Consider the following 136,089-nt stretch of genomic DNA (forward strand, 5'->3'; position numbering starts at 1 on the left):
TGGCTAGGATTCGGCGCTCTCACCGCCGCGGCCCGGGTTCGATTCCCGGTCAGGGAAGTTTTACCTTTAATCCTCCCGGGTTGCTAAGCGACTCCGACGCTCGACTGCTCCTCGCCGCTACGCATAACCTTTGCTCCTTTTCTTAGCTGCCACAGCTTGTTGAGCTCTCTCGGACTCTTGTCCTACACATTGACGCCTCCCTTGCCGGTAATTTTTAGAAAAGCCGCCATCCTTTTTTACTAGTGTACCGCCTTTCGACTTGGCTTTTCCACACCATTCTCAGTCAGTCCACCCATGGAGTGGGGAGAAATGAGCACAACTTCTCCCTGGTGGTCTAGTGGCTAGGATTCGGCGCTCTCACCGCCGCGGCCCGGGTTCGATTCCCGGTCAGGGAAGCTTCGCGTTTGCTCTTTTTTTTCAATCCCCCGAGATTGTGAAGCCACTCGGATGCTCGACTGTTCCTCGCCATTACGCTGTGCGTTCCAAAAAACCTTCCTGTGTTTCTTTGCCACCAGTTTTTTGAGCTTTTTAAGACTTTTTCTTGGATGATAAAGTGCTTATCCAGGCTTGGAAAAGCGTGGCTTCTTTCTTCAAAAAACAGCACCTCTCTTGCCCTCGGTTTGGGTGTGGTTTTGCAGCTGAGTTCCATTGAAGTGAATGGAGCTGAATTCTAATACCACACCCCACCTGGGGACGGGTGTGGTACTGTTTGTGCAAGAAAGTAGTTATCTTTTTTCTAATCCTGGATAACCCCTTTAGAGGGCTTATCCAGGCTCAGAAAACATGGCCGCTTTCTTCCAGAAACTGCACCACTCTTCTTGTCCTCAGTTTGTTTGTGGTTTTGCATCCCACTTCCATTGGAGTGAAGGGAGCCGAATTGCCATTCCACACCCCACCTGGGAACAGGTGTGACGCTGTTTTTGCAAGAAAGTAGCTGCGCGTTTTCTTCTCCTGGATAACCCCTTTAACGCCTCTCTTGCTGTATTTTTTGTGAAATCTCTCAATTTTTATTTTCGAATATACCACCTTTCGACTTGACTTTTCAAGGGCATTCTCAGACAAGCTGCTGACGCTAGCCGCCAGCCCCCACGTCTTCTCCCTGGTGGTCTAGTGGCTAGGATTCGGCGCTCTCACCGCCGCGGCCCGGGTTCGATTCCCGGTCAGGGAAGTTTTACCTTTAATCCTCCCGGGTTGCTAAGCGACTCCGACGCTCGACTGCTCCTCGCCGCTACGCATAACCTTTGCTCCTTTTCTTAGCTGCCACAGCTTGTTGAGCTCTCTCGGACTCTTGTCCTACACATTGACGCCTCCCTTGCCGTAATTTTTAGAAAAGCCGCCATCCTTTTTTACTAGTGTACCGCCTTTCGACTTGGCTTTTCCACACCATTCTCAGTCAGTCCACCCATGGAGTGGGGAGAATGAGCACAACTTCTCCCTGGTGGTCTAGTGGCTAGGATTCGGCGCTCTCACCGCCGCGGCCCGGGTTCGATTCCCGGTCAGGGAAGCTTCGAGTTTGCTCTTTTTTTCAATCCCCTGAGATTGTGAAGCCACTCGGATGCTCGACTGTTCCTCGCCATTACGCTGTGCGTTCCAAAAAACCTTCCTGTGTTTCTTTGCCACCAGTTTTTTGAGCTTTTTAAGACTTTTTCTTGGATGATAAAGTGCTTATCCAGGCTTGGAAAAGCGTGGCTTCTTTCTTCAAAAAACATGCACCTCTCTTGCCCTCGGTTTGGGTGTGGTTTTGCAGCTGAGTTCCATTGAAGTGAATGGAGCTGAATTCTAATACCACACCCCACCTGGGGACGGGTGTGGTACTGTTTGTGCAAGAAAGTAGTTATCTTTTTTCTAATCCTGGATAACCCCTTTAGAGGGCTTATCCAGGCTCAGAAAAACATGGCCGCTTTCTTCCAGAAACTGCACCACTCTTCTTGTCCTCAGTTTGTTTGTGGTTTTGCATCCCACTTCCATTGGAGTGAAGGGAGCCGAATTGCCATTCCACACCCCACCTGGGAACAGGTGTGACGCTGTTTTTGCAAGAAAGTAGCTGCGCGTTTTCTTCTCCTGGATAACCCCTTTAACGCCTCTCTTGCTGTATTTTTTGTGAAATCTCTCAATTTTTATTTTCGAATATACCACCTTTCGACTTGACTTTTCAAGGGCATTCTCAGACAAGCTGCTGACGCTAGCCGCCAGCCCCCACGTCTTCTCCCTGGTGGTCAAGTGGCTAGGATTCGGCGCTCTCACCGCCGCGGCCCGGGTTCGATTCCCGGTCAGGGAAGTTTTACCTTTAATCCTCCCGGGTTGCTAAGCGACTCCGACGCTCGACTGCTCCTCGCCGCTACGCATAACCTTTGCTCCTTTTCTTAGCTGCCACAGCTTGTTGAGCTCTCTCGGACTCTTGTCCTACACATTGACGCCTCCCTTGCCGTTATTTTTAGAAAAGCCGCCATCCTTTTTTACTAGTGTACCGCCTTTCGACTTGGCTTTTTTCACACCATTCTCAGTCAGTCCACCCATGGAGTGGGGAGAATGAGCACAACTTCTCCCTGGTGGTCTAGTGGCTAGGATTCGGCGCTCTCACCGCCGCGGCCCGGGTTCGATTCCCGGTCAGGGAAGCTTCGCGTTTGCTCTTTTTTTCAATCCCCGGAGATTGTGAAGCCACTCGGATGCTCGACTGTTCCTCGCCATTACGCTGTGCGTTCCAAAAAACCTTCCTGTGTTTCTTTGCCACCAGTTTTTTTGAGCTTTTTAAGACTTTTTCTTGGATGATAAAGTGCTTATCCAGGCTTGGAAAAGCAGTGGCTTCTTTCTTCAAAAAAACAGCACCTCTCTTGCCCTCGGTTTGGGTGTGGTTTTGCAGCTGAGTTCCATTGAAGTGAATGGAGCTGAATTCTAATACCACACCCCACCTGGGGACGGGTGTGGTACTGTTTGTGCAAGCAAGTAGTTATCTTTTTTCTAATCCTGGATAACCCCTTTAGAGGGCTTATCCAGGCTCAGAAAAACATGGCCGCTTTCTTCCAGAAACTGCACCACTCTTCTTGTCCTCAGTTTGTTTGTGGTTTTGCATCCCACTTCCATTGGAGTGAAGGGAGCCGAATTGCCATTCCACACCCCACCTGGGAACAGGTGTGACGCTGTTTTTGCAAGAAAGTAGCTGCGCGTTTTCTTCTCCTGGATAACCCCTTTAACGCCTCTCTTGCTGTATTTTTTGTGAAATCTCTCAATTTTTATTTTCGAATATACCACCTTTCGACTTGACTTTTCAAGGGCATTCTCAGACAAGCTGCTGACGCTAGCCGCCAGCCCCCACGTCTTCTCCCTGGTGGTCTAGTGGCTAGGATTCGGCGCTCTCACCGCCGCGGCCCGGGTTCGATTCCCGGTCAGGGAAGTTTTACCTTTAATCCTCCCGGGTTGCTAAGCGACTCCGACGCTCGACTGCTCCTCGCCGCTACGCATAACCTTTGCTCCTTTTCTTAGCTGCCACAGCTTGTTGAGCTCTCTCGGACTCTTGTCCTACACATTGACGCCTCCCTTGCCGTAATTTTTAGAAAAGCCGCCATCCTTTTTACTAGTGTACCCGCCTTTCGACTTGGCTTTTCCACACCATTCTCAGTCAGTCCACCCATGGAGTGGGGAGAATGAGCACAACTTCTCCCTGGTGGTCTAGTGGCTAGGATTCGGCGCTCTCACCGCCGCGGCCCGGGTTCGATTCCCGGTCAGGGAAGCTTCGAGTTTGCTCTTTTTTTCAATCCCCTGAGATTGTGAAGCCACTCGGATGCTCGACTGTTCCTCGCCATTACGCTGTGCGTTCCAAAAAAACCTTCCTGTGTTTCTTTGCCACCAGTTTTTTGAGCTTTTTAAGACTTTTTCTTGGATGATAAAGTGCTTATCCAGGCTTGGAAAAGCGTGGCTTCTTTCTTCAAAAAACTGCACCTCTTTGCCCTCGGTTTGGGTGTGGTTTTGCAGCTGAGTTCCATTGAAGTGAATGGAGCTGAATTCTAATACCACACCCCACCTGGGGACGGGTGTGGTACTGTTTGTGCAAGAAAGTAGTTATCTTTTTTCTAATCCTGGATAACCCCTTTAGAGGGCTTATCCAGGCTCAGAAAAACATGGCCGCTTTCTTCCAGAAACTGCACCACTCTTCTTGTCCTCAGTTTGTTTGTGGTTTTGCCATCCCACTTCCATTGGAGTGAAGGGAGCCGAATTGCCATTCCACACCCACCTGGGAACAGGTGTGACGCTGTTTTTGCAAGAAAGTAGCTGCGCGTTTTCTTCTCCTGGATAACCCCTTTAACGCCTCTCTTGCTGTATTTTTTGTGAAATCTCTCAATTTTTATTTTCGAATATACCACCTTTCGACTTGACTTTTCAAGGGCATTCTCAGACAAGCTGCTGACGCTAGCCGCCAGCCCCCACGTCTTCTCCCTGGTGGTCTAGTGGCTAGGATTCAGCGCTCTCACCGCCGCGGCCCGGGTTCGATTCCCGGTCAGGGAAGTTTACCTTTAATCCTCCCGGGTTGCTAAGCGACTCCGACGCTCGACTGCTCCTCGCCGCTACGCATAACCTTTGCTCCTTTTCTTAGCTGCCACAGCTTGTTGAGCTCTCTCGGACTCTTGTCCTACACATTGACGCCTCCCTTGCCGTAATTTTTAGAAAAGCCGCCATCCTTTTTTACTAGTGTACCGCCTTTCGACTTGGCTTTTCCACACCATTCTCAGTCAGTCCACCCATGGAGTGGGGAGAATGAGCACAACTTCTCCCTGGTGGTCTAGTGGCTAGGATTCGGCGCTCTCACCGCCGCGGCCCGGGTTCGATTCCCGGTCAGGGAAGCTTCGCGTTTGCTCTTTTTTTCAATCCCCTGAGATTGTGAAGCCACTCGGATGCTCGACTGTTCCTCGCCATTACGCTGTGCGTTCCAAAAAACCTTCCTGTGTTTCTTTGCCACCAGTTTTTGAGCTTTTTAAGACTTTTTCTTAGATGATAAAGTGCTTATCCAGGCTTGGAAAAGCGTGGCTTCTTTCTTCAAAAAACAGCACCTCTCTTGCCCTCGGTTTGGGTGTGGTTTTGCAGCTGAGTTCCATTGAAGTGAATGGAGCTGAATTCTAATACCACACCCCACCTGGGGACGGGTGTAGTACTGTTTGTGCAAGAAAGTAGTTATCTTTTTTCTAATCCTGGATAACCCCTTTAGAGGGCTTATCCAGGCTCAGAAAAACATGGCCGCTTTCTTCCAGAAACTGCACCACTCTTCTTGTCCTCAGTTTGTTTGTGGTTTTGCATCCCACTTCCATTGGAGTGGAGGGAGCCGAATTGCCATTCCACACCCCACCTGGGAACAGGTGTGACGCTGTTTTTGCAAGAAAGTAGCTGCGCGTTTTCTTCTCCTGGATAACCCCTTTAACGCCTCTCTTGCTGTATTTTTTGTGAAATCTCTCAATTTTTATTTTCGAATATACCACCTTTCGACTTGACTTTTCAAGGGCATTCTCAGACAAGCTGCTGACGCTAGCCGCCAGCCCCTACGTCTTCTCCCTGGTGGTCTAGTGGCTAGGATTCGGCGCTCTCACCGCCGCGGCCCGGGTTCGATTCCCGGTCAGGGAAGTTTTACCTTTAATCCTCCCGGGTTGCTAAGCGACTCCGACGCTCGACTGCTCCTCGCCGCTACGCATAAAATTTGCTCCTTTTCTTAGCTGCCACAGCTTGTTGAGCTCTCTCGGACTCTTGTCCTACACATTGACGCCTCCCTTGCCGTTATTTTTAGAAAAGCCGCCATCCTTTTTTACTAGTGTACCGCCTTTCGACTTGGCTTTTCCACACCATTCTCAGTCAGTCCACCCATGGAGTGGGGAGAATGAGCACAACTTCTCCCTGGTGGTCTAGTGGCTAGGATTCGGCGCTCTCACCGCCGCGGCCCGGGTTCGATTCCCGGTCAGGGAAGCTTCGCGTTTGCTCTTTTTTTCAATCCCCTGAGATTGTGAAGCCACTCGGATGCTCGACTGTTCCTCGCCATTACGCTGTGCGTTCCAAAAAAACCTTCCTGTGTTTCTTTGCCACCAGTTTTTTGAGCTTTTAAGACTTTTTCTTGGATGATAAAGTGCTTATCCAGGCTTGGAAAAGCGTGGCTTCTTTCTTCAAAAAACAGCACCTCTCTTGCCCTCGGTTTGGGTGTGGTTTTGCAGCTGAGTTCCATTGAAGTGAATGGAGCTGAATTCTAATACCACACCCCACCTGGGGACGGGTGTGGTACTGTTTGTGCAAGAAAGTAGTTATCTTTTTTCTAATCCTGGATAACCCCTTTAGAGGGCTTATCCAGGCTCAGAAAAACATGGCCGCTTTCTTCCAGAAACTGCACCACTCTTCTTGTCCTCAGTTTGTTTGTGGTTTTGCATCCCACTTCCATTGGAGTGAAGGGAGCCGAATTGCCATTCCACACCCCACCTGGGAACAGGTGTGACGCTGTTTTTGCAAGAAAGTAGCTGCGCGTTTTCTTCTCCTGGATAACCCCTTTAACGCCTCTCTTGCTGTATTTTTTGTGAAATCTCTCAATTTTTATTTTCGAATATACCACCTTTCGACTTGACTTTTCAAGGGCATTCTCAGACAAGCTGCTGACGCTAGCCGCCAGCCCCCACGTCTTCTCCCTGGTGGTCTAGTGGCTAGGATTCGGCGCTCTCACCGCCGCGGCCCGGGTTCGATTCCCGGTCAGGGAAGTTTTACCTTTAATCCTCCCGGGTTGCTAAGCGACTCCGACGCTCGACTGCTCCTCGCCGCTACGCATAAAATTTGCTCCTTTTCTTAGCTGCCACAGCTTGTTGAGCTCTCTCGGACTCTTGTCCTACACATTGACGCCTCCCTTGCCGTAATTTTTAGAAAAGCCGCCATCCTTTTTTACTAGTGTACCGCCTTTCGACTTGGCTTTTTCCACACCATTTCAGTCAGTCCACCCATGGAGTGGGGAGAATGAGCACAACTTCTCCCTGGTGGTCTAGTGGCTAGGATTCGGCGCTCTCACCGCCGCGGCCCGGGTTCGATTCCCGGTCAGGGAAGCTTCGGGTTTGCTCTTTTTTTCAATCCCCGGAGATTGAGAAGCCACTCGGATGCTCGACTGTTCCTCGCCATTACGCTGTGCGTTCCAAAAAACCTTCCTGTGTTTCATTGCCACCAGTTTTTTGAGCTTTTTAAGACTTTTCTTGGATGATAAAGTGCTTATCCAGGCTTGGAAAAGCGTGGCTTCTTTCTTCAAAAAACAGCACCTCTCTTGCCCTCGGTTTGGGTGTGGTTTTGCAGCTGAGTTCCATTGAAGTGAATGGAGCTGAATTCTAATACCACACCCCACCTGGGGACGGGTGTGGTACTGTTTGTGCAAGAAAGTAGATTATCTTTTTTCTAATCCTGGATAACCCCTTTAGAGGGCTTATCCAGGCTCAGAAAAACATGGCCGCTTTCTTCCAGAAACTGCACCACTCTTCTTGTCCTCAGTTTGTTTGTGGTTTTGCATCCCACTTCCATTGGAGTGAAGGGAGCCGAATTGCCATTCCACACCCCACCTGGGAACAGGTGTGACGCTGTTTTTGCAAGAAAGTAGCTGCGCGTTTTCTTCTCCTGGATAACCCCTTTAACGCCTCTCTTGCTGTATTTTTTGTGAAATCTCTCAATTTTTATTTTCGAATATACCACCTTTCGACTTGACTTTTCAAGGGCATTCTCAGACAAGCTGCTGACGCTAGCCGCCAGCCCCCACGTCTTCTCCCTGGTGGTCTAGTGGCTAGGATTCGGCGCTCTCACCGCCGCGGCCCGGGTTCGATTCCCGGTCAGGGAAGTTTTACCTTTAATCCTCCCGGGTTGCTAAGCGACTCCGACGCTCGACTGCTCCTCGCCGCTACGCATAAAATTTGCTCCTTTTCTTAGCTGCCACAGCTTGTTGAGCTCTCTCGGACTCTTGTCCTACACATTGACGCCTCCCTTGCCGTAATTTTTAGAAAAGCCGCCATCCTTTTTACTAGTGTACCGCCTTTCGACTTGGCTTTTCCACACCATTCTCAGTCAGTCCACCCATGGAGTGGGGAGAATGAGCACAACTTCTCCCTGGTGGTCTAGTGGCTAGGATTCGGCGCTCTCACCGCCGCGGCCCGGGTTCGATTCCCGGTCAGGGAAGCTTCGCGTTTGCTCTTTTTTTCAATCCCCTGAGATTGTGAAGCCACTCGGATGCTCGACTGTTCCTCGCCATTACGCTGTGCGTTCCAAAAAACCTTCCTGTGTTTCTTTGCCACCAGTTTTTTGAGCTTTTTAAGACTTTTTCTTGGATGATAAAGTGCTTATCCAGGCTTGGAAAAGCATGGCTTCTTTCTTCAAAAAACAGCACCTCTCTTGCCCTCGTTTGGGTGTGGTTTTGCAGCTGAGTTCCATTGAAGTGAATGGAGCTGAATTCTAATACCACACCCCACCTGGGGACGGGTGTGGTACTGTTTGTGCAAGCAAGTAGTTATCTTTTTTCTAATCCTGGATAACCCCTTTAGAGGGCTTATCCAGGCTCAGAAAAACATGGCCGCTTTCTTCCAGAAACTGCACCACTCTTCTTGTCCTCAGTTTGTTTGTGGTTTTGCATCCCACTTCCATTGGAGTGAAAGGAGCCGAATTGCCATTCCACACCCCACCTGGGAACAGGTGTGACGCTGTTTTTGCAAGAAAGTAGCTGCGCGTTTTCTTCTCCTGGATAACCCCTTTAACGCCTCTCTTGCTGTATTTTTTGTGAAATCTCTCAATTTTTATTTTCGAATATACCACCTTTCGACTTGACTTTTCAAGGGCATTCTCAGACAAGCTGCTGACGCTAGCCGCCAGCCCCCACGTCTTCTCCCTGGTGGTCTAGTGGCTAGGATTCGGCGCTCTCACCGCCGCGGCCCGGGTTCGATTCCCGGTCAGGGAAGTTTTACCTTTAATCCTCCCGGGTTGCTAAGCGACTCCGACGCTCGACTGCTCCTCGCCGCTACGCATAACCTTTGCTCCTTTTCTTAGCTGCCACAGCTTGTTGAGCTCTCTCGGACTCTTGTCCTACACATTGACGCCTCCCTTGCCGTAATTTTTAGAAAAGCCGCCATCCTTTTTTACTAGTGTACCGCCTTTCGACTTGGCTTTTCCACACCATTCTCAGTCAGTCCACCCATGGAGTGGGGAGAATGAGCACAACTTCTCCCTGGTGGTCTAGTGGCTAGGATTCGGCGCTCTCACCGCCGCGGCCCGGGTTCGATTCCCGGTCAGGGAAGCTTCGAGTTTGCTCTTTTTTTTCAATCCCCTGAGATTGTGAAGCCACTCGGATGCTCGACTGTTCCTCGCCATTACGCTGTGCGTTCCAAAAAACCTTCCTGTGTTTCTTTGCCACCAGTTTTTTGAGCTTTTTAAGACTTTTTCTTGGATGATAAAGTGCTTATCCAGGCTTGGAAAAGCGTGGCTTCTTTCTTCAAAAAACTGCACCTCTTTTGCCCTCGGTTTGGGTGTGGTTTTGCAGCTGAGTTCCATTGAAGTGAATGGAGCTGAATTCTAATACCACACCCCACCTGGGGACGGGTGTGGTACTGTTTGTGCAAGAAAGTAGTTATCTTTTTTCTAATCCTGGATAACCCCTTTAGAGGGCTTATCCAGGCTCAGAAAAACATGGCCGCTTTCTTCCAGAAACTGCACCACTCTTCTTGTCCTCAGTTTGTTTGTGGTTTTGCATCCCACTTCCATTGGAGTGAAGGGAGCCGAATTGCCATTCCACACCCCACCTGGGAACAGGTGTGACGCTGTTTTTGCAAGAAAGTAGCTGCGCGTTTTCTTCTCCTGGATAACCCCTTTAACGCCTCTCTTGCTGTATTTTTTGTGAAATCTCTCAATTTTATTTTCGAATATACCACCTTTCGACTTGACTTTTCAAGGGCATTCTCAGACAAGCTGCTGACGCTAGCCGCCAGCCCCCACGTCTTCTCCCTGGTGGTCTAGTGGCTAGGATTCGGCGCTCTCACCGCCGCGGCCCGGGTTCGATTCCCGGTCAGGGAAGTTTTACCTTTAATCCTCCCGGGTTGCTAAGCGACTCCGACGCTCGACTGCTCCTCGCCGCTACGCATAAAATTTGCTCCTTTTCTTAGCTGCCACAGCTTGTTGAGCTCTCTCGGACTCTTGTCCTACACATTGACGCCTCCCTTGCCGTAATTTTTAGAAAAGCCGCCATCCTTTTTTACTAGTGTACCGCCTTTCGACTTGGTTTTTCCACACCATTCTCAGTCAGTCCACCCATGGAGTGGAGAGAATGAGCACAACTTCTCCCTGGTGGTCTAGTGGCTAGGATTCGGCGCTCTCACCGCCACGGCCCGGGTTCGATTCCCGGTCAGGGAAGCTTCGCGTTTGCTCTTTTTTTCAATCCCCGGAGATTGTGAAGCCACTCGGATGCTCGACTGTTCCTCGCCATTACGCTGTGCGTTCCAAAAAACCTTCCTGTGTTTCATTGCCACCAGTTTTTTGAGCTTTTTAAGACTTTTTCTTGGATGATAAAGTGCTTATCCAGGCTTGGAAAAGCGTGGCTTCTTTCTTCAAAAAACAGCACCTCTCTTGCCCTCGGTTTGGGTGTGGTTTTGCAGCTGAGTTCCATTGAAGTGAATGGAGCTGAATTCTAATACCACACCCCACCTGGGGACGGGTGTGGTACTGTTTGTGCAAGAAAGTAGATATCTTTTTTCTAATCCTGGATAACCCCTTTAGAGGGCTTATCCAGGCTCAGAAAAACATGGCCGCTTTCTTCCAGAAACTGCACCACTCTTCTTGTCCTCAGTTTGTTTGTGGTTTTGCATCCCACTTCCATTGGAGTGGAGGGAGCCGAATTGCCATTCCACACCCCACCTGGGAACAGGTGTGACGCTGTTTTTGCAAGAAAGTAGCTGCGCGTTTTCTTCTCCTGGATAACCCCTTTAACGCCTCTCTTGCTGTATTTTTTGTGAAATCTCTCAATTTTTATTTTCGAATATACCACCTTTCGACTTGACTTTTCAAGGGCATTCTCAGACAAGCTGCTGACGCTAGCCGCCAGCCCCCACGTCTTCTCCCTGGTGGTCTAGTGGCTAGGATTCGGCGCTCTCACCGCCGCGGCCCGGGTTCGATTCCCGGTCAGGGAAGTTTTACCTTTAATCCTCCCGGGTTGCTAAGCGACTCCGACGCTCGACTGCTCCTCGCCGCTACGCATAAAATTTGCTCCTTTTCTTAGCTGCCACAGCTTGTTGAGCTCTCTCGGACTCTTGTCCTACACATTGACGCCTCCCTTGCCGTTATTTTTAGAAAAGCCGCCATCCTTTTTTACTAGTGTACCGCCTTTCGACTTGGCTTTTCCACACCATTCTCAGTCAGTCCACCCATGGAGTGGGGAGAATGAGCACAACTTCTCCCTGGTGGTCTAGTGGCTAGGATTCGGCGCTCTCACCGCCGCGGCCCGGGTTCGATTCCCGGTCAGGGAAGCTTCGCGTTTGCTCTTTTTTTCAATCCCCTGAGATTGTGAAGCCACTCGGATGCTCGACTGTTCCTCGCCATTACGCTGTGCGTTCCAAAAAACCTTCCTGTGTTTCTTTGCCACCAGTTTTTTGAGCTTTTTAAGACTTTTTCTTGGATGATAAAGTGCTTATCCAGGCTTGGAAAAGCGTGGCTTCTTTCTTCAAAAAACAGCACCTCTCTTGCCCTCGGTTTGGGTGTGGTTTTGCAGCTGAGTTCCATTGAAGTGAATGGAGCTGAATTCTAATACCACACCCCACCTGGGGACGGGTGTGGTACTGTTTGTGCAAGAAAGTAGTTATCTTTTTTCTAATCCTGGATAACCCCTTTAGAGGGCTTATCCAGGCTCAGAAAAACATGGCCGCTTTCTTCCAGAAACTGCACCACTCTTCTTGTCCTCAGTTTGTTTGTGGTTTTGCATCCCACTTCCATTGGAGTGAAGGGAGCCGAATTGCCATTCCACACCCCACCTGGGAACAGGTGTGACGCTGTTTTTGCAAGAAAGTAGCTGCGCGTTTTCTTCTCCTGGATAACCCCTTTAACGCCTCTCTTGCTGTATTTTTTGTGAAATCTCTCAATTTTTATTTTCGAATATACCACCTTTCGACTTGACTTTTCAAGGGCATTCTCAGACAAGCTGCTGACGCTAGCCGCCAGCCCCCACGTCTTCTCCCTGGTGGTCTAGTGGCTAGGATTCGGCGCTCTCACCGCCGCGGCCCGGGTTCGATTCCCGGTCAGGGAAGTTTTACCTTTAATCCTCCCGGGTTGCTAAGCGACTCCGACGCTCGACTGCTCCTCGCCGCTACGCATAAAATTTGCTCCTTTTCTTAGCTGCCACAGCTTGTTGAGCTCTCTCGGACTCTTGTCCTACACATTGACGCCTCCCTTGCCGTTATTTTTAGAAAAGCCGCCATCCTTTTTTACTAGTGTACCGCCTTTCGACTTGGTTTTTCCACACCATTTTCAGTCAGTCCACCCATGGAGTGGGGAGAATGAGCACAACTTCTCCCTGGTGGTCTAGTGGCTAGGATTCGGCGCTCTCACCGCCGCGGCCCGGGTTCGATTCCCGGTCAGGGAAGCTTCGCGTTTGCTCTTTTTTTCAATCCCCGGAGATTGAGAAGCCACTCGGATGCTCGACTGTTCCTCGCCATTACGCTGTGCGTTCCAAAAAACCTTCCTGTGTTTCATTGCCACCAGTTTTTTGAGCTTTTTAAGACTTTTTCTTGGATGATAAAGTGCTTATCCAGGCTTGGAAAAGCGTGGCTTCTTTCTTCAAAAAACAGCACCTCTCTTGCCCTCGGTTTGGGTGTGGTTTTGCAGCTGAGTTCCATTGAAGTGAATGGAGCTGAATTCTAATACCACACCCCACCTGGGGACGGGTGTGGTACTGTTTGTGCAAGAAAGTAGATATCTTTTTTCTAATCCTGGATAACCCCTTTAGAGGGCTTATCCAGGCTCAGAAAAACATGGCCGCTTTCTTCCAGAAACTGCACCACTCTTCTTGTCCTCAGTTTGTTTGTGGTTTTGCATCCCACTTCCATTGGAGTGAAGGGAGCCGAATTGCCATTCCACACCCCACCTGGGAACAGGTGTGACGCTGTTTTTGCAAGAAAGTAGCTGCGCGTTTTCTTCTCCTGGATAACCCCTTTAACGCCTCTCTTGCTGTATTTTTTGTGAAATCTCTCAATTTTTATTTTCGAATATACCACCTTTCGACTTGACTTTTCAAGGGCATTCTCAGACAACCTGCTGACGCTAGCCGCCAGCCCCCACGTCTTCTCCCTGGTGGTCTAGTGGCTAGGATTCGGCGCTCTCACCGCCGCGGCCCGGGTTCGATTCCCGGTCAGGGAAGTTTTACCTTTAATCCTCCCGGGTTGCTAAGCGACTCCGACGCTCGACTGCTCCTCGCCGCTACGCATAAAATTTGCTCCTTTTCTTAGCTGCCACAGCTTGTTGAGCTCTCTCGGACTCTTGTCCTACACATTGACGCCTCCCTTGCCGTTATTTTTAGAAAAGCCGCCATCCTTTTTTACTAGTGTACCGCCTTTCGACTTGGCTTTTCCACACCATTCTCAGTCAGTCCACCCATGGAGTGGGGAGAATGAGCACAACTTCTCCCTGGTGGTCTAGTGGCTAGGATTCGGCGCTCTCACCGCCGCGGCCCGGGTTCGATTCCCGGTCAGGGAAGCTTCGCGTTTGCTCTTTTTTTCAATCCCCTGAGATTGTGAAGCCACTCGGATGCTCGACTGTTCCTCGCCATTACGCTGTGCGTTCCAAAAAACCTTCCTGTGTTTCTTTGCCACCAGTTTTTTGAGCTTTTTAAGACTTTTTCTTGGATGATAAAGTGCTTATCCAGGCTTGGAAAAGCATGGCTTCTTTCTTCAAAAAACAGCACCTCTCTTGCCCTCGGTTTGGGTGTGGTTTTGCAGCTGAGTTCCATTGAAGTGAATGGAGCTGAATTCTAATACCACACCCCACCTGGGGACGGGTGTGGTACTGTTTGTGCAAGCAAGTAGTTATCTTTTTTCTAATCCTGGATAACCCCTTTAGAGGGCTTATCCAGGCTCAGAAAAACATGGCCGCTTTCTTCCAGAAACTGCACCACTCTTCTTGTCCTCAGTTTGTTTGTGGTTTTGCATCCCACTTCCATTGGAGTGAAAGGAGCCGAATTGCCATTCCACACCCCACCTGGGAACAGGTGTGACGCTGTTTTTGCAAGAAAGTAGCTGCGCGTTTTCTTCTCCTGGATAACCCCTTTAACGCCTCTCTTGCTGTATTTTTTGTGAAATCTCTCAATTTTTATTTTCGAATATACCACCTTTCGACTTGACTTTTCAAGGGCATTCTCAGACAAGCTGCTGATGCTAGCCGCCAGCCCCCACGTCTTCTCCCTGGTGGTCTAGTGGCTAGGATTCGGCGCTCTCACCGCCGCGGCCCGGGTTCGATTCCCGGTCAGGGAAGTTTTACCTTTAATCCTCCCGGGTTGCTAAGCGACTCCGACGCTCGACTGCTCCTCGCCGCTACGCATAAAATTTGCTCCTTTTCTTAGCTGCCACAGCTTGTTGAGCTCTCTCGGACTCTTGTCCTACACATTGACGCCTCCCTTGCCGTAATTTTTAGAAAAGCCGCCATCCTTTTTTACTAGTGTACCGCCTTTCGACTTGGTTTTTCCACACCATTCTCAGTCAGTCCACCCATGGAGTGGGGAGAATGAGCACAACTTCTCCCTGGTGGTCTAGTGGCTAGGATTCGGCGCTCTCACCGCCGCGGCCCGGGTTCGATTCCCGGTCAGGGAAGCTTCGCGTTTGCTCTTTTTTCAAATCCCCGGAGATTGTGAAGCCACTCGGATGCTCGACTGTTCCTCGCCATTACGCTGTGCGTTCCAAAAAACCTTCCTGTGTTTCATTGCCACCAGTTTTTTGAGCTTTTTAAGACTTTTTCTTGGATGATAAAGTGCTTATCCAGGCTTGGAAAAGCGTGGCTTCTTTCTTCAAAAAACAGCACCTCTCTTGCCCTCGGTTTGGGTGTGGTTTTGCAGCTGAGTTCCATTGAAGTGAATGGAGCTGAATTCTAATACCACACCCCACCTGGGGACGGGTGTGGTACTGTTTGTGCAAGAAAGTAGATATCTTTTTTCTAATCCTGGATAACCCCTTTAGAGGGCTTATCCAGGCTCAGAAAAACATGGCCGCTTTCTTCCAGAAACTGCACCACTCTTCTTGTCCTCAGTTTGTTTGTGGTTTTGCATCCCACTTCCATTGGAGTGGAGGGAGCCGAATTGCCATTCCACACCCCACCTGGGAACAGGTGTGACGCTGTTTTTGCAAGAAAGTAGCTGCGCGTTTTCTTCTCCTGGATAACCCCTTTAACGCCTCTCTTGCTGTATTTTTTGTGAAATCTCTCAATTTTTATTTTCGAATATACCACCTTTCGACTTGACTTTTCAAGGGCATTCTCAGACAACCTGCTGACGCTAGCCGCCAGCCCCCACGTCTTCTCCCTGGTGGTCTAGTGGCTAGGATTCGGCGCTCTCACCGCCGCGGCCCGGGTTCGATTCCCGGTCAGGGAAGTTTTACCTTTAATCCTCCCGGGTTGCTAAGCGACTCCGACGCTCGACTGCTCCTCGCCGCTACGCATAAAATTTGCTCCTTTTCTTAGCTGCCACAGCTTGTTGAGCTCTCTCGGACTCTTGTCCTACACATTGACGCCTCCCTTGCCGTTATTTTTAGAAAAGCCGCCATCCTTTTTTACTAGTGTACCGCCTTTCGACTTGGCTTTTCCACACCATTCTCAGTCAGTCCACCCATGGAGTGGGGAGAATGAGCACAACTTCTCCCTGGTGGTCTAGTGGCTAGGATTCGGCGCTCTCACCGCCGCGGCCCGGGTTCGATTCCCGGTGAGGGAAGCTTCGCGTTTGCTCTTTTTTTCAATCCCCTGAGATTGTGAAGCCACTCGGATGCTCGACTGTTCCTCGCCATTACGCTGTGCGTTCCAAAAAACCTTCCTGTGTTTCTTTGCCACCAGTTTTTTGAGCTTTTTAAGACTTTTTCTTGGATGATAAAGTGCTTATCCAGGCTTGGAAAAGCGTGGCTTCTTTCTTCAAAAAACAGCACCTCTCTTGCCCTCGGTTTGGGTGTGGTTTTGCAGCTGAGTTCCATTGAAGTGAATGGAGCTGAATTCTAATACCACACCCCACCTGGGGACGGGTGTGGTACTGTTTGTGCAAGAAAGTAGATATCTTTTTTCTAATCCTGGATAACCCCTTTAGAGGGCTTATCCAGGCTCAGAAAAACATGGCCGCTTTCTTCCAGAAACTGCACCACTCTTCTTGTCCTCAGTTTGTTTGTGGTTTTGCATCCCACTTCCATTGGAGTGGAGGGAGCCGAATTGCCATTCCACACCCCACCTGGGAACAGGTGTGACGCTGTTTTTGCAAGAAAGTAGCTGCGCGTTTTCTTCTCCTGGATAACCCCTTTAACGCCTCTCTTGCTGTATTTTTTGTGAAATCTCTCAATTTTTATTTTCGAATATACCACCTTTCGACTTGACTTTTCAAGGGCATTCTCCGACAAGCTGCTGACGCTAGCCGCCAGCCCCCACGTCTTCTCCCTGGTGGTCTAGTGGCTAGGATTCGGCGCTCTCACCGCCGCGGCCCGGGTTCGATTCCCGGTCAGGGAAGTTTTACCTTTAATCCTCCCGGGTTGCTAAGCGACTCCGACGCTTGACTGCTCCTCGCCGCTACGCATAACCTTTGCTCCTTTTCTTAGCTGCCACAGCTTGTTGAGCTCTCTCGGACTCTTGTCCTACACATTGACGCCTCCCTTGCCGTAATTTTTAGAAAAGCCGCCATCCTTTTTTACTAGTGTACCGCCTTTCGACTTGGCTTTTCCACACCATTCTCAGTCAGTCCACCCATGGAGTGGGGAGAATGAGCACAACTTCTCCCTGGTGGTCTAGTGGCTAGGATTCGGCGCTCTCACCGCCGCGGCCCGGGTTCGATTCCCGGTCAGGGAAGCTTCGAGTTTGCTCTTTTTTTCAATCCCCTGAGATTGTGAAGCCACTCGGATGCTCGACTGTTCCTCGCCATTACGCTGTGCGTTCCAAAAAACCTTCCTGTGTTTCTTTGCCACCAGTTTTTTGAGCTTTTTAAGACTTTTTCTTGGATGATAAAGTGCTTATCCAGGCTTGGAAAAGCGTGGCTTCTTTCTTCAAAAAACTGCACCTCTTTTGCCCTCGGTTTGGGTGTGGTTTTGCAGCTGAGTTCCATTGAAGTGAATGGAGCTGAATTCTAATACCACACCCCACCTGGGGACGGGTGTGGTACTGTTTGTGCAAGAAAGTAGTTATCTTTTTTCTAATCCTGGATAACCCCTTTAGAGGGCTTATCCAGGCTCAGAAAAACATGGCCGCTTTCTTCCAGAAACTGCACCACTCTTCTTGTCCTCAGTTTGTTTGTGGTTTTGCATCCCACTTCCATTGGAGTGAAGGGAGCCGAATTGCCATTCCACACCCCACCTGGGAACAGGTGTGACGCTGTTTTTGCAAGAAAGTAGCTGCGCGTTTTCTTCTCCTGGATAACCCCTTTAACGCCTCTCTTGCTGTATTTTTTGTGAAATCTCTCAATTTTTATTTTCGAATATACCACCTTTCGACTTGACTTTTCAAGGGCATTCTCAGACAAGCTGCTGACGCTAGCCGCCAGCCCCCATGTCTTCTCCCTGGTGGTCTAGTGGCTAGGATTCGGCGCTCTCACTGCCGCGGCCCGGGTTCGATTCCCGGTCAGGGAAGTTTTACCTTTAATCCTCCCGGGTTGCTAAGCGACTCCGACGCTCGACTGCTCCTCGCCGCTACGCATAACCTTTGCTCCTTTTCTTAGCTGCCACAGCTTGTTGAGCTCTCTCGGACTCTTGTCCTACACATTGACGCCTCCCTTGCCGTAATTTTTAGAAAAGCCGCCATCCTTTTTTACTAGTGTACCGCCTTTCGACTTGGCTTTTCCACACCATTCTCAGTCAGTCCACCCATGGAGTGGGGAGAATGAGCACAACTTCTCCCTGGTGGTCTAGTGGCTAGGATTCGGCGCTCTCACCGCCGCGGCCCGGGTTCGATTCCCGGTCAGGGAAGCTTCGAGTTTGCTCTTTTTTTCAATCCCCTGAGATTGTGAAGCCACTCGGATGCTCGACTGTTCCTCGCCATTACGCTGTGCGTTCCAAAAAACCTTCCTGTGTTTCTTTGCCACCAGTTTTTTGAGCTTTTTAAGACTTTTTCTTGGATGATAAAGTGCTTATCCAGGCTTGGAAAAGCGTGGCTTCTTTCTTCAAAAAACAGCACCTCTCTTGCCCTCGGTTTGGGTGTGGTTTTGCAGCTGTATTCCATTGAAGTGAATGGAGCTGAATTCTAATACCACACCCCACCTGGGGACGGGTGTGGTACTGTTTGTGCAAGAAAGTAGTTATCTTTTTTCTAATCCTGGATAACCCCTTTAGAGGGCTTATCCAGGCTCAGAAAAACATGGCCGCTTTCTTCCAGAAACTGCACCACTCTTCTTGTCCTCAGTTTGTTTGTGGTTTTGCATCCCACTTCCATTGGAGTGAAGGGAGCCGAATTGCCATTCCACACCCCACCTGGGAACAGGTGTGACGCTGTTTTTGCAAGAAAGTAGCTGCGCGTTTTCTTCTCCTGGATAACCCCTTTAACGCCTCTCTTGCTGTATTTTTTGTGAAATCTCTCAATTTTTATTTTCGAATATACCACCTTTCGACTTGACTTTTCAAGGGCATTCTCAGACAAGCTGCTGACGCTAGCCGCCAGCCCCCATGTCTTCTCCCTGGTGGTCTAGTGGCTAGGATTCGGCGCTCTCACCGCCGTGGCCTGGGTTCGATTCCCGGTCAGGGAAGTTTTACCTTTAATCCTCCCGGGTTGCTAAGCGACTCCGACTCTCGACTGCTCCTCGCCGCTACGCATAACCTTTGCTCCTTTTCTTAGCTGCCACAGCTTGTTGAGCTCTCTCGGACTCTTGTCCTACACATTGACGCCTCCCTTGCCGTAATTTTTAGAAAAGCCGCCATCCTTTTTTACTAGTGTACCGCCTTTCGACTTGGCTTTTCCACACCATTCTCAGTCAGTCCACCCATAGAGTGTGGAGAATGAGCACAACTTCTCCCTGGTGGTCTAGTGGCTAGGATTCAGCGCTCTCACCGCTGCGGCCCGGGTTCGATTCCCGGTCAGGGAAGCTGGGATCAGGTGTGATGCAAGAAAGTTGCTGCGCGTTTTCTTCTCCTAGATAACCCCTTTAACGCCTCTCTTGCTGTATTTTTTGTGAAATCTCTCAATCTTTATTTTCGAATATACCACCTTTTGACTTGACTTTTCAAGGGCATTCTCAGACAAGCGGCTGACGCTAGCCGCCATCCCCCACGTCTTCTCCCTGGTGGTCTAGTGGCTAGGATTCGGAGCTCTCACTGCCGTGGCCCGTGTTCGATTCCCAGTCAGGGAAGTTTTGTGAGGGTAGTTCTATGTTTTTATACTTTTATATTGAGAAATTATATTTCCCTTTGAACGGACGAGCAATGCTTATGCAATTTAAGATGGTGCCTGTATCCTGCCAAGTATTCCTGAGAGCTGATACAATAGTAACAAGATGTGAGACATAACAAAGGAGCTGCTGTGATCACGAAGAGAACATTTCACAATACAGCGAGGGACAACACAGTTGGATACAAGATAGATATGCTTACTATCTGCTTTAAACACGCCCTTTCCTTTGTACTGTGTGTAAACTATTACTTTCTCAATAAACCTCAGTGCCGTGTGATGATTCCGAGGGCAAACACTGCAGGGACTGAGATTGAAGCTGAATTTTGCGTCAAAGTCTTTCTTAGTGTGCGCGCACCTGCCTGAATGATTTGGAGCAAGTGACTGACCACTATTAAAGTGACCCCTGTCATTGGCGGGAGTCACGACCCCGTCAATTGGCGCCCAAGCGTGGGGCCACGGCCAGAGGACCATTGAGGATCATCGACCCGTGCCAGACCCTTGGTGTTGGACCGCGATTCACTGACCCGAGGCTTGATCACCCTCATCAGAGTCACGGTGAGTGTATGCATATTTATATGTGTCATTTGCCAGTGATCGTCAGTGAGTTGGGGGTCCATCTGGATCGGTGTTCCACGTTGAGGTGATACAACGGTATTGGTCTGTGTGCCGTGGTCTGAACTTTAACTGTTCACCGGCTTATCACCAGTTGCTCAGTCACTTGTGGTTCACTTAACCAGAAGATTTCTTTGCAGATTCAAGGGAAACAGAAAGTGAAACTTGCAGTCATATGTTTTGCTAGAAACTGACTCGAATTAACTCTTTATAGAAAGTAAACAATCGCAGCATCTAGCCTAGGCACAAGGCTGCTAGTCCGAGAAAGGAAACAGAGCAGGTGCTGTCTGAGGTAGACGTGTATGTATATGAAGATATTACCCAGTGACAACAATCTGTGGTTGGGGACCTAACACTCGGAGCCTGTAACCTGGCATTGGTGGTTCCAAGTGGTGATTGTGGAGTCACATATCCGGTGAGTAGCTACACGGATAAGTAATATCACCAGGCTGTTAACATGCTGAGATTGTTTAAAAGGAAGCACACACTGCCAGACGGTGCACAGACGGCAGTGGATTTAGTTCGGGTCAGGGAAGGCAAGAAATATGTGAAGGATGCCCAAAACTCGCTGAATTGCCGACCACTGGGAGGCTTCAGCCGAGTATATGGAGAAAGATGACCTATAATGGTGCTGGTTCTGGTCACTGAGGGTGGACCTGTTTTAAGTGTGGCATGCAGAATCTTGATTGGCGAGACATATGTTATAATTGTGGTGCCCACAAGCCACACCTTGGCGAGGGCGTATCCAAAGTCCCGCCCCATGAGGTCACACCTCATATCTCGCCTGTTGCCCCTCTATATCCGGTACTCACCCCTTCCGGTTCCTATTTCCAAGGCCCTGTTTCCTCCCAAGCCCAAGGTGGAACGCATGGTGACACGCAAGGCCCTAAGCCTGCCGCCATTTTCCCTAAGTTGAGTGATTTTCTCAACACTCCGGAAGCTCAAGCCATGCTTCGTAATCGGAGACAGGCAATAGAACCGGATACTAGATCCACTGGAAGTGATTCCGGATGGAGAGAATTTGACCTGGTCCAACCACGGACGCGGCAGAGTGAAGATTGGCCACCGCCCCCGGAGCCTGAGCCTGCCCCCATAGTGATCCAGGCCACCCCAGTCAAACCCGAAGTAGTGTCCCCCACAGGACCGCTCCCTTCTACCCTCCCTCGACCAGTCGAACAATGGAGTGGTAGAGCGCTTAAAAGTAATGCAGGAAAAAGAGGGCAACAGATATCTCTCTGATGTTATTGTAAACTTTGCTAATGAACATCTAAAGCATCAAGGAGGACTGGCCCGGTCTGTAGCATTAGCAGCAGGTCTCTCTCTACAAAGGGATAGTGACCAGCTGGTTAGTGAACAAGGCCCTGTGGCTACAGGAGGTATTGCAGTTACTGGCCCAGGTTTTGATTATACATGCAGTGGGCCCCAGATATGGCTCAAGTCAGGCTGATGACTGTAAGCGCCAGTTGCAAAGTGCAGTCTGGAACACTTTAGTATACCTGTCTACCCCAACCGCAGTGGAAAGAGGTATCAAGTCGGTCATATTTCCCCTCATTTCTGTAGGACTATTTGGGTTCCCTGTAAGAGAGGGAGTACAGACTCGGATGCAGACCATAAAATCATTCATTGCCACTCAAACCACACAGTTAATTGACATTAGGGTAATCACTGATGATCCGGACAAACTCCCTCTATTAACCTCTTAAGGACATAGGACGTACCGGTACGTCCTATGTCCTCACTTGCACTTCAAAGCCGCTTTGAAGTGCCGCGATCCCGGGTGCCGCGTGTAGCCCGGGACCGCTGCTATTAGCGGGCACGGTCTGATCGCCGTGCCCGCTAATTAGCTAATCGGAGGCAGCTGTCAAAGTTGACAGCTGCCTCCGATTACCGGAGGCAACGTTTCCCTGGTGTCTAGTGGGGGAGATCGCTCCTCCGGGACCTTGTCCCGGAGGAGCGATCTCCGTTACTGATGCCGGCCGGGGACGCGTCCAAGATGGCGCCGTCCTCGGCTCGGCACTCGTTCGTTTTCGGCTGCAGCAGCCGAAAGCAAACGAGTGCCGATCTCATGGATCTCTGCAGCATATCTATGCTGCAGAGATCTCAATGAGAGATCCAAGTGTATATACTAGAAGTCCCCCAGGGGGGCTTCTAGTATATGTGTAAAAAAAAAAAAAAAAGTGTTGTTAATAGTAAAAAGCCCCCTCCCCTAATAAAAGTCTGAATCACCCCCCTTTTCCCAGGTTTTAAATAAAAGTAAACAAATAAATAAATAAATAAACATGTTTGCTATCGCCGCGTGCGTAATCGCCCGAACTATTAATTAATCACATTCCTGATCTCGTACGGTAAACGGCGTCAGCGCAAAAAAAATCCCAAAGTGCAAAATTGCGCATTTTTGGTCGCATCAAATCCAGAAAAAATTTAATAAAAAGCGATCAAAAAGACGTATATGGGCAATCAAGGTACCGATAGAAAGATCACATCATGGCGCAAAAAATGACACCTCGCACAGCCCCATAGACCAAAGGATAAAAGCGCTATAAGCCTGGGAATGGAGCGATTTTAAGGAACGTATATTGGTTAACAACGGTTTGAATTTTTTACAGGCCATCAGATACAATATAAGTTATACATGTTATATATCGTTTTAATCGTAACGACTTGAGGAACATGCATAACAAGTCAGTTTTACCCCAGGGTGAATGGCGTAAAAACACATTTCCCCCAAATAAAAGAAATGCGTTTTTTTTTTTCAATTTCACCACACTTGTACGTGTACTTTATGCAAAAATTCAGCCTGTAATTGCAAAGAACAATTAGTGACGCAAAAAAAAAGGGGTCATGTGGGTTTCTAGGTGGAAAAATGCAAGTGCTATGACCTTTTAAACACAAGGAGGAAAAACCGAAAACGTAAAAACGAAAATGGGCCATGTCCTTAAAGGGTTAAAAGAATACCTACAGGAAAATTCAGTTGTTAAACCAGAAAAACCCGATATGCCCCCTGTGATGATGAATACCATTCCTGAGGAGGAAGAAGGAGGAGAAGAGACTGTTTTTTAATGGGTGCAGTCCTCAGCTCGGCAGCCTACCCAAGGGGAGAGTCCCCTGAAATATGTCAAGTTCACCCCCACACAAGTCTCCACCCTAGTGACCACCATACCTGACCCTGAGAAACAGCCTATGCCATTCTATAGGAGGATGTGTCAGATTCAGAAGACATATGCTGCTACTTGGCAGGATCTCCATTCCCTTACTGAAATAAAAACTTCTGACAGCTTTTTAGTCAGTCAGTCCCCACCGACAGATAGCTATTCCTCAGGTCTTACATATTGTCAACAACTCAAGCAATGGGCACAGGAGGCCCTGACAGACCTACAAGGCTCACTCCAAGATGTAACACAGGGGCCAGAGGAAACGGTGGAACAATACGCGTCTAGATTACAATTGATGTTTGACGACCTTGGATTTACGCCTCAGGCGAAGGCCCACCGGATGCTGCTTACCAAAGCCTTCATAGAAGGACTGAACGAGCCATTGAAAGATAAAATTCTGTCTATCCGCCCAGACTGTGTTGGAAGTACGTTACAAGATGTCGTCACGGTGGCAAAGGGTTTTGCACGGTCCCTGGCCAAGGAGATAAAGGATAAGTCTAAGAAGAAAGCTGTAGCCTTAATGATGCAAGATGAAGGGTGTGAAGAAGCTGTCTTATGCCTGGTGGTGCCCTCTGTGGCAACAACTTCAGTTCAACCTACTTGTCCTCCACCTCAACAGCCACCTTATCCTATGGGACCACAAGCTGTTCCCTACCAGACTTGGATGCAGTATCCTCAGCAATATTCTGGCCCACCCCAATCATACTCCCAACTCAGCCTATACCACCCGCCAAGAGGAGGGCCAAATCAGGATGGAAGGCAAAGGCCTACCTGTTGGAATTGTGGAAAACCAGGACACGTGAGAAGAGAGTGCAGAAGCCAACCCAAGAATGATAAACAGCGCCCTAACATGCAAGAGAACCCTGGGAACCCCTGGTCTAGGCAATGACGGGGAGGACAACCCGAGTCCACCATGCCAGTTGTTGGGTCATCCCCTACTTGTGGGAAAGTCACTTTGAATGTGGCTGAGGTGCCTATTGATTTCCTGGTGGATTCGGGGGCGTCCACGTCTGTTATCTCAAAGGTTAAGCTCCCCCATTCCATTGAACTTTCAGAAGATTGGATTTCCTGCATCGCACTTGAAGGAAAACGCCAACAAAGTCGACTCACTGTACCGGTCCCTCTTGGACCCTTTCCGGATGTGACTGCCAGATTTCTTGTCTCAGACACCTGCCCACTTAACCTCTTGGGGTCTGACATTCTTAAAAGACTGAGAGCGCAGATCTCCTATGATACTGATGGGATGCAACTGAGACTACACCGTCCAGATGGTGAAGACACAGCCACCGACATCTGTGTCCTCAGAGCCTTGCCCCTGATGATTCTCCAAGAAAAATCCAATCCAGACACAGGGATACCATCCCATGTTGAAAAACAGGTACCACTCAGCTTGTGGTCTACTGGACCTGATGATGTTGGACTGCTCCCAGTCCCACCTGTCGTGGTACACCTGAAACCTGGAGTTCCTCACCCCAGAGTCCCACAATATCCCTTGAAAGCGGCCCAAGAAGTTAGTCTAAAAGAACAGATCCAGGCCTATTTAAAAGCAGGAGTACTGAAATATTGTACCTTACCCTGCAACACTCCATTATTTCCAGTCAAGAAGAAGAGTGTGAAGGGCCAGCCTGACCGGTATCGACTCGTGCAGGACCTGAGAGCAGTCAATGCTGCTAAAATCTTGGAAACACCAGTAGTGCCGAATCCAAACACACTCCTTAGTGGGGTACCTCAAGACTCACCCCTCTTCACAGTTATCGACCTTGCCAACGCTTTCTTCAGTGTGCCTCTCCATGAGGATTCACAATTTCTGTTCTCTTTCACGTTCCAGGGGGCACAGTTTACATGGACAAGGACCCCCCAGGGAGCCCAGAATAGTCCCAACCAGTTCTCACAGGCCTTGAAGCTTTCCCTCTCACCATGGATCGCTGCCCATCCTGAAGCCACCTTACTTCAATATGTGGATGACCTCCTCCTCTGTGGGCCTAACAACATGCAGGCGTGGAAGACCTCTCCATTTCCCTTCTCCAACATCTGGCAACAATCAACTGCAAGGTTTCTAAAGCAAAGGTCCAATGGAGTCATTTTCCTTGGTCATTGTATATCTCAAGGGGTGAGACACCTGACTGAAGAAAGAAAACGAGCCATCTTGGCTGTCCCCTATCCAACTACTGTTAATCAATTGCAGTCCTTTCCAGGGTTAATCACCTACTGCAGACAGTGGATCCCAGATGCTTCCAGGCTCATGCAGCCCCTCTACGATGCTTTGAAGACTGGCCCTAATGAAGAAGGTGTGCCAAACCCCTTCATATATGAACAGTATCAACAGTGTTTCCACCTCCTGAAAAACGCCATTGCCAGTGCCCCTGCCTTGGGTCTCCCAGACTATGTCAAACCGTTTCATCTATATGTTTCTGAGAAAGATGGCCATGCGTCTGGTGTCCTTGCTCAGGACCATGGTGGTAAACAACGTCCCCTTGGATATTACTCTTGCAGACTGGATCCAGTCGCCAGAACATCACCTACCTGCCTGCGAGCGGCCCATGCAGCCCAGAAGCTCTTAGACAAAGTTGCAGACATCACATTGGGACATGACGTGATCATACAGGCCCCTCATGACCTTGCTGCAGTTCTCTCTCTCACCTTGCCTCGTCATCTTTCTCACCAGAGACACCTCAGACTTCAATGTTCGCTGTTACTCCCCTCCTATGTCTCTTTCAAAAAGTGTACCACCATCAACCCTGCCACTCTCCTGCCACAGGTCCCAAGGGGGGAAGGAGAACCTGACCCTGATGAATGGGATGAACCACCCCATGACTGCTTGCACATGTTGCAACAAGACACATCAGAACCTCAAAACATGTCTATCACAGAGATTCCAGACGCAGATCTGGAGTTGTGGACGGATGGATCAAGGTATGCTGATGATGGAGGCAAGTTTCACACGGGGTTTGCAATTACAACCGAAACCCAAGTATTACACGCTGAGGCCTTGCCACCTGGCAGGTCGACCCAAGAAGCAGAACTAATTGCCCTTCAAACTGCCTTGCAAATGGTTGAAGGAAGGAGAGTGAATATCAGAACAGACTCTCGTTATGCCCACGGTATTGCCCATGACTTTGGCACTATATGGAAAAATCGAGGATTTATAACATCTTCAGGAACGCCCGTCAAGCACGCTGAGCTTATACAAGGACTTATGCAGGCCATGGAACTACCCACTCAAGTGGCTGTCATCAAAGTGAAAACACATGGGAGGATCAAGAGCAAAGAAGCTAGAGGAAATCAGCTAGCAGACCAGGCGGCAAAACAAGCTGTTATGGGACCTGTGTCAGAAATATGGCAGTATATGGACTATCAGTGGGATCCTGTAGATACAGAAGTCGTCATGGTGAGTACAAGCGCACAGAGGAAGAAATTTCTAGAAAATGAGGATTTGAAAATACCAGTGGAGAATCCAACAGACTTGGTGGTGGTAAGGCCACCCTTTCTAAAACTGCAGCAGGAACAGTTCAGTGCACCTACAGAGGAAAGAAGACAATGGAAAAAAGAAGGTGCAGTATTGGAGAAACAGACAGGCCTATGGAAGAAGGAAAATGTGTATTGCCTCCCACGAAGGCCATCGCAGCATGGGCACATGGAGCTACACACAGAGGAAAGAACCAAGCTCTGGCTTACATCAGGAAGTTTTACCATGCTCCAGGAATCAGCACCACCCTGACGGCATACAATCAAGCTTGTCAAATTTGTCAGATCTGCAATCCCAGCAGTACCCAGACTGTTCCTGCCCAACACTTGGCCAAACCAGACTACCCATGGCAGAGGATACAAGTGGACCACATACATATGTCCCCGGCTGGAGGGTATGAGTATGTGCTCGTGGTGGTGGACATGTTCTCAGGATGGCCAGAAGCCTACCCAGTCAAGAATATGACAGCAAAGACCACGGCTAAGAAGATGCTCATTGAAATTGCCTGCAGATTTGGCATTCCAGAAGTTATTGAAAGTGATCAAGGCCCAGCCTTCACGGCCTCAGTGTTCTCAGAGTTGTGGTTCATGCTTGGTGCACACCAAGGCCTACACACCCCTTACCACCCCCAGAGTTCAGGGAAAGTTGAGAGGATGAATGGCACCCTCAAAACTAAATTACTTAAAATGAGTAAGGAACATCCTCTCCCATGGCCAGACCTGCTGCCTATTGCTCTGTGTAACGCCTGGACTAGTGGATCCACTGGACCGTCACCAGCGATGGCACTAACCTCACCAGGGAGAGGAGTCTAAGGGGCCGCTGGTTTTCACCAGAGCCCGCCGCAAGGCGGGATGGACTTGCTGCGGCAGGCGACCCCCAGGTCGCTACCCCTGGCTTGGTTGCTGGTGACGGCAGGCGAGGCGTGGCAGGAGCAGTAGGCAGGAGATGGTACTGGCAATGGTCTGTAGGTGAGACCGCACGTGACAGGCTGAACACAGGAACTCAAGTGTAACGGGGAAGCAGGAACCAGGAACAAGGAGTGGGGACCAGGTAGCGGACAGGAATCAGGAACAAGGACTAGGGACCAGGTAGCGGACAGGGATCAGGAACAACAGGGAGCTGGGCCAAACGCTATGGGAAGCATGTAGAGGCTCCAACACCTGCAGTGGGGCAGGGCTGGAATTTAAAGGGAGTGATTGTGCCCATGACCAATTAGGAGCGCACTGCCCCTTTAAATCTGAGACAGCCGGCGCGCGCACCCTAGGAGGCGGGGACGCGCGCGCCGGCCAGCACAGCGACGGACAGGAGCGTGGAGAGGTGAGGCGCCCCCCGGGGCTGAAGTAACAGCAGCGCCGGGTCCCTGCCTATGGACACCGGCTGCTGCATGGGGAAGAGAGGAGTCGCGGCGGCGGCCCGGAGCACGGGACACCGCCGCGGCCGTGACAGTACCCCCCCCCTTTGGCCTCCCCCTCTTTCTGGCCTGTAGGAACCTCTTGATGAGATCTTGGTCCAGGATGTTAGCCTCGGGTTCCCAGGACCTCTCCTCAGGACCAAATCCTTTCCAGTCCACCAGGAAGAACCGTCTCCCTCTGACAGTTTTCATGGCCAGAATGTCTTTGACAATGTAGACGTCGTCAGAGACGGCTTGTGGAGCAGAGAGCGAAGCCTTATCGGAGAACCGGTTGAGGACTACTGGCTTTAAGAGGGAGACATGGAAGGCGTTCGGAATCCGCATCGTAGGAGGTAGGCGGAGTTTGTAGGTGACAGGGTTGAGGCGTTTTAGCACCGAGAAAGGACCGATGAATCGAGGACCCAACTTGTAGCTGGGAATCTTGAGTCGGACATATTTGGCCGAGAGCCAGACTTTGTCCCCAGGGAGAAAATTCATGGCGGGTCTTCTTCTCTTATCCGCCTGGTCCTTCATGCGGTCAGATGCTTTGAGCAGAGATTGTCGAGTCTGTTCCCAGATTGACTGCAGGTCAGATAACAACTCCTCTACGGCTGGGACTTCAGAGGATGGAGAGAGAGGCAGAGGAGGGCGAGGATGATGTCCATAGACCACATAGAAGGGTGACTTGCCTGTGAAGCTCAAGTCCAGATGATTGTAGGAGAACTCCGCCCATGGAAGCAGACTGGACCAGTTGTCCTGGCAAGCGGAGACGAAATGTCGAAGATAACTGCCAAGGACCTGATTGACCCTCTCCACTTGCCCATTAGTCTGGGGATGATAGGCCGAAGAGAAGTCCAGCTTCACTTGGAGTTGAGAGCAGAGAGCACGCCAGAATCTGGAGACAAATTGTGAGCCTCTGTCAGACACTATATGAAGAGGAAGACCATGGAGGCGGAAGATATGCTGAAAGAACAGCTGGGCCAGGCGAGGAGCTGATGGTAATCCAGGAAGAGCCACGAAGTGGGACATCTTGGACAAGCGGTCAGTTACAACCCAAATGACCGTGTCACCCGCAGATGGAGGTAAGTCTGTGACAAAGTCCATGCCTATATGGCACCAGGGGCGGTCTGGGACTGGCAAGGGCTGAAGTAGGCCGGCAGGTTTTTGATGGGAGGACTTGTTTCTGGCACAGATGGTACAAGACGCCACAAAGTCCTTGACATCTTGGAGTAGGCTAGGCCACCAGTAGTGGCGGGAGATCAGTTGCCCGGTCTTTAGAGCTCCCGGATGCCCGGCCACCATAGAGGAATGACCCCATTTCAAGATGCGTTTACGGAGTGCGGGGCGCACATAAGTCTTACCGGGAGGCAATCTCTGCAGAGTAGAAGTAGCAACAGGTACTAGGCGATCGGGAGGAATTATGTGACAAGGAGGTTCCTCTTGCCCCATGACATCGGATTCTCGGGATAACGCATCGGCCTTTATATTCTTCTCGGCTGGACGGAAATGAATGGTGAAGTTGAACCGAGAGAAGAAGAGGGACCACCTGGCCTGCCGGGGATTGAGGCGTTGAGCCGATTGGAGGTAGAGGAGGTTCTTTTGGTCCGTGTAGATGTTAACGGAATGTCTAGCCCCCTCTAGGAGATGACGCCACTCCTCCAGTGCCAACTTGATAGCCAGGAGTTCACGATCTCCAATAGTATAGTTCCTCTCGGCCGGGGAAAAAGTTTTAGAAAAGAACCCGCAGGTTCTGATCTTGCCTGATGTGTCCCTTTGCGAGAGGACGGCTCCTGCGCCCACAGAAGAAGCATCAACTTCAAGAGAAAACGGCTTGGAGATATCCGGGCGAACTAGAGCAGGAGCGGAGGCAAAGGCAGACTTTAGGCTATTGAAGGCTTGTTCGGCCTCTGGAGGCCAGCGTTTGGGATCCGCCCTCTTCTTTGTGAGAGCCACTATGGGTGCTACCAGGGTAGAGAAGTGAGGGATGAATTGCCGGTAGTAGTTGGCAAATCCAAGGAATCGTTGGATAGCTCTAAGTCCCTCAGGGCGAGGCCATTGGAGAACAGCTGAGAGCTTGGCAGGATCCATCTGTAGGCCCTGGTCGGAGACAATGTACCCAAGAAACGGCAGGCTGCGTTGATGGAAAACGCACTTCTCCAGCTTGGCATATAAACGGTTGGCCCGTAATCTTTGTAAAACCTGCCGTACATGGGACACGTGGGTCTGCTGGTCGTGGGAGAAGACCAGGATGTCGTCAAGATAGACAATGACGCAGACATAGAGGAGGTCGCGGAATATATCATTCACGAATTCCTGGAAGACCGCTGGGGCGTTGCATAGGCCGAATGGCATGACCAGATATTCGTAGTGCCCATCCCTGGTGTTGAAAGCGGTCTTCCATTCGTCTCCTTCACGAATTCGGATCAGGTTATACGCTCCCCTCAGATCCAGCTTAGAGAAGATCCTAGCTCCACGGAGACGGTCGAATAGTTCGGGGATTAGCGGAAGAGGATAGCGGTTCTTGACAGTCACCTTATTTAAGCCCCGGTAGTCTATGCATGGGCGGAGGGAACCGTCCTTCTTCTGCACAAAGAAAAATCCAGCGCCAGCAGGAGACGTGGATTTACGAATGAAGCCCTTCTGTAAGTTCTCCCGGATGTAGGAGGACATGGCTTCCGTCTCGAGCACCGAGAGAGGGTATACTCGACCACGTGGAGGAGAAGTTCCTGGATGAAGGTCTATAGGGCAATCATAGGGCCGATGAGGTGGTAGAGAGTCTGCCTCCTTGGCCGAAAAAACATCAACGAAGTCATGGTATTCCTGCGGTAGTCCCGATAGAGGCTTGGCGTTAGCAGGTGACCTCGTAGAGCACTTGGGTTGAGGAGGTCTCAGACACCTATTTGGACAGTCCTGGCCCCAGCTGAGAACCTCCCCAGTTCTCCAGTCCAGCTTAGGGGTATGTAGTTGCAGCCAAGGGAGACCCAACAGGATGTTGGAAGAGGAATGGCGCAAAACGTAGAAGGAGATCCTCTCCTGATGTAAGGCGCCCACCTGGAGGACTAGGGGTTCCGTCTGGCAGTGCACAGCTTCGGAAAGAATCTCGCCCGTGACCGAAGAGATAGACCGGGGTTGGGTTAGCTGTATCACGGGTAGCCGCCATCTTTGGACCAACGAAGCAGAAATGAAACTGCCAGCAGCGCCAGAGTCGATAAGGGCGGTAGTCTGGAGAACTTGCCCTGTGGGTGTCTGGATGGAGACTGGCATAGTCAACCTTGGAGAGGTGGCATTCACACCTAGGGAGGCCTCTCCCACCGGACCTAGGTGCGAGCGTTTCCCGGATGCTGAGGACGTTGGGGACATCTCTGCCGGTAGTGATCAGCGCCACCGCAATAGAGACAGAGATTCAGCTCCATTCGACGGGCTCTCTCATCAGTCGTCAGGCGAGCTCGTTCCACCTGCATGGGGACTTCTGGAGACGACTGGGGCATAGGAGCAACGGGACTCTGGAACACCGGTGCCAGCCGAGGATGGCGACGGGACAGGCTCAGTCGTCGTTCCTGCCGGACCTCGGCCTCTCTCTCGGAAAATCGGTTGTCGCCTCTGGTAGCCAGTAGGATAAGATCGGTCAGAGATGTAGGGAGGTCGCGGGCGGAGAGAACGTCTTTCACTCGACTGGATAGGCCCTTCTTGAAGGTGGCTAATAGGGCGGCCTCGTTCCAGTCCAATTCAGCTGCCAGGGTGCGGAACTGGATGGCATAGTCACCAACAGAGGAGCTCCCTTGAGAGAGGTTGAGAAGAGCAGTCTCAGCTGAAGTAGCACGGTCAGGTTCCTCAAAGACGGAGCGAAACTCGGCCAGGAAGGCCCGGAGATTGGCAGCAACAGGATCATCACGGTCCCACAGTGGCGTGGCCCAGGCCAGAGCTCTACCCTCCAATAGGCTGATGATGAAAGCCACTTTAGAGAGCTCGGTGGGAAACTGACTACTTAAAAGTTCAATATGCATTGTGCATTGAGTCAGGAATCCCCTGCACAACTTGGGATCGCCTCCATATTTACTCGGGAGGGCCAATCGAAGTCTCGAGGTGGCTGCAGGTGGTGGTGGGCGCTGGGCTGTAGTATGCTGCTGTAGAGCGGCAGTCAATTGCTGGATTTGCTGCGACTGTTGCTGGATCTGTTGAGCCTGTTGAGCGACCACTCTGGCGACGTCACGGAGATCAGGCACCTCGCCGGGATCCATGGTTGGAGCCTACTGTAACGCCTGGACTAGTGGATCCACTGGACCGTCACCAGCGATGGCACTAACCTCACCAGGGAGCGGAGTCTAAGGGGCCGCTGGTTTTCACCAGAGCCCGCCGCAAGGCGGGATGGACTTGCTGCGGCAGGCGACCCCCAGGTCGCTACCCCTGGCTTGGTTGCTGGTGACGGCAGGCGAGGCGTGGCAGGAGCAGTAGGCAGGAGATGGTACTGGCAATGGTCTGTAGGTGAGACCGCACGTGACAGGCTGAACACAGGAACTCAAGTGTAACGGGGAAGCAGGAACCAGGAACAAGGAGTGGGGACCAGGTAGCGGACAGGAATCAGGAACAAGGACTAGGGACCAGGTAGCGGACAGGGATCAGGAACAACAGGGAGCTGGGCCAAACGCTATGGGAAGCATGTAGAGGCTCCAACACCTGCAGTGGGGCAGGGCTGGAATTTATAGGGAGTGATTGTGCGCATGACAAATTAGGAGCGCACTGCCCCTTTAAATCTGAGACAGCCGGAGCGCGCGCGCCATAGGAGGCGGGGACGCGCGCGCCGGCCGGCACAGCGACGGACAGGAGCGTGGAGAGGTGAGGCGCCCCCCGGGGCCGAAGTAACAGCAGCGCCGGGTCCCTGCCTATGGACACCGGCTGCTGCATGGGGAAGAGAGGAGTCGCGGCGGCGGCCCGGAGAACGGGACGCCGCCGCGGCCGTGACACTCTGTACCATGTCAGACACACACCACAGGCTAGACATGGACTTACTCCCTATGAGATCTTATTTGGGTCCCCTCCTAAGATAGCTGAGATAGACACTCAGGAATTGCAGAAAGGTCAGGATAAACTTGTACAATTTGTAATTTCTCTTGCTCAAGAACTGTCTAACTCTCGTACTGCAGTGTCTGCTTCTCTTCCAGAATCCACAGGAGACACAGTCCATCCGTTCAAACCGGGAGACAGTGTGTACCTGAAGAGACATATCAGGAGAGATTGCCTGGAACCTAGATTCGAGGGTCCCTACAGAGTCCTGCTGATTACACCCACTGCTGTGAAACTCGAAGGGAAAGACCCTTGGATCCACGTCTCCCACTGTAAGAAGTCCCCGATCGAGGCATGATGGCGCATATCCTTTTCATTATTAATTGCAGTCTAGCTGCTGCAATTCACGACTGGTACAATCTTTTGGGTAAACACCTCTGTCCCTATAGTTACGTTCCAATTCGACTATTGTGATGTAGTGAGACACACTCACGTATGTAAAGAAAATTTATGGATTGAGTGAGTTAGGTATACAGTGAGAACGGCCAACATATCTGTAGGTTGTATAGCATGTGCAGCGGCAAATATACACCTGACTACAATACCCCTAGATCTCCCTGAAATAAATCACACAGAATGCCTCCTCAACTTATTAAAGGGTGAAAATGATACTAAATGTCCAGAACTCCGTCCCCTATTGACCCCCAAACCGAAGGGGAGACCCCCAGGAGAAGTCTATGTCCATGATGGTAACTACACTTGCTTTACAGCCAATGAAACTACTGGTACTCGAATGGGTATTTTTGGCCCCGTTTTCTGCAAGTATAACTCCTCTATTGGTTCCTCAATGTTACACAATCTGACCCATGCTGTATTTGATGTATTCTGGTTATGTGGGGATGGGAGAAACAAGTTGCCTAGCCTATGGAAGGGTCAGTGTACCCTAGTGAAAGTTATTATGCCCTTCCGAGTACTCCCATGGGATCCGGAAGCCCCAGATGCAGAATCCCAACCCAGTAGCCATCATAGGCAAAAGAGATCTGCCCTATTGCGAGACTTTCAGCAGGACCCCCAGGTGTATATAGATGCTATTGGAGTGACAAGGGGGGTCCCAGATGAGTTTAAGGCCCAAGAGCAGATTTCTGCTGGTTTCCAGTCCATCATTCCCCAGGTACAGATCAACAAAAATGTGGATTGGATCAATTACATGTATTATAATGAGCAGAGGTTTGTCAACTACAGTAGAGATGCTTTCCAAGGTATAGTTGAAGAATTAGGCCCCAATACTAGGATGACTCTGCAAAATAGGTTCATCATAGACATGTGGACAGCTGAGAATTTAGGGATAGATAAGGGAAGGGTAGACTCTCATGGTGGTTAAGGTCCCAGTGGAAGGAGGAGGTGTTTGTTAGGAAAACAAACTCCAGTAGCTGGGTGAAGTATCCCCATCCCCTAACCCCCATCATGAGATAGCTACAAAGGTTCAAGACTATCAGTATTAGGGAAAAGAAAAATATAATTTAGGGGGGATTGTGAGGGTAGTTCTATGTTTTTATACTTTTATATTGAGAAATTATATTTTCCTTTGAACGGACGAGCAATGCTTATGCAATTTAAGATGGTGCCTGTATCCTGCCAAGTATGCCTGAGAGCTGATACAATAGTAACAAGATGTGAGACATAACAAAGGAGCTGCTGTGATCACGAAGAGAACATTTCACAATACAGCGAGGGACAACACAGTTGGATACAAGATAGATATGCTTACTATCTGCTTTAAACACGCCCTTTCCTTTGTACTGTGTGTAAACTATTACTTTCTCAATAAACCTCAGTGCCGTGTGATGATCCCAAGGGCAAACACTGCAGGGACTGAGATTGAAGCTGAATTTTGCGTCAGAGTCTTTCTTAGTGTGCGCGCACCTGCCTGAATGATTTGGAGCAAGTGACTGACCACTATTAAAGTGACCCCTGTCATTGGCGGGAGTCACGACCCCGTCAGTTTAACCTTTAATCCTCCCGGGTTGCTAAGCGACTCCGACGCTCGACTGCTCCGCGCCGTTACGCATAACCTTTGCTCCTTTTCTTAGCTGCCACAGCTTGTTGAGCTCTCTCGGACTCTTGTCCTACACATTGACGCCTCCCTTGCCGTAATTTTTAGAAAAGCCGCCATCCTTTTTTACTAGTGTACCGCTTTTCGACTTGGCTTTTCCACACCATTCTCAGTCAGTCCACCCATGGAGTGGGGAGAATGAGCACAACTTCTCCCTGGTGGTCTAGTGGCTAGGATTTGGCACTCTCACCACCGTGGCCCGGTTTTGATTCCCGGTGAGGGAAGCTTCGCGTTTGCTCTTTTTTTCAATCCCCTGAGATTGTGAAGCCACTTGGATGTTCTACTGTTCCTCGCCATTACGCTGTGCATTCCAAAAAAGTTTCCTGTGTTTCTTTGCCACCAGTTTTTGAGCTTTTTAAGACTTTTTCTTGGATGATAAAGTGCTTATCCAGGCTTGGAAAAGCGTGGCTTCTTTCTTCAAAAAACAGCACCTCTCTTGCCCTCGGTTTGGGTGTGGTTTTGCAGCTGAGTTCCATTGAAGTGAATGGAGCTGAATTCTAATACCACACCCCACCTGGGGACGGGTGTGGTACTGTTTGTGCAAGAAAGTAGTTATCTTTTTTCTAATCCTGGATAACCCCTTAAGAGGGCTTATTCAGGCTCAGAAAAACATGGCCGCTTTCTTCCAGAAACTGCACCACTCTTCTTGTCCTCAGTTTGTTTGTGGTTTTGCATCCCACTTCCATTGGAGTGAAGGGAGCCGAATTGCCATTCCACACCCCACCTGGGAACAGGTGTGACGCTGTTTTTGCAAGAAAGTAGCTGCGCGTTTTCTTCTCCTGGATAACCAATTTAACGCCTCTCTTGCTGTATTTTTTGTGAAATCTCTCAATCTTTATTTTCGAATATACCACCTTTCGACTTGACTTTTCAAGGGAATTCTCAGACAAGCTGCTGACGCTAGCCGCCAGCCCCTGCGTCTTCTCCCTGGTGGTCTAGTGGCTAGGTTTCGGCGCTCTCACCGCCGCGGCTCGGGTTCGATTCCCGGTCAGGGAAGTTTTACCTTTAATCCTCCCGGGTTGCTAAGCGACTCCGACGCTCGACTGCTCCTTGCCGTTACGCATAACCTTTGCTCCTTTTCTTAGCTGCCACAGCTTGTTGAGCTCTCTCGGACTTTTGTCCTACACATTGACGCCTCTGACGCCTCCCTTGCCGTAATTTTTAGAAAAGCCGCCATCCATTTTTACTAGTGTACCGCCTTTCGACTTGGCTTTTCCACACCATTCTCAGTCAGTCCACCCATGGAGTGGGGAGAATGAGCACAACTTCTCCATGGTGGTCTAGTAGCTAGGATTCGGCGCTCTCACCACCGCGGCCCGGGTTCCATTCCCGGTGAGGGAAGCTTTGCGTTTGCTCTTTTTTTCAATCCCCTGAGATTGTGAAGCCACTCGGATGCTCGACTGTTCCTTGCCATTACGCTGTGCATTCCAAAAAACCTTCCTGTGTTTCTTTGCCACCAGTTTTTTGAGCTTTTTAAGACTTTTTCTTGGATGATAAAGTGCTTATCCAGGCTTGGAAAAGCGTGGCTTCTTTCTTCAAAAAACAGCACCTCTCTTGCCCTCGGTTTGGGTGTGGTTTTGCAGCTAAGTTCCATTGAAGTGAATGGAGCTGACTTCTAATACCACACCCCACCTGGGGACGGGTGTGGTACTGTTTGTGCAAGAAAGTAGTTATCTTTTTTCTAATCCTGGATAACCCCTTTAGAGGGCTTATCCAGGCTCAGAAAAACATGGCCGCTTTCTTCCAGAAACTGCACCACTCTTCTTGTCCTCAGTTTGTTTGTGGTTTTGCATCCCACTTCCATTGGAGTGAAGGGAGCCGAATTGCCATTCCACACCCCACCTGGGAACAGGTGTGACGCTTTTTTTGCAAGAAAGCAGCTGCGCGTTTTCTTCTCCTGGATAACCCCTTTAACGCCTCTCTTGCTGTATTTTTTGTGAAATCTCTCAATTTTTATTTTCGAATATACCACCTTTCGACTTGACTTTTCAAGGGAATTCTCAGACAAGCTGCTGACGCTAGCCGCCAGCCCGCGCGTCTTCTCCCTGGTGGTCTAGTGGCTAGGATTCGGCGCTCTCACTGCCGTGGCCCGGGTTCGATTCCCGGTCAGGGAAGTTTTACCATTAATCCTCCCGGGTTGCTAAGCGACTCCGACGCTCGACTGCTCCTCGCCGTTACGCATAACCTTTGCTCCTTTTCTTAGCTGCCACAGCTTGTTGAGCTCTCTCGGACTCTTGTCCTACACATTGACGCCTCCCTTGCCGTAATTTTTAGAAAAGCCGCCATCCATTTTTACTAGTGTACCGCCTTTCGACTTGGCTTTTCCACACCATTCTCAGTCAGTCCACCCATGGAGTGGGGAGAATGAGCACAACTTCTCCATGGTGGTCTAGTGGCTAGGATTCGGCGCTCTCACCGCCGCGGCCCGGGTTCGATTCCCGGTGAGGGAAGCTTCGCGTTTGCTCTTTTTTTCAATCCCCTGAGATTGTGAAGCCACTTGGGTGCTCGACTGTTCCTCGCCATTACGCTGTGCATTCCAAAAAATCTTCCTGTGTTTCTTTGCCACACGTTTTTTGAGCTTTTTAAGACTTTTTCTTGGATGATAAAGTGCTTATCCAGGCTTGGAAAAGCGTGGCTTCTTTCTTCAAAAAACAGCACCTCTCTTGCCCTCGGTTTGGGTGTGGTTTTGCAGCTGAGTTCCATTGAAGTGAATGGAGCTGAATTCTAATACCACACCCCACCTGGGGACGGGTGTGGTACTGTTTGTGCAAGAAAGTAGTTATCTTTTTCTAATCCTGGATAACCCCTTTAGAGGGCTTATCCAGGCTCAGAAAAACATGGCCGCTTTCTTCCAGAAACTGCAACTGGGGGGAAGTACTTACTATGTGGGCATTATTGTGGTACTTAACAACTGTATGGGGCACTATTGAGGGGGGTGACTACTATATGGGGTATTATTGAGGGGGCTAACTACTATATGGGGCACTATTGAGGGGGCTGACTACTGTATGAGACATTAATATGGGATTACCTTCTGTTTGGGGGAAATAATGGAGTAACTACTATGTGGGGGCAATTACTTTATGTGGCAATATTAGAGGGGACTATTAAGGGAGCTAATACTGCATGGACTATGGAAGGGAACATTTAAACCATTTTGGACACTATGGATGAAGAGCTTGTATGTGAGCTACTAAGTGGGTAGGAAGTGAAGCACCTAAGGTGAACTATAGATGTGAGATGGGGGGCATGTTCCTTTGACAGCCTAGGGCCCATGGTACAGTTAGTGACGTCAACATCAATGTCATGTATACCACCCATGACGCTGGAAGGTTTCTGCCATAGAGAAGCCAGCATACTAAGCTGCAACCCAGTAATTACCACAGGACACCAGTATGTGCACCGTGGGGGACATGCCAGTGCACGCCTCTCTGACAGTGTCAAGAACTCAGCAAAATTATGATGGTTGGTTTGCGACTTTATCCATTTTTTTTAATTTTGGCCTACTGTCTGTCTGAGTCTGTTAAAGGAGAAGTCCGGCGAAAATTATTTTTTTATATGTTATTACTTATGGAAAGTTATACAATTTTCTAATGTACATTAATTATGGGAAATGCTCATATACTGCTATTTCCCTTAATTTAGTGTATCAGGAAGTGTTAGAATTATCTCTGAAGCAGTGACGTCACGACCAACGGTGTAATTCCTATGGAGTGTCCAGCAGGGGGCGCTCTATATATAGAAGTCAATGAGTACCATTGACTTCTATATATAGTGCGCCCCTGCTGGACACTCCATAGGAATTACAGTGTATGTAATGTAATGTAATGCACTGTACTGTTGTGACTTTATGAATACATTTATGGAATACTTTGGGGAGCAAGTGTCCTTGCTCCCCAAAGTATCCCATAAATGTATTCAATGAATACATTTGCAGGGCACCGAGCAGGGAGGGAGAGAGGTGCCATCTACCTCCCCCCTCCTTGCTCGGTGCTGGGAACATATGCAAAGTACTACTCCCCCATTATCTGCAGATAATGGGGGAGTAGTACCTGTGCTATCCCTATCACCGCCCGCGCCGCCGCTCCCACAGGGGCTGCTATTCATTGCCCGGCTGATTCCCCGCCGCCCGCGCCGCTCCTAACTACCCGCCCGCTCGCTCGCCCGCCCCGTTCCTGGCCGCCGCTCTCTGCTCATGCTGGGCGCGTCAGCCCGCCCCCACCCCGGCCGGGGACACCAGGAAGCGCCGTGCTCCCGGCCGGGGTGGGGGCGGGCTGACGCGGCCGGCATGAGCAGAGAGCGGGGAATCAGCGCGGGCGGCGGGGAATCAGCGGCGCGATCGTAAGTTTGATGCCGGGAGGAGGAGGAGGAGGGGGAGCGGCGGGGGGCATGAATAGCAGCCCCTGTGTGAGCGGCGGCGGCGCGGGCGGTGATAGGGATAGCAAAAGGTACTACTCCCCCATTATCTGCAGATAATGGGGGAGTAGTGCTTTGTATATGTTCCCAGCACCGAGCAAGGAGGGGGGAGGTAGATGGCACCTCTCTCCCTCCCTGCTCGGTGCCCTGCAAATGTATTCATTGAATACATATATGGGATACTTTGGGGAGCAAGGACACTTGCTCCCCAAAGTATTCCATAAATGTATTCATAAAGTCACAACAGTACAGTGCATTACATTACATTACATACACTGTAATTCCTATGGAGTGTCCAGCAGGGGCGCACTAGATATAGAAGTCAATGGTACTCATTGACTTCTATATATAGAGCGCCCCCTGCTGGACACTCCATAGGAATTACACCGTTGGTCGTGACGTCACTGCTTCAGAGATAATTCTAACACTTCCTGATACACTAAATTAAGGGAAATAGCAGTATATGAGCATTTCCCATAATTAATGTACATTAGAAAATTGTATAACTTTCCATAAGTAATAACATATAAAAAAATAATTTTAGCCGGACTTCTCCTTTAAGCTTTAATGGATTCTGGTATTTTCATTTGCATGATGTAATATTACGTCTTCTCCAGTAGATGTCACTATTTGACAAGTTACATTATTTGACACCAGCAGTTCATGTCTATCAGTGTTGGTGTCTACAGTATCTGTGTTCTGGAGGTGTCTTAGATTTGTTTTTCCTTTTTTTTTTAATTTCTTTTCTTTCTTCACCAAATGAACCTTTGGTGCCTTTGTGTATCTATAAGGCCTGGGCTACTCTGGGGCTTATGGTAACACTACACCTATGACAGCTGCATTCCATAATATTGCATACAAACTCTGAAATCTGAATTGCTTATCACAGCACTCATTTTTCTGACCAATGGGGGGTATCTAAGGTGTGCACGAGTTGGGACCACATTAAGGGTACGTGCACACTACGGAATCCGCACGGATAAATTCCAGTGGTTTCTGTCACTCGACCCCCTCCCATACTTCCCCGCCCCTGCGCTCCCACTTGAAGTCCCATCGGTCCGATAGGCTCCATTCTAAGCTTAGGCAGATTCCACCATCATGTCATGTCAATTCTTTGGGCAGACGGGAACTGCTCTGGAACTGTTGGAAGGAGAAGCCTGGCCAAAATGAAAAATCACCCTCAGGCAGGGGGGACATAATAAACAAGCTGAACTTACCCAACCATGTCACAACCCAGCTGATGCATTGCCCGCTCAACCAGTCAGTGACTGTTGTGGGACCGTGCCGCAGTCACTGATTGGCTAAGCGGGCAAGCCATCAGCCAAGTCAGGGACTTTCCTCTGGGTTGTGACTACCCCAGAACCTGGCAGAAACTGAGTTCTAGTGGCAGTAAGTGAGCCTGTAAAGCACTGCTCCAAGGGCATGGGGACAAGTAAATAGAGCTTCTTTATTGTATTTCTACCTGCTCTTACCTATACACATTTTTTCATTTTGGCTGGAGTTTCCTTTTAAATATTTGTGCTACTGTTCTGACACAGCATGGTCCGGTCTGAAAAATACTGAGCTTGCACGGACAGTATTTTGTGGACGTGTGAATGTCCCCTCAGGGCTTATTCCCACATTTTGTGAAACATGGACGGAGAAGCTCTATGGTGGAACATTTCCCTCGAACGGCTGTGTCATTACAATGCTGTGACTATTCAAACACTTTTTCCGCTCCCAGCATGATATTGATACATCAGATTCCACTACAGGGCTTTATGCGGAACGTGGGAATATGGGTTCTATTCCACGGGCCGAGCAGGGCCCGATCAACGATGTAAACAAGCGGCGATCTGCTAGATCGCCGCTCGTTTACTGGGCCTATTCCACGGCCCGATGATCGTTGAGCGAGGGCTGCAAGGACATCGTTACCGATGTCCTTGCAGCCCTTGCAGCATCATACATTACCTGTCCAGGCTTCTTCTCTGCGCTGTCTTCATCCCCGGGTCCCGTGCGCTCTATCTTCAGAATGGCCGGTCTGAAGATAGAGCGCACGGGACCCGGGGATGAAGACAGCGCGGAGAAGAAGCCTGGACAGGTAATGTATGCTGCTGCTGCTGCTTGTCAAATCGTCGGTCGCCCACCGCGCACCGCTATTCAACCGTAGCGATGCGCGGTGGGGGAACAATGATTTTAGGTCTGGCCCTAAATGAACGATCATCGGCTGATGGTTCTCTCTATTTCACCGAACGATAATCGGCCCTAAGACCTTAATCCGGCTCTGGGCAGACTGCAGCAATTTCAGCCCATATAGATGCACGACAACAACCAGGTCCTTAAAGGACTTTAGGAACCAGACCAGATCCTCCACGATGCCAGCGCAGGTATAAATGATAAAGGGGGTAGTCAGTGGTAAGCTCAGCAGTAATAGCTACCAATAATTATGACTCCAAGCCGGAATACTAGTGACAAAAAATTTTAAGTTTGGCTGGGAGTCATAATTATTGGTAGCTATTACTGCTGAGCTTACCACTGACTACCCCCTTTATCATTTATACCTGCGCTGGCATCGTGGAGGATCTGGTCTGGTTCCTAAAGTCCTTTAAGGACCTGGTTGTTGTCGTGCATTTATTTCATACGTTGTGTGGAGGATCCTGGGCTGAGCTGCAGGATTGGAGCTATGTGTGATATAGTGTTGTGCCTATAATCTTTGCACAACACAAAAAGGTGAGCACATTGAGAGATATTGTGTGCACAATTTTTCATTCCCTTACTACGATATTGCACTAGGAGGCGCCCTTCCCCTCTTCTCTCTTAGCCTATATAGATGGCAGGGGATGCTTGCATATCTCCATATTGTCCATTCTCAAAAGTTGATATTTAAAGGGGTACTCCAGCAAAAAAAAAGTGTTCTTTCAAATCAACTGGTTTCAAAAAGTTATACAGATTTGGAATTTACTTCTACTTAAAAATCTTAAATCTTCCAGGACTTATCAGCTGCAGTATGTCCTGTAGGAAGTGGTGTTTTCTTTTAAGTCTGATGCAGTGCTCTCTGCTGCCAAATTTATCCAAGACAGGAACTGTTCAGAGCAGGAAAGGCTTCCTGTAACGGACAGAGGTGGCAGCAGAGAGCACTGTGTCAGACAGAGATAAATTTTCTGCCTACATGGCACGTCAGTAGAAGCTTTGAAGAAGAGCATGGCGGCAGTAGTGGTGGCAGAGCAGGACGAGTAATTATACACACTTGTTCTGTGAAGGGAAATGTGAAGGAACCTTATAAAGTATCATAGGCAGGATGGCCGTCCTTGTGCCAGGAAGGAATCTCTGTTAGATCTGTAGATCTGTAGATTTTTTTACACTTTTAGAACAGGCATTCATATGGTTATGTATCTACAGCTTCAGGATCTGCCTTCTGTAGCAATTTTGTATATATTTCATATTCTCATTTTCTATTTGGAAACATCGCCTAACGTCTCCTATATATAAAGTCCATATGGCTGTAGCAGGATGTAAAATGACAGAAGTAAAGATCCTTCCCATCTGTGTAACATCATGTACTGTAGGAGGGTATCAATCGGAAGTCCTTGTTTTGTCAATCACCTTATAGCCAACATATGTAACGACTGATGTTCACCACTAGATGTCACACTCATTCTATTTGCTTTGCACTTACTAATTACCTGGAAGCTGTGATAACACCCCACAGAGGCAGATACTGTAACACTTTATTCTGGAATAGGCTGTGATACCCAATGTGAAGAAATACCATATAAATGTCATTCCACATCTGTAAAGTGTTTACTTACATAGACAAGAGGTCACCAATGACTGGGGGAAAAGGTTTAAAAACATAATAAAAAATTAAAAAAAACATGTCTAATTAGAAATAATAAAGAATAATCAGATTTTAAGAAGGATAGATAGATAGATAGATAGATAGATAGATAGATAGGAGATAGATAGATAGATAGATAGATAGATAGATAGATAGATAGATAGAAGATAGATAGATAGATAGATAGATAGATAGATAGGAGATAGATAGATAGATAGATAGATAGATAGATGAACAGATACATAATAACTGGTATAGATAGATAGATAGATAGATAGATAGATAGATAGATAGATAGATAGATAGGAGATAGATAGATAGATAGATAGATAGATAGGAGATAGATAGATAGATAGATAGATAGATAGATAGATAGATAGGAGATAGATAGAAGATAGATAGATAGATAGATAGATAGATAGATAGATAGATAGGAGATAGATAGATAGATAGATAGATATATAGGAGATAGATAGATAGAAGATAGATAGATAGATAGATAGATAGATAGGAGATAGACAGATGATAGATAGATAGGAGATAGATAGATAGATAGATAGATAGATAGGAGATAGATAGATAGATAGATAGATAGATAGGAGATAGATAGATAGATAGATAGATAAGATAGATAGATAGATAGATAGGAGATAGATAGATAGATAGATAGATAGATAGATAGATAGATAGATAGATATAGATAGATTTATTGTAAATGAGCATTTGAATGTGATGGAAGAGAAAGTGGGAATTGGAGAGCCAGGGAGGAGGTGTGACTGAGAGAAGGAGGTAGAGAATGAACTTGGGAGGGAGGGAGAAGCGAAGCAGGAAAGACAGGGAGTCCAAGGTATAGGAGAGAACCGTGAGCAGGGAGGGAGAAGAGTGCCAGGAGAAGAGAGTGCTGAAGATGTGCCAGCCTAGGTAGTGTACCCCACTGGCATCAGCACAGACAGGGGTACAGAACAAAGCCTGCACACAGCCACTGCCCATCCAGAGGAGCAGCCTGACAGCCAGAGAGGAAGGAACACAGCAAAGAGCTGACAGAGACTTTGTGACAGGCAAGACGAGTGCCAAGAGGAGGAAGGAGCCTGGACAGATCGCTATACTATCTCCAGATGAAGATCCATTGATGTTCTCTTACAAGTCAAGTGCCACACACCCACACAATGAGAATCCATGGCGGAGATGAGAAGCTAGTTCTGCCGACATTGACCTCTGGTGGCTTTAGGAGTAGTGTGTGCCTGTGAGGAGCCCTGGAGCAGGCCCAGCCCCTCACCTGCCCTCTCCTCACCTCACCTGGAGCTGCAACTTCCTCACCTGCACTCGCCTAGTCTGTAAGTGCTCCATCTCTGCTCAGCATCCTCACAGGCGACCCCTGCCACCACTTCACTATTTCAAGGAATTCTCCTCAAGTCCCCCTGGCTGGCAGATCGGGGAAGTGGTCCCTCCTGGTAGCTTAGTCCTCTCCACCAGCCATGGCGTTTACCTTTGCAGCGTTCTGTTACATGCTGACTCTGGTCCTCTGTGCTTCTCTCATCTTCTTCATCATCTGGCACGTGAGTTTACCCCCCTCCAAGGGTCTTACTGTGGGGGGTCACCTGGGGGGGCATGAGTTCAGGGTCAGGGTCACCCAATAATAGTGGTGGAGGGATATGCAATGTTATTAGCAACAGTGGAGAAGAATAGGAGAAAGTACTGTGACTGTAGAAGGAGCAATGCAGGCCTATGGTAGTGCATTACACCTATAGTGTAGGAATCTAGGATGGACTGGATCAGGATCAGTAAAAAGCAGCATGATTCCTGTGTACGGATCCAGTTCTTTGTTTGCAGCTCTGTATATGATGTGTGCAGGTCTCAGGTGTACAGCTCCACAGTTCACTGCCCAAGTCTCAGCTGTTCCTCTGCTCCATCAAGTCCTTTACACTATGTGTCACTTCTTTTCAGTCCTTCCCATTGACTGACATTGTGGGAGAGGTTTTTTTTTGCTTCAGGACCCTGTCTAACTATTACAGATGGTAGAATCGATTGGCCGGGTTCAGGATGAGAGCCATTCACGTTTTTTGCAGAATCAATAGAAATTTTTCTGTATTCTATTTAATAGGTAGAAGCCAGATGTAAGTGAGCCGGTTGGTGTCTAGATAACTTTATCTGAGTGTGAACAGATGTAAATGTGGAGTCTATTATTACAGGAACATGGACACCTACAGTAGAGAGCATGACACTACATGGTAACATGTTATTACATATGGATATACAGTATTTGTACAGAACTCATATATAGTTACATAGTTCATGTAAGAGCAGAATTGGAACCTTACTGTGTTCATCCAGAAGAAGGCAAAGGAAGCTTGTAAGAAAAAAAAAAATCCTTCCATATATGGCAATAAGAATAAATCCCCATAGAACTAGTAATGGAACCGGAACAATGTAGGGACATGGGCCGTGATAAAATGAATATATATATATATATATATATATATATATATATAATTTTTTTTTTTTTGGGGAAATAGACTACTATTATTTATTGGTCGTTGAGTTTATATTGTGTGATAAAAAATTTTATTGCATGCATTATATATTGTTCTCTGGCTTCTGTATATCAGCTGTGGCTCATATTAGGCAAATCCTTACAATTGTGTGTGGGAACAATGTATTCCATTGACTACCAAGCTAAATCTGTATGGGTGTAGAGATTAGGATACGTGCAGGGTCCCTTTTGTAGAGCCGATCCCATTGTTTTACTGTATCGCCTGATGCACGAATTGAGCCGAACTTGCGATTTGCAGTACATCTCCTTGTGCATGTCTGCGGGGACGGTTGTACCTGTATGTGCAATATAGGTATTAATGTACATATACATATCGTGTCACAATATGGGTATAATTGTGTGTGCCACATTTTCTAAGCCCCCACCCTCCCCCATGTGTTCATCCTTTATGTTTCTGCTTCTCTCTGTTGCTGTGGAGACTGATCTGGTATCCATGGAAACTGCATATGTTTATAAAGTGGTACCCAGAGAAGTAAGCGTGCCTTATGTACAGTACAGATCCAGTGCCTCAGCCCCGTCCATTGTGCCCTATATGTCTCCCATAGCCGTCCCTCTTAGTGTCTCCTGTCATCTGTGACTTCCTTCAGGTTTCCTTTCTCCTCCATGCTTTTCCCTTCTTCTCCACCTCCCGCTCTAACCTGTTCATTTTCTGTGCAGATTTTCCGCATTTGATTGAAACAGAAGGGGCTGATTCCGTCCCCCGTCCATATGTCTCCCATAGCCGTCCCCCTTAGTGTTGTCTGTCTCCTGTCATCTGTGACTTCCCTCAGGTTTCCTTATCCTCCATGCTTTTCCCTTCTTCTCCACCTCCTGCTCTAAAATGTGCAGAATTTATCCATTTGAGCGAAAATCCATCTTTATTTCATACATTATTATTTATATTATATTTATTATTTTTATAGTGTTATGAGTGCTGTCATTACAATATATATTCTTTGTACTTTTATCTGATATATTTTTTGCAAAAAAAAAAGTTTCCATTCCAGATGAGTTACTCATGTGACATCAGCATAACTATAATAACCAAAGTCCTTTGCTCCGCATGTGGCCAGACCCAACAATATCAATATCCACATATAGAAGGAGATCACTGTGTATCCAGAATGAATAGCTGCTGTTTCATTTCAATTTGAGAAAAGCAGTACTGTGAGTGGTCCATTTATTCTCTATCAGGTCACTGAAGATTGCTTAGAAATAGTCACCGGACCCTTGGCGAATGAATGGAGCACTGACTACCATTTATTCCAATGGCAATTTTCTCTTCACTAGGGGGACCCCCACTGGTCAGCGTATTACTCCCCATCTTATAAATAGGGCACAACAAATTGAGATAAAAATACCCCTTTAAGGCTGGAAACACACACAGCGGCTTTTTGGGAAACTGACACTGCAGTTTTGGTTGTTTTTTTTTTTTTTTTGCCAAGGGTCTAGAGATGTTCATTGTGTCTATGTCCATGAGGCTTGCTGTAAAGCATGTCACTAAATGCTGTTAAAACAGTGTAAGCAAAATGGCTACTCCCATAATAATGAAATACAAATTAAAGGAAATAATAGAAACTCAATAAAATAAAAAAAGAAGAATTTGGTGGTAATCTATAAAAAAAAAAATCTAGGTGATACATTCCTTTTAATTAGGGATGGTCCGAACCTGCCGAGGTTCGGGTTCGTACGAACCTGAACTCTTGGCAATGATTACTGCTGTCTTCCACCTCCCGGGATACAGCCATAGCCATAGGCTGTATCCCAGTTTTCCAGGCGGTCCTCTGGCTGTATCCACCCGCTTCACGGAGGTGGAAGACAGCGGGAATCATTGCCAAGAGTTCAGGTTCGTATGAACCCGAACCTCGGCAGGTTCGGACCATCCCTACTTTTAATATTACAGACCAAGAGTGTTCAGTGAGCACTGAGAAATCTCTTCCTGCCTTTGGGCTTCTCCGCATAGGGTAAAACAATCACTCTAACTGTATGTATGCTGCATACAGGTCTGTCATATAGGAAACCACCTGATGTTTGAGTGTTTAGAGCAGGGATGGGGAACCTTTGACCCTTCAGCTGTTGCAAAACTACAATTCCCATCATGCCTGGACAGCCAAAAACTGTCCGGGCATAATAGGAATTGTAGTTTTGCAACAGCTGGAGAGCCAAAGGTTCCCATCCTTGGTTTAGAGTATTGCTCATGCATGCATGGGTTTTTGCAGTATGTAATTTTATCGTGCAACTAATCCATTAGATCCATCTATCATCCATAGACTTCATTGATTGCATAAAAAATGATACAAAAAAAGGATCTTCTTAAACAAAAATTACACCCATTTTTTATCCTATAGAATTAAATAAGATCTGTTCATGGATTTATCATTATTTGAAGTTTTAATTGGAAAAAAAAAAAATGCACCGCAAAAAATAAAAGGATGCGCATAGCCTAAGACTGTGACTAATATACTGATGTGATGGTCTTTCCATCCAATTTCCAGTCATTGCTGCTATAAGTAACACACAGTAGGTGTCTAAAGAAAAACTTCCTTTCTTCTTTAGGTGGAAAGCATTGCTTGCATCTAAATAAAGGGAGACCGAAGCAATTTCCTGTGTAAATTGCTTGAAATGACAGTTTTGGTAATACGGTGCCTGGAAACCGCAGTTATTCGAGTCAGTGCTGAGAGTTCATGAAGAGAAATCTATAAAATCTTCTTGTTGAGCTCAGATGATTTCAGCTCTTGTATCTTATATGCAAAGCAATGTTAACTTAAAGGGGGTTTTCCGATTTATATCCACTTGTCTACAGGTCGGCACATGACATGACAACTATGACACGTCTTATGTTGGGCACTTTCACACTACACAATGTCATATGTATTGTGGACAGTCTGAGTTTTTCACTGTGGATTTTATTTTCAGCCATAATTTCATTGCATTTAACGCATGTAATTTTCATTGCAGCTTTTAGGGGAAAAGTAGGAGGTCGGGGGGGGGGGGGGTCCAACCTCTGTTCCCCCCGCCGATCTCCATATTGTGCCCCACCGGCTCTGTTATGAATAGAGCTGTGGGTTCGGCACGCGACACACGGCTCTATTCATCCGTATGGAGCGACAAAAAGAGCCGAGTACTCAGCTCTTTCCGTCGGCTCCATAGGAATGAATAGAGCTGCAAATCACGTGAAGTACGACGGAAGAGCGCTGTACTCGGCTCTTTCCGTCAGCTCCATAGGAATTAATAGAGCTACAGGTCACGTGAAGTACCTCGGAAGAGCGCTGTACTCGTCTCTTTTCGTCGGCTCCATAGGAATGAATAGAGCCGCGGGTCACGTGAAGTACGCCGGAAGAGCGCTGTACTCGGTTATTTCTGTTGGCTCCATAGGAATAAATAGAGCTGCGGGTCACGTGCCGGACCCACGGCTCTATTCATTACAGAGCTGTCGGGGCCTGATACGGAGATTGCCCAGGGGGTCTGACCTTTGTACCCCCCTGGGCGATCTCTGTATCAGGTCCTGACGGCTGTGGATAGGGAAAAAGTTAATTTTTCCTTGATAACCTCTTTAAGCTAGCACTTTTGTAAGTCACATGTCAATGGGGCCATTATAGGTTTTATAGATGTTATACAAATAAATACAAATGTTATCATATAAAGATAACCAGAAGCGGATTATAATAGGTCCGTTTCGGGCGGCAGCCCGGGGCCCTGAGCTCCTGGGGGGCCCATGGCCACCCAAAAAGACTTAAAGGGGTTATCCAGCGCTACAAAAACATGGCCACTTTCCCCCTACTGTTGTCTCCAGTTTGGGTGGGGTTTTGAAACTCAGTTCCATTGAAGTAAATGGAGCTTAATTGCAAACCGCACCTGAACTGGAGACGACAGTAGGGGGAAAAGTGGCCATGTTTTTGTAGCACTGGATAACCCCTTTAAACTTTTAGTGGTGTATTGTCTCCTGGCAACAGTTCTGCCATGATTTTCAAAAAATAACTGTTTTTTTACCGCAATTTTGCACAAATCAGGGCATTATAACATTATCTATCCTGTATTATAAGCACCACACTAGTGCGGCCATATTTACAGTGGGGTTGGGGGACCCAGGCTTGGTGAACAGCCCGGGGCCTATGGTAAAGTTAATCTGTCCCTGCAGATAACAACTAGTTCTTTATATAATACAAATTATATCATGTATATATACTCACAGCTCTCTAGTTCTCTTTTGATACAAATATTCAGGGGCGGTCTTGGCATTTCTGGGGCCCCAAGCGAAGTTATGTCTGCCCTCCCCCCTCGACATGCGCTCCACAACAATAGACCGCTGTGTGCTGCCCCCAGTAGTATATACCCCTTGTGCGCTACCGCCAGTAGTATATACCCCTTGTGTGCTGCCCCCAATAGTATATACCCCTTGTGTCCTTGTTTAGTATATAGACCCCTGTGTGTTCCCCCAGTTATATATAGCCCCCTATGTGCTCCCCCAGAAGTATATAGACCTCCTGTGTGCTGCCCTAGTTGTATATAGACCCCCTGTGTGCTGCCCCCAGTCGTATATACCCACGGTGTGCTGCCCCCAGTTGTATATACCCCCTGTGTGCTCCCCCACTAGTATATAGCCCCCCTGTGTGCTCCCTCAGTGGTGTTTAGCCCCTCTGTGTGCTCTCCCACTTGTATATAGACCTCCTGTGTGCTCCCCCACTTGGATAAAGACCCCTGTTTGCTCCTCCAGTAGTATATAAACCCCCTGTGTGGTTCCCCCAGTAGTATATAGACACCCTGTGGGCCCCGCCAGTATTATATAGACTCCTGTGTGCTCTCCCAGTAGTATATAGACTCCTGTGTGCTCCTCCAGCAGTATATAGACCCCTTGTGTGCTGCCCCCAGTAGTATACAGACCCCTGTGTGCTCCCACAGTTATATATAGACCCCCTGTGTGCTGCCCCCAGCAGTATATAGACCCCCTGTGTGCTGCCCCCAGCAGTATATAGACCCCCTGTGTGCCTCACCAGTAGTATATAGACCCCCTGTATATTCCCCCAGCTGTATATAGACCCCCTGTGTGCCCCACCAGTAGTATATAGACCCCTGTTTGCTCCCCCAGTAGTATATAGACCCCCTGTGTGCTCCCCCCAGTAGTATATAGCCCCCCTGTGTGGTCCCCCACTTGAATATAGACCTCCTGTGTGCTCCCCCAGTTGTATATAGACCCCATTCTGCTGCCCCAAGTAGTATATAGACCCCCTGTGTGCTGCCCCCAGTTATATATAACCCCCCTGTGTGCTCCCCCTGTTATATAGCCCCCCTGTGTGCTCCCCCATTTATATAGACCCCCCTGTGTCCTCCGCCCATTTATATATTCCCCCGCTATGCTCTCCCCCAGTTAAACAGACCCCTGTGTTCTCCCCCATCCATATAGTATATAGCACAATAAAACAAACACTTATACTCACCTGGGTCCGGGTGTCTCCTCTTCTCTTCACTCTTGTGGCCGCAGGAAGGGTTTTCCCTGCGATCACAAGAGGCTGCACTCCCCTTGTTCTGGCGCTGATGTTCCAGTGATGTCACTGGAGCGCCGGCACCACAAGGACAAAGTGGCCACTTGTGACCGCAGGGAAAACACTTTCTGTGGCCACAAGAGTGACTGACAGGAAGGGAGCCAATGGCTCCCACCCTGTAAGTGCTGCTGCTGCATGTAACTGTGAGCAATCATTACGAGTGCTCATAGTTACAGTCCAGATCGCAGCAGTGAGCGGGGCAGCAGCCCTGTCCAGCGGTCTTGAGCACAAGAGCAGGACGTGGGGGCCCCCCTGGATCGCTTGGGGTCCTTGGTGCCAAAGACCGCTACTGCAAATATTTTCACTTACATATAACCTATAGTATTATACAAGATACAAATGTTACTGTAACTCTTCTGTATCATAAGGTGTCCATGTATGCCTGATGTGCAGGGGACAGCTGACAGCCACAGTCAGAGACTAGCATCCAAGTCAGCTTGAATTCTGGTCATTCAACTACCTAGATGCCGCTGTCAATGGTGACTGTGGCATCTAGATGGACAAAGCTATACAACTGGTGATTTCTTGGGGTTTGATGTTGTTGTGCTTAATGGTTGTCATGATAGGTTGTGCTGAATGGTTGTCATGGCCTCTGGGGGTCTTCAGAAGGCCCCCATGGCTGCCATTATTCTACTGCTATTACAACCTGCCATAGGCAGGATGTAATAAGAGAAAAGTAAATGATAAAACACCAGGGATTGTAGTGTACTGTAAAGGTGATAAAGCAATCGCTTAATAATGTGCCCTATAGGAACTAAAAAAGTTATGCATAATATGAAAAGTGTTTAATAATAATAATAAAAAAAAAAAACTACCTCAAAAATTATCCCAATTGAAAATTAGAGCTTAAAGGGGTACTCCGGGTGGGAAAGCTTTTTTCACTATGGCCGGGGAGCGGGTGGATGACAGCTGAGCAGGCTTAAAACGTCACATCTCAAGCCGCGTCATAGACCAGGAAGTGACTGGGGACGGTAGCATCACAATGTAGGACCCATCTCAAGAAGTAAGTGGACGTCATTGCTTTCATCCACCCCCTCCACCAGCCATAGTGAAAAAAAAACTCCCAGAGTTCCCCTTTAATGCACAATGCACCATAGTTAAAAACATATATATGCACAAATACTTACTGCTTCACCTGTATAACCAGCACCATGTTGCACCAATAAATGCTGCTCCAGCTGTATAACCCAACACACTGCACCAATGCATACTGCTCCACCTGGATAACCTAATACTACGCTGCACAATTAAATACCACTCCACCTATATAACCCAACATCATGCTGCACTTATACATACTGCTCCACCTGTAAACCAGCACTACAGTGCAGCACTCCTGTCTCCATAACAGACCCCTCTACCCATTTGGCAGTTTTTTTACACACACAGAGACAGGCAGACACACAAACACACACACACACACGCAGGAGCACTGGCCCCTTCTTCACCTCCTCTTCTATCTATAGCAGCTACTCTCTCTTTTACTTGCCTTAAGATGCGCTGGACTAAGGGCCCTTTTTCATAGGACGATTATCGTTCCCATAATCGTTAACGATAAACGATCCAAACTGCCGCTATTGCGAAAGACCTGAAATCCTTCACCCATTTACATGGAACGATAATCATTACTTATGAAAGTTCTTGCGGTCGTCTTGTCGTCTATTGCGTTCGTCACTACTGCGAACGACCGAACGACACCTTATTTAATGCGAACTATTTGCGAACGAGCAACGATAAAAATAGGTCCAGGTCTTGTTAAACGATTAACGATTTCTCGTTCGGTCGTTAATCATTAACTACTATTCGATTATCGTTTAGATTCGAACGATTTAACGATAATCTGAACGATAATCGTGAAGTGGAATAGGGCCCTAAATCTTGTTAAGATCATCTCAGGCAAGATGTCTGCCCCCATAAGGATTAACTAAAAATGAAATTTAAAAAAAATGTATTCAGGAAGAGTAGAACCGATTCAAAAAACAAAGAAAACATTTTGGTATTTGGCTATAATCAGTAAAAAAAAAAAAAAAAAGATGGTTTACTGGCTAGCATTGTATGTTCTCCCTGATTAATATCAGTGTAGCTTACGAGCCCTAATGGATATACTATATATATATATATATATATATATATATATATATATATATATATTTATATATATAGTGTGTGTGTGTGTGTGTGTGTGTGTGCCATATATAACTATACCCATATAACCACAGCTTTTAATTTCTATATGTGATGTGAACATTATCATATACATAAAATCATAGCGTTTTCATTCCATATACTGTATACTATAAACATGACTACATGAATATAACCAGACCTTTATATGACAATCCTGTAATAATCTACCATATACACGTAAGCTTTAGACGATATGGAATAAATCAGCCGTGCTTCCTGTGATTTCCATTCTGAACCCAAGCATGAAGTCACACTAGAAATATAGATTTAAGCCTGTTTTATTGAAAGTCCGGGAATTCAGTTGCCATGGAGATGTGCGCACTGATTGGCCGAACAGCTCAGCTCTCAGCAAACAACTTCATTCTCCATCATTCTGATTGGCTGACAGCGTATCAGGTGACTTCTGACTACTTTATAGAGGTTAAAAAACAATGGATTAATCAGCGTGCAAATTAAATGACTAAGGGCCCTATAAGTAAGAGGGTCGGGGGTATCTGATGGTGGCATGTCTACTGGTGACAAGACCTTGACAAGCCCTTTCTAAGACTCTTTAAGGATAAGGTGTAAAGATGGTAGCATTTAAAATGTTATTGCTTAAAAAAATTTTTTTTAAATAAAACAATTCACAAGATGTAAAAGTAAAATAAAAGACCATTTTCCATAAACAACATAAGTTCAGAGATGCCACCTTAAGGGGGCAGTAGTGAGTCATGTTTCCTCCCCATCCTGAATACTTTAGGTGACATTGACCTTAAGGTCAATCAGTATCAAAGAAGGTTTGTATCAGATGCAAGCCGATTGACCTTTAAGGAATTAAGGAGAGATCTATTGGTAGTGATGTTCACAACTTGGCCAAAACTATGCGGACATCTGTATGAGATTGTGGGATTTCTCATTCAAAAAGAATGGGGGCCAAAAGACCTTTTACATGGGATGATAATCGGTTTAAAAGTCACGGCAATCAGCAGAGGAGTGGGAAAACATCCGATCCTTGGCTGATCGCAAATCACTGATAGCAAACGGAAACTGACAGCACAGATATGCATATATCTGTGCTGTCAGTTTCCAGATCACACAAGCAGTACATACATACCTTCTGCACTGCCGTGTGATCTGGCATTCCGCTGTCCGGCTCTCCAATCCAGCTCAGGCCAGAATGATTGACAGCTGGAGGCGGGATGTTGGATTAAACAGCAGCACCGAAGTTATGTATGCACTGCTTGTTTGATCTGGAAACTAAGAGAAGGGATATCTACATAGATATATACATATCTGTACTGTCAGTTATCATGGCCACACAAATGATACAAAAATCGTTTGTGCGGCCCCGTCGCTTGAATAGTTGTGCCGTGTATAGGCACTGCAACTGAACGCCGATTTAGCCTATGAGCAGGTATTTGCAGCCACCCACGGCTGAGAAGGCCCTAATGTAAAGGGACACAAAGTGCAGGCCCCTGTAGACTTAGGTATCTTTTCACGCCTGGAGGTGAAGGTCCGGGAGTTGTAATGCTAATCTTACCTTGGCCGTAGCTATAATTAGTAAAACCAAACTGTATAAGGAGTAAAAAAATGATTTCTTTGTACTTTTGTTGGTGAACAGCATGGGGCCAATACCAAATTGAGAGGAAGGGGTAAACACACAGCTCTCATCTCCTCTGCTCCTGTCAGTGCAGCCTCTTGTTTTATGACTTTACTTCTCTGACCTCTAACCTATGACACCTCTGCTCCCATCAGTGCTTCTGCACAGACCTCTATGTACTGCTGAACACTGAAGCTGAAATTTTCAGTAGAGATGTATAGGCCCGGTCACAGCTGCACCCCCTGTGACCTCTATAGCTGATGTGAACCCTAAAATACTGACATATACTTCAGGAGATTTCTTCCTGATTTACTTTGATGACTATTTTGATAACTGTGTATGATGACAGTCTCAGATTTATTAATAAGGAAGCTAAGAAATACACTTATAGTCAACAGCCCCTTCTTTGTTGCAGACATAAAGCGAATGTACCATCAGGTACATCGCTTTGTTTTTTTTCCATGAATGGATTGGCGTTGGTCTATTCCTGATCGCGGGGGGGAGATCCATTCTTCTGCCCGTGCCAGGCCTCAGCGTTACAATGACGCTGATCCCGGCTCGGCAATAGATTGCTGTGGCCTGCAGCAGGCCATAGCAATCTATGACCGATCTGATCGATCTTTGTTGTGTATATACACAGCATTGATCTCTATGAGAGATCAGTGCTGTTTATATACAAGTCCCCCAGGGGGGCTTCTAGTTAAAGTAAAAATAAAAGTAAAAATGTTTTTTTTATTAATAAAAAATCCCCTCCCCTATTAAAAGTCCAAATCCCCCCCCTTTTCCCATTTTATAAATATAAATAAATAAACAAATAAATAAACATATTTAGTATATTTAGTATCGCCGCACGCGTAATTGCCCGAAATATTAATTAATCACATTCCTGATCTTGCACGGTAAACGGCGTCAGCGCCCAAAAATTCTGAAGTGCAAAATTGCGCATTTTTGGTCGCATCAAATCCAGAAAAAATGTAATAAAAAGTGATCGAAAAGTCGCATATGCGCAATCAAGGTACCGATAGAAAGTACATGTCATGGCGCAAAAAATTACACCTCACACAGCCCCATAGACCAAAGGATAAAAGCGCTATAAGCCTGGGAATAGAGCGATTTTAAGGAACATATATCTGTTAACAATGGTTTGAATTTTTTAGAAGCCATCAGATAATATAAAAGTTATACATGTTACATATCGTTGTAATTGTAACAACTTGAGGAACATTCATAACAAGTCAGTTTTACCATAGAGCGAACGGCCTAAATGCAAAACTCCCTGAAATCAAAATAAATTCCTTTTTTTTTCAATTTGACAGCGCAAATTTTTTTCCAGTTTCGCAGCATATGTTATGGAAAAATAATGCCTGTCATTGCAAAGTACAATTGGTTTCGCAAAAAAATAAGGGCTCATTTGGGTCTCTAGGTGAAAAAATGCAAGCGCTATGGCCTTTTAAACATAGTGGAAAAACGAAAAATTGGCTTTGACCTTAAGGGGTTAATATCGCCCCGTGTAATAGGGGCTTAAGATATATAATTGAAACACATGATCTGTGTAAAACACACACAGCTGTGTAAAAACACCACAAAAAAGAAAATGGAATGGAATGGATTTTGGTATGGAAATTCCAAAAGAAATGTGCACAAACTCATAAAATAAAATAAAAAAAAATACAAAAAAAAATGTGTGTGAACGAGGCCTTACAGTTACATGTCCAGCCATAGCACAGGTGTAAACAGGGATGGGGAACCTTTGGGCCTCTAGCTGTTGCAAAACTACAATTCCCAATTGTAGTTTTGCAACAGCTGGAGGGCCAAAGGTTTCCCCATCCCTGGTATAAGCGATCAACATCTTTTAAAAGTGTTGCCCCCTTTGTGGTATTGCAACTGGACTCCATTTACTTTTTTGGAACTGAGCTGCTATACGGCACATAAACAAGGGCAGTGATCTGGAAGAAAGCAACTATGTTTTTCTAATTCTGGATCACCCCTTTAAATCCAGGACTTGCATTTGTCAGGAGCTAAAATACAGCCGAAATCACTGCTTCCCTCCTTCAGCTCAGTTCTCCCTTTTGTGCTTTGCCCGTTGGCTGTCGTGTAACCTGACAACTAGAGAACTGTCAGCTGTCAGTCATGTTTCCTAGCAGGGCTCCTTTTTAATACAGACATAAATTATAATGGAGGGAGTACATAAAATCATCGTAGTAATATGGACCCGTGAGGGCCTGGGTGACTACATTAAGGACCAGTGTATGTGGTGTTGGCTTGTGGCCAGTTTTAGATGACTGCTTATTAGGATCATGCTGGAACATGCGGACCCTGTTTTAGGTAACTGAACCCAGATAGCTATAGAGATTTAGGGGTAGATTAATCAAGCATGGGCAACTGAGACTGGCTCAGTTGCCCCTAGCAACCAATCAGATTCTACCTTTCTGTCACGGCCGCGGCGGCGTCCCATGCTCCGGGCCGCCGCCGCGACCTCCCCCCATCTCATGCAGCTGCCGGGGTCCCGGTGCGGGGACCCGGCGCTGCTACACGTTCGGCCCCGGGGGGCGCCTCACCTCTCCACGCTCCTGTCTCTCGCTGTGCCGGCCGGCGCGCGCGTCCCCGCCTCCTAGGGCGCGCGCGCGCCGGCTGTCTCAGATTTAAAGGGGCAGTGCGCTCCTAATTGGTAGTTGCACCAATCACTCCCCTATAAATCCCAGCATGCCCTGTCCCCTGTGTTGGAGCCTCTACATGCTTCCCATAGCGTTTGGCCCAGCTCCCTGTTGTTCCTGTGTCCTGTCCGTTACCTGGTCCCTAGTCCCTGTTCCTGAGTCCTGTCCGTTACCTGGTCCCAAGTCCCTGTTCCTGGTTCCTGTTCCCCTGTCACTCCACCTGTTCCTGTGTCCTGCCAGTCACGTGCTCTCTCATCTGCAGACTATTGCCTGTACCATCTCCTGCCACGCCTCGCCTGCCGACACCAGCAACCAAGCCAGGGGTAGCGACCTGGGGGTCGCCTGCCGCAGCAAGTCCATCCCGCCTTGCGGCGGGCTCTGGTGCAAACCAGCGGCCCCTTAGACTCCGCTCCCTGGTGAGGTTTGTGCCATCGCTGGTGCCGGTCCAGTGGATCCACTACTCCGGGCGTTACAGTAGGCTCCAACCATGGATCCCGGCGAGGTGCCTGATATCCGCGAGGTAGCCCGAGTGGTCGCCCTACAAGCTCAACAGATTCAGCAACAGTCACAGCTGATTCAACAACTGACTGCAGCCGTTCAGCAGTCATCACCTCCAGCAGCCTCTTCAAAACTACGACTGGCTCTCCCAAGTAAATATGGAGGTGACCCCAAGTTGTGCAGAGGGTTCCTGACCCAATGCACTATGTACATCGAACTTTTAAGCAGTCAGTTTGCCACCGAGCGCTCTAAAGTGGCTTTCATTATCAGCCTATTGGAGGGAAGAGCTCTGGCCTGGGCCACGCCACTATGGGACCGTAATGATCCGGTTGCTGCCAATTTTCGAATCTTCCTGGACGAGTTCCGCTCTGTCTTTGAGGAACCTGCCCGTGCATCTTCGGCTGAGACTGCTCTCCTCAATTTATCCCAAGGGACTTCCTCCGTTGGTGACTACGCCATCCAGTTCCGCACCCTGGCTGCGGAACTAGACTGGAATGAGGCCGCGCTGATTGCCACCTTTAAAAAGGGCCTGTCCAGCCAAGTGAAGGATGTGCTCGCTGCCCGGGATCTGCCTACCTCCTTGAACGATCTTATTCTACTGGCTACCAGAGTCTACACCAGGTTTTCCGAGAGTGAGGAGGAGGTCCGGCAAGGACGGCGTCTGAGTCTGCCCCGTCGCCATCCTCGGCTGGCACCGGTGTTCCAGAATCCTGTTGCTCCTATGTCCCAGTCGCTTCCAGAGGTTCCTATGCAGGTGGAACGTGTTCGCCTGACGACTGATGAGAGGAACCGTCGACTGGACCAGAATCTCTGCCTCTATTGCGGTGGCGCGGATCACTATCGGCAGAGATGTCCCCAACGCCCTCAGCGTCCGGGAAACGCCCGCACCTAGGTCCGGTGGGAGAGGCCTCCCTAGGTGTGAATGCCACCTCTCCAAGGTTGACTATGCCCGTCTCCATCCAGACACCCTCTGGGCAAGTTTTCCAGACTACTGCCCTCATCGACTCTGGCTCTGCTGGCAGTTTCATCTCTGCTTCGTTGGTCCAAAGATGGCGGCTACCCGTGATCCAGCTAGCCCAACCCCGGTCTATCTCTTCGGTTACGGGGGAGGTTCTTACCGAAGCGGTGTACAGCCAGACGGCACCCCTAGTCCTCCAGGTGGGAGCCTTACATCAGGAGAAGATCTCCTTCTATGTCTTGCGCCATTCCTCTTCCAATCTCCTGCTGGGGCTTCCTTGGCTGCAAATCCATACCCCTAAGCTGGACTGGAGAACTGGGGAGGTTCTCAGCTGGGGTCAGGACTGTCATAACCGGTGTCTGAGATCTCCTCAACCCAAGTGCTCTACAAGGTCACCTGCTTGTGTCAAGCCTCTATCCGGGCTACCGGAGGACTACCAAGACTTTGTCGATGTTTTCTCGGCCAAGGAGGCGGACTCACTACCACCTCATCGGGCCTATGATTGCCCTATAGACCTCCTTCCTGGGGCTTCTCCTCCACGTGGTCGAGTATACCCTCTCTCTGTGCCCGAGACTGAGGCCATGTCCTCCTACATCCAGGAGAACTTACAAAAGGGCTTCATCCGCAAATCCACGTCTCCAGCTGGCGCCGGATTTTTCTTTGTTCAGAAGAAGGACGGTTCCCTCCGCCCATGCATAGACTATCGGGGTTTAAATAAGGTGACCGTTAAAAACCGCTATCCTCTTCCGCTTATTCCGGAACTATTCGACCGTCTTCGTGGAGCAAAGATCTTCTCCAAGCTGGATCTCAGGGGAGCGTATAACTTGGTCCGAATTCGTAAGGGAGACGAATGGAAGACCGCTTTCAACACCAGGGATGGGCACTACGAATATCTGGTCATGCCATTCGGCCTATGCAATGCCCCAGCGGTCTTCCAGGAATTCGTGAACGATATCTTCCGAGACCTCCTCTATGTCTGCGTCATTGTTTATTTGGACGACATTTTGGTCTTCTCCCCGGACCAGCAGACTCATGTGGCACAAGTGCGTCAGGTTCTACGAAGACTACGGGCCAATCATCTATACGCCAAGCTTGAGAAGTGTGTTTTCCATCAGCGCAGTCTTCCATTTCTTGGCTATATCGTCTCCGATCAGGGCCTACAAATGGATCCAGCCAAGCTCGCAGCTGTCCTTCAATGGCCACGCCCGGTGGGACTTAGAGCTATCCAACGTTTCCTGGGCTTCGCCAACTATTACCGGCAATTCATCCCTCACTTCTCTACCCTGGTCGCACCCATTGTGGCTCTCACTAAAAAGAAGGCGGACCCCAGACGTTGGCCTCCAGAGGCCGAACAAGCCTTCAATAGCCTCAAGTCTGCCTTTGCCTCCGCTCCTGCCCTAGTCCGCCCGGATGTCTCCAGGCCGTTTTCTCTCGAGGTCGATGCTTCTTCTGTGGGCGCAGGAGCCGTTCTCTCGCAAAGGGACACATCAGGCAAGACCAGAACCTGTGGGTTCTTCTCTAAGACTTTCTCCCCTGCCGAGAGGAACTATACCATTGGGGACCGTGAACTCCTGGCCATTAAGTTGGCACTGGAGGAGTGGCGTCATCTATTAGAGGGGGCTAAACACCCGGTTAACATCTACACGGACCACAAGAACCTCCTCTACCTCCAATCGGCTCAACGCCTCAATCCCAGGCAGGCTCGGTGGTCCCTCTTCTTCTCTCGGTTCAACTATACCATCCACTTCCGTCCAGCCGAGAAGAATCTAAAGGCCGATGCATTATCCCGAGCATCCGATGTCATGGGGCAAGAGGAATCTCCTCGTCACATAATACCTCCCGACCGCCTAGTACCAGTTGCCACTTCCGCTCTGCAGAGTCTGCCTCCCGGGAAGACTTATGTGCGCCCCGCACTCCGTAAACGCATCTTGAAGTGGGGGCATTCCTCTTTGGTAGCCGGGCATCCAGGAGCCCAAAAGACCGGGCAATTGATCTCCCGTCACTACTGGTGGCCCAATCTACTCCAGGATGTCAAGGATTTTGTGGCTTCCTGTGCAGTCTGTGCCAGGAATAAGTCTCCCCGTCTAAGACCTGCCGGCCTACTATTGCCCTTGCCAGTCCCGGATCATCCCTGGCACCACATTGGGATGGATTTCATCACTGACCTACCTCCATCTGCGGGCAATACAGTTATTTGGGTGGTGACGGACCGCTTTTCTAAAATGGCTCACTTCGTGGCCCTTCCCGGTCTGCCCTCTGCTCCTCGTCTGGCTCAGTTGTTCTTCCGACACATCTTTCGCCTGCATGGACTTCCTCTTCACATTGTGTCCGACCGAGGCTCTCAATTTGTCTCTAAATTTTGGCGTGCCCTATGCTCGCAACTCCAAGTGAAGCTGGACTTCTCATCGGCCTATCATCCTCAAACCAACGGGCAAGTGGAGAGAGTCAATCAGATTCTGGGCAACTACCTACGCCATTTTGTTTCAAGCCGCCAAGACAACTGGTCCGATCTACTCCCATGGGCAGAATTCTCTTATAACCACTTGGACTCGACTTCCACAGGCAAGTCCCCTTTCTATGTGGTCTACGGGCATCATCCTCGTCCTCCTCTGCCTCTCTCTCCATCCTCTGAAGTCCCAGCCGTGGAGGAGTTGTTATCTGACCTGCAATCGATCTGGGAACAAACTCGACAGTCCTTACTCAAAGCCTCTGAACGCATGAAGGACCAGGCTGATAAGAAGAGGAGACCTGCCACGAATTTTCTCCCAGGTGACAAAGTCTGGCTCTCGGCCAAATATGTCAGACTCAAGATCCCCAGCTACAAGTTGGGCCCTCGATTCCTCGGTCCTTTCTCGGTGCTAAGACGCATCAACCCTGTCACCTACAAACTCCGCCTACCCCCCACTATGCGGATTCCGAACTCCTTCCATGTTTCCCTCTTAAAACCAGTGGTCCTGAACCGGTTCTCCGATAGATCTTCGTTCTCAGCTCCTCAAGCCGTCTCTGACGACGTCTACACTGTTAAGGACATTCTGGCCATGAAGACTGTCAGAGGGAGAAGGTTCTTCCTGGTGGACTGGAAAGGATTTGGTCCTGAGGAGAGGTCCTGGGAACCCGAGGCTAACATCCTGGACCAAGATCTCATCAAAGGGTTCCTGCAGGTTAGAAAGAGGGGGAGGCCAAAGGGGGGGGGTACTGTCACGGCCGCGGCGGCGTCCCATGCTCCGGGCCGCCGCCGCGACCTCCCCCCATCTCATGCAGCTGCCGGGGTCCCGGTGCGGGGACCCGGCGCTGCTACACGTTCGGCCCCGGGGGGCGCCTCACCTCTCCACGCTCCTGTCTCTCGCTGTGCCGGCCGGCGCGCGCGTCCCCGCCTCCTAGGGCGCGCGCGCGCCGGCTGTCTCAGATTTAAAGGGGCAGTGCGCTCCTAATTGGTAGTTGCACCAATCACTCCCCTATAAATCCCAGCATGCCCTGTCCCCTGTGTTGGAGCCTCTACATGCTTCCCATAGCGTTTGGCCCAGCTCCCTGTTGTTCCTGTGTCCTGTCCGTTACCTGGTCCCTAGTCCCTGTTCCTGAGTCCTGTCCGTTACCTGGTCCCAAGTCCCTGTTCCTGGTTCCTGTTCCCCTGTCACTCCACCTGTTCCTGTGTCCTGCCAGTCACGTGCTCTCTCATCTGCAGACTATTGCCTGTACCATCTCCTGCCACGCCTCGCCTGCCGACACCAGCAACCAAGCCAGGGGTAGCGACCTGGGGGTCGCCTGCCGCAGCAAGTCCATCCCGCCTTGCGGCGGGCTCTGGTGCAAACCAGCGGCCCCTTAGACTCCGCTCCCTGGTGAGGTTTGTGCCATCGCTGGTGCCGGTCCAGTGGATCCACTACTCCGGGCGTTACACTTTCATTCCTCACAGACTCTTTGGAAAATCAAAGGTGAAATCTGATTGGTTGCTAGGTTCGATAAATCTCCCGCATGGTGTAAAGTGAAACTGGCTCAGTTGCCCCTAGCAACCAATCAGTCTGTGAGGAATGAAAGGTGGAATCTGATTGGTTGCTAGGGGCAACTGAGCCAGTTTCACTTTACACCATGTTTGATAAATCTCCCCCTTAACTTATGTCTGGTAAAGCCATATAGTTTCTGGGTTTTGTAGCCTAAAAGAGTACTTATTACGAATAAAATCTCTCCCGAATGGAGTGCAGACACATTTTTTCAGTCTCCAAAGCAATAACATTTGTGATAGTTGGCCAGTCCTATCAAAATTGGCAGGTTGACCTGACCTTTCTCTAGGGCTTATAAAAGTTTTAAAGGGGTTATCCAGTCTCAATCTTTTTCTTTCAGATCAACTGGTGTCAGAAAGTTTTATAGATTTGTAAATTAACTTTCATTTAAAAACCTCCAGTGTTCTCATACTTATCCGCTGCTGTATGTCCTGCAGGAAGTGGTGTATTCTTTCCAGTCTGACATGGTGCTCTCTGCTGACATCTCTGTCCGAGACAGGAACTATGCAGAGCAGTAGCAAATTCCCATAGAAAACCTTTCCTGTTCTGGACAGTTCCTGTCTCGGACAGAGGTGGAAGCAGAGAGCACTGTGTCAGACTGGAAAGACTACATCTCTTCTTGCAGGACATACAGCAGCTGTTAAGTACTGGAAGAAACTAGAGATTTTTAAATATAAGTAAATTACAAATCTATATAACTTTCTGAAACCAGTTGATTTGAAAGAGAAAGATTTTTGTTGGATAACCCCTTTAAAGTGTCACTGTCATTATAACTTTCAAAATCTAAATCAAAAGTAGATGTGATATAAAGCAAGTTTGCAATTTACATTCATAATTTTTTTGCTGTTGTTATCATGGGAAACACAGCACTTCCTGTTTTCTGATTGTTGTTTTCTCAAAAAACAGTCAGAAAACAGGAAGTGCTGTGTATCCTAGGCCATCTAAGCGCTCACAGAAAGAAAGCTCTTTTGTGACTGATGGACACATTGAGCCGTGACTCTGTACTGGCCGGAATTCCTATGTTTAGTGGGGGGTTTTTAACCAGCACAAGCCTAAAAATCTGCCTTCAGGAGACTGGACCTGGATTTCTGGTAAGTACAGCTTTGTTTTACAGCATGATATCAACAACAAAAATAATGAATGTATATAGAAAACTTGCTTATAGAAAACTTGCAGTGTTACTTTAAGATCACACTGACAGTAAATATAGAAACATGTCAAGAGGAATGGTAATAGCAGGTTTTTATACGATTCTGAACTTCAGATCATGCTCCAAGCTCAAGTGTCAAAGAGGCATTGTAAAGCAATAGCATGCATGCCTCCTCCCTCGCTCATGCTCCTCTGCGTTGACTTAGTGACTTGCAAGGCTTAGAGTCCTATTAGACAAAGCGTTTTTTTAACGATAAACAATCTCAAACAAAATGGTTTATCGTTAACCTAAAATAGTTCACCATGTTGAACAGAACAATAGTCAGTAATTCCGATCTTTTACTGTATCAGATCAAAGCAAATGAAGGAATGAGGTGGGATTACACTGAACGATTAGTGAACGAATGTGGAATTACAGCAAACGATTAGTGAACGATTAACGATGATTTTGGTGTCCAACACCAAACGATGAACAATTTTTCATTGGTGGTTTTATCGTTGGATTTACACAAAACGATTATCAAACGATAAAACGATATTGTTTAAATTCAAACGATATAACGAAAATTCGCATCATAATCGTCCCGTGTAAGAGGGACCTTACGGCCCTATTACATGGAACAATTATCGCCCGATAATCGTCCCGTGTAATAGAAGGCAACGTTCAGCTGACATGAACGATGTCGGCTAATCGTTGCTGTTGTTTGTCTTTCAACATGTTGAAAGACAAACGACTGTGATAGCAGCGATTTTTTATAGCAGCGATTTTTCCTCAAAATAAGCTGTGAAACTGGGAAAAAAATTATTTGGCCAGTGAAATTGGAGGGGGGGGGGCTATTTTCCATGAGTTTTACCATGTGGTAATGTATATAACTCAAGTTAGTACGATAACAAAAATACCCAATTTGTATTACTTTTATTTTGTTACTACTTAATTAAAATTAAAATAAAAAAGTAAGGATAGATAGATAGATAGATAGATAGAAATTTATTTTATGGGGCTCATTTTTTGTCACATGATTTGTACTTTTTATCGGTACCACACTTGCATACATATGACTTTTGATCACTTTTTTATACATTTTTTTTGAAAATAATGGCTGTTTTTTGATAATGATGTCCGTAAATAATGTTCATGAACATTATTGATGTCCGTCATTGTTAAATAACGGACCTTATTTTGTGGAAAAAAAGATGTGTGAAAATAACCATAATCAGCAATTGTGACCTTTGGCAGGGTTTTGCACTTACGCCGTTTACCATGCAAGATCAGGAGTGTGATATATTGATTGCTGATTGGGATCAATGCAGTACACATGTACTGCATTGATCCATTATTCTGCACTCGATTGCTATGGGCTACTGGACCACCACTGAAGGTTATTTAGACCATTTAAAGAGAACCAATCACTTAAAAAATCAATATAGTGCTAAGTAGAGATGAGCGAACTGGGTTCGGGTTCGAGTCGATCCGAACCCGAAGGATCGGCATTTGATTAGCTGGGGCTGCTGAAGTTGGATAAAGCTCTAAGGTTGTCTGGAAAACATGGATACAGCCAATGACTATATCCATGGTTTTCACATAGCCTTAGGGCTTTATCCAACTTCAGCAGCCACCGCTAATCAAATGCCGAAAGTTCTGGTTCGGATCGACTCGAGCATGCTCCGGGTTCGCTCATCTCTAGTGCTAAGTAAATGTGCCGGTACGTCACCAAGCACACTTCCTAAACATATACCTATGGCCTGTGCCCCTGGCCAGTATGATCAGAGATCAGAAAACATCCTGTGCTATATGTAAATGGGGGCCAACTAGTTATCTAATGCCAGAAAGTGCCAGAGATTTGTAATTTACTTCTTTTAAAAAATCCAGTGCTTATCAGCTGCTGTATGTACTGCAGGAAGTGGTGTATTCTTTCCAGTCTGACACAGTGCTCTCTGCTGCCACCCCTGTCGATGTCAGGAACTGTCCAGAGAAGTAGCAAATCCCCATAAAAAAAACTTTCCTGCTCTCCAGACATACAGCAGCTGATAAGTCCCAGAAGAATTGAGATTTTTTAATAGAAGTAAAATATAAATATTTGGCACTTTTTGGCACCAGTTAATTTGAAATATTTTTGTTTTTGTTTTTTTTGCTGAACTACCCCTTTAAGACCTTATTCATATACTATGACTTTCTTGTATTTATTTATTTATTTTTTAACGAAACTTGAATTGGAGCCAAAAAAGAGGATTTCCTTTAGCTTTTTTTTTTCTGTTTTGCATCCATTTCTGAGTTTTCGGAAATGCCTCATAAATCCTACAAATCTGTACTATATAAACTCTACAAGGTCTTAGGGAGCAGATTGGAGAGTCATAAAGCAATGAGGTTTAGACACCAGCGAGCACATTGAGTACTAATGTATTTTTTAATGAAAATTGATACAAAAATCATGTTGCGTGCAAGAGAAAAAAAAAATCTGAGAAAATGTGGCAATAGACAATTCATATTAACATGGAATTATAAATCTGTTAAGAGTTTCTCTTTCATCCCGATGATACATGAACATAAAAGAACTAATTCTCCCCGCACTATGTAAAATGGCATTATTACCCGCATTGTCTAATTACTTTGATTTCTTCTACCCGCCCACAGTTTTTGGAATCTATGGTTTTCCTAGCAACAGGGAAAATCCTCTCCGCACACTGCTGGATTGGTTCCTGTTCTGAAATGCTGGCCGCAGTTGAATCATTAAATTTGCAGCCTTTATTAACTCTGTTCTGCTTATTCAAGGAGGATACATAGTTAGGGGAACAGTAATGGTCAGATATGCCTGCAAAATTCGGTGTCCTACTTTCCAGTTCTGTATAGACCTAAGCTTTATATTCATATCGCATTTACCATTGCGCCCCATTTATATAGATTTTTTTTTGTTTGTTTTTGTTTTGTTCTTTTGCCCAGTAAAGAAAATATTTCTTTATATGGAGACACCTGAGGTCATTTTAGTTTTTTATTTTTATTTATATTCATTCATTCAGTTCTCAGGGATCTTGGCAGCTTATGTGTGTGTCGGATCCACATGCATGTTGGGTGAGGTTCCATGTCGCTGCTCTGTATTCACAGATTTTAGAGCTTATAGCTTATACTATTAGGGTATGTTCACACAACGTAAAATAAGGACAAAATATGGCTGTAATTTTTCTCAACATTATGGATGTATTTTCCCCTGATTTTTACGTTGTGTGAACATGTCCTTATTATTTATTTTATCGCTTATATTATTATATATTATAGCTCAGATAATATATTATTACTATTGTTATAGCTTATATTATTATTATTATTATTATTATTATTATTATTATTATTATTATTATTATTATATTATAGCCTAGTACAAACACCATGCTAAGGGCATGTTCACTTGGGATATGGACATCGGCCGTTGTTTGCATTAGCTTTCTATGGGAATCATTGAAATTGAAAACAACAGCTAATATTTAAAAAATTAATAGCGGCCGTCATTTTAGATAAAAAGACAGTGTGTGAACATGGCCTATGTGTGATACAAATTTCAAGCCCACTTTTTCACCCATGGAATTCAGTCAGTAGTTGTAAGCCAAACCGGAAATGGGTCTAAAGCTCATAGCTCACAATTGCGGCCCGATTCGGCCGATTATCGTTCTGTGTAATAAATACAATGATCAGCTGATGATCGTTGTCATCGGCTGATCGTTGATATAGGTTCTGACCGCGCACCACTACATGTATTAGTGGTGCACGGCCGGCGACTGACGATATACATTACCTATCCAGGCTGCAGGGCTCCTCTTCCTCTGTGCTTCTCCCCGGGCCTGTCTCAGCGGCCAGTGATTGGCTGAGCGGCCTGTCAGCTGAGACAGGCCACTCTGAAGCTGGAGCGCGTGAGCCTGGGGAGCAGCACAGAGGAAGAGGAGCCCTGCAACCTGGACAGGTAATGTATAATGTTTAAACAAGGGCTACAAGGACATCGGTAATGTTGCCCCTGCAGCCCTTGTTAAACGATTATCGGGCCGTGTAATAGGCCCAGTAAACAAGAGCAGATCTAGCAGATCGACGCTCGTTTACATTTATTATCAGGCCCCCATCGGCCCGTCTAATAGTACCCCGAGGCCTCACACACGAATGCCTGTCCTTTTATATGCTATGGTAAGTAGAATGCTACATTACAAGTGCTGGTGCTGTCACGTCTCCGATTGGCGCCCCAGCACCACAGTCACATAGTCCTGATTTTTAAATTATATTTTTATTGCTTTAACCCCATCAGGATGCATCCTATTATGTCTGCTCCCCTGACACCCCTCCCCCCAAAACCGATGGTACTGTCATCTTGCTGCGGTCATACCATGTGTTGTACCAGGGTCCAAATAGCTCCTGGTGCCATCCTTTTTAGTCTTTTAATCCAGAACAGTGATGTCAATGAGGCAAGGGTTAGAGCATCTGTGCCCTGGGCCTGCAGCACCTCTTTCTTCTGGCAGCAGGAAAAGAGAGGCGCTGCAGGCCTAGAGCACAGGCACCGCTCCTCTGGATTATGACACGGACGGCACTAGAGGCTATTTGAACACACGGACTTTACATAGAATGACCATGGCAGCACAACAGTGTCAGCAGTTTAAAGATTCGCTTTAAGAGCAACACATCCTATTCATCATTGTATTTCAAGAGTCATAACTCTTGAAGTACAAGCCCTACAAGGACGCGATTTTATCAGGATGAGTTGTATTTTTCAGTAGTTATATTTTTATATACGTAAAGGGAGCAGAAAACAGCAATTCAGACATGCTGTGAGACTCTTTACACCAGTCCCACATATTTAGTTGTTCATATATATACAGTATATATATATATATATATATATATATATTTTACAACTTTCATAAAATGAAGTGTGCCTCACCACATTCAGAGAGTCATTGAGTAGCTGTCTACCCGAAATAAAACATGAAGACCCCTCATAGTATGCTAACAATATAAACATGAACACGTGTCAGCGAGGGTGCACGCATGATGCAGGTGCCAGTGGAGCTCCCGGGCAAAAGACAGTTATAACCATAGGTTGGGTGAGCTGTACATTCAGGGTATTTCCGAATCTGAACTCTCAGCATTTGAATACCGATGGCTTAAAAGTTCAATCACCTCTAGTGATCTGGTTTCTTTTTGTATTTATGTTGCTAGTGGCGTAGCTACCATGAAGGCAGGGAAGGCGACTGCTATGGGGCCCCTGCAGGAAGGGGGCCCGAGGAAGCCTGCCCTGCCTTCATGGTAGGTACTGACACTGACATCCGGCCACTGTACCCCCAGGGGTCCAGAGAGGAAGAGGGACCCGCCACTGCACTGTTCAGCCCCTCACTGTAGTGCCTGGTGAGCGCTGAACAGAGGAGCAGGACCTGCCAGGTCCTGCACAGGAGAGGGATGAAGGACCTTATGGTCACATGACCCAAAGGTTCTGAATACTTCTATGTGAAGATCAGCCCGGACTACAGGAGGAGGAGGGGGGAAGCCTGGAAGCTGTAAGTGCTGTGTATTTGTGTCAGTGAGTGTATATATGTATCTGTGAGTATATGTATATGTCAGTGTGTGTATATATGTATCTGTGTATATATTTATATGTCAGTATGTGTATGTATCTGTGGCTATATGTGTGTATGTCAGCAATGTCTGTAGCACTGGTGTATATGTGTGTGTTTGTGTATGTCAGTTGTGTCTCAAGTGATTGACAGGTTTGCTCCCAAAGATGTTCTGCAGCAGCTTCTATTAATGCTGGGCTCTAATAAAAGAACCCACCATTAATATCTGCAGCATTTTCTTTTATTTCTGGTTGAGAATTTCTTATTACACTGAGATGATTTCCCTGTGTACAGTCTACTCGTGGTGTATACATCAGCACTAGTGTAATCACATTACAGCGTATATATGTGTGTATGTCAGTGGTGTATCTGTATATATGTCAATGGTGCCTCTGTGTGTGTATATGTGCGTCACTGTCAGAGATGAGCGAACCGTCGGACTTTTGGTCCGACGGCATCTTCGCTCTATTACAATGCCTGCGATGCCTGCGATCCCAGGTGCGTAGTTGTGCTCCCCGGAATCTGCGGGCAGGATCTTCCAGGAAATTCAAGATACATTCCCTGGATTTCCAGGGAATGTATCTTGAATTTCCTGGAAGATCCTGCCTGCAGATTCCCGGGAGCACAACTACGCACCCGGGATCGCAGGCATCGCACTAGAGTGAGGGGTTCCGCTCATCTCTAGTCATAGTCTGTGTTTGGCAGTGGGGTGGGGGTAGGGGAGCGTACAGGATTCATGGGCCCCGTACAGTTTTTTGCTATGGGTCCCCATGAATCCTAGCTACGCCCCTGTATGTTGCCTGGAATACATGAATACAGTCATAGGCCATAGGTTGTATCCATGTTTTCCTGGACTCCTTGGGTTTCATCCACAGGTAATCAAATGCTTGAGATTTGCTCATCTCTATACACGACCTCTCAGACCCCATGGGGGAGATTTATCAAACATGGTGGAATCTGGTTTGGTGGAATCTGATTGGTTGCTAGGGGCAACTGAGCCAGTTTCACTTTCACCAAGTTTAAATCTTCCCCTATATATTGAAAAAATAGTGTTCACCTAGGCCCCCCGCTTGCCAATTGTTTGCCGTATTGGCTCCAATTTGCTCAGTGGTCAGGTGACTTTTAAGCACTTGTTACACCGGGCGATCAGAGGGAGCAAGTGAGCGCTGACCTGTCAGATCAGCGCTCGCTTGCTTCTTGTTCCCCACTCACTGCCGGCGCTATTATACGTACCGATAGCGAGTGGGTAAGTGTGGTGGGACTCCCTAGACGATCTTTAGATAGCGAATTATCCCTAGGTGTTAGTGGCTCTGCCACCACTCCTATTACACGAGCCGACGGTAGCAGATCGTTGCTATCATTGTCTTTTGTCTTTCAACATGTTGAAACACGTTAAAAGACAATCGACTGATTGTTGCTTATTACTATATGGCCATATGGCCAATAATCGGCCAAATGTAGCCGATAATTGCTTTGTGTAAGAGGCCCTTTATTCTTTCCATTGTTAGGGGACCCTGCCTAGTTAACCCCTTAGTGACCGCCGTGCTGCCCTTTTACGGCGGCCACTAATGGGCTTTATTCCGATGCGTACGCCTTTTAACGGCGTACGCATCGGAATGAATTGTCGCCCGGCGGCAGCAGCAAAGCGGGGGATCAGCGGTCAGTGTGAGGATTCTCCGCTCCGGGCAGTTTAACCCGTTAAATGCCGCTGTCAAACCATGACAGCGGCATCTAACGGGTTCCGGTCGGCACCATGGGTCACTTACGAGATCTCCGATGTCTCCATGGTGATCCCGGGGTCATAATGAAGGTCCCTGGGGTCACCATGGAGATGTCTCATGCTGACAGGGGTGACCGTGGCTATTGCCTGTCAGCATGATACAATACATTGCAGTACATTAGGTACTGCAATGTATTGTATCAGTGATCTAAGTATTTTACAGTAGTGTACAGTAATGTACACTAATGTAAAAGTAAAAAAAGTGAAAAAAATGTGCACCAAACACAACACAGCCCCCCCAACCCCCCAATAATAAAGATGCATTACATTCCCTATACCCAATAAAACGTGACATAAAAGTGATCAAAAACACAAATCCTATACATATTTGGTATCGTTACGTCCGTAACGACCCAATCTATAAAACTATATCAATAATTGTACCGCACGACACACGCTGTAAAAAAAAAAAAAAAAAAAAAACAGTACCAGAATAGCTGTATTTTATCAATCCACTTTAGAAAATACATCATAAAAGAGATCAAAAAGTCATATACATATAAAACTTGGTATCAATAGAAACTACAGATCTTTCCGCAAAAAATAAGCTCCAAACCAGCTCTGTCGCGCAAAAGATAAGAACGCTATGGATCTTGCAATGTGGCGACAGTTTTTGTGGGTTTTTGCTAGGAAGATAGTTTCTATAGCGCCAAAGTGGTAATAGTTAAAAAAAAACTACACAAATGTGATATCGCCATAACCGTAGTGACCCACAGAATACATGTATTATGTAATGAGTGACCGCCGATACAGATTTTTACGGCGAACACTAATAGGCTCTATTCTGCTGCCATCAGCTCTTTATGGCGCTGGTAAGGCCCGCAGCGGTGAGAGGAGATAAAAACATGTCCTCCCCCTGTCCCCAGAATTAACCCTAGTGACCTGGTCACTGACCCTCCCCTCCCTGGGCGGCCATCTGATCCAAGATGAGTGCCGCCATCACTGTGAACAGACTCTGTTCACAGTGATGGAATTTCTAAAAATTATCAAAGCTCTATTCTCTTCACCACCAGAGGTGACGGAGAGCATGGGGCAATGATCGGGAACCACCCGGTGTGGTCCCAGTACAAGTGATCAGCGTTATATACTATATACCGCTGATCGCTTGTTCCAAATGGTGACGGCACTTTTTTACCCGTCACCAAAGTCAAGTGCCCTGGATTACCCGTAACCACCCTGGATTACCTGTAACCACCCCAGATTACCCATAACCACCCCAGATTACCCGTAACCATCCCAGACAGCCCGTAACCACCACAGATTGCCCGTAACCATCGCAGACAGCCCATAACCATCGCAGACAGCCCGTGATCATCGCAGACAGCCCGTAACCATGGCAGACAGCCCGTAACCATCGCAGACAGCCCAAAACCTTTGCAGACAGCCCGCAACCATCCCAGATTGCCCGTGACCACCACAGATTGCCACAGACTGCCCGTAGCTACCCCAGATTGCCTGTTGCCTCCCTAGATTGCCCGTCGCCTCCCCAGATTGCTCGTCGACACCCCAGATTGCCTGTCGACACCCCAGATTGCCCATCGCCACCCCAGATTGCCCGTCACCACCCCCAGATTGCCCATCACCACCCCAGATAGCAAGTGAACACCCCCAGATAGCCAGTAAACACCCCCAGATTTCCCGTAACCACCCCATATAGCCAGTAAACACCCCCAGATTGCCCGTAATCACCCCAGATTGCCCGTAATCACCCCAGATTGCCCGTAACCACCCCAGATTGCCTGTAATCACCCCAGATTGCCCGTAACCACCCCAGATTGCCCATAACCACACCAGATTGCCTGTCTCAACCTCAGATAGCCAGTAAACACCCCGAGATTGTCCATTACCACCCCAGATAGCCAGTAAACACTCATATATTGCCTGTAACTAAAAAGACACTCCTTCCCTTCTGAGCTCGGCTGTGTGCCCATACAGTGGTTTATGCCCACATATGGGGTACCATTGTACTCAGGAGAATCTCCGTTACAAATCTTGAGGTGCTTTTTCTCCCCTGTTCCTAGTGAAATTGAGAAATTTCAAACTAAACAAACATGTTGTTGGAAAAATTTTATTTTTTTAATTTTTACAGTCTAGTTTTGAATACTTTCCTCCAATACCTGTGGGGTCAAAATGCTCACTGCACCCCAAGATGTATTCTTTGAGGGGTGTACTTTCCAAAATGGGATGAGTTTTGGGGGGGTTCTATTCTGCGGACACTACAGGGGAACTGCAAATGCACCTGGCGCTCAGAAACTTCTTCAGCAAAATCATTCACTGAAAATGCTAATTGGCGCCCCCTTCCTTCTGAGCCCGGCTGTGTGCCCATACAGTGGTTTATGCCCACATATGGGGTACTGTTCTACTCAGAAGAACCTGCGTTACATATATTGGGGTGAGTTTTCTCCCCTCTTCCTTGTGAAATTGAGAAATTTCAAACTAAATGAACATATTATTGGAAAAATTCTATTTTTTCATTTTTACCGTCTTCTTTTGAATACTTTCCTTTAATACCTGTGGGGTCAAAATGGTCACCACACCCCAAGGTGAATTCTTTGACGGGTGTACTTTCCTAAATGGGGTGACTTTTGGGGGGGGTTATTCTGCTGGCACTACAGGGGCACTGCAAACGCACCTGGCGCTCAGAAACTTCTTCAGAAAAATCTGCACTGAAAAGGCTAATTGGCGCTCCCTTCCTTCTGAGCCCTGCTGTGTGCACATACAGTGGTTTATGCCCATGTATGGGGTACCGTTATACTCAGGAACACCTGCATTACCTATTTTGGGGTGAGTTTTCTCCCCTGTTCCTCGTGTAATTGAGAAATTTCAAACTAAACAAACATATTATTGGAAAAAAATCTATTTTTTCATTTTTACTGTCTTCTTTTGAATACTTTCCTCTAATACCTGTGGGGTCAAAATGGTCACCACACCCCAAGATGTATTCTTTGAGGGGTGTACTTTCCAAAAAGGGGTGACTTTTGGGGGGGGTTCTATTCTGCTGACACTACAGGGGAGCTGCAAACACACCTGGCGCTCAGAAACTTCTTCAGCAACATCTGAACTAGAAATGCTAATTGGCGCTCCTTCCCTTCTGAGCCTCGCTGTGTGCCCATGCAGTGGTTTATGCCCACATATGGGGTACCATTGTACTCAGGAGAACCTGCGTTACAAAATTTGGGGTGCATTTTCTCTCATGTTTATTATGAAAATTAGATACTTTAATCTTAACAAATATATTATTGGAAAATTTCTATTTTCCATTTTTTTCCGGCCTAATTGTGAATACTTTCCTTCAGCCCTTGTAGGGTTAAAATGCTCATTATACCCCTAGATTAATTCTTTAAGGTGTCTAGTTTCCAAAATGGGGTCACTTATGGGGGTTTCCAGTATACAAGCCTCCTAAATCAACTTAAAAAAAGAACTGGACCCTAAAAAAAATCAGTTTTGGAAATTTTATGAAAATTTCATAATTTGCTGATACACTTCTAAGCCCCATAACACCCTAAAAAAGTAAAATGTGTTTACGAAATGAAGCCAGAATAAAGAGGACATATTGATAATGTGACTTACTAATTTTTGTCATGTGACTTTCTTTTTTTAAAAGCAAAGAATTTCAAAGTTCGTAAAGTGCAAATTTTTCAAATTTTTCATATTTTGATGTTTTTCACAAAAAACACACAGGACAGTGACCAAATTTTGCCACTAACATAAAGTACCATATGTTAGGAAAAAACTGTCTCAGAATCGCTAGCATACGTTAAAGCATCACTGAGCTATAAGAGCATAAAGTGAGACAGGTCCGATTTTAAAAAAGGAGCCTGGTCATTAAGGTCCAAATAGGCTTGGTCCCTAAGGGGTTAACGTCCACCAATTATAATGACACCATTTGATTTTTGCTTCGGATTTCCCTCTCCTGCCCACTGAACTTTTGTTCCCTTTTATTGTGGCCGTCCATCCAGCTGGTGGGTGCATAAATCTGCTCTAAGAATGTAGTGCACATAAAATAACACATAAAATTTCCTTGATCTGTTTTTTTTCTCACTGTATAAAAATAACCTGTTCCAGCTGGAGCCCGGGTCAGATACTGGGCAGGACTCGCAGCGCCCTCCTCTTTCTGCCCAGTTTTCATCTAGAAATGCATATGCTGTTGTTGTACATTGATCAGAAATGCCATTTGTCACCTGCTGGTGAAATAAATTTAGAGCTTTTTCCCTACGTAGAACTGCATAAGCCATAAACTAGAATGCGGGGATGTTTTCTGTTCGCCTGCGTCACCTTATTATGCATTAATGGAAACCTGTGAAATCACCGGAACGTTTCCTGTGCAAACTAGATCTTCTACGTTTCAGCTTGTTATATATGTCTATAAGCATTACCGGCAGAGGAGAAGCAGGCGCCTGTAAGTGAAGGAAAAGGCCAGATGATCCTGCAGACGTCGCCTTGATGCATTATTCTACCCAGCTTACGCTTTTGGACACTGCTTCCCACTGTTGGCTAAAATAAAGGAAATTAATTATCCAGAGAAATTTCTTTTGATTTTAGAGGGCATAGGAGATTACGGGAGCATGTAATCCATTCTTAGAAATAATGACGGAGTTATTCGAATAATGAGAACGCAGCTGTTGGTAATATATAGCTACTTCTGACGGCAGGTTGATCTGCTGAGCTTTTCAATTAGCGCGGAGAACGGTAGTATGAAGAATATGGTTATTGTAGAGAATGGGTGTAATATGTCGGAATCTGGCATAGGGGTGTGGTTGGTAATGACATGGCGAATGGACCATCAGTGTTGTACATGAATAGAACTGGGGAAGCCGGTGCCAAGTTCCTTTTTATGAACCGCGGCACAGTTCCCATGTACGGCGTCGGTCTATTACCGATTATTAGAATCAATGGAGCCACGTCATAGTGGGACGCGGGTTTCCTCACACAGGGGGTGGGCCAGCCCGCCTCCAGTGCTTCAGCCTGGGCCAATGCTTGGTAATAGATTGGTGCCATGCGCGGTTCAAAAAAAGGACGGCGGCACCGGTTTTCCCATGCCGACACTGTTTGATTCATGTGCAACACTTAAAGCGAATGTACCTGATGGTACATTCGCTTTAAGGGGGTGGTCCGGAGAATACGTCATACTGTGCAATCTGATCAGCCTGTGGTAAGGTCAATAAACAATGGGTACTCAATAGCGAAGAAAAAACGATCGCAAATACGATCATAAGTAACGATTATCGTTCCATGGAAATGAGTGAATGTCTTCAGGTCTTTCGCAATAGCGATCGTTTGAGATGGTTATTTGTTAACGATTATGCGAACGATAATCGTCCGGTGGAATAGGGCCCTAAGCGAGCACTGACCAGACAGGTCAAAGGGTCTTAACTCTCCTCTCCTATCCTTTTGTGCTCAGAGAGATAAGCCACCGCCAGAGAAGTCTGGCAGCAGCTTACCCCTCCTCTCTCCATGAAAGAGATTTCATCTTAATGGATGGATCTGGAGAGATAGCTATTTGCTAAAGGATTATTTTACAGACAGCTATCCATATATAGTTATATACCTTTAGGCTTTATATGGAGACTGTTTCATGGCATACTACCATATAACCTTGTGTACTACTTTACGGCGTCGTAATAGACATTTACCATTGCGGCCCAGAAGCTAAGTTACACCCCATGATGACATGATAATTTGTATTTATGGCAACCGTTTTCAATGCTCGTATCATTGATGGCTTTATGCATTTACACTGGGCAATGAATGTTGCAGCCTCTACATAGTAATTGTGAGGAGAATTAGTACATAGAGAGGAACCCTCTGCTTGATGAGCCGCTCCTCTCTGCTATATTCTTTAATTAGCACAATAAACGGTAACGCAGCGAGGGCTCGGCGAAGCGAAGACACGTGAGGAGAAGTTAAATCCAAGCCCCACAGTATGCCTCATGCCCATAAGGCAGCGCCCGGGCAATGGAAGGGTTAACAAATTAGGCTCTGTAGACGTGTTACTACAGAAAATTCCCACAGCATCCCCCCTAAACCACCTTGAATCAGCATGGCATCTAGAACATGGGAATGAAACAGCACTTTCCATTGTGCAGTAAATTAGACCCTTGTTGAACACAAAGCTAAGGCAGCAAAAAACGCTCGCACAAATTGCCTTAGATGTCAGCCGCTTTATCAGCGCTCAGCCTCATTTAGAGGGCTGCTAAATAACATGATGGGGACTAGTCGACTTATCAGGTTTTCTGTTTGAACTACAGAAATAACGTCTAGAACTTTACATTTTATGTATCTGTTTTACGTATTGGCTTTGGATTTGCCATTTTATTTTTATGTAAGCCGCAGCATAAAGCTGTAGGGATTCAGCCGGGGATGGATCACGTCTGGGTAAGAGGCCATAATGATAAGTTATTGCAAGAGACAGATCAGGTCATGGCCGGGCTCCCCCTGTATTCTTCTACTTTAATGTAAGTTACTGTAGGTGATAGATCAGGTCATGGCCGGGTTCTCCCTGTATTCTTCTACCTTAATGTAAGTCACTCTAGGTGATAGATCAGGTCATGGCCGGGTTCTCCCCGTATTCCGTATTCTTCTACTTTAATGTACTGTAGGTGACAGATCAGGTCATAGTATCTGATCAAGACATGAAACCTGCTGGCCTATATATATATATATATATATATATATATATAAATTTTATTAAAGGGGTACTGATTACAGAAAGTTATACATTATAGGTTAAAAATCTCAAGTCTTCCCGGTAATTATCAGCTGCTTTATGTCCTGCAGGAAGTGATGTATTCTTTCCAGTCTGAAACAGTACTCTTTGCTGCCACCTCTGTCCGAGACAGGAACTGTCCAGAGAAGTAGCAATTCCCTTTAGAAAACTTCTCCTGCTCTGGACAGTTCATGTCTCGAACAAAGATGGTAGTAGAGAGCACTGTGTCATGCTAAAAAGAAAACACCACTTCATGCAGGACATACCGCAGCTGATAAGTACTGGAAGACTGGAGATTTTTAAATAGAAACAAATTATGAATCAAAATAACTTTCTGAAACCAGTTGATTTGAAAGAAAAAGATTTTTGCCAGAGTACCCCTTTAAGGAAACTACTAGATGTGAGTTTGACTAAAGAAAATTCCACATAGGGTGCCATCTCCCCTTGGACCAGCCCTGGTCACAGGTAATGTTCAAGTGTGGTAGTCCATTTGATAACTAAGATTTTTGTAAATCACCTAATTTACTAAAAAGCATTCCTTTTCCCAGAAAAAAAGCTCTAAAGTCTTGTTATTATCAGTTAGTAGGTGTCCTATGTCTTTGTTATCTGCCTGTTCTTTGCCTGTTGTTAGGCTCAGTCTGTCCTTAGTAACAGACAGACTAGAATGAAACACAGGAAACAGGTAGAAGGCTTAGCTTAGTGTAATGTGCAGGAGGTAGGGAGAAAGCCTGGGCTGTGTACATGCAAAGTGAAAATCTATCTCTGTCCTCCAGAGGATTCTCACTGTCCCTGAAAAGTAAAGCAAGTATTTCCTCTCATTGATAGTGTAACGCTTTATGATAGGAACTATGTTTTCATACAGTATGTGGAACTAGGCTGCTTGGCACTACTCTACAAGCACTACTACTGGTAAAGACATTATAATACGGGTTAAAATAGGCTATGTTCCCACAAAGTATTTTTGCTCAGTATTTTGGTTAGTATTTTGGTCAGTATTTTTCCTCAGTATTTTGCTCAGTATTTTGGTTAGTATTTTGGTCAGTATTTTTCCTCAGTATTTTGCTCAGTATTTTTGCTCAGTATTTGGCTCAGTGTTTTTGCTCAGTATATTTGGTCAGTATTTTGCGACCAAAACCAGCAGTGGATTGAAAACACAGAAAGGCTATGTTCACACACTGTTGAAATTTAGTGGATGGCTGTCATTTAATGGCAAATAATGGCAGATGTTTTTAAATTTTTAGTCATAAATAACGGCCATCTATAAAATTTCAGCAGTTTGTGAACATAGCCTCTTTTGTTTTTCAATTAGTCCTGGTTTTGGTTGCAAAATACTGCGTGGAAACATAGCCTTACACCGATTTGAATAGTGTTGAAAGGTGGAACTTTATTTTGTTGTAATTTACCATTAAAACAGGACATAAGAATGATGTGGGTTCCTTTTTTAGTCTTGTTTTTAGATCCTGTCTTTTTGTAATAAAAGCCATTGGCAACATGATGCCAAAGAGTTATCCTGCTGCACCCTGTTTTACAGGCACGCTTAACCTTGAACAAAACAGGATGCAAACCCGTGATGTGAACTGGGCCTAAGAAGCAGTATGGTGTTGGGGGAAATGTGCCATGTGGCCACTACTCCTGTGTCATATCACTGTAATGAGATACAGTTGTGCTGTGTGGGTAGACTCATAAAATCATCTTCCTTCCTGTTTTATGGATTCCCTGACTCTTCAGATGCTGGAGTGGAAACATTACAGCTGGAGTACTTGCTGGCCAGCGATATCAGAGAGGGTTTTCGTATGACTGCACCATCAGTCAGCTGGAACAACATTATGCATCTGTGTTTATTCACGTTCTCTTTAAAGGTGGGCAAAGTCTGAGTGACTCGGGAAATACTGTGATCATGGATGTTCGGCACAATTCACATCACATTTTTGCATCCTGATTAAACGTCAGAAGGAACCTTCTTAAGAGCAACTGTCCGTAGATCCATGTTCTAGCATTTTCATATTGACTCCCAGCTAACATTTAGTTGAAGCATTGGTTTAGAAAAAAGGTAATGCGTCATTTATTTCGTTTTTTGAGCCTTTTTGAAAGCTTGGTCTTCAGTAATGCATAGGTAGGTGACTTCTGCAAATGTAATAGCTACTGTACATGAATTAGGACAGTTGGCTAAGACAGTCTCCCCATACCCATTTCCATATGCAAAAGACATGGGTTAAGGGTCACAGATATGGCTTAAAGGGTTTGTTCAGAGAAATATTTTTATGTCTAAGGACAGGTTCACACATTGTATGACACTAGCCATTCTGTGGCCCGGCCGTATCACAGAAAGGCCGGTGTTAGTGAAGATCATCGCGGCCGGTACTGCAGTAGCAGCCAGATGATCTTCACATCTGTTGAATTGGGATGCGGGCACAGCCCTGTGTGCCCACATCCCAATTCAACATTGCACACAATGGAGAGTGTGGCCAGAGCTGCACTCTCCATTGTGTGAACTGACATGTCTGTGCGGCCACTATTCAATGAATAGTGGCCGCACAAAACTGACATTGACACTGACAAAACTGACAGCCGGTTGGAATCCCAGCCGAAGCGTATGCTATGTGTATACACTCCGACTGGGATTCGCTTTATTTAAATAAAACGGATCTTTTGCATTAATCATAGCCGTTGTTGCAAATTGCAACAACGGCCATGATTTATGCTAGAGATACGTTGTGTGAACATAGCCTATGGCTATGTTCACACAACGTATTGTTTTGAATTAATCACGGCCGTGATTAATTCAAAGAATACTTTCAATTGCAAATGAATGGCATCCCGGCCAGAGTGTATACACATAGTATGCACTTCGGCCGGGATGGCTAGCATGTCAGTGGTGAATTGGGATGAGGGCGCAGACGAATGTGCCCGCATCCCAATTCGATAGAATTTAAGTTTATCCCGGCCGGTACTGCAGTAAACTTCACTGACACCGGCCGTTCTGTGACATGGCCGGGTCACAGAACGGCCAGTGTTATACGCTGTGTGAACCCGGCCTAAAAGTGTATTGGGAGGGAGAAAAAATAAAAAACATATTTGCTAGTTGTCGCTCATATGCTGGTAGCATCCCAGCAGTGCCGGTCTTAGCAGCTCTGCCCTTACTGTTCTTCATCCTACATAAGAAATGCCAGCTCTGCTAATTACTGGCTGTGGCGAGTTACTGCTGTGGCACGTGATTGGCAGAGCAGATGTATCAAGAGGCAGCGCTGAACAGCAGGGATTTGTAGTATAGAGAGAAGACTGTACTCCGCTGATCGGTAGTGCTCAAGGCCTGTAAATCCAGAGTAGAAATGATTCTCAGCCCTCACCAAACGTAGTTGCTAGAGATGAGCAAACCGGGTTCGGGTTCGAGTTGATCCGAACCCGAACGTTCGGTATTTGATTAGCTGGGGCTGCTGAACTTGGATAAAGCTCTAAGGTTGTCTCGAAAACAAGGATACAGCCAATGAGTAGGAACCATGTCTCTGAGGACACCTTAATGTGGTGACATGGTACACTCTGTTTGATCAAATAATTTGCTAAGATCCTCACTTTTTAATATCTATAGAGCAGGTTTTTATCTTGTGTATGCCGGGTGGAGTATCTACGGTAAGCACTTGCACCTGTAGGTTGCTGTTGCACTTTATGATTTTTTTTGTATGTCATCAGACAAAGTTATTGATCCGACAGGGGGTCACTGCTGAGACTTACTCTGATCAGTAGATATAGCTGGGGAAAAATCTCGGCAGCGCAACGTAATCCCCAGCCAGCGGCGCAGTCCATCAATATTCATAATGGAAGTCTATGGGATATCACAACAGACTGAGCCGCCAGCCGGGGAGGAGGTTGCGCTGCCACAATTTTTCCCAAGCTATATCTTCTGATCATCAGTAGGACCCATTCTGATCAGTAACTTTTGATATGTCTGATGACATGTCAAAAGTTAATTTTTGTGACAGTGCCCATTTAAGCACAAGAAACTTGGTATGTGCACAGTGCCTTAGTATAAGGCACAAAAATATTTTGGTTATATTATTAGAGGCAGTTTAATGTAATACGGCAAATTTTACCATGTAGCTCTAGTCTGATAGTAGTGAGATGTTCATTTTCACCTTACACAATATACCTTATATAATATGACTCAAGTATCACATAGAATAATATTCGATAAAGTTTTTGTGTCTTATTAAGGTCACCATCTCATGGAATCAGGACGCAAGAACAATTAACTCTGCAGAGCTGAGCATAAAACTTCCGCATCCCTGTAGTATTCGTGTTTTGACCCAGCTTGCATTATAATGAAGCTTTGCGGTATATGCATAGATGGCATAATGGCGTCTATCTGCAGCATATAGCCATCTTTATAGTTTCAGCACAGAAGCTTATAGTACACAACGCAATCATTATATGTTTATTATGTTTAGAAGCTATTTTCTAAATCCACCCATAATGTCACATCGGCCGTACATTGGTGAATTAGAATTTGGGGCAGAAGCCAAAATTCGGTAATTGTATTTTATTTACCCCCAGAGATAATGGCGGTTTTCTACTGAGTTGCAGCAGAAGTAACAATGGGAAATGCAGTCATATGGGTTGTTAATTTTAAATTAGTTTTTTAGCAACTGATAGTAAAATCATCATTAACCAAGTGACAATTTTACTATTTTAAATAGGTACTATGGGGGAGATTTATCAAACATGGTGTAAAGTGAAACTGGCTCAGTTGCCCCTAGCAACCAGTTTGCACTTTTTATTCCTCACAGACTCTTTGGAAAATGAAAGGTGGAATCTGATTGGTTGCTAGGGGCAACTGAGCCAGTTTCACTTGACACCATTTTTGATAAATCTCCCCCTATGTTTTTTTATCTATTTTTTTCTAATCCATAGCATTTATAGGGTTAATATTACTGTGTGACTCCTTAGGCCTAGTGTACATACTTACGGCGATCCGTTGGCGTTTCCCTCCGGCGCAGTATAGAAGCACCGGAGGGAAACGCATCTCTGAACTGATCCCATTGTTTTCAATGGGACAGTTCAGATCATCTGTTCTGCAACTGATGCCGCCGCACCGACAGACGGACCATATGTCAGAAAGCTACATGCAGCGTTCTTACGTATGGCCCGATCAGCTATCCGGCACCGCATATCTCCTATCTCCTCCATAGAGAAGTCCCTGTCCCTGCCCCCCCCCCCCCCCCTGTGACCCTGGCTGTGCAACAGAGTGTCCCCTTGCAGGGGGGCAACGCCCAGCTCCTCTGTACAGGTGCAGCACTATAGGACAGGGGTGGGGAACCTTGCCTCTCCAGCTGTTGCAAAACTACAACTCTCATCATGTCTGGGATATCCAGGAACGATGGAAGTTGTTGTTTTGCAACAGCTGGAGATCCAAGGTTCCCTATCCCTGTTACACGGGTTATCCCCAAGTCCTGCTGCCCAAGGTAGAGGACTCTGGTGTGCTGCTGCCCCCCTACATCAATGGCCCCCTGTAATGCCATATAGGAAAAAAAAGGATGACAACTGATAGAACTGATAGAAACTGATAATTTAAAAAAAAATGGATAGAAAACCTGATGACAACTGATTTTTTACAAAAAAACATAAACGGATGCAACATATATATGTAAACTAGGCCTTACTGCTGCCAGTCAGTGGAAGTGAATATATTAAAAATAAACTAATTTTTTGTACAAAGTAATATAGCTTTATTAAATTAGTGTAGTAGTAAAAAAATGTAAATGTAAATGTAAAAGTACCCCTTCAAAGTACTCCTTAAGGACCCATGATGGATTCAAGACATATGACCCTAAGGGCCCTACTACAGGGAGTAATAATCTGTCAAATCAGGCTGATTTGGCAGATTATTGCTCCGTGCAATAAAGACAATGATCGATGAGCCGGTGAAAATGGTTATTGGCTGATCATGTCTTTTGGTCCCACCTAAAAATCATCGGCCACCAAACGTAATAGTGATGCGTGGCTGACAGCTGATGACTGTGTAAAAAAAAAAAAAAAGTATACTTACGTGTCCACGCTCCCAGGTGTTGTTCTTGTTTCTACCCACTTGCTGCCACTAAAGCTTCTACACCGGTCTTTAAAGTGGCTGGCCGCAGTGCTGTCCCATCTCGGGCAGTGATTGGCTGAGCAGCCTGTCACTTCAGAAACCGTCTCTGAAGTTCCAGCAGCGGCTGCAAACAGCAGGCAGAAGGGAGATGAACACCAGGGGCGTGGAAAGGTAATGTACATACTTTACTATTCACTATATACAGCCCTTGCTGCACAATTATCGAGTTGTGTAATAGGCTCCGCAAATGAGCGCTGATCTAGCTAATCGGCGCTCGTTTATATTAGTGATCGGGCCATGTAATAAGGCTTTTAGGCGTGTGCCCTTAGGCTTGACCGCCAACTTCAGTGGTGGTCTAGTGGGGCGATTGGCTTTCTGCAATGAAATTGTGGGTAGCTAATTCGTTATACTTACTGGCCAAACCTCTGATGCTGGTCCCAGCTTGGTGATCACAAGAGGCTGTCTTTAGCAGCCCCTAGCAATTGAGCACAGATTACATAGATTAATGCAGCACATATGTACTGCAATGATCCCTATAAGCAATCAGTGTATTGCTCATAGGAGTCCGCTGGGTTTGTGTGTGTGTGTGGGGGGGGGGGGGATGGGCTACAAATTACTGTAAAAAAAGAAAAAAAAAAAGTTTTTTCATAAATAAAAAATCCCACCCCTAGTTAATGTAAGCTTCTAAATAAAAACAAGTGACACCCACCATGGCTGCTCTTAAAGTGGTTTTGGCCTATCCTCAGAATAGGTTATCAATAAAGGATTGGTGGGGTGATCAGCTGTTTACCGCAGTGCCCATATACAGAGAACAGTGTGAAGCAGACAGCTCCATACATCATGTAGTGGCTGTGCTTGGTTACCTTGAAGTATAAGTACTTTATAAAGTTGCATCATTTTCTAGCACCTGTTGATTTAAAGAAAAAAATTCTCCAGAGTACCATTAATATAGTCTGTAGATAGATGTACTTATGTGATCAATTCATATACTGCAAAGCTTCATTAGGCCACGTTCACATTTAGTAAAACACCAGCCTGACCTGACCGGATCACAGAACGTTACTGATGATCATCTCGGCCAGTACAGCAGTCCTGGCTGGATGATCTTAACCGCTACTGAATTTGGATGCGGATGTGCGCCCTCATCCGAATTCCCCGCTGCACACAATGGTGAGTACAGCCGCAGCCGCACGCTCCATTGTGTGAACTGACAGATTCTCTGCAGCCGCTATTCAATAAATAGCGGCCGCAGAAAACTGACATGTCAGTTTTTTGCGGCGCCGCTAAGGATCCCGGCCGGAGTGTATACTATAAATCGGCAACAACGGACGTGATTAATACTTTACTTATGTTGTTTGAACATAGCTTTACATTGCAAACTGGGTCAAAACAAATAGTTATGGTGAGTGAGAGGAGTGGTGATTTAAAGGGACTATTGAACTATTGGACTATTTGTCTTCTATCCTGTAAAATTACTTCTGCAATAAATGTTCTGACTTATCATTTACTAGTATGAAACCCTACAACAAATATGTTATGCGCGTTGTTTGTAGCCCCTACAAACATTCTTACCAGTAAGCAGCTAATAGACTCTTTGTGCCGCCTATACTAAACAGGACATACACATAAGATAGCTATTACCAGTGTTAATGTTATTTTAATAGGGAAGAGAGACAAGCGTCTGCCAGACACATCTGGTGACACTTATCTCTTGGGAAACAAAGGATCAGGCTGCTTGAAATCTAAATGACAAGCTTATAATCACAGTAGAGAGAATTGCCACCCTAAAAGTGCAATTGGCCGTAGCTTGCTAAATCAGAAGTTAAAGCAGCAGCCAGAATCTGCTTATTTGGTTTCTTTTACTTATATTAACATTTTTTTTTCTGTTCGGTTACAAAAAAAAACGTTTTGAAGGAATGTCATTAAAAGGGCGGCCATCTTGGATGTCACCTCCGAATAAGCTCTGTAAACCGATGGTAAATTGTCACTTTGTTTTTGGCTGAAGCCGCCGACAAAAATGACAGTTTCACTATCAATTTATGAAAAGCTTAATCAAAAGTGACATCCAATATGGCTGCTTTCCAAATGTCCTAAAAAAATGATAGCTACATCAAAAGAGAAAGAAAACAAAAAATTGGCAATATCTTTTCAAGTAAATGAGATATGTTGAAAAGATTTTGGGCACGATGATTCCTTATCACATTCTTGGGCTCCTGTTCATAACTCTTCCTTAAAGTGAGCCAATCACCTCCCCGCAGGAGAGTCAGTTGGCCCCAGTACCTTAGCTCTCTGACACTGTGCCCAGCAGACTCCAGTGGGGCAGCAATTTTTAAAATCTTGATCTTTAATCCTTTATCTTGGCACCCAGTAATTAGGCATGAGGGCGGAGCCGCAGCAGCATCTAATCATGCTACCTCCGCCCTCTTCCCAGCCACTCACATTTTATTGGTAGCTCTGGGAACTTAATGCAAAGCCCGGCCCTCAGGCTGCCAATGAAGTGTGAATGGCTGGGAAGAGGGTGGAGGCAGCTTGACTACACGCTGTTGTGGCTCCGCTTTATGCCTATTTACTGGTCACCAGGATGAAAGATTAAAAATTTGAGATTTAGAAATTTCTGCCTCGCTGGAATCTGCGCACCAATGAGAGCTGTTCTTTCCTTTCACCTATGTCTATCCTTCTTTCTCTTTACACTTTCTCCACCACTCACAGGGGACATTACTTCTCCTGTAGGAAGTTGTCACATGGGAAGAGGAAGTGCACGCCTGCACTTAGTAAGTCTTACCCAAGTCTTGGTGGAGAGAGAACGCAAGACAAGACGATCTCTGCTGTAGTCCAGCTGTGCCCTGGCTTTGCCAGGTCCCCCCTCCGGTCAGTCCAGTGTAGTCTAGTCTAGTGTGTGGTAGAGGATAGACGCACATGGGAGACACAGAGACTTTTTCTTCAAAAGCTACACCTATTCCTAGTATGCAGTGCTAAGCCACTCAGGAGAGGACAAATCAGAGAACACCCCAACCCACACTGTGTACACTTCTGAAAGGGCAGGACAGTATCCTGAAACAAGAGGAACGGATCCGGATAGAGCAAAGTTGTTACAAGCCTATGTACTCTATCTCGCAGTGCAGGTGTAATCAGGCAAACTCAAGTTACAAGGTCTAGGGTTTGTGTCACCCTAATAGGATGGGTCACCTGACACAATAGGGCAACAGGTGGTATCATGACAGCAAAGGTCGAAACACGGGCAAAGGTATCTTTCTACTTTCAATTATTCTTCAGTGTTCTACTACTTCTTCTTCTTCTAAAGTTTCGGCAGAGCACACTTCAACCCTGGGTTGGGACTCTTGGCACAAACTCCTCTCTACTGTCCTCAGCTAACTCTACTTCTTAGTACGCAACCAAGTCACCTCAGCGCTTCTACTCCAAAGGCTCTTAGCGTAGATTCTGTTCTGTCGTCTACAGTCTGCTATCAGCTATTGTACAAATTATTCTCAAAGTAAAGAAGATTTTATTTATGATAACAAGACTACTCCACACCCACACAGTCACTACTCCATCCTTGGGTCGTCTCCCCTTTCTGTGGCTGGTGGTACCAATAGTCCGAGTGGGTCACAGCCCGACAGGTCACCCAGCAAAGGGGAAAGGACGTAGCCAGTCCCCTTAAAATAAAAGCAGGTGTGCCCCCATACCTGTGTGCCCTACTGGCACTGGCGTCACGACAATCTACCATCTGGCTGAGCTATATCCCGACCGACCACTACATCATTGGCGTCACACATCACCATCTGGCAAGTGACTGGTCGTCCATAACCAGGCTATACTGCACACACCACCCCAGTAATCAGAAGGGCTCGGCAGAAGCAGAGTGAGTCCAGGAAATCCACAGAACACTGATCGGAACCAGAACAGAGGCTGTAAACACTCAAAACTCATAACGGTTTAGGATTTTTACTAGTTTCTGATAAGAACGGGAAACCTGCTTGTTTATTCCTTTTAAACATCAAAATGACCCTCTCAGCAGTGACGCAAGCAATGTTTCTGTTAGATCTAGTGATGAGGCCACACAAGGCCTTACATCCCTTCCAAATCACATAGGGTCTCATATGAATTATGTGGCTGAGTGATTCTATGGTTCTTCTTGGAAGATCAACTTTTTTAGATGTTTAGGGGACCCTTGTTGTGATCCCATCATCTGATATATCTATTTTTTTTGTATACTGGGTGAACATACTTTATATTCCATACTGGTCAGCCACAAGTTCCTTTAGGTCTTATGAACTTCTTGGAAATATTGGCTCTTAATTATTAATGTACCATATTCTGTTTCTAGGCGGCTTATTGTATATGACTATCTTCATGCTCCTGCAGAATATAAAAAGACTATAATACCTCATGAAAACTCATGTAATCAAAATTTCCCATCTCTCTTAAGCCCCTTTAACAGGACATTTATAGCCACACAGGCAAGAGTTTCCATAGCAAAAAAAAAAGGTATAATCAACTATATATATGCACAGCTGTACGGTGTTTAACCCCTTCATGACTGAGGTCATTGATACACGGATGTCCAGGTCAAATTGAAGCGATGTTCCGCCTCGCCATGTTTATATTTTTCCTTTTTATTGGTATCCTATTGGTATAAGACAAAAATTTTGATTGTTTTGAATTTGTTTTTTTATTACTTTTTTTCTAATATATAATTTAAAAAAAAATCTGCATTTTTCGCTTTTCATTTAGGCTGTTCACCACGCGGAAACAATATTGTTATATTTTAATAGATCGGACAATTACGCACGCTATGATATGTAATATGTGTATTTTGCATGTTTTTTTTTATATTTTTATTTGTATAATGGGAAAGGGTTTCATATAAATCTTTATTGGAGCATTTTATTAGGGTTTTTTTATGTATGTTTTTAAAACTTTTTTATTTATTTATTTATTTATTTATCTTTACACATTTTGTATTACATATATAAGTCCCTTAGTTAAATAATTCAACCTGAAGAAATTTTACCCCCCAAAATGTATAAAGTAGCTTTATTAGTAAATCATAGGGATTGAGAACAGGAAGTGCAGCCATATTAGTTGTCAGAAAATGAGACCTCTTTTGGCTTATTCGCAAGTCCTGTGCCGTGGAGATTCAAAACATTTCTCCAATCCCGGTATTATATTGAATCATCATGCCGGGCGGGGAAACCATTACAGGACACCCTCGAATAAGTTCACATTATCCACATAGTTGGATAATGTTATTGAGAAAAACATAAGTATCCGCAATAACAAGAGACCATGTAACCTAGATAAGCTCTGGTTGGTGATTTCTGTATAGGCCAATACACATGGTCATAGCAATGGTCCCATACTGCACCTACCGTATTTTCCAGTGTATAAGACTTTTAAGAAGATTTTCAGGGGTTCGTCTTAAATGGCGGAAAATGTTAACCCCTGTCTGACCGCAGCAGGGTTCACTAGATGGTGCCCTGCTGCGGTCAGGCAGGGGTTAATTGAACTTAAAAAAAAAGAAAACAACAATCAACTCACCTGTCACCATAAGCGGCAACCATACCCGGCGTATAAGATGACCCCCGACTTCTGAGAAGATTTTTCAGGTTTAAAAAGTCGTCTTGTACGCTGAAAAATACAGTATTTGTGGCTTTCTTTCCTGTAGAATGTTTTTTCTATTGACTACTCTCTAGTGAACTGAGGACCCTAGCTAAGCAGAGAGTGAGTATGCACATCCACTAGTACTAAGTTATGTAAGTGGACATGCACATGGTGGACCATAATATAAATATGAATAAAAATAACAAGATGCTGTTAAGAGACACTGTAAGACTATGTTCACACACTGTTAACGACAAATAACGGTGGTTATTTTATAACAATGGCTGTTGTTTGTTTAATAAGACCAAATAAGAAGCTGCTACTTATTGTTAAATGGAGGCGGTCGTTTTGACGATGTGTGAACAAAGCCTTAAAATGCCAAAGGTGTCCTATTGCGTGAGCAGCATGGTACCCATAAAATGTTTTAATACACTTTGCACTAATGACAATTCTTTAATGTCTTTATTTTGTATATCACCAACTGATATCACAGCACTTTACATAGTTTGAGGGATCGGTTACGTGCTGTCCATAGAAGTTTATGGAGAGGGGAGGAAGTGAAGGATGAGTGACTGAATAGAGTCAAAAGCAAAAAACGAGACCATATATTATTAGACCTAATACCATTTCTTGATTCACAGCTTAAACTGCCTAGTGCTGCTCTATAATGTTCTCCATGCAGCTGCTGTCTCTGAGTGAATACTATAGAGATATATGGGAGCAGGAGCCTTCCGTGTGTGTGTGTGTGTGTGTGTGTGTGTGTGCAGTGTAGGGGACACATTGTAGCAACTAGTCTCTACCAACTAGCTCAGGGACAACTAAAAATTATATATGACACCTACATAACAGACATCTGGTAAAAATGCCATATACAAGTTATATAATGGCCAGAAATGGAGTTACTCCACATGTATACACATGGCAGCTTATCCTAAAAACTTACCTGAAACATCGGTGTGCTTTAAGTATATGTGGTGTACCCCCGGTGGTGTTATATCGGAGGATCGACCAGTCACTTGCTAGGTGGTGAGGTGTGACGCCACTCCTGTGGTGGTTGGCCGAGCTATATCTGGTCCCTGGGATGTTGTGTCCTGACGCCAGTGCCAGTTGGGCACACAGGTATAGTGGCACATCTGCTTTTAGTTTAAAGGGCCAGCTACACCCTGTTCCCATGTGGTCAGTGTCCTGCCAGATTGCTACGGGGTCCCTTTGGATAGTGTAATCACGGATGGCCAGAGTGGTGTAGTGACCTACCCAGACTATTGGAACTGCCACCCACAGAAAGGGAAAGCGTCTTAAGGCTGCGGTGTGTGCTGTGTCAGTGGAAAGCGAAGAATTACAGAGTCTCTTTAACTTAAATAAGCTTGGGTTTTTTTTACTAGAAAGTGCTCACTTGCAGTAGGTTACAAGATTATAATGTTTCTCTTGATAAAGTATGGGGTAATACATTTGACAATAGTTCCAGATCTGTAGTAGAAATGCAGTGTAGGATATAGTCGTGCCGACTGAGTAGTGTGCTGAGTGATACAAAGAAGCAGAGTAGTAGAGAGGAGGATGCCGTGAGAGTCTCAACCCAAGTAGTGCTGTGATCTGCAGGGATGTTGAAGGATGAGGTAGAATACTTAGAAGAAGAAGAACACCTGTGCCCGTGTATTAACCTTGGATAGTCTTCACACCACCTTATGCCTAGACTCTGAACCGTCCTAGAGGGTTACACAAGCCCAGACCTTGTTACCTGGCATAAGCGGAATGTTGAGGTTTCCCTGCTGACACCCGTGCTGCGAGTTCCTAGATTTATTGCCACTTTGGTCTATCCGGATCAGTTCCTAGCTTCCGTGGCTTTTGTGGATACTGTCCTGCTCTGTTACTTCTCCTTGTTCATGGCGTGGGTTGAGGTTTTCTCTGGCTTATCCTCTCCTAAGAGGGGTTTAACAGTGCAAAGTGCTGTGTAGCATTACTAGTAAGAAAGTTGTTAGAGATGTACTGTTTTGCTTCCTTCTAATATGGGTTTCTAGCTAAAACTGAGCTTTGAAGGTACAGGGACCTGGCAGAGGGCCACGGCCCAGATAGGACCACTGTGGAGTCCTTCCTCCACAATGCCCAACACGAAAGACTTTTGCACCTGCTTCACCCATGTGACTTACTTTCCTAGCGTAACTAACATGCACTGTGAGTGGGTGAAAAATGCAACAGAAATAAGGAAAGAGTTGATAGGAGAGAGGAAAAACAGATTCCTACTGGTCTGCAGATTCAGGTGACACATAAAGAAACAATAACCCTTTACATCCTTCAGCTGTGCAGCTTCCAAATACACATATATAATACAGTGACATCTAGTGGTGAAACTTTAGTGCTACTTTCATCACCACACACACACAAGTACAATAAGTACAAACTTTTACGAAGGGTGTATATAACTGTAACACCCGTGGTAGGACACCACATATACTTTATATCAATCCTTTTTTTTTTATATTATAAAGAGAAGAGAGGGGGGATATGTATTCACACAGGGGTGTTAGTATAAGATTTGGGGGGGGGATGCTAAAAAAAAAACAACTAATGTAGACATAAAGCACATTCATTTACGCAGCATATACATAGCTTTGTCATACAGAAGGTAGGTGACGAAAAGTCCTTTTAAAACCAAAAGAGCTACGAATAATCCAAAAATAAAGAGCTATGCCTGCCTTTGTACAGCATCATTGTGTCATGGCATCATAATGGGCGATCACCAAGGAAACACAGGCTGAAGTGCACGGCTAAGATTAACAGCTTTGTCCACTTCCTACAAGCTCCTATTATCCTAACAGAATAAAAAATAAAAAGGTGCTGACACGTGGCCAGTGCAATAAAACTATAAACAAACAAATGCAACAAACAGTATGCAGAGACCACAGTCTGTCTACACAGAGGTTGTATGGAGGCGCGTGGAGTCTTAGCAGCTCTGTGGACTATTCATGTGTGTACATAGGGCGCTGTATGATATATGCTGTACCCATCATCATGAGCAGAATAATATGCAGTTCTGGAGTTGAGGAGTCCAGTGGGTGCCAGCAGTAATTGGCAGCCTTCTCCGCATGAACACGCATAGTAATGTGGTGTCCCACCACGGGTGTTACTAGTGTTTTACACCCCTCGCAAAAGCCTGTACTTCAAGTAACTGTGGTGATGAAGTAGTACCAAAGTTTTGCCACAAGGTATCACTATTGTATGTAACTGTACTTGTATTCTGCACAGCTGCAGGAAACTAAAGGGTTATTGTTTCTTGTAATCTGTACACCAATGAGGACCTTCTCTTCTTTTCTACCTATCCCTGAGCTCCTTTCTTTCTATGCTTTCTTCTCCACCACTCACAGGGGATATTACACCACCTGTAGGAAGTTGTCACATTGGGAGAGGGAGCTTACACCCACTTTTAGTTAGTTTTAGTTTAGTTTTTGAGTAGAGAAAACTCTAAACAAGTTGGTCTAGCTGGGCCCTGGCTTTGCCAGATCCCCACTCCAGAACTTGTCTTGGTTTTAGTCAGGTTCCTGTGCAGAGCAGATGCACAAGGGAGACACAGACACCAGTTTCTTGAAGGCAGCACTTCTACACACTATGCAGTGTTAAGCTACTCCAAGGAGAGGACAAGTCAGAGAAACCCCAACTCACTCGACACTGGTGAGCAAAAGGTGGTATAGCGAAAAAGGTCAAAACACGGGCTATTTTATGTCTTCAGTATTATACTACTACTTCTTCTTCTTCTAAAGTTCCGGCAGAGCACATTACTACTTGGGTTGGGACTCTCACGACCTACTCCTCTCTACTACTCTGAACCTGCAGTACAAACTCCTCTCAACTACTCAGCACTCTCAGTACAAACTCCTCTCAACTACTCTCAGCTCTACTACTCTAAAGGTCCTCAGTACAGCTTTTGTCTTGTCCAGTCTACAGTCTGCTATCCGCTATTGTATAAAGTATTCTCTCAGTAAAGAAGATCTATTTATGCTAACTGGACTCAGTGATCATTACTCAGGCAACTACACAGCAGATACCACATCCTTGGGTCTCTCCCCTTTCTGTGGGTGGCGGTACCAATAGTCTAGGTCGGTCACAACTCCACTCCGGACCACCATGATAAGTACCCAAGGGACCCCCTCACAGCCCGGCAAGTCACCAACCACAGGGGAAAGGGTATAGCACACCACTCTAAAATAAAAGCAGGTGTGCCTCCATACCTGTGTGCCCACCTGGCACTGGCGTTACGACAGTATACCATCTGGAGGAGCTATATCTTGACTAACCACCACAGTAGTGGCGTCACACAGTACCATCTGGCAAGTGACCGGTCAAGCCTCACAGCAGTGCACCACAGTAACAGCTGTCAATCACTTAAATAGGCAAAGTTTTCACCAATAAGTTATGTTATCCTGAATCATTTCCGATAATCCTATACATCATTCTACTCAGTTCTTTCCATTCTGTAGCATTCTGCACTGAGTTTCCCACCAGTTTCCGTGTCATAATGACAGTCTATGGGAGGCTTGCGCGCCTCTTCTCTCTTTACGCTGAAGAATGAACATGTCATTATGACACAGAAGCTGGCGGAATTCTCCGCCGCGGAATTCCGCCAGTTTAACTCCGTATGAACGGAGCCGATGGGTCCTATTACACAGGCCGATGGCAGCCCGATCTATACTGTAAAAGAGCGCTGATCTGCTAGAAAGGCACTCGTTTACTGGGCCTATAATACAGCCCGATAATCGTTTAGCAAGGGCTGCACGGACATCATTAGCTATGTCCGTGCAGACCTTGCCTTAACAGTTTATATTACCTTTACATGTGCCTGATCTCCTCTTGCTCTCTGCTTCCTCTCCGTTCCCACGGCTGCAGCTTCCTTGCAGTCCGTCTGAGCTGACAGGCCGCTCAGCCAATCGTTGGCCGGGACCAGTGATTGGCTGAGCAGTCTCTCAGCTCTAACGAGCCACTCTGAAGCTGTAGCACTTAGGATGGGGGAGGAAGCACAGCGCAGGAGGAGACCAGGAACGTGGAGAGGTGATGTAAACTGTTTGTTGAATCGTTAGCCGCCGACCGCCCATCTCTATTATGTGTATCGTTACACAGTCGTAAGCCGATGATTTTAGGTCAGGGCATAAAGAAACGATCAGCTGATGATGGTTTCATCAGCTGATCGCTGTCTATATTACACAGAGCGATTATTGGGCAATTCGTCCGATTATCGCTCCGTGCAATAGGGCTTTAAGTTGGCATCATAACTGTGACGGGGCAGTACAAAGGCGGGGCAGTATGAACGTTTATGCAGCGCTAAGAAGACAACATTATTGGAGTGGGGGGGGGGGGGGGACTTTTACTGGGAAAGTTTTAGGCTATGATCCCACTTTGGAAACATAGTGAGGCAAGGTGGCCGTCAAGCAATATAGCCGGACACTAATAATGATCATGATCATTATTAGCAGCCCTCTATATTACGAAACAGCTGCCTTTCCTCGCTATGTTCCTGTAGTGCGAACATATTATGTGGGGGCACAAAGAAGTCACTATTAGGCTCTGACCACACAATGGGGGAGATTTATCAAACATGATGTAAAGTGAAACTGGCTTAGTTGTCCCTAGCAACCAATCAGATTTCACCTTTCATTTTCCAAAGAGTCTGTGAGGAATGAAAGGTGGAATCTGATTGGTTGCTAGGGGCAACGGAGCCAGTTTCACTTTACAGCATGTTTGATAAATGTCTTTTTGGCCACTTTATGATATTAATGGTTGTATTGTTCTTTGTGATATATATATATATATATATATATATATATATATATATATATATAGGTGCTCATCATGTGGCGGTATAGCATCATATGCTACGTATTAATGTTTATAACAGGGATTGGATTAGACAGACACTATTGCTTAAGATAAAAGAATAGTTGCAAAATTTGTTTCCTTTCCATTGATGTACGGTGTATTCTATCCATACATCCGTCTATCAGCGCTCCTCACACGTCTGCTTTACTTAATAATTGTATATCTCATGAAATAACATCTTTTCTTAGAAATCTGCATTGTGCTGTTTTTCTGTTATTCTCTGTGGAGAAATTGACAGCTATGTGTAGTAGGATGTGTCCTTGAACAGCCTGAGGCTATGTTCACACACCATTTTTTTAGCCTTATTGTCAGATGTATAAAAGCATTTTCTACATTCTGGAAGCACAGTTGGATATATATAAAGTACCCTGTGTCTCCTTGACCTAATAGCTATCTAACAGTGTCAGCAGTATAAGGCTAGGGCCACACTACATAAAAACAACTGCCGTATTTCATAACAACGGCCCTTGTGCAAACAACGGCAATTATTTGAGAAATAACGGTCGGCGTTATGAAATACGGCCATTGTTTTTACATAGTATGAACCTAGCCTAAAACGTGAATTATAGCTGACAGATTCCCTTTAAGCTGCCCTTACTTTTTGGATAGTTGTCGGTTATGCTAGAACAGATAGAGGAGTAGAAAGCCGCTGCCAGACAGCTCTGGTGAGGACAGACAGCAAAAGGATTGACTATGTTGAAATCCAGCATACCCAACTGTTCTCTCCTCCGACATCTGATGAGAGTTGGCAGGCACCTATACACATTAGATGGTAAGGGTGCTTTTACACTGAGAGATTTATCTGACAGATTTTTGAAGCCAAAGCCAGGAATGGATTTGAAAAGAAGAGAAATATCAGTCTTTCCTTCATGACCTCTCTTCTGTTTATAGTCTGTTCCTGGCTTTGGCTTCAAAAATCTGTCGGATAAATCTGTCTGTGTAAACGCACCCTAAAAAGTATTATCCAGAAATGGAAAAGCAGCTGCTTTCTTCCAGAAACAGTGCCACTCTTGTCCTCAGTTTGGGTTTTTTTTTCAGCCCAGTTCTATTATAAATTGTAATACCAATTTTTTTTTTTTTTTTTTTTTTGGGGGGGGGGACTGCTTTGCTTCTATAATTGTGGATAACCCCATTAAAGAATACAGGTTTTATATAATTTTGTAGTCTCTTAAATTTTATTCCAACACCATTTTAACTTTTTTTTCGCTATGCTATCCCCCTCGCCCAATTCCAGAGATATAGGGAAGTTACATTGTGCAGAGGAACAGTGGAGCGGTTGCCCCAAGCAACCAATCAGATTCCAGCTTTAATTTTTAAGCATTTTAAAAAATGAAAGCTGGAATTTCATTGGTTCTGTGGGCAATAGGGAGTTTACTATTTGGTGGATCTGCACATTTTCTAGTCACATGAGCAGAAAATGTATTCTAAAGAAAGGGTGTGAATGCAAGGATCAGTGATTAGGAGGGGGTGTGAATCAGGCTGAGGGGGTGTGAATATAAGGCTGAGAGGGCATGGATACAAGGCTGAGATGGTTTGGAAACAAGGCTGAGAGGGATTGGATATAAGGCTGAGGGGGTGTGATTCAGGCAGAGGGGGTGTAGATATAAGGTTGAAGTGGTGTGAATAAAGATGAGAGGGTTTGGATATAAGGCTGGGGGGGTGATATAAGACTGAGGTGGTGTTAATCAGGCTAAGGGGGTATGGATAAAAGGCTGGGGGAGGTTTGAATCAGGCTGAGGGGATGTAGATATAAGGTTGAGGGGTGTGAATATAAGGCTGAGAGGGCATGTATATAAGGCTGAGGGGGTTTGGATATAAGGCTGAGGAAGTGTGAATCAGGCAGAGCTGTATAGATATAAGGTTGAAGTGGTTTTAATAAAGCTGAGAGGGCATGTATATAAGGCTGAGAGGGTTTGGATATAAGGCTGAGGGGTGTGGCTATAAGGCTGCGGTAATGTAAGTCAGGCTAAGGGGTTATGGATAAAAAGGCTGAGTGGGGTGTAGATATAAAGCTGAGGAGGTGTAGATATAAGGCTGAGGGAGTATGAATTGTGTGAATCAAGCTGAGGGGGTGTGAATATAAGGCTGAGAGGGCATGGATACAAGGCTGAGAGGGTTTGGAAACAAGGCTGAAAGGTTTTGGATATAAGGCTGAGGGGTGTGAATAAGGCAGAGGGGGTATAGATATAAGGTTGAAGTGGTGTGGATAAAGCTGAGAGGGTTTGGATATAAGGCTGAGAGAGTTTGGATATAAGGCTGGGGGGTGATATAAGACTGAGGTGGTGTTAATCAGGCTAAGGGGGTATGGATAAAAGGGCTGGGGGAGGTTTGAATCAGGCTGAGGGGATGTAGATATAAGGCTGAGAGGTGTGAATCAGGCAGAGGGGGTGTAGATATAAGGATGAAGTGGTGTGAATAAAGCTGAGAGGGTGTGGATATAAGGCTGAGAGGGTTTGGATATAAGGCATGGGGTGATATAAGACTGAGGTGGTTTAAATCAGGCTAAGGGGGTATGGATAAAAAGGCTGGGGGAGGTTTAAATCAGACTGAGGGGATGTAGATATAAGGTTGAGGGGTGTGAATATAAGGCTGAGAGGGCATGTATATAAGGCTGAGGGGGTGTGGATATAAGGCTGAGGGGGTGTGAATCAGGCAGACGGGGTATAAATATAAGGTTGAAGTGGTGTTAATAAAGCTGAGAGGGTGTGGATATAAGGCTGAGAGGGTTTGGATATAAGGCTGAGGGGTGTGGCTATAAGGCTGCGGTAATGTAAGTCAGGCTAAGGGGTTATGGATAAAAAGGCTGGGTGGGGTGTAAATATAAAGCTGAGGAGGTGTAGATATAAGGCTGAGGGAGTATGAATTGTGTGAATCAAGCTGAGGGGGTGTGAATATAAGGCTGAGAGGGCATGGATACAAGACTGAGAGGGTTTGGAAACAAGGCTGAGAGGGTTTGGATATAAGGCTGAGGGGGTGTGAATCAGGCAGAGGGGGTGTTGCTATAAGGATGAAGTGGTGTGAATAAAGCTGAGAGGGTGTGGATATAAGGCTGAGATGGTTTGGATATAAGGCTAGGGGGGGTGATAAGACTGAGGTGGTTTAAATCAGGCTAAGGGGGTATGGATAAAAAGGCTGGGGGAGGTTTGAATCAGGCTGAGGGGATGTAGATATAAGGTTGAGGGGTGTGAATATAAGGCTGAGAGGGCATGTATATAAGGCTGAGGGGGTTTGGATTTAAGGATAAGGGGGTGTGAATCAGGCAGAGGGGGTATGGATAAAAAGGCTGTTGTGTAGATATAAAGCTGAAGAGGTGTAGATATAAGGCTGAGGGAGTATGAATTTTGCTGAGGAGGTGTGGATATGAGGTTGAGTGGGTGTGTATATAAGGCTAAGAGGTGTGAATCAGGATGAGTGAGGGTGGATTAACAGCTAAAATGGTGAGGTCAGGCTGAGGGGATGAGGATATAAGGCTAGGGGTGGTTCTAAGATTGAGGAGGTGTGAATTAGGCTTAGGGGATTGTGAATGTTAGTGTCCGGGAGTGTGAGGTTCAAGCCCCCTCATGCTTACGTACACCCCCCTTAGCTTGATTTAGACCCCTCAGCTTTATAGTCCCCCCCTTGCATCAAAAATGTATACTTTATACTGATCCTCACCAAAAGAGGGAGCTCCTGAGCAAGGGTCCCTTCCTATAGTGTCTACATGCAACCAAAAGTCATATGAACAGGGTTTGTACTGTACATTATTAAAGAAGCCCAGCACACTCTGACTACTAACTCATAGTTAGGGATGTACAGCTCTGACGCACAATAGGAATTCTTTTTCTTTATTGTAATATTATTGCTTGAATTTATTGGGTTTAGGAAAAATAACCTAAGGCAATGTTTCCACAAGGTTAAAATCATTTTAGCGCCAAAAGACGGCCATTTATTGATATTGAAGACTGCGACTGATGTTCATGATCATTATTTGCGGCTGTCATTATGGGGATGACGCTGTCACGGTCTGGCAAGTGTATTCACTAAAGTTATATTCCCTAAAGGTCCATAAGATAAAAGCTGTAAATAGAAATGGTGACGAAGGAACGCAATGCAATTCCGAGCCTTATATACGTGGTTTGTGATGAGTAACTGAAATGCGTAACCCAGGCACACGACAGCTAGTGCCGCACGCGGCTGCCACCAGAGATTTCGGAATAAATTACCTTTCCTGACCAGGCTTCCTGATCTGTATTCTCTCCACGTTTGTCGCGGTAGAATCCTCTTTGGTAGTTTCCTTTGCTCCGGCACCTGCTGTGCTGTTTGCTAATAAGCTTCTCTCTCTCTCTGCAGATTATTGCCTTTGATGAACTTCGAACAGATTTTAAGAATCCTATTGAACAGGGGAATCCATCGCGAGCAGTAAGTGACTCGGGGGTGGTGGGGGTCATTTTCCTGCTTCTGATTTGCAGAGTATTCTGGGGAACAGCTGTGGGGCAGTGCAGGGGGCCCATGTAAAGTGTCTCACAATGTCACTAACCTCTTTGTATCTTTCTGCATGCCATCTCTGGCTCTATCCCCCGTGATGCACCTCCACTTCTCCGCTCCTCTTCGCCTTTCCTTGCCCCCTTTTTATTGCTCAAAGTCACAGCTCTTCTTAACTCTCAAACCTGTCCTCTCTCTCTTTTTTTTCCATCCTCTCTTTCTACCTCTCTCACCTTTTCTGCAGAGAGAAAGGGTTAAGAACGTGGAGCGGATTTGCTGCTTGCTCAGAAAGGTCAGCCATGTGTGTTACTGTGTTGTTTGATATTATCAGATGTGTGTTGTGTCGTATGTGCGGGTCACACCACCATGAATCTCGCACTAGAATAACATTCATTGCAATCGGGAACAGATATAGCTGCAAATAGATTCGAATAGAGAACGGGAGATTTATAAGTGTTTTGTAAGGTAAAAAGCTGTAGGCATCTTATACCATTTAGCTAGACAGCTATGACACTTACTGCAACTACTTTGAGTACCATATGGCACGGGGTGGAATATACAAAGGGGGGGGGGGGAAGAGGAAAATTACTCTGTAAATAAGGGGCTCACATTTCCCATCGGTGTTCCTCAGACACTCTCTGCAGCTAGGTGTGAGAATTGGGGAAAGTTCTCTCTAAGGGTTGTATAACACTGCCCCATGATAAACTGTAAATGAGCTATTACATGAGCCGACAATCGGGCAGCAAGGGCTGCACAGACATCGTTAGCGATGTCCGTGCAGCCCTTGCCTTTACTACTAACTTACCACGTTCCTCAGTGTCTCTGGGTCTTCCCTGGTGTTCTCTGAGGCCTCCCCTGGTGTCTACAGCTCTGCCTTCTGTTCCGGTCTCTGCACTGGCAGGCCATGACCGCTCAGTCAAGCACTGGCCGAATCAGTGCCGAGCCCGGAACAGAAGGCAGAGCTGCAGATGTTGGGGAACGTGGTAAGGTAAGTTAATACTTTATTATTTTACACTACAATCATCAGCTGTCGGCCGCGCCCGATGCCCGATGATTTTAGGTGTGGACCTTAATAAAATATCAGCTGCTGATCATTGTTTCATCGGCTGATTTTTCTCTCTATTACACGGAGCAATAATCGGCCCTAACAATGTAGGAACTACAAGGATCTTTAATTTGAAGCTTTGATGGCCATTAGAGATTAGCGCACCTCCAACATGCTCGAGTCCAATCGTTTGTCCGTAGGTCTGCATCCAACTTCAGCCACTGTTATTCAAAAGCCAAATGATCGCACTCAAGCATGGTCGGGTTGCATTCATCTCTAATGGCCATATACCTAGAAGAAATCTGGTAGCATATTTATGGGGTTATGCAGTATAGCGGCAGCCACATTACCACTAGATCATCCCCAAACTAAACAAAGGATGTAACATGAAATTTTATTTAATATTTTCTCCAACAATCCAGCAACATGCAGTCAATTCTCACTGGATCTTGTTGATTTTTTTGACAGTTTATCTAATATATCTCAGTATTGGCTTTTGACACACGCTCATCTCCAAGGAGGGGTGAGCAGTATTGTTGAGCGGACTTGCAGTGCAGTTCGGGTTTGGCAATGTTCTCCAAATCTAAACGCTAGGCATTTGATTACTAGTGGCTGGATAAGTTGGATGCCGTCCTAGGGAGTCCTTAAAAACAGTAATGCAGCCATAGGACATAGGCTGTATCTATGTTTTCCTGGCAGCCCCATCCAACTTATCCAGATGTTAAGAGTCAAATGCCAAGTGTTCAGGTTTGGAGAACATTGCCGAACTTGTACAGTTCTGCAAGTCTGCTCAACACTAATGAGCAAAATGAGAGCACATAGTAGTTTATGCAACCAAAAGGCATATATTTGTGTATTTGAGTATTTAGGCTCTCCTACAGTATATGGCTTTTTGTTTAATAAAATACAATTTACACGAGTCCTGGTCTTCTATACACTGTTACCAGTGAGGTCCATCAGAGAAGCAATTTTCTGATGGGCTTTTTATCGGCCTTTCCTAAAGGAAAGTTTCAAGCTTACAAGCTGAGAACCCCACCGATCAGGAGAATAGGCCGAAAGAAGCGCACAGTGAAGCCATAAAAGAAACAGATCACTGATCTCAGGGAGGCAAGCCAAAAATAACACAGTAATATCTTTGGCTGGTCTCCCTGAGGTTTCCTGTATGGTTCTACTAGGCATTGCTCCCACCTGCTCCACACTGATGAGGGGCAACACCCCGAAACAGCTGTCTGTGGATAGATACCTGACCTTGGTTTTCCCTTGTCATTACATTGACTTATAGGGCCACCTAATATGGTGGTTTTGGTGGTTTCCCTACAGGAGCCACCCCTTGGCTGGGTCCTTCCTGGAGGGATATCTGGCTAGTCCTGTGTTTCGTAAATGAGGCTCCACAGGCTTTTTTTTGCATATTCGAGAGAAGCGCACAGTAGCACATTTCACAGCTATGTCAGTCCAGACAGCTCTAGTATAGGTCTATGGGACTGCCCGGACAGCGAGGAAGTACAATGCCTGCTCGTTCTCTTGTTTAGTAGGGGTCTCACATGTTTTTTTAATTACAAGTGAGCTTTCAAAAAATTGCTTATCTGACAGATTTTGCTGATAAATGAAGCTGTAGAACAGGGGTACTCAACAACTTTTAGTGAAAGGCCACTTACTGGGGTCTATTGTCAGGTAAAGGTCCGACCTTAACTTCAGTAGTAAATGTGTTTTGTTACTTTTCACAAACGTTGTTGAACTATTTACATACAGAATTGATGCTTATTTGTGGGAAAACTGGCATTTTTTCTCTCACACCAGCCCTTTGAAATTAGGTACAAAGGGGGTGACTACACCAGTAGTATACAGCCCCCTGTTGCTCCCCTAGTAGTATATAGACCCCTGTGCACTCTCCACCAGTAGTATATAGCCCCGTGCGCTCTCCCCAGTAGTATATAGCCCCCTGTGCGCTCTCCCCCAGTAGTATATAGCCCCCCTGTGCGCTCTCCCCTTGTAGTATATAGCCCCCCTGAGCGCTTTCCCCTTATAGTATTTAGCCCCCCATGCGCTCTCCCCCAGTAGTATATAGCCCCCCTGTGCGCTCTCCCTTTGTAGTATATAGCCCCCCTGAGCGCTTTCCCCTTATAGTATATAGCCCCCCATGCGCTCTCCCCTTGTAGTATATAGCCCCCCCTGTGCGCTCTCCCCTTGTAGTATATAGCCCCCCCTGTGCGCTCTCCCCTTGTAGTATATAGCCCCCCTGTGTGCTCTCCCCTTGTAGTATATAGCCCCCTGTGCGCTCTCCCCCAGTAGTATATAGACCCCCTGTGCGATCTCCCCCAGTAGTAAATAGCCCCCTGTGCTCTCTCCCCCTGTAGTATATAGCCCCGCTGTGGTCTCTCCCCCTGTAGTATATAGCCCCCCTGTGCGCTCTCTCTCTCTGTAGTATATAGCTCCCTCTCGGTCAGTGCTGCTGCACGGTAACTATGAGCGCTCATAATTACTGTGCATAGCACAGCTGCAGCAGGGGTCCAGACAGCTGGCCTCCGAGGTCTGGGTTCGGACCGTGGTCTGCCAGTTGAGGACCCCTGCTGTAGAACTTCATTTTTTCATTGTTGCACTTCAAGAGATATAACTTTTCATTTTCTCTGTGACATATAGATATGAGATATAAAAAAACAACAAATAACAGGTCCCACTATATGTACAGGAAAGGAAAGGCCCATCCATCGTAATAAGCTGGGCAGGAAAGGGCAGATGGGAGGACCTCAGCCCATGGTCATGAGCTATAGTTAACTCTACACTACCGTACTGCAGTAACCCTACACTGCCACTACACCACAAATTAAGCCACCTGCCACTGGCCTCATATACAGTATAGATCTAGCAACAGCAGCAGCTATGCTGTTGTTGGGTGTTAGCACCCTACCAGTCAGATATCAATGGCTTATGTTTAGGAAGCTACTAATATGAGCCTTAAAGTGAAAGGGTTGTCCAGTGAAAATCTTTTTCTTTCAAATCAACTGGTTTCAGAAAGTTATACAGCTTTGTAATTTACTTCTATTTACAAATCTCAAGTCTTCCAGTACTTATCAGCTGCTTTATGTCCTGCAGGAAATGTTTTCTTTTCAGTCTGACACAGCGCTCTCTGCTACCCCCTCTGTCCGAGACAGGAACTGTTCAGAGCAGGAGCCGTTTTCTATGGGGATTTGCTGCTGCTCTGGACAGTTCCAGTCTCGGCCGCAGATGTCAGCAGAGAGCACTGTGTCAGACTGAAAAGAAAACATTTCCTGCAGGACATACAGCAGCTGATAAATATGGGAAGACTCGAAATTTTTAAATAGAAGTAAAGTAAAAAAAAAAAAAAAACTATAGAACTTTCTGAAACCACTTGATTTGAAAGAAAAAAATTTCGCTGGATAACCCCTTTAAGTCTACTTGTCTGGTTACATTAGACCTTAAAGGGGTTGTCTGGGATAAATTCATACTCAGTCATACTGCTGGGGCTGCGGGGTACATGTCAGTAATGTATAGTTACCTGTCCTGCTCATAACGCGTATGATGACCGGCCATCGTTATGGGATGTTTTCAAAACACTGACAGAACTGCAGGGGTGGGCAGGTTAGACAGGTAAGTATACATTACTGACATGTCCCCCACAGCACTGTCAGTAAGGCTATAATAAAAAAAAAATTCTGGATAACCCCTTTAAGACTAGGTTCACACACAATAAAATAAAAGGTAAATGTGACCCCTGAACTGTTGGGGGATTTCCATTTAGACGGTCGTAATCAACTGTCCAATGTCCCATTGGTTTCCATTATGTGAATTATTATATTGAAAATACTGCCGCATTTTAACCGCAACCCTATTTTTATTTTATTTTATGGTGTGTGAACATAGCCTAAAACTGCTTTAAGTTTTTTTTTTTTTTACAATATTATAATATTGAATATGCTCCTGACTGTAAGAAAGCTGTGAAAACCGACATGTCCACTGACCCCTTTAGGTTACGACTTCTATAGGCAGTCCTATCACAGCGGAACTAGTCAACAGAGATGAATCCACTAATCTAAGTAGTCAGAGCTTCAGGGAAATATGCCACATGACCTCCTTCTCAACTCTGCTAAACGACGGGAAGGGCTCTCAAGGGGAGGGACATATGCAACAAGCTATTTTTAGCATTGAAATTAACACTTCAGGAGGATGTTTTTGTGCCCTTAAGCATCTGCAGGACGCCCTAATACAAAGGGGTCTGTCTGAGTGACAGGACCCAAAAAAAGCGTTTCTCTTCTTCAGCCAAAACTTGTAATAGATAAGAAAGACATAGAAAAGTATACATAAGCTGCATTAGGGCTATGCATAGAGCTCATATCATATATTATGGCACCTGTAGCTTCTAGGAATTCAACAGAACTGTGAGGCTGCATACAAGGAAGACTTCTGGAGCGAATATTGTAAGAATATAAAAAGAAGTCCTCATCCAGAAGGAAGAGAGATTGCTCTTTGGTGCCACCTATATGTCTGGAAAAAAAAACTTTTCGGAGAAAGTCTTAAACAGTTGGGGTCTCAGCACAGACCCCCAAACTATCAGAGGTGCAGGACAAGTGGGAAGAATCAGGCAGTAGTACGTCTCACCCAGGGCCGTGTTTACCACTAGGCACCCATGGTCCGGTGCCTAGGGCAGCACCTTGCAGGGGGGCAGCACCAGGGAGCAGGGGGACAGAAACAACTTTTTTTGTTGTCTTTATTTTTTACTCTCCCACCTCCCACTCAAACTTGTCATTAAATTTGTTGTCTTTTTGAGGGGGGGGGAGGTATGATGAAATTGTTCAGGTCTGGAGCTATTACCTACCAATCTACCAATCCTGTGGTGAGAATTCCTTCACACAATATGCAGACTTCTCTAATCATTGATTCAATTTATGTTTTAAGCAGTTAAAAACCAGGAAAAACACGTTTCAGACAATGTTTTTACATGTAGAGACATGCATGTGACCGAAACCTCTCTCCTTCACGCTCCCTTAGATGGGGCGTCTTTGGGTGGTATTACACGGGCCGAGCAGGGCCCGATAATACCTGTAAACGAGCAGCGATCTGCTAGATCGTTGCTCGTTTACTGGACCTATTACACGGCCCGATAATCGTTTGACAAGAGCTGCAAGGACATCGTTACCGATGTCCTTGCAGCCCTTGCTAAACTGGCATACATTACCCATCCACGTTCCAGGGCTGCTCCTGCCGTCCACTTCTCCCGGGGGTCCCGCGCGCTCTCTAGCGTCACAGCAGCCTGTCAGCTGGTAGGCCGCTCAGCCAATCACAGGCCGGGACCGCCGCGGCCTGTGATTGGCTGAGCGGCCTATCAGCTGACAGGCCTCTGTGACGCTAGAGCGCGCGCGGGACGCAGGGAGAAGCGGACGGCAGGAGCAGCCCTGGAACGTGGATGGGTAATGTATATCGTTAGTCGCCGGCCACGCACCGCTATTACACGCAGCGGTGCGCGGTCGGCGCCCGACGAAAATAGGTTCTAAACTTTATCAACGATCAGCCGATGATCGTTGTCATCGGCTGATCGTTGCATTTATTACACGGAGCGATAATCGGCCGAATCGGGACAATTCGGCCGATTATCGTTCCGTGTAATACCACCCTTTAAGTTTAGTGCCTAGGGCAGCAGCAGCTGTTAATACGGCCCTGGTCTCACCTGTCAGTTATCTTCGTTCTGCAGCCTCAAAGACTTAATAGGCTTAATAGACTTAATGGTAGGAGGGAGATCGCTGTGACGCAGAGAGTAAAATGCTCTTCTTCCAGCTCGTTCTCTTGAGGGTGGTCCCATCAAAACTTTTGACATGTCCCTGTCCCAAAGTTTTTTGAACGACATTGCTAATTTAATTATTATGTAAATTTTTCATTTTGCATTTTAGTTTTTTTCCTCCTTACCTTCCATGAATCTTATAGAGGCTTGTTTTTTGCGAGACCAATTGTACTTTTTAATGGCATTCTTAATTTTAACATAAAATGTATTTCAAATAGTTTAAAGGGGAAAAAAAAAAGGAAAACGCTTTTTGGGAAATATGGATATAAATAAGGAAATAAATAAATAAGGAAATAAAAAAAGGGAAATACACATTTTTGGGAGGAGGGTATGTTTTTACGCCTTTCAACATGCATCGAAATAGACATGTTAAATGTATTCTTCAGGTCAGCCTGATCCCAGAATTGATATGCAGTAGTTTAGGTTATGTGTTACTACTTTCAAAACAAAGAATAAGCTTCACATCATTATATTCTGACATCTGTAATTTTTCTATATTTTTGTCGACATGGCTGAGTGAGGACTCATTTTTACACCATAATCTGTCGTTTCTATTGGTATTATTTTGGGGTCGATTAGACTTTTTGATTGCATTTTCTCTATTTTTTACGAGATGTACCATAGCAACCAATAAGCACCTTATCATTGCATTTTAGGAGTATCAATAAAGTAGCACGGATGAAATAACCGTCTAGATGCTGTAGTCACCTTTTGCCATGGTATCTACCAAGCAAGGCTACATGTACATGTTCTGTAGCTTTGTCCGTAATTGCATATCCGCAATTACAGACAAATTGAGGGTCCATTGATCTCAATCTGGCGGTTCACATTGTCCATATATTTACGGATCTGCAATCTGCAAAAAATTACTGACATGTTCCAGTATGGACCATAATTGTGGCACAGATTGTCCCATAGAAGTCTATGAGAGAGTTGGTATTCTTTGCAGATCTGTAATTTTTACAGGTGAAACGTTCATAGCATCTGCAAATCCGTAAAAAATGTGGATGAGTAATCATTTTAAACCATTGCCACTTAACTATCACCTTCCCCTTCTTTGCCAATCTTCAAAAAAATATGCATTATGGATTAATTGTTTGGGTATAAAGATTGCCAATGATTGCAGACATAATGCTCATTTCCGAGCTCTGCTCGAAAATAATTTTTACCCCTTTACCTTCATAGCATGGTATGCAACGGCACATCACAGCCCATAAGAAATAAGTTTGTCAACGGCCATTCTAAGCGGAAGATGCCTGGCAGACTGCTACATGGCTTAAAGGGCTTATCCAGCGCTACAAAAACATAGCCACTTTCCCCCTACTGTTGTCTCCAGCTTGGGTGGGATTTTGAAACTCAGTTCCATTGAAGTAAATGGAGCTTAATTGCAAACCGCACCTGAACTGGAGACAACAGTAGGGGGAAAAGTGGACATGTTTTTGTAGCGCTGGATAACCCCTTTAAGGTCCGGCAAGTACTTGTTTTGGAGACTGGCTGGAAATCCTGTATGCAGCTGGCTCTCTAGGTTGAACCTGATGGACTCTTGTCTTCTTTCAACGTTATTAACTATGCTACTATGTTGCTTCTGTGTAAACCTAGGGGTACAATATGCACTAGTCATTTTTTATTATTGCCATACAATGGATCCATAGAATACAGATCTGTTTTCCATAGTTGCGCAAGCCCTTCTTTGTCTGTACATTTGGCGCCATGCTAGAAAACACAACGCCCCAGTACCGGAACACAGCTGTAGATTTTCCAGGTCATCGCTATACAAATATCAATGTGCAGTAAAACTTTTTTTTTTTTTTTTTAACATTAAACTTATTCCAATAGTATCAGCCGTTTTAAGAAGGCAATTCATCTTAATCGGGATCATTGACTTTACCCAGTGACTTTTAAAGATCACTGATTTTTACCTAAAGGCATTGATAGAAACTACCAATTAAAGTGTACAGTATAATAGACTCCGAATATCACAATAACTTCTCACTTGACCCCGTAATGGTGAAAATTACTTCTGCTAATGTATTATTGATCTAATGGTCGCATAATAGAAGACGTGGTGGCAGAACATTAACCTTAGGTGGAGGGACCCCTTGTGACCAGAGGGTTCGGGACTTATGGAACTCTAAGATTTGTGTGACTTCTGTGAGGCAGGTGACAGCTCCGGAGGGAAATGACAAGTAGGTAAAAGCCGTACTGCCATAAAAGTTGACCGTAGAATTAATGACGGAGTTAATGGAATTCAACCTTGCCAATCGTCATATAATATATATGGGATATATACATGTACATTACCACTTGGGAAGTGTAACGTGCTGTATAAAGTACAATATAGTATCCTGTCTTTTTTAAATTTATTCACATAAAATGGAAATAATTCTTTTTTTTATATCCTTCAACTTTTTTGATCTTTTGGATACATCATTTTAGTTCAGTTGTCTGAACAACCACGACCTCATGACAATGACATGACGCCATTTTTATAGATAGGACCAGACTATGGTTTCTTTTATTGTCCATTCCGAGCGACCATCAGTTGATCAGGGATCGATAAAGGAGCCTTTACAGTGGTCAGTAGGTGAACGGCCTCATGAATCAGTGCTCATACTGTAACTTCATGCGGCCGTTCGTTGCCATAACTGTTGGCAGAACGTCCCCTGTTTGGTGACCCCCAATAAAAACTTTTGACATGACTATCTGACATGTTGAAATTTTTTTTTTTTTTACTGACGGGTATTCTTTGAACAGTGGTTGTCTTTTCTACCCATGGATTGTATCTGTCTACTACTGGTAGTAGTAGAGTCAGAGCCCTACCCGCGAATTGTATCTGTCTACTTCTGGTAGTAGAGTCAGAGCCCTACCCGCGAATTGTATCTTTCTACTTCTGGTAGTAGTAGAGTCAGAGCCCTACACGCGGATTGTATCTGTCTACTACTGGTAGTAGTAGAGTTAGAGCCCTACCGGCAGATTGTTATCTGTCTATTTCTGGTAGTAGTAGAGTCAGAGCCCTACCTGCGGATTGTATCTGTCTATTTCTGGTAGTAGTAGAGTCAGAGCCCTACCTGCGGATTGTATCTGTCTACTTCTAGTAGTAGAGTCAGAGCCCTACCTGCGGATTGTATCTGTCTACTTCTAGTAGTAGAGTCAGAGCCCTACCTGCGGATTGTTATCTGTCTACTTCTGGTAGTAGTAGAGTCAGAGCCCTACCTGCAGATTGTATCTGTCTACTACTGGTAGTAGTAGAGTCAGAGCCCTACCGGCAGATTGTTATCTGTCTATTTCTTGTAGTAGTAGAGTCAGAGCCCTACCTGCGGATTGTATCTGTCTATTTCTGGTAGTAGTAGAGTCAGAGCCCTACCTGCAGATTGTATCTATCTACTTCTAGTAGTAGAGTCAGAGCCCTACCTGCGGATTGTTATCTGTCTACTTCTGGTAGTAGTAGAGTCAGAGCCCTACCTGCGGATTGTATCTGTCTACTTATGGTAGTAGTAGAGGGCTGGTAGTACTAGAGTCAGAGCCCTACCTGCGAATTGTATCTGTCTACTTATGGTAGTAGTAGAGTCAGAGCACTACCTGCGGATTGTATCTGTCTACTTCTAGTAGTAGAGTCAGAGCCCTACCTGCGGATTGTTATCTGTCTACTTCTGGTAGTAGTAGATTCAGAGCCCTACCTGCGGATTGTATCTGTCTACTTATGGTAGTAGTAGAGTCAGAGCCCTACCTGCGGATTGTATCTGTCTACTTCTAGTAGTAGAGTCAGAGCCCTACCTGCGGATTGTTATCTGTCTCCTTCTGGTAGTAGTAGAGTCAGAGCTCTACCTGCGGATTGTATTTATCTACTTCTGGTAGTAGTAAAGTCAGAGGGACCTTTACCTATCCCTACTCCCCCTACTGTTAATCCATATTGTTGTCACCCATTGGTGTGTCATCTACCATTAACTGCAATATTTCACTGTTTGGCTGGTGCAGAACCGCCACAAAATGCCCTATGACTATGACAGTGAATATTCTCATAGACAGAGCTCTCGTCTTGCAGCACATGCTAGTTTAACAATTGTACCTACTTGAAAGATGTCCTTATCCTGAAACGTAAGGTTAAGTTATGCAAAAGCAAGTCTAAAATTCACCACGTCATCCTGTTTTGTCCTTGTGTGTCTTTCTGCGTCTCACCGACCATTACATCATATTTCTCATCCTGCTTTTTTCTCTCCACCAGCTCGTAGTACCAGAATACTGCATTCATGGACTCTTCTGTCTCATGTTTATGTGTGCCGCTGAATGGGTTACTCTGGGTCTTAACATCCCACTGCTGTTTTACCACCTCTGGAGGTAAGTAGTTATGCTGTATGTATAAAATTGACGGCCATCAGTATCAGATCGGTGGAATCTAACTGAACCATTTAAAGTGTTTGTGATGCTCAAGCAAGAAGTACTTGTACTTGCTATCGCCATACCATTGGTAGTGGTGGTGTATGGTACTGCAGCCTTCTCCCTCCAGGTCTGGGATGGGGAACCTTTGTCCCTCTAGCTGTTGCTATGGTTACAGATCCCATTATTAGTAGTAGCCTAATGCGGTTCACTTAGTTTAGAACCTTTGGCCCTCCAGCTGTTGCAAAACAAGCTTCATGGGAATTGTAGATTTGCAACAGCTGGAGGGCCAGAGGTTCTAAACTAGGTGAATCGCATTAGGCTACTACTAATGGTAATCATCATGTAGAGCTGTTCCTCATGTACAATAGTCTAAAGTGACAATATTCATCACTTACAATGTCTTCCCTGGGCCATAAGCAATGTCACACAGTGGTAATGTGACATTGACTGGAAGACGCTAACCCGAGATGCAGGACAAAGGGCAATTTTTTTCTCCCAAGTCCGAGAGTGCGGTATTTACCAGCACAAATAAGAGCGGACAGTTCTGATGTTCTGTAAATGTCAGAGAAAACAAAAGGAGAAATCCACGTCTCATAGTGTAATACTGTGGGATCAGTTTAGGTCAGTAATAGGGAACCTCTGGCCCTCCTTTGGCTGTCCAGGCATGATGGGAATTGTAGTTTTGCAACAGCTGAAAGGCCAAAGGTTCCCCATCTCTGGTTTAGGTCAAGGAAAAAAGTGTATGTAGTCATGGCTTCATTACCCTATGATTCTGTCTATAATCAGTTTTACAGGCAAAATTATACTGCCATTGGTTACTGCACCTAGGTATGGCTTTGGCAGGGGAATGCATCCTGAGGCTGACTGTGTTCTTCATTATTTTTCTTGGTCTGTATTTTCAGGTGTATGTTTTTCACAAGGTCCCCCCCAAAAAAACCTTGTATCTAAAGTGTCCCTGTCACTTAAAAGAAAAAACTTTTCTCAGGTCACATAGACATACCAAAGATGTAATCAGTCAGAATTTGTTCAGACCCTCACCGATTGTTAGAGTGTGGGAGAAGGGTACGACCGTGTGTGTCATCTCCTGCAGCCAGGGAGTGCAAGAGGGGTAAGAAGAGGGTGGGCCGAGGGTTATGTGGGCCAAGTAGAGAAGGGGAAAGGAGGTATACAGTATGGGGACTACCTGCAGAGTGGAGATGTATACAGTATGGGGGAACAACTCCAGAGGGGGGAGGGAGTTATAAAGTATAGGGGACTACCTGCAGAGGGGGGGATGTATACAGTATGGGGGAACAATTGCAGAAGAGGAGGGGGGTATAAAGTATAGAGACTACCTGCAGAGGGGGGATGTATACAGTATAATGGGGAACAAGTACAGAGTGGGTAGGTATATGTGGTGTGAGCTCAACCGGTCACTTGCCAGATGGTGCTGTGTGACGCCACTACTGTACAGCTCGGTTGGGCACATAGGTATGGGGGCACACCTGCTTTTATTTTAAGATGGCTGTACCCTTTCCCCTGTGGCCGGTGACCTGCCAGGCTGTTAGGGGGTCACTTGGGTAATTATCACGGTGGTCCGGAGTGGAGCTATAACCCACCCGGAGTGTCGGCATCGCCACCCACAGAAAGGGGAGAGGACCCAAGGATGGTGTAACTACTGTGTAGTTGCTTGAGTAATAACCACTGAGTCCTGTTAGCATAAATAAACTCTTCTTTATTGAAGGGACACTTAATACACCAGCTGACAATAGACTTCTGACTTGACTAGATAAGATCTGTGCTGAGAGCTTTAGAGGTAAACTAATAGTGCTGACTTGGTTGCGTGCTGAGAAGAGTAAAGAGTTCAGAGTAGTGAAGAGGAGTTTGCCGTGAGAGTCCAAACCAAATGTAGTATTGTGCTCTGCTGAAACTTTAGAAGAAGAAGAAGGAGAATACTTAAGAGTACTTGAGAGTAGAAGTATACTTGTGCCCGTGTTTCGACCTCTGTCGCCCTGCACTGTCGAGTGACCCGTCCTAACAAGGTGACACAAGCCCTAGTCCTTGTTACCTGAGTTGAGCAAGGTGGCAAAAGTTACCTGGTTACACCTGCGCTGTGAGATACATAGGCTTCTAGCAACTTTGCTCTATCCGGATCAGTTCCTCTAGCCTTTAGGATACTGTCCTGCACCTTTAAAGATGTTCAACAGCGTGGGTTGGGGTGATCTCTGACTTGTTCTCTCTTGAGTGGCTTAGCACTGCATGGTTAGCAGAAGTGATGCTTTTAAGAAAAGAGTCTCTGCGTCTCCCATGTGCGTCCATCTACTACCACACTCCAGACTAGACCACACTGGACTTGTTCTTCTGTCCCTTACAGGGGACCTGGCAGAGCCAGGGCCCAGCTGAACTACAGCAGGGACCATCTTGTCTTGCGTCCTCTCTCTATCTAGACTTGGATAAGACTCACTTAGTGTGGCTGTGTACTTCCTCTCCCCATGTGACAACTTCCTACAGGGTGTGTAATGACTCTTGTGAGTGGTGGAGAAGAAAGTGCAGAAAAAGAAGAGGATAGCGATAGGTGGGGAAAAGGAAGAGCTCTCATTGATGTACAGATCACAAATAAACAGTAACCCCTTGCTTACTACAGCTGTGTGATATACAAGTACATAGACACATAATAACGACATCTAGTGGCAAAACTTAGGCATAACTTCATTACCACTTTACTTAGAGTACAGGCATTTGCAAGGGGTGTACAGACTAGCAACACCCGTGGTGGGACACCGCATATACAGCATGGGGAAAGAACTGCAGAGGGAGGAAGGGCAGGTATACAGCATAAGGGGAGTACCTGCAAAGGTGGATGTTTACAGTATGACAGAACAACTAGTGAGGGGGAGGTATACAATAGGGGGGCTTACTGCAGACGTTACTGTACACCTTCTCCCCCTCTGTAGGTATTTCCTAATACTGTATACATATACAGTATGAAGAAATAACTACAGGGGTGGGAGGTATACAGTATGGACAGGGGAAATTACAGTATAGATGCCTAACAACAGTGGTAATGGCAGCTAACTACCATATAGAGAGGGGCTACAGTGTAGGGGTATACTGTGTTTCTCTGAAAATTGGACCTACCCCAAAAATTTTCGGAGAAAATTAGCATATCGAACAGTTGGTAAGGGTCTAAACACCCAGACTGAAGGAAGTTTTTGACATATCTTCGTGATATATCCTATAACATAGAAGTCCAACAGCACCATAGGCAAAATTAGTGTATGCCCAGGTACACAGAAGACAACCTTTTGGCCATAATAGGTCTTGATGAAGACTAGGGATGATCGAATATCGGGATATTCCAGGTTTGTTCGAACTCGAACCATCGGCTTTCCATTCACATTGAATGTGAAACCGATGGTTCGAGTTCGAACGAACCTTAAAAATCCAGTTCGATTATCTCTAATGAAGACCACTGGATGCTGGTGGAGGCTGGATTATAGCTGTAAGGTCAATTCTTTTTATTGTTACAAGGAAACTTTAAGTTTCTGGATGTTATAGTTACATGTGAACTGACAGACATTCTCCCATTGAATTCAATGAGATACTTTCTGATGTGTGAACAAAGCCTTGAGATTACTAATGTACAGTCACTTATTACATTACAGTATAGTAAGAGAGCTGAGTGGAAACAGACAGGCACACTGTTGAGTACTTCGGCCCCTGAGTATAGCGATCATGGGGGTTTCTTCTCTTGGAGGGCTCACTATGACATATCAGATTTGTCGAGTGTCCTTTTATATTCCATTTCAACAAGATAACAATATACTCACTTATACAGATTTTATTATATAAAAAAACAGAACAGACCCCAACATGGTGTAATTGGAATAGATAACACTGGAGCATGGACATTTGTGTCCTTTCATGCCAGCTTTTTGTTCTTGGCCTATATATTACTGTGTAAAGTGTGTATCTGCTGTTCCCTTTATCCATAGACGTCCAGCAGAGACAACATGATTGATTTAGCAGCTTTGCAATCAAAAAATTGCTCTCCGCGTATATTGTAGTTATCACTCTCGCCTAACAGCTGGCACTGAGGTCTTCTCCCATAATGGCGCCATACTGTGTGTTCCACAGTTACTCAGTGATTCAGCAGTGACATTTCCACATTATACAGGCAGTTTGTGTTTCTTTTAAAAAATAATATACAAGATACAAACTGAAAAATATCCAGACGCCTTTTTTTACACATGTGCACTTGGTAATAAGCCTGGATCAACCCTAAAACAAGTATGGAAGCAACATTGAAGGATTTTAAAGCCTCTGAAAATGTGTATATAGGATTATTATAATACCACATAGATGCTCATTCTATATCTTATTTTCCTGGAGAAAGTCACTTTTGGCCATGTTAAGAATTGAGGTCTTCAGTCAGTAGTGTGTGGCGGTCTACATGCCAGATACGGACGGTGCTAAGTGTATTCACCAGCCACTTATTCCATCAATATTTTCTCAGAGTAAAACTGGTGGAATCCCGCCAGCCTCCGTGGCATACAGGCAGTCTATGGGAGGGCTCGTGCCTCCTCTCTCCGCGCGGAAGAATTGACATGTCAATTCTTCCGAGAAGAGAGGCGAGGAGAGAGGAGGCGTGCAAGCCCTCCCATAGACTGCCTGTATGCCACGGAGGCTGGCGGGATTCCACCAGTTTTACTCTGTGTGAACTGGCCCTAAGGAAGATTTTGCCATCCACCTTACTAATGAACCTGCCGGAAGCTGCCTGACCATAGGATAGAGTCTATGGCCCAGGCAGAAATGCATGCCGTGAGTGGGGGTGAGTTCTTTAGTGGGCACGAGGAGTGTTTCGTGCTGCTGCAATCTCTCCATGGTTGTATCTTGGTTATACACTGATAAGTGTTGAGCGAACTTCATGAAAGACTGAGCATTTCACTCCCTGCGTCTGGAAAAGTTTTATATTGCCCTAGGTTGTATTCACATTTTCCAGACAGTCCTCAGCTGGTTGTACCCTTTCCAGGCCCTGGGAGAATGCGGAGAAGTTGCCGAACACAGAATCTTTCATGAAGTTTGCCCAACACTACTTCTTATCAGAGCTGTGACCCGCTGTGATGAATACTTTTAGACATGTCTGATGACATGTCAAAAGTAATTTGTAGTGACATGTACGCTTTAATATATAGGTGTTCTGGTGGTATTAAATGTAAGGAGTAGGGTCAAGAACCAAGCCAACCAAGATTCCAGCAGCACTGTCAGTAAACGATGTTGGAGCTACCTCTGATCATGTTTATGCAATCTTATCGATGCCACTGGCACTATATGCCCCAATAACTTCCAGAGTCCAATTGCTCCACCAAACTGTTGGCATGGCAGCAAGCAGCCTCCTAAAGTCCTCCATGACTGCCATGTCAGTCCTACTATTACAACTTGCCATAGGTAGGAAGTGATAGTGGACTGCCAAAATATCAATCCCCTACAATATATACTTTATGCATTGCAGTGAACTATCAACCTTGTATAAAAAAAAAAAGTTTTATATATATATATATATATATATATCATGTATTAAGAGTTAAATCATCCCTTTTTTCACATTTTTCAAATAACAAATGTAAAGTTTAAAAAATTACCAAAATTGGAAAATGAAAGCGTAGCAGTCACAGTGACATATCACAAGATTTGATCATGGTCATGGTTCCACACCGACACCAATCACCAGAATGAGCACGGAGCAGCATGTAGTGGTGAACTCCACTTCTACTGCCCAGGAACTACGATGGTGAGGCCTTGGCATCTGTGGCATCGATAGCCCATCCTGACCTGTCTGACCTACAGCTCTTTCGATGTCATTTGGAAACTTCAGGAAAACCATCTTTCCTCATAAGCTTAGCTACACTTTAATAGGATCTGTTGATTCATAATCCTTTAATCCTTTTCTTTTTGCAGAAAACCACAAGTATGCACCCAGTCTGAGAAGGATTTATGGACTCTCTTTATTAGGACAATCTGCTTCAGTCCAAATGCTTTCCTTTATTAGAACATGTGAATGGTATATAGCGGGGGGGGGGGGGGGGGGAGAGATCGGAAGAGGTTGTGATGAAAGCTTTGATGCAACATAAACTGATTCCTATTACTACAGTAGAGTGACTAATATATATACGTTTGGTGGCTTGTTTTAGGTATTTCCACCGACCTGCTGATGGTTCAGAAGTTATGTTTGACCCAGTGTCCATAATGAATGTTGACATTCTGAATTATTGCCAGAAGGAAGCTTGGTGTAAACTGGCATTTTATTTGCTGTCCTTCTTTTACTACCTGTACAGGTAAGTTCTTGGTTGAAGAACAATGGCATATGATGAAGATACACTGAGATACTATGGCCATAGACATAAGATATTTATCTACAGGCCATTGGAAGGTCTAGGTTATTTCCGAAGCATCTGCTGGTAGAGTGGGTCTAAATGGACCATTTTGGTCAACCATAGTTTGTAAATTTACAGTTTACTCTGACATGGTACTGGTGGGATTGTTAAGAAAGCCCCAAGTGTATAGCCAGTTTTACGCTACAAAAATCAGATTGTTACCCGATCTTACCAAACTTAGTTAGATCTGTCAAAAATCTATAGCAGAGATGGGGAACCTTCAGCCCTCCAGCTGTTGCAAAACTACAATTCCCATCATGCCTGCTTTGGCTGTCCAGGCATGATGGGAATTGTAGTTTTGCAACAGCTGGAGGGCCAAAGGTTCCCCAATCCCTGGTCTAGAAAGAAGGATTCTATATGGACAAAAGTATTGGGTTCCATCTTTTACTTCATGTGTCCAGTCCTGTTATCACAGTTGTATATACATACAGTCTGCCTTTACCAACACTGGTGAAAGAAAGAGTCGATTTCATTCCAGCGTGGGTGTAGGGTTTTCCATGCCTGAGGAGCAAGGCATAGTTGTGTGAGCTTCATGTGGAAGAACATGACAGGCCCACAACCCTATTGAACACCTTTGAGATAAACTAGAATAGAGATGCACTTCGGGATGAATTGGCAAAAATTGTCACAGATACTGTACCTCCAAAATCCAACATCATGAGATATCCCAAAAGCTCCTGTAGATGTAAGATGTAGGTGTCCCCATACTTGTGTCTATATAGCGTGTATCATATCTGTGGTGAGGTACCACTACAAGCGTGTATAGAAGGGAAGGGGGAAGGGATGTGGATAACTGAAGTGAGTTCCCATTTTATTAATGTTCAGTTCATAATCAAGCTTCATTATCTCTTATTTCAGCTGCCACCATAACATTTAATAGGCCTAATTATCACCGTGTCATTCTCATCAACAGGATCGCTTACATGAATCTCTTAGAATTATCTCTTACCTAACTGCAGAAAAGCTCGAATTTTACTTACTGTGTAGGAAGCAAAAATAATAGGCATGAAGTATTAGTATTAAAGGGGTTATTCCAACATCAAATGTTATCCCCTATGGTGTGGCTAGAGGATAACAAGACGATCAGTTAAAGGAGAAGTCCAGCGAAAAATTTTATTAAAGTATTGTATTGCCCTTCAAAAGTTATACAAATTACCAATATACACTTATTATGGGAAATACTTACAAAGTGTTTTTTTTCCATGCACTTATTACTGCATCAAGGCTTCACTTCCTGGATAAAATAGTGATGTCACGACCCGACTCCCAGAGCTGTGCGGGCTGTGGCTGCCATTATCCTCTCCAGCAGCCACAGCCCACACAGCTCTGGGAGTCGGGTCGTGACATCACCATGTTATCCAGGAAGTGACATCACCATTTTATGCAGGAAGTGAACCCTTGATGCAATAGTAAGTGCATGGAAAAAAAAGCACTTTATAAGCATTTCCCGTAATAAGTGTATATTGGTAATTTGTGTAACTTTGGGGGGCAACACAATACTTTAATAAAAATCTCCTCTAAGGTCTAACTGCTAGGACCCTCACCAATCCAGAGAACAGTGTTCAAGTGTTAATAATCAATAAAGAAGCTTAGTACATCCATGGCCAGCGCTCCATTTAGTCTTAAGGGGCCTTCGAACATTGGCAAACATTGCTACGTATCTCTATATATGGCTGATTCTTAGACTGTCTACCCCAAGTTTACAATGTCTAAGAATTACAGTCTTGGTAAATCAGGGCCTATGATTTGACTAACTTGTGCTGGGTCCCTTACTTTCCACGGTCCCCATAGAAGCTTCTGGAAATATGGCTTATAAACAGTATAGCCATTGAGAGGTGAGTTATAGTCATATATATGTCATGTTAGTCCACTTGCAAGATGGTCTTATATGCCAACCTGTATAGTTTGCTACCATATTGTTATATAACATCTATATACAATACTTATGTACAGTATGTAAATGAAGGATTAGGATTAGTAATGTGAATTAAAAGGAATCCAATAGTTTATTATTGTTACCTGAAATATCGAAACCATTCATATGCAAATTGCCTAAGTTATGTTAAATACACAGCAACCTATACAGTCCCTGCATACAAACAGCATCCTGTACTAATCCCACTTCTTCCTCGCACGCAGGGTGGGGGCCACTGTACGTTATGTCAGCGCGTAGGATGCTGTGCCTCTTCTGGTGAGTGAATTGCCCCTAGCCCTTATAAATGCCCCCACTCCTAGATTTCCTCCTTCGCACTTCCACGTTCTGCATGCGTATATTGCCGTACATTCTGTCCTATCTATTGTCTTGGAAAAACACAGGCCCAATGATAAAGCCACATGTGAGAATGTCTGTCAGTACGGGCTCCTATATGTTCCCACTTGAATGTCAGTCTTTTACGCAGCTATAGCCCTTGATTGTAACTCTTTTTTCTCTCTCTTTCTCACTACACTTTACCTCCCCACTAACTTCCCTTAATTTTGCCCCTGCCCCTAATTCGCCCATTTCCATTGCTTTGTCCTGTCTCTATCATTGTGCCCCCCATTATACATTTTGCCATGGTGTCTACCCCGGTGTCTCGTCACTGCCCTCTCTTCTGCCCTGCTCGCATGGTGTCCCCTCTGTCTCTCCGCTTCTTAGTATGATATACACACTCGTCACTTTTTGAATCTTGCCAGTCCGGATATATGAATTCAGGAGACAGAAGATTGAAAAGTAAGAGAAGGCTGGGGATCCTCGCTGATGAAAAAGACATGAAGGGCATCCGTCCAGTTTGCCTAATAGTTTATTTTCTTCACTTTCAACCATCTCTCTCTTTCTTGCCCGCCCTCCCCATTCTTTTTTTCTTTATCCCCTCATTTCCTATTTTAGACTGCTGCTGGCTTACAGCTCTTATTTGTCTGTTTGAAGTCTGTGACTTTATTTCTCTAGAAACTGTGTGACGTTTATTGTCAATAAAAGATATATCTATATATAAAGTCAATGGCCGTTATTTTTTTTTTTAATTCAAGTTCAATTGAATTTTAAATTCTATTCAAGTTTAACTGCCATTAAAACAACTACTTAAATCGATGGTATAAGTGGATTAAAAAAAAACTGTAATATATCTTATCAGAGTAAAATGCTTCCTTTTCTACTTAAAGGGAACCTATCACCAAGACAATGCTATCTAATCTATCAACTGAGCAACCTGATAAATATATCTTGTTGGATGTTGGAAAAGGATTCAGTATAACTTGTTACATGTTGATTAAAATCCCTGCTCATTCTCTATTAAGGAGTCCAGTGGGCGGTGTCACTCAATGGTCTGGACTCTGTAGCATGAAAACAGATTTCAATCAAAAAATTAAAAGTTTTACTAAATCTTTTCCCATAAAGATATATATCAATCCGCTCAGCTTCTTCTTCTCTATAACATGATGCCGATAGCCTAGGTAGAATTTTTATGGCGATGAGTTTCCTTTAAAAGGCTTCTCCCAATTCTTGTCTGTTCAGTTAATCAATCATAAATCAGAAAAGCCTATTATGCAGAGACTACCTGCAAAATCAGGCAGATATTGCCCTGTGTAATAGAGCAACCAATCACTCGATGCCTGATTGCTCACTTTAAACCTGTAAAAAAATAATCCTCTGTCAGCCGCACATCTCTCCTTGTAATGGGCTGATTACAGGAAAGGACACCATGAACAAGCTAGTAATGTTTGAGAAGCACTGGCCACACTATTATCGAGCCGTGTAATCAGCTCTTTAAAGCCCCTATTACACTGGGAGATGTAGAAGCGGAAACAAGCGCTGTCAGCGCTCGCTTGCTCCTCGTTTCCTGCTCACTGCCGGCGCTATTACACTGGTCAGCAGCAAGCAGATAAGAGCTGGGGGGGGGGGCTGCCCGGGTGATGGCTAGATTGTCCTGGCAGCCCATAGAGGATAGCGGAGGTCTGCTGCCACCACTCCTATTCCATGGGGGGACGGCAGTAGATCGTTGCTATCTTAGTCGTTTGTCTTTCAAACATGTTGAAAGACAACGAGACAACGATCAACCGACATCGTTCATGTCGACTGATCATTGTTTTCTATTATACGAAATGATTATCGGCCATAACGGCCGATGTCGTCCCAATATGGACGATGATCTTTTTGTGTAATAGGGCCTTCAGCAAGCACCGAGTCGGCCTATATACAGTAATATGATCCTAAAGGGAATCAGTAAAGCAGAGCATTCATGAACTTTCTCCTGCCCTGAGGTATCAGATTACACTGCCCTTAGAAGTCTATAGAGTGGAAGAGTAGAGGGGGCAGGAGAAAGGAATTGCAGGGAGAACAAGAGCTAGAAACACAGAGAAACTTGGCTTACCGTTTCACCTCACCGCCAAATGTACAGCTTATATTGCTCATTACTGCTCTATAATGTCCCCCATGCTGCTGCTGCTTTTAAGGGTTTACCACAGAGAGAGAGAGGTAGGGAAGTAGGATTGCTGCTATTTGTGTTCCCTGTCTATGGAAAAGTTCATAGCAGCCTAGGTTCCACCCATTGTGGATCCGAGATCAGGAAAAGCTGAAATTTAGGGCCTTAATACTAAGAGCGATAATCGGCCAAATCTGGCCGATTTGGTCGATTATCGCTCTGTGTAATAGAGAAAATGATCAGCCGATGACAACGATCGTTGGCTGATCGCTGGTTTAGGTTTGGACCTAAAATCGCCAGCGCTGAACGTGCATCACTACGTTTAATAGCGCTGTGCAGCCAACGGCTGACGAACACTTGATACCTTACCTCTACCTGCTCCCGGTCTTCTCTCCTGTGCTCCGCAGCTTCTCAGTCCCACCGGCTGCAGCGTCTGAGCGGCCTGTCAACTCCTGGCTTGTGATTGGATGAGCGGTCTATCAGCTGACAGGCCGCTCAGACGCTTTTGCCGCCGGGACTGGGTAGCTGCAGAGCACAGGACAAAAGACTGGGAGCAGGGAGAGGTAAGGCAACAGGCAGGGTCGGCTCAAGGTTTTTGTGGGCCCTCGGACGACAAAGCCTCAGCGTGCCCCTCATCCATCCACTATGCACCCATCATCCACACACTATGCACAATCACTTAAGACACCGCTAACATAAACAAACGCACATTACTCACATAGCCAATGACTGAGTGACACTCTCACTGACACAAAGCACTTACAGAGCAGTCTTCTCCCTCTTCCTCTCTGTCCGGTTGCTCTCCACACTATGAGGTTGAGGATTTTTGGATCATGTGATCCCTTCACCCTTTTCTCTTTTTGGGCAGGTCCTGCTCTGTCCCCTGTGTTTTCTGATGTTGAGCCCCTCATCCTGCACTACAGTGATCAGGCTGAATATTAGAATACCCCACCCCTCCTCCCTCTCTGGGCCCATAGAGGTGCTGCGGGCCCCGGCACCTGCCCGGGTAAGCCCTGTGCTGATGCCAGCCCTGGCAACAGGTGTTTGGGCAAGGGCTGCATGGACATCTCTAACAATGTCCATGCAGTCCTTACTTCCCAATTATCGGGCCATTTAAAGGGTTTATCCAGCGCTACAAAAACATGACCACTTTTCCCCCTTTCTTGTCTCCAGTTCACATGTGGTTTGCAATTAAGCTCCATTTACTTTAATGGAAGTGGGTTTTGAAACCCCACCCAAACTGGAGACAAGAGAGGGGGAAAAGTGGCCATGTTTTTGTAGCACTGGATAACCCCTTTAATAGGTCCAGTAAACGAGCGCCGATCTAGTAGATTGGTGCTCTTTTACTAAAATAATCGGGTTGTAGTCTGCCTGTGTAATTGTACCCAAGTAGCAAGTAGCTCTTGTTAGGAAATCACCAAAACCACCATATTAAGAGGCCCTATAAGAAAATGTAATAACAAGGGAAAAAGCAAGGCCAGGTAACCATCCACATACAGCTGTTTCAGGGTGTTGCCCCTCTTCAGTGTGGAGCAGGATTCTGGCTAAGTGGGAGCAATGCCTAGTAGAACCATAAGAGAAACAGATTGCTGAACTCAGGGAGACCAGCCAAACGATAACACTGCCGACTGCTAGTGAAAGCGCTTAATGGAGTGAAATCCTAGGTGCATTGCCCCCTGGGAAACATGAATATGCATAAGAAGAGCCCGTGGAGCCTCATTGAAGAGTCTCGAAACACAGGGCTAGCCAGATATCCCTCTGGGAAGGGCTCTGCCAAGGGGTGGCTCCTGTAAGGAAACCAACAAAACCACCATGTTAAGTGGCCCTATAAGTCTATGTAATGACAAGGGAAAAACCAAGGCCAGGTATCCATCCACATACAGCTGTTTCGGGGTTTTGCCGCTCATCGGTGGGGAGCAGGATTCTGGCTAGGTGGCAGCAATGCCTAGCAGAGGGATATCTTGCTAGTCCTGTGTTTCGAGACTCTTCAATGAGGCTCCATGGGTTCTTCTTTTGCATATTCAAGCTGCCCTTTAAGAACTCTTATGCCATGTGTGCCTTATAATTTAGGGGTGGATACACCTTCCCCAGTGTACAATAGAGGACCATGTCCTCTGACGTAAATACTCTTCAGGTCCCTGCCCTGTGCATATACAAAGTACCTTTATCTGCCGTGTTTATTTTGTTCCGTATGAGAAGACTACAGTGTATTTAGATGTACTGACCTTTCTAAACCCACTAAATGTCAGAAAAGTTCATACGATCCCAGGTTACAATCATCCTGCCGCCAGTGGGTTGAAGTCTTTATTCTTTCCTCATACGGCAAGTAAAATGTAAAATAATGAGCACCAAAGGATCTGACAGGCTCCGTGATTGATTAAAAAGCACAACTGGGAAATCACCAAAGATAAAATACATTCATTTCAGTAAAGCAAATAGCCGGGAGGGATTCATAATCTTAGACAGGCGATAATCCCACCGCATGGTAAAAAATACAAAAACTTTCAGACCATTAACATTCATCACATATCCATGTCTCTGTACCTCCTATAGTGTTGGAGGCAATTTCTCCACTCAATGACTCCCTAGAGCGAATGAGTTATTGGGTAGGGATAAAAGAACTGAGGTTCCCCTCTCTAGACATTGGTAGGGGTGTCGCGTCAAAACCCCACATGTCTAACTGATACAACCCCATACTGGCGACAAGTGATAAATGCTAACAGCTGGAATATGCCATTGATGGAAAGAAATACAGAACGTGCCATAAAATGAACGCTCCAGTAGATTATGACTTCATCAGAACTGTGTCCTAATACTAGGTTACAGCGCCTGCCTGCTAGTTCTCCCCGATATAACGTTCTGTTCCTTTCTCCCACATTGTAGTCCTTGGCTATTTGCAGCTCTCTTAAGATGTTATATTCCAGCTTCCTGCTCCCACACTGCTGTGTCTGGCTGGGTGAAGTTCTTATGGGTAACATTAGCTGTACTAATCTCCCACACACTGCTGCGTCTAGTTGTACAGTCACTCTTCTAATATGAAATAGACGTTCCTCTGTGAATAACATCAAGCTTGTGCTTTTCCCCCAAATTAATATGAAGCGTTTTTGTATTTTATGCAGTTTTTTGTGACGTAGGCATCCAAGCAAGTTTATCTTATCAGAACCCTTGTGAAGGTATAGGTATATACCGTGTTTTTCCAAAAATACCTACACCCAAGATAAGACATAACTTTATATTGTGGGCTTTTTGAAATAGGCTTTAAATAAAGGCCCTACATCAGAAATAAGCCCTAGTTATAGTCAGCTGACCAGGTCCTTGACACCGGGTGGCTGAGCATCAGCCAATCAGGGCCAGGCTTGTTATGCTCCGCCCCCACCAGCTGCAGGAGAGGCAGGAGGGGTAAGAAGATGCACAGTAGGGGACATTAAATGGGAGGGGGGGCAGAGGGCAACTACAAAGGGGGGAGGGAGGTAAACAGTATAGGGCCTACCTGAAGAGGGGGAGGTATACAGTATAGGGGAACAACTACAGAGAGGGGAGGAAGATATACAGTATGGGGACTACCTGCAGAGGGGGAGGTATACAGTATGGGGAAACAAATACAGAGTGGGGAGGGGGTATACAGTATAGGGCATACCTACAGAGGGGGGATGTACACAGTATAGGGGAACAACAACATAGTGGGGAGGTATACAGTATGGAGGCATTACTGCAGAGGGTAGATATATACAGTCTGGGGGAAGAACTACAGAGAAGGAGGGAGGTATACAGTATGGAGGCATTACTGCAGAGGGTAGATATATACAGTCTGGGGGAAGAACTACAGAGGGGGAGGGAGGTATGCAGTATGGAGACCTAACTACAGTATAGCAGCCTAACAACAGTAGGACATACAGTATGGTGGTTACTACCATATAGAGTGGGGCTACAGTGTAGGGGCATACTGTGTTTCTCCAAAAATAAGACCTACTCCGAAAATGAGACCTAGCACTTTTTTACAGAATACAATAAGACCCTGTCTTTTTCAGAGAAATATGGTATCATAGTGCTAAACATGCAATTCAGTGATCTCAAAAAGTGACATGGACATGGCTTGATGGTCACCCAGATTTTATTTGACAAATTTATAAACCGCAGGAATGACACAAAATAAAATTTTACCAGCTTTGAGAAACATCAAATAATTATTACATTATTGTAATTGTGGGCATACGTCTTTTCAGATTGAGTAGAGAATTATGTAGAACCACAAGTCTGCAATGAAGAACTTATAAAGCTGTGGCCTAACAAGACAGCTGTCATTTGAAACAATTGGAAAGATTATAAAACACCTCCAAAATAGTAATCCAACTTGGAGTTTGGCAAAAGATGTTGGTTGTTCCCAGTGTGTAAAGTCTGATGCATTAACAAAGAGGGATAGTTATAAAAAGAAAACATACAGGTAGACCAAGGAATACCTCAAAGTGTCAGGATAGAAAAAATCTTGAAAATTAAAAACATCCAGCAAAACTAAATAAAAAAAGATGGACAGAAACGGACAACATTTTTTGTGACAGAACTTTAAGAAATGGGCTGAATGAAATGGAATTTACATATAGAAAATCAAAACAACACATAAGTACTAACTACAAAAACATCAGTTCCATTAAAGTGAATGAAGCTTAAGGCCCCGTTCACACTGAGCAAGAACGGCGGAATTCCCGCCGTGCTCAGTGTCCTGCTTTGAGTGAATGAGGGGGCATACGCTCCTCCGCTGCTGCCGCTTTCCGCTCAAAGAAGTGACATGAGAGCTCCGCCAAGGAATTCCGCCGTTCTTGCTCAGTGTGAATAGGGCCTTTGGGCGGAAAGCGGATCTGCAGCAGAAAATTCTGCTTGGAAATTCTGCAGTGTGAATTTCTCTAGTTCAGCACTCCTGTCTCTAGTTCAGGTGTGTTTTGCAATTAAGCTCAATTTACTTCAATGGAACTGAGTTTTAAACCCCACCCAATCTGGAGACAAGAGAGGGGGAAAGTGGTCATGTTTTTGTAGCGCTGGATAACCCCTTTAATTGCAAACCACACCTGAACTGGAGACAGGAGTGCTGCTGTCTCTGGATCAAAGTGCCCATGTTTTTGCAGCACTGGATACACTGGACTAAGGAGAAGCGATCGACCATTGACCAAGGAGACGTGAAGTAGTAAAGTAAAGAAATAGACATACATGGCAATATAAAATACATCACACAATCACTTACAGGTATAATATTGGTATAGGTATAATATAAATATAGTGTGATCTCTTCCATGAGCATCAAGTGCGTCATCCAATGCTCGCTATGAAGGTACTGAGACTCTGTGTAAAGAGTTGCACCTGGCTGTTCTTCTGTGATGCGGACTCATTATAGGGTCATGGCTACTCGGGACAGCGATCCTTGTATTATTAATTACAGGTACAGAAAAAACTCTGGTACAAATTTGTGAACCGTGAAAAACTATTTTTGGAATCAATGTTGTGAACAATCTAGGACAATAAAGACATTGCACGCCGCAGACCTTCTAAAGTTTAATACTCTGAGACTTTAGGAACTTAGTACTGTAGTCTGAAGAATATATGATTTTATTTTCTTTATTGCAGCATGAAAGGAAAAGAAAAGATACTATTCTTTAAAGGGGTATTCCGGGCAGGGAGTGAGGGGAACAACATAATAAGAATGTACGGACATGGAGAGAAAGGAGCTGCTGCACATCACACCTATGGCTGACACTAATGCCTCTTGGCTACATTTAAAGACCAACAGGATGTTGGTATATAATTTGATCAAACTATATTGCCCCATGTACCACGTGCAGGTCCCCTGGCCCACATGAGTCCCTAAACCAAATGAACACTGTGTCGGTCAGCGACCGCCAACCCAAAGCGAGCACAAGCAAGAAAGGGAGGCCACAGAATGGCCCTGCAACCCCAATGTCACAGGACCAAACCCCAAGGGCCCCCCCCAAACCCAGGGCTTAATGGAGGCAGGGGATGGGGGGCAAGGTGGATTATGGTAAGGCCTTGAAGAGCTTGTTCTTCATAGGACTGAACTCTACAAAAAAAAAGCCACTGCCATTAGGGAATACAGCTTCCACAAAGTAGTATACTTTTTCTGCATCACTATATAGGTAGGTGGTACATGTCAAAGTAATATCCCTATAAATGCCAAGACCCAGGCTTTTCCAAAGCATCATATTATCTCTGCCAGGGTGCATCCTAGTGTCATCTGTTCCCAGGTAAGTAACATACACATGTTATAAGCAGGGCCGTATTACCAGCTGCTGCTGCCCTAGGCACTGATCCTGCAGACGTCCCATCTTTACTCATCAACTAGCATCATGATTTTCTATTTTCTGAGCATCATATTGATATCTGATCAGTCTTAGGGCCCTATTCCACCGGACGATTATCGTTTGCATAATCGTTAACGATTAACGATCTCAAACGACCGCTATTACGAAACGTTCAGTCATTTTCAGTCGATAATCGTTACTTATTTATCGTAAATGCGATTGTTTTTCTTCACTATTTATTCGCTATTGCGTTCGTATCTATTGCGAACGACCGAACGATGTCTTATTTAATGCGAACGATTTGCGAACGAGCAACGATAAAAATAGGTCCAGGTCTTATAAAGCGATCAACGATTTCTCGTTCGGTCGTTAATCGTTAACTTCAACCGAACGATTATCGTTTAGATTCGAACGATTTAACGATAATCTGAACGATAATCGTCCGGTGGAATAGGGCCCTTAGGCCGCGTTCCCACATTTACTGTATGTCACCACATGCAGCCAAAACCAGACCCTCATGAGGTAACCAATAGGCGTATGGCCACTAATCCTGGTAACAGCACATGACTACTGAGGAAGAAATGGGAGCCTGGTTTCGGCCACATGCATTTCGGCCCCCTGAGGAAGCGCCAAACGTGAAACGTACGTTGGGGAGACGCTGACATGGGTGAGTGGTGAATCATTACGGGCCTACAGGGTTTATGGTTCTTGTGGGAGGAAGTAGGGAGATAGTCCCCATTGTGGGTAGCTTGTGCTTGGTCTTATCCCATCCCCCTGTATATAACCCATGTTTACACTGCACTGAGCACTTTCGGAGCAGTTGCCTGTTTAATTATGTTACCTACCTCACTGTGTCAGTTTTTCTGGATTGCCATAATACACCATGTAATGCAGCTTTTTATTTCTTATCATGAGTAGTGTTTTTGATTAATAAAGATTCATTGTTATTATACTTGGTCCTCTTCTTTGTAGATAATGTATTGTTATGGACTTTAAGTTTTGTTAAATGGACATCAGGCTAGTGTTATGCTGAGATACGGCGGCGCATGTCCAGTGGAATTTAAGTGTATAATGTAGAAATATTGTCTGAATTACATTTTTATTTGTTTTTAACTGCTTAAAACATTAACAAATTTCCACACTGAATCAATGATTAGAGCCGTCTGCATATTGTCTGAGGGAATGCTTACTATAGGATTGGTAGATTGGTAGGTAATAGCTGCAGGCCTCACATTTACCACCGCCATACCAGACCTGACCAATACCACCATACTGTGACTGGATATCACCACCATGCCAGACCTGAACAATGCCCCATACTGTAACTGGATAACAACGCCACACCAGACCTGACCAATACCACCATACTGTGACTGGATAACACCACTATGCCAGACCTGATCAATACCACCATACTGTGACTGCATAACAACGCCACGCCAGACCTGACCAATACCACCATACTGTGACTGGATAACACCACTGTGCCAGACCTGACCAATACCACCATACTGTGACTGGGTAATATTGGCATACCAGACCTGACCAATACCACCATACTGTGACTGGATAACACCACCACACCAGACATGACCAATACCACGATACTGTGACTGGATAACACCACCACACCAGACCTGACCAATACCTACATACTGTGACTGGATAACACCACTATGCCAGACCTGATCAATACCACCATACTGTGACTGGGTAATACTGGCATACCAGACCTAACCAATACCACCATACTGTGACTGGATAACACCACCACACCAGACATGACCAATACCACCATACTGTGACTGGATAACACCACCATACCAGACCTGACCAATACCACCATACTGTGACTGCATAACAACGCCACGCCAGACCTGATCAACACTACCATACTGTGACTGGATAACACCGCCATACCAGACCTGACCAATACCACCATACTGTGACTGGATAACACCACCACACCAGAACTGACCAATACCGCCATACTGTGACTGGGTAACACTGCCATACTGTGACTGCATAACAATGCCACGCCAGACCTGATCAACACTACCATACTTTGACTGGATAACACCACTATGCCAGACCTGACCAGCACCACCATACTGTGACTGGATAACACTACTATACCAGACCAATACCACCATACCAACCCTCGAAAAGACCCCAGATTTACTGGCAAGTCTGAATAGGAGGTGGGAGGCTTAAAATATTTTTTAAAAAGTGGTCTTTCCCCCTGCTCCCTGTTGCTGCCCCCCTGCAAGGTGCTGCCATAGGCATCCCGGACCACAGGTGCCTAGTGGTAAAAAAAGGCCCTGGTTATAAGACAGGAACGTGATTCCTCAGACCAGCTCTGCTCGGTAGGTATTCATAGGCAACAAGCTGAGATGCATTGCGGTATACAGTATCTATATAGGCAAGATAGTCAGAGACTAAACTCCTAAAGGTTATAGGAAAAGTGTGACTTAGGGGAGGATCCTAAGAAATAAATCGATTCTAGTTTTCTGTGCCTTAAAATTGAGACGAGAAGATAAATCCTGCCTTGTTGTAGCCTATAGTGTATATACAGGAGACGGGGATGCCTGGTCTCCAGCTGCTTGCACTGTACCTGTATCAAGCAGCGCTGCATCAGCTGGTACATGTCATGGTGTGTGAGCTATGTGTGAGCGCTGACGGCTGGCACGGTCTCTTCTGGTATAGTAATATATATGACAGAGCAGCTGGTGTCCCTTTCTTGACGTTCTTGCTTGGGGGGAGGTGACAGATGACAGATACATAAGCTGCGACACTGATCTCTATCCTAGAGGGACAGTCTCACATACTTTCCTCTGTCTCCTTCCATTTCGCTGACCTTCCTTTTTTCGCATGCTTTCCTCTTTTCTCTTTCCTGTCTCCCCATTCTCTCTCTCTCTCTTTTTCTCTCGTACTCTCTCACTCTATTATTATTCTCACTTTGCTGTGTGGGGGCGAAAATGACCTGAAATTAACATAATTACAGAAGACACCCAGAGAGAGAGACTGAAAGAAAGAGAGTGGGTGTGAACGAGAGACAGTCAGGGAATGCGAAAGTAGGAAGAGAGAGGCATATGGTGAAAACAACACTGAGAGGAAGTGGCAGATAGGCAGCGGTGAGGTGTGGGCACACTTACTATACATTAGCCAGGAGAAGTAATGGAGGTGTTGGCATAATGGGGTTCTAGTCAATGAACCACACTGGCTGATGGATCTATGGATTACATGACACTAAAAGCTTCTACGTTTATCACAAATGGAAAGATCTGATTCATCTTTGTGAAGAAATGTAAATATGGCGGGGTATGTAATATCATTTAGATGTTCTTGCACATGGTAATGTGGCTCTACAATGAGCTCCTTTTACGCACATATCTGACAGATTATTGAAGCCAAAGCCAGGAACAGACTATAAACAGAGAACAAATCATAAAGGAAAGATTGGGATTTCTCCCCTTTTTAAATCCATTCCTGGCTTTGGCTTCAAAAATCTGTCCACACAGGAGACACTAAGGCTGGGTTCACACTACGTTTTTGCAATCCGTTTTTTTTTCTATCCGTTTTTTGCAAAAAAACGGATGAAAAACGGATAGAAAAAATGGATGCATGTGTGTGCGCATCTGTTTTCCTCCGTTTTTCCATTGACTTCCATGTCCGTTTTTGTTTTTTTTAGCGGACACAAAAATGAGGTCAACCACTTTTTTGTGTCAGCTAAAAAAATATTGATCCGTTTTGATCCTTTTTTCTTAGAATGGAAGTCAATGGAAAAACGGATCAAAACGGGTGCACACAGTTGCAAAAAAACAGATTGCAAAAACGGATTGCAAAAACGTAGTGTGAACCCAGCCTAACTAGTGTTATCTTGCCTATATCCTGTACAGGAAAAGCATTATCAATTGCTACATCATTTAAAAGGAAAAACAATACCATCTGTATATATGTTACAGGGAGCAACAGGGAGGTAGTACTATCTGTTCTTACCAACGGGGAAAAACAGTACTATCTGTGCCTACATCATTTACAGGAAGAAATATCTAGGCATCACTATCTGTGCCTACACCATGTACAAAGAAAGAAAGTACTATCTGTGCCTGCGTCATTTATGGGAAGAAACATCTAGGCCGCACTATCTGTTCCTACACCATGTACAAAGAAAGACAGCACTAATATTGCCTGCATTATTTACTGGAAGAAACATCTAGGCAGCACTATCTGTGCCTACACCATGTACAAAGAAAGACAGTACTATCTGCATACCTCCCAACTTTTGCAAAGAGCAAAGAGGGACATGTGCGCCGTGGTCCCCATAGCCACGCCCTCATAGCGACCCTCCAAAGCCATGCCCCCATAGCAACCCTCCCTAGCCACGCCCCCAATAGCAACCCTCCATAGCCACTCCCCTAGTCACCACATGCTGCTGACTGAATAGTGCCTTATACAGTATCCAATCCCGCCAAAAATGCCCTATATAGTATCCAATCTCCCATTATAGTGCCCCACATAGTATCCAATGCCCCCATATAGTGCCCCACATAGTATCCAATCCCCATATAGTGCCCCACATAGAATCCAATCCCCCACATAGTGCCCCACATAGTGTCCAATCCCCCACATAGTGCCCCACATAGTATCCAATGCCCCCATATAGTGCCCCACATAGTATCCAATGCCCCCATATAGTGCCCCACATAGTATCCAATGCCCCCATATAGTGCCCCACATAGTAGCCAATGCCCCCATATAGTGCCCCACATAGTAGCCAATCCCCCCATATAGTGCCCCACATAGTAGCCAATCCCCATATAGTGCCCCACATAGTAGCCAATCCCCATATAGTGCCCCACATAGTATCCAATCCCTCCATATAGTGCCCCACATAGTAGCAATCCCCCATAGAGTGCCCACATAGTAGCTAATGCCCCCATATATGCCCCACATAGTAGCCAATCCCCCATTTATGCCCCACATAGTAGCCAATCCCCCATATATGCCCCACATAGTAGCCAATCCCCCATAGAGTGCCCCACATAGTAGCCAAACCCCCATAGAGTGCCCACATAGTAGCCAATGCCCCCATATATGCCCCACATAGTAGCCAATCCCCCATATATGCCCACATAGTAGCCAATCCCCCATATATGCCCCACATAGTAGCTAATGCCCCCATATATGCCCCACATAGTAGCCAATCCCCCACATAGTGCCCCACATAGTATCCAATCCCCATACAGTGCCCCACATAGTAGCCAATGCCCCCCATATAGTGCCCCACATAGTATCCAATCCCCATATAGTGCCCCACATAGTAGCCAATCCCCCATATAGTGCCCCACATAGTATCCAATCCCCCCATATACTGCCCCACATAGTAGCCAATCCCCATATAGTGCCCCACATAGTAGCCAATCCCCCATATAGTGCCCCACATAGTAGCCAATGCCCCCAAATATGCCCCACATAGTAGCCAATCCCCATATAGTGCCCCACATAGTAGCCAATCCCCCATATAGTGCCCCACATAGTAGCCAATGCCCATATAGTGCCCCACATAGTAGCCAATGCCCATATAGTGCCCCACATAGTAGCCAATCCCCCACATAGTAGCCAATACCCCATATGGCGCCCCACAGAGTAGCCAATACCCCCCATTAGTGTGGTCCCAGCGGAAAAAAACAATAAACCAGTAACTCACTTGTCCTCCGGTCCCAGCAGCGCCTCTCCCGACACAGCGCGCACTCCCATCATCCTCCGGGGCGGGCAGCGGGGCACAGAGTCACTGACTGTACCGGAAGTTATTCCTGATAGAGGCTGCGGGACACTTCCGGCACAGTCAGTGTCTGTATACCCCGCTGCCCGCCCTGGAGGATGACGGGAGTGCGCAGCCTGCCGGGAGAGGCGCTGCTGGGACCGGAGGACAGGTGAGCTACTGGTTTATTGTTTTTTCGCTGGGGCCACATATAATGCGGGACACGGGGGGCCGTTCCGGAAAACGGGACTGTCCCGCGAAATCCGGGATGGTTGGGAGGTATACTATCTGTGCCTGCGTCATTTACAGGAAGAAACATCTAGGCATCACTATCTGTGCCTACACCATGTACAAAGAAAGACAGTACTATATGTGCCTGCGTCATTTACAGGAAGAAACATCTAGGCAACACTGTCTGTGCCTACGCCATGTACAAAGAAAGACAGTACTATCTGTGCCCGCATCACTTACAGGGAGAGACATGTAAGCAGCACTACCAGTGTCTGCATCATTTATAGGGAAAGACAGTACTATCAGTGCCTGTGTCATTGACAGGGAGAGACATGTAAGCAGCACTATCTGTGTCTACCAAATGTACAGTGAAAGACAGTACTATCTCTGTTCACATATGTTAGACAACAGGTAGACAGCATTATCTGTGCCTCAGTTATTTACAGACACAGATAGAAACTAGAACTAGTGCTCTCAGTGCCTACATCATTTTCCATAAGGGCAGCAACCAAGGGTAGCAATCCAAACCTTTGGCTTGAAGGGGGGCAGGGCCAAAAAGTTATTGCCCCCATCTGTTATTTACAGGTACAGTCAGAAACTAGAGCTATGGACTCTATTACCCGAGACAATTATTTGCCTGACAATACAATATCACCCTGTGACTGGCCAGTAGCCAAGCAAATGCTCCTGGGTTCATTTTGAGACGCAATTAACTTATGGCACCAAAGGCCTATATGAACAGTCTAGAGATCATTCATTCAGCCTGCATTATACTGGAGGGCCAACAGCCAATGACTGACCTGAGGGCTGCACAAAGAATCTGGAGATTGTTCATGCAGCCCTCCACACATGATGCTTGAAGGCAGGTTTTTTACATACACAATTTTTGTGGAAATACGTAGTTTTTCGTTGTGTGTTTTCATCAATTTTTAGTTGTGGTTTTTTTTCTGTGGCTAAATGTTACTTCTATAATAATTTTAGAGGTTATTACCATGTTTTTTTTCCAAATACAGTAAAAAAAAAAAAATCCTTGAGTTTCTTTGTTTTCATATGCTTCTTTATGGTACTTGATAGAAAATATAA

General features: G+C 45.8%; 1 protein-coding gene and 36 non-coding genes across 40 annotated transcripts in view; all 37 read left to right on the forward strand.

The window, feature by feature from the left end:
- The window catches only part of TRNAE-CUC (transfer RNA glutamic acid (anticodon CUC)), a 72-nt gene extending 15 nt beyond the window's left edge, over nucleotides 1-57 (forward strand). The window contains exon 1 of the tRNA in view: nucleotides 1-57. This exon is cut by the window's left edge and continues 15 nt beyond it. This is a non-coding gene — a tRNA (tRNA-Glu).
- A 266-nt stretch (nucleotides 58-323) lies between these two features.
- On the forward strand, nucleotides 324-395 carry TRNAE-CUC (transfer RNA glutamic acid (anticodon CUC)). The gene has a single exon. It is a non-coding gene; the product is annotated as a tRNA-Glu (tRNA).
- A 701-nt stretch (nucleotides 396-1,096) lies between these two features.
- On the forward strand, nucleotides 1,097-1,168 carry TRNAE-CUC (transfer RNA glutamic acid (anticodon CUC)). The gene has a single exon. It is a non-coding gene; the product is annotated as a tRNA-Glu (tRNA).
- A 264-nt stretch (nucleotides 1,169-1,432) lies between these two features.
- Nucleotides 1,433-1,504, forward strand: TRNAE-CUC (transfer RNA glutamic acid (anticodon CUC)). The gene has a single exon. It is a non-coding gene; the product is annotated as a tRNA-Glu (tRNA).
- A 1,039-nt stretch (nucleotides 1,505-2,543) lies between these two features.
- Nucleotides 2,544-2,615, forward strand: TRNAE-CUC (transfer RNA glutamic acid (anticodon CUC)). The gene has a single exon. It is a non-coding gene; the product is annotated as a tRNA-Glu (tRNA).
- Nucleotides 2,616-3,319: 704 nt separating this feature from the next.
- TRNAE-CUC (transfer RNA glutamic acid (anticodon CUC)) lies at nucleotides 3,320-3,391 on the forward strand. The gene has a single exon. It is a non-coding gene; the product is annotated as a tRNA-Glu (tRNA).
- Nucleotides 3,392-3,655: 264 nt separating this feature from the next.
- Nucleotides 3,656-3,727, forward strand: TRNAE-CUC (transfer RNA glutamic acid (anticodon CUC)). Its single transcript has one exon. It is a non-coding gene; the product is annotated as a tRNA-Glu (tRNA).
- A 701-nt stretch (nucleotides 3,728-4,428) lies between these two features.
- Nucleotides 4,429-4,500, forward strand: TRNAE-CUC (transfer RNA glutamic acid (anticodon CUC)). The gene has a single exon. It is a non-coding gene; the product is annotated as a tRNA-Glu (tRNA).
- Nucleotides 4,501-4,763: 263 nt separating this feature from the next.
- On the forward strand, nucleotides 4,764-4,835 carry TRNAE-CUC (transfer RNA glutamic acid (anticodon CUC)). The gene has a single exon. It is a non-coding gene; the product is annotated as a tRNA-Glu (tRNA).
- Nucleotides 4,836-5,535: 700 nt separating this feature from the next.
- Nucleotides 5,536-5,607, forward strand: TRNAE-CUC (transfer RNA glutamic acid (anticodon CUC)). Its single transcript has one exon. It is a non-coding gene; the product is annotated as a tRNA-Glu (tRNA).
- A 264-nt stretch (nucleotides 5,608-5,871) lies between these two features.
- Nucleotides 5,872-5,943, forward strand: TRNAE-CUC (transfer RNA glutamic acid (anticodon CUC)). The gene has a single exon. It is a non-coding gene; the product is annotated as a tRNA-Glu (tRNA).
- A 701-nt stretch (nucleotides 5,944-6,644) lies between these two features.
- On the forward strand, nucleotides 6,645-6,716 carry TRNAE-CUC (transfer RNA glutamic acid (anticodon CUC)). The gene has a single exon. It is a non-coding gene; the product is annotated as a tRNA-Glu (tRNA).
- Nucleotides 6,717-6,980: 264 nt separating this feature from the next.
- On the forward strand, nucleotides 6,981-7,052 carry TRNAE-CUC (transfer RNA glutamic acid (anticodon CUC)). Its single transcript has one exon. It is a non-coding gene; the product is annotated as a tRNA-Glu (tRNA).
- Nucleotides 7,053-7,753: 701 nt separating this feature from the next.
- Nucleotides 7,754-7,825, forward strand: TRNAE-CUC (transfer RNA glutamic acid (anticodon CUC)). Its single transcript has one exon. It is a non-coding gene; the product is annotated as a tRNA-Glu (tRNA).
- A 263-nt stretch (nucleotides 7,826-8,088) lies between these two features.
- TRNAE-CUC (transfer RNA glutamic acid (anticodon CUC)) lies at nucleotides 8,089-8,160 on the forward strand. The gene has a single exon. It is a non-coding gene; the product is annotated as a tRNA-Glu (tRNA).
- A 700-nt stretch (nucleotides 8,161-8,860) lies between these two features.
- On the forward strand, nucleotides 8,861-8,932 carry TRNAE-CUC (transfer RNA glutamic acid (anticodon CUC)). Its single transcript has one exon. It is a non-coding gene; the product is annotated as a tRNA-Glu (tRNA).
- Nucleotides 8,933-9,196: 264 nt separating this feature from the next.
- TRNAE-CUC (transfer RNA glutamic acid (anticodon CUC)) lies at nucleotides 9,197-9,268 on the forward strand. Its single transcript has one exon. It is a non-coding gene; the product is annotated as a tRNA-Glu (tRNA).
- A 701-nt stretch (nucleotides 9,269-9,969) lies between these two features.
- Nucleotides 9,970-10,041, forward strand: TRNAE-CUC (transfer RNA glutamic acid (anticodon CUC)). The gene has a single exon. It is a non-coding gene; the product is annotated as a tRNA-Glu (tRNA).
- A 264-nt stretch (nucleotides 10,042-10,305) lies between these two features.
- TRNAE-CUC (transfer RNA glutamic acid (anticodon CUC)) lies at nucleotides 10,306-10,377 on the forward strand. The gene has a single exon. It is a non-coding gene; the product is annotated as a tRNA-Glu (tRNA).
- Nucleotides 10,378-11,078: 701 nt separating this feature from the next.
- On the forward strand, nucleotides 11,079-11,150 carry TRNAE-CUC (transfer RNA glutamic acid (anticodon CUC)). The gene has a single exon. It is a non-coding gene; the product is annotated as a tRNA-Glu (tRNA).
- Nucleotides 11,151-11,414: 264 nt separating this feature from the next.
- TRNAE-CUC (transfer RNA glutamic acid (anticodon CUC)) lies at nucleotides 11,415-11,486 on the forward strand. Its single transcript has one exon. It is a non-coding gene; the product is annotated as a tRNA-Glu (tRNA).
- A 701-nt stretch (nucleotides 11,487-12,187) lies between these two features.
- On the forward strand, nucleotides 12,188-12,259 carry TRNAE-CUC (transfer RNA glutamic acid (anticodon CUC)). Its single transcript has one exon. It is a non-coding gene; the product is annotated as a tRNA-Glu (tRNA).
- A 264-nt stretch (nucleotides 12,260-12,523) lies between these two features.
- On the forward strand, nucleotides 12,524-12,595 carry TRNAE-CUC (transfer RNA glutamic acid (anticodon CUC)). Its single transcript has one exon. It is a non-coding gene; the product is annotated as a tRNA-Glu (tRNA).
- A 701-nt stretch (nucleotides 12,596-13,296) lies between these two features.
- TRNAE-CUC (transfer RNA glutamic acid (anticodon CUC)) lies at nucleotides 13,297-13,368 on the forward strand. The gene has a single exon. It is a non-coding gene; the product is annotated as a tRNA-Glu (tRNA).
- Nucleotides 13,369-13,632: 264 nt separating this feature from the next.
- TRNAE-CUC (transfer RNA glutamic acid (anticodon CUC)) lies at nucleotides 13,633-13,704 on the forward strand. Its single transcript has one exon. It is a non-coding gene; the product is annotated as a tRNA-Glu (tRNA).
- Nucleotides 13,705-14,405: 701 nt separating this feature from the next.
- TRNAE-CUC (transfer RNA glutamic acid (anticodon CUC)) lies at nucleotides 14,406-14,477 on the forward strand. The gene has a single exon. It is a non-coding gene; the product is annotated as a tRNA-Glu (tRNA).
- A 264-nt stretch (nucleotides 14,478-14,741) lies between these two features.
- Nucleotides 14,742-14,813, forward strand: TRNAE-CUC (transfer RNA glutamic acid (anticodon CUC)). The gene has a single exon. It is a non-coding gene; the product is annotated as a tRNA-Glu (tRNA).
- A 701-nt stretch (nucleotides 14,814-15,514) lies between these two features.
- Nucleotides 15,515-15,586, forward strand: TRNAE-CUC (transfer RNA glutamic acid (anticodon CUC)). The gene has a single exon. It is a non-coding gene; the product is annotated as a tRNA-Glu (tRNA).
- A 264-nt stretch (nucleotides 15,587-15,850) lies between these two features.
- Nucleotides 15,851-15,922, forward strand: TRNAE-CUC (transfer RNA glutamic acid (anticodon CUC)). Its single transcript has one exon. It is a non-coding gene; the product is annotated as a tRNA-Glu (tRNA).
- Nucleotides 15,923-16,623: 701 nt separating this feature from the next.
- On the forward strand, nucleotides 16,624-16,695 carry TRNAE-CUC (transfer RNA glutamic acid (anticodon CUC)). Its single transcript has one exon. It is a non-coding gene; the product is annotated as a tRNA-Glu (tRNA).
- A 264-nt stretch (nucleotides 16,696-16,959) lies between these two features.
- Nucleotides 16,960-17,031, forward strand: TRNAE-CUC (transfer RNA glutamic acid (anticodon CUC)). The gene has a single exon. It is a non-coding gene; the product is annotated as a tRNA-Glu (tRNA).
- A 701-nt stretch (nucleotides 17,032-17,732) lies between these two features.
- TRNAE-CUC (transfer RNA glutamic acid (anticodon CUC)) lies at nucleotides 17,733-17,804 on the forward strand. The gene has a single exon. It is a non-coding gene; the product is annotated as a tRNA-Glu (tRNA).
- A 264-nt stretch (nucleotides 17,805-18,068) lies between these two features.
- Nucleotides 18,069-18,140, forward strand: TRNAE-CUC (transfer RNA glutamic acid (anticodon CUC)). The gene has a single exon. It is a non-coding gene; the product is annotated as a tRNA-Glu (tRNA).
- Nucleotides 18,141-18,841: 701 nt separating this feature from the next.
- Nucleotides 18,842-18,913, forward strand: TRNAE-CUC (transfer RNA glutamic acid (anticodon CUC)). Its single transcript has one exon. It is a non-coding gene; the product is annotated as a tRNA-Glu (tRNA).
- A 264-nt stretch (nucleotides 18,914-19,177) lies between these two features.
- Nucleotides 19,178-19,249, forward strand: TRNAE-CUC (transfer RNA glutamic acid (anticodon CUC)). The gene has a single exon. It is a non-coding gene; the product is annotated as a tRNA-Glu (tRNA).
- An 18,081-nt stretch (nucleotides 19,250-37,330) lies between these two features.
- On the forward strand, nucleotides 37,331-37,402 carry TRNAE-CUC (transfer RNA glutamic acid (anticodon CUC)). The gene has a single exon. It is a non-coding gene; the product is annotated as a tRNA-Glu (tRNA).
- Nucleotides 37,403-44,884: 7,482 nt separating this feature from the next.
- On the forward strand, nucleotides 44,885-121,202 carry CNIH2 (cornichon family AMPA receptor auxiliary protein 2). Of its 4 annotated transcripts, XM_069968201.1 has the most exons (7): nucleotides 44,885-45,077; nucleotides 100,552-100,620; nucleotides 100,928-100,975; nucleotides 111,742-111,854; nucleotides 118,067-118,210; nucleotides 120,449-120,500; nucleotides 120,983-121,202. In XM_069968201.1, the coding sequence occupies exons 1-6, from the start codon at nucleotides 44,997-44,999 to the stop codon at nucleotides 120,480-120,482; spliced, it is 489 nt and encodes a 162-aa protein (XP_069824302.1). In that variant the 5' UTR covers nucleotides 44,885-44,996; the 3' UTR covers nucleotides 120,483-120,500; nucleotides 120,983-121,202. The 4 variants fall into 4 exon arrangements, with proteins under 4 accessions (XP_069824302.1, XP_069824300.1, XP_069824299.1 ...); XM_069968199.1 differs by lacking the exon at nucleotides 100,928-100,975 and having other exon boundaries at nucleotides 120,945-121,202; XM_069968198.1 differs by lacking the exon at nucleotides 100,928-100,975.
- The last annotated feature ends 14,887 nt before the right edge of the window (nucleotides 121,203-136,089 follow it).

The sequence above is a fragment of the Dendropsophus ebraccatus genome, chromosome 4, assembly GCF_027789765.1.
Source record: "Dendropsophus ebraccatus isolate aDenEbr1 chromosome 4, aDenEbr1.pat, whole genome shotgun sequence".
NCBI lineage: Eukaryota > Metazoa > Chordata > Amphibia > Anura > Hylidae > Dendropsophus > Dendropsophus ebraccatus.

What these genes read in the sequence shown, in the direction of transcription:
- CNIH2 (XM_069968201.1), top strand. Translation starts at nt 44,997, where the DNA reads ATGGCGTTTACCTTTGCAGCGTTCTGTTACATGCTGACTCTGGTCCTC. An exon ending in TCTTCTTCATCATCTGGCAC is followed by an intron (nt 45,078 to 100,551) that starts GTGAGTTTACCC and finishes CTCTCTCTGCAG; the next exon opens with ATTATTGCCTTTGATGAACT. An exon ending in TTCTTTTACTACCTGTACAG is followed by an intron (nt 118,211 to 120,448) that starts GTAAGTTCTTGG and finishes CCTCGCACGCAG; the next exon opens with GGTGGGGGCCACTGTACGTT.